General features: G+C 42.7%; 5 protein-coding genes across 9 annotated transcripts in view; 3 read left to right on the forward strand and 2 right to left on the reverse strand.

The window, feature by feature from the left end:
* The first annotated feature begins 26551 nt into the window (after positions 1 to 26551).
* LOC143167821 (urotensin-2 receptor-like) lies at positions 26552 to 51624 on the forward strand. 2 transcript variants are annotated; one of them, XM_076353700.1, is made up of 2 exons: positions 26552 to 27694; positions 51536 to 51624. In XM_076353700.1, exon 1 carries the CDS (start codon positions 26552 to 26554, stop codon positions 27641 to 27643), a length of 1092 nt encoding a protein of 363 aa, XP_076209815.1. In that variant the 3' UTR covers positions 27644 to 27694; positions 51536 to 51624. The 2 variants fall into 2 exon arrangements, with proteins under 2 accessions (XP_076209815.1, XP_076209817.1); XM_076353702.1 differs by lacking the exon at positions 51536 to 51624 and adding an exon at positions 28219 to 28255.
* Positions 47378 to 99717, reverse strand: OGFOD3 (2-oxoglutarate and iron dependent oxygenase domain containing 3). 2 transcript variants are annotated; one of them, XM_076353703.1, is made up of 9 exons: positions 99626 to 99717; positions 99054 to 99271; positions 89101 to 89176; positions 88092 to 88134; positions 81543 to 81607; positions 80914 to 80970; positions 72939 to 73092; positions 64654 to 64777; positions 47378 to 51717 (listed from the first exon to the last, which is right to left on the reverse strand). In XM_076353703.1, the coding sequence occupies exons 1-9, from the start codon at positions 99715 to 99717 to the stop codon at positions 51581 to 51583; spliced, it is 966 nt and encodes a 321-aa protein (XP_076209818.1). In that variant the 3' UTR covers positions 47378 to 51580. The 2 variants fall into 2 exon arrangements, with proteins under 2 accessions (XP_076209818.1, XP_076209819.1); XM_076353704.1 differs by lacking the exon at positions 64654 to 64777.
* A 350-nt stretch (positions 99718 to 100067) lies between these two features.
* HEXD (hexosaminidase D) lies at positions 100068 to 109694 on the forward strand. The gene is made up of 12 exons (XM_076353699.1): positions 100068 to 100148; positions 100232 to 100341; positions 100417 to 100504; positions 100963 to 101127; positions 102289 to 102472; positions 103878 to 103949; positions 104729 to 104924; positions 105601 to 105683; positions 106496 to 106574; positions 106652 to 106753; positions 107286 to 107375; positions 108191 to 109694. The coding sequence occupies exons 1-12, from the start codon at positions 100068 to 100070 to the stop codon at positions 108372 to 108374; spliced, it is 1434 nt and encodes a 477-aa protein (XP_076209814.1). The 3' UTR covers positions 108375 to 109694.
* Positions 109695 to 112146: 2452 nt separating this feature from the next.
* On the reverse strand, positions 112147 to 123161 carry CYBC1 (cytochrome b-245 chaperone 1). Of its 2 annotated transcripts, none has more exons than XM_076353705.1 (7): positions 123013 to 123161; positions 119981 to 120111; positions 118773 to 118814; positions 117411 to 117484; positions 116267 to 116363; positions 114893 to 115037; positions 112147 to 114327 (listed from the first exon to the last, which is right to left on the reverse strand). In XM_076353705.1, the coding sequence occupies exons 2-7, from the start codon at positions 120063 to 120065 to the stop codon at positions 114198 to 114200; spliced, it is 573 nt and encodes a 190-aa protein (XP_076209820.1). In that variant the 5' UTR covers positions 120066 to 120111; positions 123013 to 123161; the 3' UTR covers positions 112147 to 114197. The 2 variants fall into 2 exon arrangements, with proteins under 2 accessions (XP_076209820.1, XP_076209821.1); XM_076353706.1 differs by lacking the exon at positions 123013 to 123161 and adding an exon at positions 122621 to 122726.
* Positions 123162 to 129270: 6109 nt separating this feature from the next.
* Positions 129271 to 144179, forward strand: part of NARF (nuclear prelamin A recognition factor) — a 20520-nt gene continuing 5611 nt past the window's right edge. The window contains exons 1-9 of one of the 2 annotated variants that reach the window (XM_076354078.1): positions 129271 to 129302; positions 130087 to 130175; positions 130807 to 130887; positions 131909 to 132052; positions 133692 to 133824; positions 135120 to 135254; positions 140236 to 140354; positions 141019 to 141148; positions 141853 to 141925. In XM_076354078.1, coding sequence (XP_076210193.1) covers positions 130149 to 130175; positions 130807 to 130887; positions 131909 to 132052; positions 133692 to 133824; positions 135120 to 135254; positions 140236 to 140354; positions 141019 to 141148; positions 141853 to 141925 — 842 coding nt within the window. In that variant the 5' untranslated portion in view covers positions 129271 to 129302; positions 130087 to 130148. Of the gene's footprint in view, positions 129303 to 130012; positions 130176 to 130806; positions 130888 to 131908; positions 132053 to 133691; positions 133825 to 135119; positions 135255 to 140235; positions 140355 to 141018; positions 141149 to 141852; positions 141926 to 144179 lie in introns of those variants that run through there. The other variant, XM_076354077.1, reaches the window with a different exon arrangement.

Consider the following 144179-nt stretch of genomic DNA (forward strand, 5'->3'; position numbering starts at 1 on the left):
GCACAGCACACACACAGTTGCACACAAATGTCAAGGACAGAGAATTAAAAAAAAAAAAATATTCTAAGCAAATTAAAGATCACGACACTTTCAGGTGCGTCAGTGGTGGTGACCACGTAGGATACTAGTTCATCTATCCACTTGCACCACTGTGCAACGATAGTGCAGAGCTCTCTGCAGACCTTCCAAATAATTAACATGGGCTCTTACCCGTGAAAATGTGCATCATATTTCTTTAAAAAAAATCATAAGGAGCTATAACCTAAAATGGATCACATTTCTCAGCAACTGGCACCCTCTTTTGCTGACAGGGAAAAACATAATCAGTGCTAACATTTTGTTTCTGAAACACAGCTTCTATTGTCATCACACTTTGACTCACCAGCACATAGTATCAGCCTGCAGTTGGCAGTTTTAATTTCCTGCTAGTGCAAACACATGGCCCTGTTCCAAGCCCACAATTTGTCTACCAATGTAACACGTGAAGTGGCATAAGCTTACATTTCAATTAAATAAATAGTCCAGATTCTCTGCTTTTAAGAGCCATGAACAAAGCAGTATCCCTGGGCTAAGCTCTTAGTTTTATCACCCTGAAAGGTAAGGTAAAATCCAAAATGGTGATTTGACAAATTATATTTTATCGCTCTCTTTTTAAGATGTATGACAGGCAGAAGAAACATGAATCCAGAAGACATTCGGGATGCTTGCAAAACTGCTGCATCAACACGTTTATTTACATGCTGCTGCCACTGGTGCAACAATATTGCAGGTCCTGTATTTTAATTGCAACATTAAAAAAAATGCCCTAAATTCATCAGCCCGGTAGAACTAACTTGCAGCAACAGCTGCCAGCAGCTTTTCACTGCACTAATCAGGAATCGACACCATTTCTCCATAAGAGGAGCTCACAGTGCTAAAGGTTAATTTTTAAAACAATTGGCTAAAATACTAGAAATTATATGATAACATCAGCAGCGTAAAGGCCTGATCCCTCAGAGCCTGGTCTAATTAGGGCAGGCAGAGAGCAGGGAGAAGGGTGGACAAGATCACCTCCTGCTGAAGAGAACGGAGGGACCAGGTTTCTGCATCAGTGAGATGCTCACGTTGCTTTTATACTTCCAGATGATATCTGCTGCGTTTCCCATGACACTTGGGTGTCCTCTGCAAGGAGAGGGGGTCAGGAGCAGCTTTCACTCACCAGCAGCTGCTGCTTGGTGGGCTGTGTCAGCTGGGAAGCTGTCCTTCCTCTCCTGTCCTTTCTCCAGCATCGCCAGCACAGTGCCAGCCAGCGGGACAGCACCTGGCTTGAGATCTACCTTGAGTTTTGGGAGACTCCTCATGAACTGCAATTAAAATGGGTTGGTATGAAGCTTTTTGCACTATCTAGAAGTTTGTAACCAGTCCCCCAGGAAAGCTTTCTGCTGTGCTAAGGCAGGTATTTCCCTCTTGGTGCTGCTAGGCGGCTTTTCCTGCTTTTAAGTTGCTAGACATGGGTTGCGGGAGGAAGCTCAAGATCTGTGCAAAAGAGGCTTTTTCATTCTAGCTTTGTACATCATGCAACACTTTGCGGTCCTTGTTTGTGACAAGGTCTCCAAATTGTATGGTGGGGCAGGGACAACAGGTTAAGGACAGACCGATACCTTTGTAACCACGCTTCAAGCTCTAGTCTGGCCTTTGGCGACGTGGCCCTGGGAGAAAACCTCCTATTTTCTCTCTCTCAGTATTGTTTTCTGCAAAACAAATAATGGAAATATTTGTGCCCTTATATCAAAAGGCAGTGCATCAAGACAAAGGACTTTCACACTGCCTTGCAACCCACAACTCCTCCGTGCCTACAGCTGCTTGGAAACATCACTCCAGCAACCCAGAAAGCATTTAAAAGCATCAGTTAAATGTTATTCCTGATTATCTATGCAAATCTGGAAAGATCTGGAAGGTTGAGCTTTTTAATCAGAGTATACACTGGAGAGCCAAGAGATAGGATTACCCCTTCAAATACCAAGAAAATGAAGATTTTCTTCACCCTTCTTTCTTTCCCCCTGGAATTCTCTCTCTAAGAGTTCAAGCAGTTAAAGAGGTAAATGTTTTGTCCTCAAAGAAAGAGGAAGTGATATTTAATCAGTAAAAGACTTTATCTTTACTGTAGATTGATTCTACCTATTGATTTTCAAAAATTAAAATCTATTTCACTGGAGATCTTTATGCAGTCTAATTAAAACCACTTTCTCCCTCAGTTACTTAACACAATGCACAGGGATAGAATAACACCGCTTTGAAAGGTCTGCAAGCTGTAGACTTGTACTTGTTTTTGCTGGGATTGCAAAGCTGCCAGAGACCAGCCATCGTGTCTGAGGAGCAACATGGATGATGCTTATTCACTTACATTGAATAATCCAGTTATTTGGGAATCGGCTGCACTATGGTGGCTTATTCACCTGTTCTGCTGTTTAAAAATGCAAAGGACACAGCACTTAAATATCATTTCATGTGCCGCCACCAGATCAGCTCCAGAATACTTTCCCATCTTCTGAAAGATCCCACCACCTCTCTGCCATCACAGTCACGCTAGGATTTGACACAGAAACGGAGCAGATCTGCACTCGCATAGGAACGCCCTGCATGCTGGTCACTGAGCGTTGCATCACATAAATACGTTATTCGTGTTTAGCAATGCCTGTAAGGGGAAAAATTGGAGCAAAAGAGGAGGTGGGTACCCCTTTGTATTCACAGTAGTGCTGTACTGAGACAACATGTGAGAGACCAAGAGACTCCCGCAATCTGAGAAAGGGTTTTGTGCCCCAAAAGGGGTGACAGTCATTCCAGGGAGGAAGAGGAAGACACTGAGAGTGCTGGAGGAAGCCACCAAGAGAGAAGACGTGTTACCTTAAGACTTACGGTTATCATTTCTTCTACTTTCTAATCCTTCTCTCCCAACAATATTTTAGCTTTTAACGGGTTGTCTGGCTCTTGCCAATAGACCTCTGAAACAAGGAGCCTTGTTGGAGAGAACTATGGGATTTAATAGCCTAATTCAATATTTCAGGGGCAATTTCCAAAGGCTCTGCCAGGAGAGGGAGGGTAAAACACTGCTAGCCCTGTAATAAAAACAACCTGCTATCAGCTCAGATTGGATTTGGTCTTCAGAGTGGACTCCAGAAGAGGTGAGACTTTGTGCCCCCTTAACAACACATCTCCCTCTCATCTTCAACACAAAACAACAAAAAGTAATTTCAAAATAATCTTCTTTTTTTTTTTTTTTTCTTTCCTTCCAAACCAAAATTTCTCTCTCAAAGCATTTTGAGTGAAAAAAGGACATCACAACCCAACAGGCTGGTCTCAGAGCTTTTACTACAGGCTTTTTATGCCTGTTTGCAGCCAGTGCTCTGGAAACCTGCAGTGACTGAGAGATTGGCTCCCAAGACCCAAGGTCTAAAATTCTCCAATTCAGACCACCGCAGAGCTGCATTATCTAATAACAAGCAACTACAAACTACAGCTTAGCTGCCTAGGGGCAGTTTGCCACAAAACCTTAGCAAGCTTTTACCTAGCTTCCACTGCATCGATAAAAATTTGAACACCCCCATGTTCAACAGTTTAAACATTAGCATTTCTAGGGTTCAGAAGGTCACAGTAAGGCTCTAGTGCATGATGCTTTCATATCTCAGCTAAAAATAATCTTATAATTAATTAACTTTAGTTAAAATGAAGAACTTAACTGGTTATGTCTAATGCTTTACTCCATAAAATCATAGTTGTATCATAGAAACATTTATATACTGAAGTTACTAGACAGCGGTTGACTTTTTTTTTTTAAAGCCCAGACATTTTTCCATCAGAAAGATGTGGTTTTAGTAAAATAAATATTTTTATATGGAACATACCATTTGAAAGGATACTAAAATTACATTTTTAATAAATTAACCTTCATGGAAAACTGAACAAACTTCTGTTTTTAATCTAAGAACATATGCACTCCTTTGGGAAAAAGGGAAGAAACTTAAAAGGTGAAAGGAAACAAAATCCAGAGAGGGAAAATGGAAAACTCAATACTTGCATTGCCAAAGTGGCACCGGGAATTTATAGCAAGCGTGCTTTTGTTTAGAAACTGCTCCGGGAAGTGCAGAAGGTGGAAGGGGTTGGCCCAAGTTTACACAGTAAGTCAGAGGATCAAAACCCGGGAAGGCTCAGCTCCCACCGCTTATAGCTTCCCTCCTCTGGCAACAGCCACCAGAAGGAACCGGCTTCAGAACAGCAAAGGTTTGGAGCCAAAAGTGGTTTCTCTTACTCGGTGCAGGACTGTTTCACATCAAAACTTGTAGTCACGGACTCTGTCGTAGTAGTGATATCACGCGCGTTCCCCCAGCTGTAAACACTCATTCACTTGTGCAAGTTGGGAGAAAAATTTCAAGATGGTTTTAAACCCCAAAGCGAAAGGCGAGGGGGCAAACTGCACCAATACCAGCCTTTAGTCCACATAGACTCCTTAATGCTCGGAGGTAGCAATACAGAAAATATTCAGACCTGGGCTGCAGTTTCTCCTTACTCATTTCTTTGAGGGTTCATTTATGCTGGATATCATTTTTGAGCTTGGTTAATGAAGAGTCAAGCCTTTGGCTCTATGCTAGACTGCATTTCTAAGATTGTTCATGGGAACAGTCTGCTTCAAAGTAGGGATGTACTCTGAAAAGCACCAGAATGCAAAATATCTCCATAGGCTGCCTTTGTTTATCACCTCTCCTGGGCTCCAGAACATACTGGCTAAGTCAACAAGAGAGAGTCTTACAAGGAACAACCTTTTTCTTCCAGCTCTGACATCTTTGTGGCATCTGTAACCCACGCTCAGTCCTCCCTTGTTCCTAGAATAAGACCACAAGAGGGACAAGACAAATGTGTTCTTAAGTACACCTTAACTAATACTAAAATTCAACCTTGTGAGGTCAAAGTTTCTCCCAGTGAGAATAAATCAGCCAGATTTCCTTAATTTGCAAGCCAGGCAATTAGGAGATGATTCTTGTTTGTACACAGCGAAACAGTAGAAGCAGTCAAGCACAACTGTTGAACTATGATCGCTCTTTCAAAGGCAAAACCACACCGATTTCTACATGATGATGATGATGATGATTCTTCCATTCATGGGAGCTCCTTCATCTCACATGACAGTGTTGAGAATAGCTGTAAATCTTGATATTTCTCCCAGAAGTGACTACACTTCCAAAAGAGCATGCTGAAGTGAAAGGATATCGTATTTTTCCTCTTTTTCTTAGGATTCCTCTCTGGCTCATCCTTTCCAGGACCAAGTTTCAACAAAACCAAGAATTTCTGACATTGCAATAGCTCATTTTCTAGCCCTGCCCTCAGGTTCCTGATGAGGGTTTCATTACAAGCTCTGTCCTCCCGGTCTTACTTCTCAAGTTTCAAGAATTTGAATGGAGGTGTTTAAATGCACAACTTTTGGAAGGGGGTAGAGGGGAAGAAAAGAAAATAAAAAGAGTTATATCCGCTTTACCATTCCGTTTCATTCAGAGACACTTTGTGAGAGATAACGAATTTTGAATATCAGTAAGATTGCATAATCCAGCCACCCACTGTCAGGCTGCTTAGCACAAATTTGGCTATATTTTTTCCCTTGCCAAACTGTTCCTGCGGCAGGCCCCTTACTTGGCAGAAACGCTGCTGCTATTCTAGCTGTAGAACACATTTAAGGGGAACACTTCGTTCCACTGTGTTGAATTTATCCTCGGCAAACTCTTCCTTCCTGCTCACGGCACTCCCTACTCCGGAAAAAGCCACCGACACCAGAGCAGCCCCAGCCTCGGTCCTGGCTCATCCATCGTCCAACTCCATAACTCCACCACACCACCTTTTGCTGGGAGTCTTGAACAAGCGTCAGAGTCCTGTTGATGGAACCACCTATCCTGAAATAACTCATCTCAATGGGCAGCATGAAAAATGCTCAGCGCAGGACTCATTTCGTGTGGAGTGACAGGAGCTGCATTTAGAGGCTGATCTCCAGCCCAAACTTGGGTTTCTTTACAACTGTGACAAAGTCATGTGTCTTTCTTCTGCCTCAGTTCCCTCAATACAAACCGCACGTAATAAAAATCCCTACGAAAGAGACTGCTGAATGGAATTAACACAGAGTTTCTTCTCCTTCCCCCTCCCCCCCAGCTCATCAGTAGCAACCTACTTTTCTCCTTGTCCAAGTTATCATCATCTCCATTGAGACACAGTGACTAAAAAGGCAGTGGGAGGTATTTTTGAACCCAGACCTCCGAAAGGGACAGAATCAGGATTTTGGGTTTTGGTTGTTTGGTTGGTTTTTTTAAAATTTATGAGAAGTACCTGTTAATTCCACCTAGGAATCAGTGAAGTTGCTCATTATTCCTAAAACAAAGCTAGAAGGTGAAAGCTTAAATACCTAAGTGCTAGTACCGGGTTGAAGGCCTTTAAAATGTCCAGCAGAAAAGTACAGTCAAGCAGTCTGCTCCCAAACTCAGAGCTCTTTTATGAGACAAAAACTTGCATTGAAATGAAAGAAACAGATGTGCATTGCCACAGAAAGTGGAATAACACAACTTGTAACATTATCGGTGCTTATATCTAACTTTGTCTTAAAATCATTAACCTTTTTATAGTTTGCTTTGTGGCTGAGCATTTTCTATTCCACATGATGTTGTTCTGAACAGAAAAGCACTCTCAAGTGAATTTAGCCTAACGAGCGAAGCCTGTGATGACACTTAAAATCATCCATTTATCTTTTGAGAAGAAACAGTATAAGTACATTCCCCATACTCACTTACAAATTTGCCTCAAGTTTGTTCTCTACGATGAATTTAATCCCAGGCCAGGTCCATTAGCTTCAGCCTTGGTGAGTTTATATTGTGCTTGGTTGTTCTCTGGGAATTGGTTTGAGATCCACCAACAGCCTGCACCCGAGAGCCATGGGACAGTAATCAACTCAGGGTTAACATCAGCTGGGTTCACAAATGAACAAGTGATTCAAAGGTTACAGGCACCACATCAATTCTCCTGATATATCCATGCAGAGACTGCCTTGAAGTTATTTGCAGTGATTAATACGTGTTACGAGCAGAACCCAATACAGGCACACGCCAGAATTATGCTTCGATGGGAGAGAGAAGGACACTGCTGTCAGGGAGAGACCTGCCTGCTTGACCCATATAAAAATATAACTCTCTTACATTTTCTGAGCCTGGCAGAATGCAAACAGCCAGCCTAACGTCTCTAAGCCAAAAACCTACTGAGGATGCAGAATTATGTTACATCATTTTTACATTTGTATTACTTAGGTGAACATTATACTTGTTGCTGCTCCTGAACCTACCATCCAGACTGGGTTTGGTTCAGGGCTATCTAAACTGAACTTTTAGTAAAATGGCATTTTTTCTTGTTAATATACAGCAATAAATCTTGCTGTTAGGAATAGCAAATTTGTATTTCTATGGGCTATCCCTATAAAATGTTCGTTGCGTTCATTTAGTCCATGACTTTGGGCTCCATCTGTCATAACAGTCCTTCAGGGCAGGAGAGATGGTGTGTGGTGTTGGATTGTTGCATGCTGAAGCCAGTTCTGGTTCCATTATCACCGCACTTTGCTCGGTTTTCATCAAAGTTCATTCTTCATTAATCTGGGTGATTCTTACTGCAATACCATTGCTATGGCATATAGCCACCATAGAAGTGATGATATACAATCTTATATAGCAATTAACATCATACAATTTAATTCATTGGCTATTCTCACCCAAAATCAAATCCCCTTGAGGTACACATCGGAATTCCCCATCCTCCCGCATTACCCACCAAGTGCACCCAGGTCCTTGAGCAAAAGCAATCCCACGGATGGGTTTGCTTTTGCCCGAGGCAGGAACAACCCAGACTGTCTTCGCCAGCATAGTTTTAATATGCACTACAGGGACTTTATCCCCTTCTACAGTACATAAAAGTTCTGACTGGGCAGGGCCAACCCAATTGGCAGATCCCCTAGAGTTGACTAACCAGGTGGCCTTTGCTAAATGTATGTCCCAATGTTTGAACGTCCCGCCACCCATTGCTCTCAGTGTAGTCTTTAACAGTCCATTGTATCGTTCAATTTTCCCAGAGGCTGGTGCATGATAGGGGATGTGATACACCCACTCAATGCCGTGCTCTTTGGCCCAGGTGTCTATGAGGTTGTTTCGGAAATGAGTCCCATTGTCTGACTCAATTCTTTCTGGGGTGCCATGTCGCCATAGGACTTGCTTTTCAAGGCCCAGGATAGTGTTCCGGGTGGTGGCATGGGGCACGGGATATGTTTCCAGCCATCCGGTGGTTGCCTCCACCATTGTAAGCACGTGGCGCTTGCCTTGGCCGGTTTGTGGGAGTGTGATCTAATCGATCTGCCAGGCCTCCCCATATTTATATTTCAACCATCGTCCTCCATACCAGAGAGGCTTTAACTGCTTGGCCTGTTTGATTGCAGCACATGTTTCTCATTCATGGATGACCATGGACACTATTGCACAGGTTAAGTCCACCCCTTGATCATGAGCCCATCTACATGTTGCATCTCTTCCTTGGTGACCTGAGGTGTCATGGGCCCACCAAGCTATAAATAATTCACCCTTATGTTGCCAGTCCAGATCCACCTGAGCCACTTCAATCTTAGCAGCCTGATCCACCTGCTGGTTGTTTTGATGTTCTTCAGTGGCCCAACTCTTGGGTATGTGAGCATCTACGTGACGGACTTTTACAACCAGGTTCTCCACCCGGGCAGCAATATCTTGTCACAATGCGGCAGCCCAGATGGGTTTGCCTCTGCGCTGCCAGTTGCTCTGCTTCCATTGCTGCAACCACCCCCACAGGGCATTTGCCACCATCCATGAGTCAGTATAGAGATAAAGTACTGGCCACTTTTCTCATTCAGCAATATCCAAAGCCAGCTGGATGGCTTTCACCTCTGCAAACTGACTCGATTCACCTTCTCCTTCAGCAGTTTCTGTGACTTGTCGTATAGGATTCCACACAGCAGCCTTCCACCTCTGATGCTTTCCCACAAGACCACAGGACCCATCAGTGAACAGGGCATATTTGTTCTCATTTTCTGGTAGTTTATTATACAGTGGGGCCTCTTCAGCACGTGTCACCTCCTCCTCTGGAGATATTCCAAAATCTTTGCCTTCTGGCCAGCCCGTGATCACTTCCAAGATTCCTGGGTGACGGGGGCTTCCTATTCAAGCCCGTTCTGTGATCAGTGCGACTCACTTACTCCACATAGCATCAGTTGCGTGATGTGTACAGGGGATCCTCCCTTTGAACATCCAGCCCAACACCGGCAGTCGGGGTGCCAGGAGGAGCCGTGCTTCAGGACCAACCACTTCTGAAGCAGCTCGAACCCCTTCATATGCTGCTAATATCTCTTCTTCAGCTGGAGTATAGCGGGCCTCAGATCCTCTGTATCCCCAACTCCAAAACCCTAGGGGTCAACCTCGAGCCTCCCCAGGTGCTTTCTGCCTGAAGCTCCAGGTAGGGCCATTCTCCCCGGCTGTGGTGTAGAGCACATTTTTTACATCTTGTCCTACCCAGACTGGCCCAAGAGCTACTGCATTAACTATCTCCCGTTTAATTTGTTCAAAGGCTTGTCGTTGCTCAGGGCCCCATTTGAAATCGTTCTTCCGAGTCACTCGATAGAGAGGGCTTACAATCAGACTGTAATTTGGAATATGCATTCTCCAAAAACCCACAATGCCTAAGAAAGCTCGTGTTTCCTTTTTGCTGGTTGGTGGAGACATGGCTGTTATTTTGTTGATCACATTGGGATCTGACGACGTCCATCTTGCCATTTTATTCCTAAAAACTGGATCTCCTGTGCAGGTCCCTTGACCTTACTTTGTTTTATGGCAAACCCGGCCTTCAGCAGGATTTGGACTATTTCCTTCCCTTTTTCAAAAACTTCTCCTGCTGTGTTGCCCCACATGATGATGTCACCAAGGTATTGCAGATGTTCCGGAGCCTCACCCTGTTCCAGTGCAGTCTGGATCAGTCCATGGCAAATGGTGAGGCTGTGTTTCCACCCCTGGGGCAGTCGGTTCCAGGTGTACTGAACACCCCTCCAAGTGAAAGCAAACTGTGGCCTGCACTCTGCTGCCAAAGGGATTGAGAAGAATGCATTAGCAATATCAACTGTGGCATACCACTTGGCTGCCTTTGACTCCAGTTGGTATTGAAGTTCTAGCATGTCCGGCACAGCTGCACCCACCGGTGGTGTGACTTTGTTCAGGCCACAATAGTCTACTGTTAGTCTCCACTCTCCATTAGACTTTCGCACTGGCCATATGGGACTGTTAAAGGGTGAGCGAGTCTTGCTGATCACTCCTTGGCTCTCCAGTCGATGAATCAGCTTATGGATGGGAATCAGGGGGTCTCGGTTGGTGCGATACTGCTGTGGGTGCACCACTGTGGTGGCAATCGGCACCTGTTGGTCTTCGACCTTCAGCAACCCAACAACAGAAGGGTCCTCCAAGAGACCAGGCAAGGTGGACAGCTGTTTAGTTTCCTCCATCTCCAAGGCAGCTATACCAAAAGCCCACCGGTACCCTCTTGGGTCCTTGAAGTACCCTCTCCTGAGGTAGTCTATGCCAAGGATGCACGGAGCATCTGGGCCAGTCACAATGGGGTGCTTCTGCCACCCATTCCCAGTTAGACTCACTTCAGCCTCCAATACAGCTAGCTGTTGGGATCCCCCCGTCACCCCAGAAATACAGATGGCTTCTGCCCCTTTATAGCTTGATGGCATTAGGGTACACTGTGCCCTGGTGTCCACTAGAGCCTTATACTTCTGTGGGTCTGACGTGCCAGGCCACCGAATCCACACAGTCCAGTAAACCCGGTTGTCCCTTTCCTCCCCCTGGCTGGAGGCAGGGCCGCTCTAGTCCTGGTTATAGTATTCATTACTCACTTCTTGTGCATACGAGTCAGAAGTCTCCTCATTAAGATCAGAAGTAAGATCAGCCCTTCTACTTTGTCTGGGGAACTGCCCGCTGGAAACTGGAGCAGCAATTTTCCTGGAAGAACCCCCTTTTGTGATTGTTTTTCCTTGCAACTCACGTACCCGTGCCTCTAGGGCTGAGGTAGATTTTCCATCCCACTTCCTCATGTCCTCTCCATGGTCACGCAGGTAAAACCATAGGGTGGCCTGTGGTGTGTACCCTCTATATCCTCTCTCTTGAGCAGAAGAACGCTGACTCCTAACAGCCGAGATACTGGTCCATACAGGTGGGGAGTAGGACCTATCCTCTTCGAGTTGGACCTCCTGTCCTGGACCTCCCAGGACAGTTTCTCCACAGCTGAGATGAGGGAGGAAGAGAGACTTTTTTCGTATTCCTGGAGTTGGCCAGCCAATTCATCCACCGTTGGTCCTTCTTCATCTTTCCAGGTCAGTATTGCCAATGAATTGGCATACGACACTGGTGCGCTCCGCACCAACTTCCACCACATGGGTTGTGTGCACTTGACTTCATCTGGATCTTTGGATAACTGCTGGTAGTCCAGGTCACCATAAATCACCTCCAGCACAGCTAATTCCCTCAGGTACTGGATACCTCTCTCCATGGTGGTCCACTTGCCTGGGAGATATATAACATCTTCCTTGAAGGGATACCTTTCCTTCACACCTGACAGTAGTTGCCTCCGGAGGCTGAGGGCTTGTGTCCCTTTTCCAATCTCTTTGTCAATGTCCCTTCCCTCAAAAGGGATTCCAGCTGCTTGGCTTCCCTACCTTCTAATTCCAGGCTACTGGCCCCATTATCCCAGCATCGGAGCAGCCATGTGACAATGTGCTCGCCTGGGCAACAGCTGAAATCTTTTCACATGTCTCGCAGCTCACTCAGGGATAGGGATTGGGTGGTTTCCATCTCGTTTATGAGTTCTTCCTCTTCCTCTCCTCATGATGGCCCTGCTTTTTCATCATCCCTTACTAAACGAGCTGACTTTCGCTTCCAACATTTCTTCTTGTGTATAGGGGCGACTGATTCCGGCACAGGGTGGTTCCCTGGTTCAGCTGCAGTACCTGTTGCAGGGGTTGGAGTAGCCACAGATCCTGTCATTTTGTCATCAGATCCAGAGACCTTCTTTTCCCCTTGAGAGTACTGAATAGTGTTGAACAGGGCTCGGTAGGCATGGGCCAGGCCCCAGCACATCGCAGTGATTTGTGTGTCCCTAGAATTGCCAGGGTGACAGCATACTTCTTTCAAATATTCTACTAATTTTTCAGGATTCTGCACTTGTTCAGGGGTGAAGTTCCAAAACACTGGAGGTGCTCACCATCCTAGGTACTTGCCCATGCTATCCCACACACCCTGCCACTCATAACTATCCAGCCTTGGGGCAGATTTCTGGATGATATTCTTAAATTGCTTAACCTTAGACAAAACCAAAACAATATTCCCAAGAAATACCAATAGACGTATCTTAACTACCCAAGGATGTTCAAGACACTGAAAAGTTACTGTAATGAAGGAGGAAACATCATAGAAGAAGGTAGCAAAGGTGCCATTCTGTATTTCCTCCATAAAAAACCTCTCAGAGGAAGAACTATAATTGCTAATTGTCTCCACGAGGTAGTACCCAAAGTACAATAATGGCTTCAGTACAAAGCTCAAATACCAAGGCCAGTGTTTTAATAACAAATCTCCCAGGCAAAACATCACTAATCACTGCAGAGCACAGCAAACTGCAAAAACCAACACCAATCTTCAACCTGTACGGCAAAAAAAAGAGCATGGTGCAGATCAGATAAACTAATATCAAGAACAGATGAATCAATATTGTTACCCACAACTGTTAACAGATATAAATGCCTTAATACACTCCGGTTAATCTGTTATTGTCTCAAACCCTTCGAGCCCCACATTGGGCGTCGAAAAGGACTGTCATGGTTTAACCTCAGCTGGCAACCAAGCACCACCCAGCTGCTCACTCACTCTCCCCATCCCAGTGGGGATGGGGGAGAGAATTGGAAGACTAGAAGTGAGAAAACTCATGGGTTGAGATAAAAACCGTTTAATAATTGAAATATAATAATAGTAATAATAGTAATAATAATAAAAGAATATACGAAGCAAGTGATGCACAATGCAATTGCTCACCACCCGCCAACCAATGCCCAGCCAGCTCCCCAGCAGCGGCGCCCCTGGCCAACTCCCCCCAGTTCACATACTGAGCATGACGTCCCATGGTATGGAATGTCCCTCTGGCCAGTTGGGGTCAGCTGTCCTGGCCGTGCCCCCTCCCAGCTTCTTGTGCACCTCCAGCCTGCTCAGTCGGTAGAGCATGGGAAGCTGAGAAGTCCTTGACTAGTGTAAGCACTGCTGAGCAACAACCAAAACATCGGTGTGTTATCAACATTATTCTCATTCTAAATCCAAAACACAGCACTGTACCAGCTACTAGGAAGAAAATTAACTCTATCCCAGCCAAAACCAGAACATATTCCTAGTTATTAGAAAAAAAGAGATATGCAGTAACTTTAAAGGAAGCACAGAGCCATTCTGCCAAACAAATGTCTTGACTTGAAAAATGAGAATAATTACTAGCACTCTCTTACCTTGTTGATGAAGTCCCAAGTGAGCTTCAGACCTAAACTGTCCTATAAATGCAGCACAGCTTGAGCTCAGTCAAGCACCTTAGGAAAACCCTTTGAGAAGTGCTTGAACTTCATTTCATTACTTACCAGTGAAGATGATTTGGGTTGATTGGTTTCTGAATGAAACCAAATTAGCTGAAATCATCCATTTAAGGTATCACCAGCTCCAGAAATTAAAGGTAAAGACCCTGAAAATCAGTGAGCCTGATTCCTAAAAGTGAGATGAACAAAGTAAGCAGAAGAGTGGGAAGTAAAACTCTAACTATCCTGATGCTGGAACCCTTACATGGTGCAACAAGTAACTAGAGAAGTTACAGGCACTTTAAAAAGGTGATAGTTTAGCAAAGCACAAATGTACATGTTCCTAATAAGTTTCAGCCCAATTCTAGGTTGTATGGAGTTTGGGGACATTTCTAGTGAGAGCAAATGCATCAGGGCTTAGTGACTACTGAAACTACATGAAAGAAGTATTAAAGAAATGTCCATATACACAACAGAGGCTGCAGGAAGACCCTTAATTCAGCCACTCCTTAACTTTTGACTTGGGAACTCACAGAATTCGTGTAAAGCAGATTTTTGCTACATTATTTCTTAATTTAAAAAAAAAAAAAAAAAAGAAAAAATGGAGGGGAGAATACTTAGGCAATCCACCACAGGGACCCCCATACCGGCTGTCTGCAGGACCCAGCCCCTCCCATCCCCAGCCAGGGAAGCTCTGGTTGAAGCCCAGGGAGCCCGGGGTTAACCACATCTCTGAAGGCAGTCATCAGCTGTCATCCTCGCAGGCATCAGCCAGCCAAGGCGAACGGGGGAGGCTCTTCTCCAGAGGGTTTTGCAGCTGCTTATGTGCCGAAGGCAGGGGTTCTGGGGTCATAGAATCATAGAATAGCTTGGGTTGGAAGGGACTTCTAAAGGTGCAACCCCCCTGCCGTGGGCAGGGACATCTTCAACTAGAGCAGGTTGCTCAGAGCCCCGTCCAACCTGACCTGGAATGTTTCCAGGGATGGGGCATCCACCACCTCTCTGGGCAACCTGTGCCAGTGTCTCACCACCCTCAGCGGAAAACATTTCTTCCTTGTATCTAGTCTATATCTGCCCCCCTTTAGTTTAAAGCCATTCCCCCTTGTCCTGTCACAAGGCACCGGACACGGGGGGTGAACGTGCCTCAGGAGCCGCAGACCCTTTTTGGGAGCTGTTGGGGTAGGCATTAATGCTACCCCAGACCTCGTTACCCCATTCCTAACTGCACAGCATGCCAGTTCTTAATTACCTCCCTCATCCCTCCAGCTTTTCCTCCTTGTGCCCTGGTCCCCAGCACCTCAGCTGGCTTTGCCCTCCTTTCTGTTGGGGACGGCAGAGGAGCACCAACAGACTGACACCGCAGACGCTCCTGGGGAGTGAGGTGGGGTGATTTGGGGAAATTCCCGGGTGGGTGTCTCAGCCCTAATCCTATTCTAGCCTCGATGCAGGCAAAACCTTCCTGGTGTGTACGACAGAGGTGTCCAACGCGGTGGAGCCCAGTGCCAGCGAGCGGGCGCGGGAACAGGGACGCACCTCCCACACCGCAGGGTGTCCTGGCTGGCCAGAACAACTCTCTAATTAGCCTGGTTTTTTTCATGGAAGAAATGGCTTCCGAGGCAAAACACAATCAAAAGCAAACACCCAGCATGGCAAAAGTCTGGAAAAGACCCCCACAAGCCAAAACCCAGATCTCATGGGAAGTGCTGAGCCGTCTCAACCATCTCACCTCCGCCTGTAGCTACACTCCTCTCTGCTTCTCCACTTCCACAACTTCGTTGTGCCGCTGCCCTCTGCTACCCCAGATGTCCTTAGACACAGGAGGACACGCGTGCTGTCCCCAGTCCTCAGTGAGCACAGCCACTGCTGTGCAAGCCTGCCTGCTGCAAGGGTGACCGGTGACACCCTCACGTCAGTGCCCTGCTTGGCTGCACACTACAAGCCTTTCAGTTTGCTCATTATCAGTTTACAGGAGGCAGCAGGCAGCTTGTTCAGCTAATTTAGCTTGGACTTGTCCCCCCTCAGGCCTGTAACACAACTCTAAACTTGCGGCAGAAACTTATACCAGAGGCAGAGTGCACAAGAGCCTGTTTCCCTCTCTGGCAGCAGCAACTTTGAATGTTTCTTAAATCAGAAGCATCAAATGCTCTCAGCTCTGTGTGGACTTTGATTCTTTTCCACAGAGTTTCTGAAGCCTGCAGATAAAGCAGTGTAAGATATCCTGCCAGAGCCATAAAGCTTCAAACTAAACAAAGACAGACAACTGGTCTTCAGCAGCCTATCTGGATTGCCCGGCTGGATTAAGCATGAGTAAACCCCTCTACCTTGCAGGGTAAAACTTAATGAATTTGCACATTTTCTGATGGCTGAAACACAAGCCAGCCCAGTATGAACAGCTGGAAGCATTAATGTGCAATATGTAAAAGTAGTCAAATACATTATAATGACTGTCACTCAGTCAGCAGTAGCTGTGTAATATGAATAAGAAACATATTAAATCTGTTTTAAATAATTGGCACAATATATGTGTTTATACAGGACTAGGGTTGCATATTAAAACACACCTGATTTATTCTTCATAAGCAATGAGTATTTACTACATCTGTGATAGCTGTATAGATTCAAACTTCATTTTTTAAAATGATTAATTGGTATTTAATTAGCATGCATTACCATACTAGTTATATACATCCTAGTTGTGAATGCAAATATAATTCTAATAATTACATAACTAGTTATGCTTTCAAGAGCCTAATACATAATGCAGTGCAGACAGCTTCCCTTGCCAGAAAAAAACACATACAGAGTTACATTTAAAAAATGCTTAAGTCCTCTTTTCAAAATGGGCTTGGGTCTAAATCAAGAATTCTTGGTCTTTCTAGTGCTCAACTGCAAAATTTATGTGCCACTGCCATTCTCAAATCCTGCTACACAACCCCACAAGCATTTTTGTTCCTGCTGGTTGGCACACGCAAGGCCACGTAAGACCACCAGACAGCTAATGGGCTGGTCGGTGCCGTACCTCAAGCTGATCCCATGAGGATCCAAGGTGGGATTCCTCATCCGAGCACTCCTGTCGGCAGTGTCCAGGTGAGCGCGTGTGGCCCGGGGCAGCTCAGACCATCCAGCCCACCTGGCTCAAATGCTTCCTTAGGCGGTTTGCCATTCTGCTCGCTCCCTTCTGGGTCTTCATAACGGCAATGGGAAAATAAGACGTGGGATATCCACAGCAGATCTAGCTTTGACAGCAAATAACAAGGGGTTTCACAGCTGACTAGCCTGAGCAGAAGGAACTACCACAAGTCAGGACTTGTCGCTGACAAGATCGCTACGATAATGTTCAACCCCTTTCCTTCCCCATCATTGGCAGCTCCTTTTCAGCCACTTTCTGCAACACATACATAAACCTCCACCCATGTGGAGGTTGTCTAATGAGCCTGAGCACTAAACAAGGAGCTGGGAGCTGCACAGGGACGCTGGAGGGTTGCGCTCTGCATTTGTCTTACAACTTGGACCCTCAAAGCTGTTTCAGTGCCTAAATCCCAGTGATTTTTCAATCAAATGTATGATCCTACATCTCTAAGTCCTTTAAAAAAAAAAAAAAAGATATAGTCTTTTAAAAGCACATTAGGCAGCTTGGAAAGACCTTTATATTGGCACCCTTTCTAGGAGTAAGGAAATCGCCTATCTGAGGACCATCGCAGGGGTTGGAAGAAGCTCTTCCCTTCACTAAGATATGCCTTTGTTACGTTAGTTGTAAAGCAGCTACTTCTTTCAAATGCTCAATCGATGTGTGAGGTTCTGGAGATGCATGTTTGAATCTCAGCCGAGTAGCAGTGCTGTGACACCTCAAGGACTGAGCAGAGGTGGCATCTTCAAACGATGTGCTAGGACAACTGCCAAACATCAGCCAACATCTCAGCACTTCTTTGGGAGACAAATACCGTTACAGTCTCCTTCCCGTTGGTGGTGTGCTAATTCAAAGTGGCAGTGCAGAGAACAACCCTGGGGTCACGGGCAGCATAAAGACTAGGAGAATCAAGTAATGACACGCAGTGCTTGCATTCATCATTTTACCAATATCTAAGAAAGGTCTTTAAAATCCACCCCGGATCCCAGTGGTTCTGTCAGATTCTCTCCTACCTTCTTTCAACTCCACGCTGCCAACAGGGAGATGTTTCTGAACAGGTTAGGAAGGGGGTAGGGGGGAACAGAGAGCTCTTTGGGAAGTGAAGAACAACACATCTTCTGCTATTTCTCCCACTTAGGGAAGATGCTCCAGCCCACAGCTCACCAGCCGGGATCCTGAAAGAGAAAAGTTGATTAACCCCCCTAGCTGGGGGGGATAATTTTTATAATAAAGTTTTACCTATCTCTTGTCCAAGCTATTTGGGGTGCAATGTAAGGTTCTTTTTCAGCAGTCAAATCTCCTCTGATGCTGACAGGTACTACTGCTAGTGTCCCCACACGTCCTCCCTCTGAGCACTGAGGAAGACAGAAATCCCAGCCCCTTTTCTGCACTTCAGCAAAAAAATCCGCCCCCTAATTGGTGGCTGTGAAGAAAAAACGTCTGGTCCAATTCTCTACTCCACCACCACCTCCCGTCCTTTCTTTCCAAAGTCCCACACCTCACATACACATGCTTCTGGACCCGTTTTTGTCAACTTAGAGATATTTCTATTTCTACCTGTAGCTCAGGGTACAGGGACTCTCCTGCAACACTTTATAGGACTAAACAACAGCCCTGCTTCCAAATGCAGGTAAGTCTCTTAAGAAGATGAATACTCTCTCTGTGTCTCTAATCAGAAGCCTACAAAAACAAATTTCTGTACCTTAGGCCAAAGACACACAGCCTCCTTTCAACCTCCCCGCTGTTAGGTGTGAGCTTGCAGCTCACTGAGAGGAGGAGGGTACCGGAGCCAGTGGCCTCAGTGCAGCTCAGAGCATCCTACAGCTGCAGTTAATGGGGGGGAAAGGCTGCATTTGTCAGTCTGACAAAAACAGCCCCGAGATGCGGCATTTTCTCCGAGTTCAATGACTCCCCACGCAGAGGCTCCTCTCCCCCGAGCATTGCTCCCGCAGCCCTTGATCTGGATCTCTCCACTTCCCACCAACAGGAACAAAAAGCCCGAAGCTATTCAGCTGTACTGACCAGGCTTTCCCTCCCCGGACTCTTGCTGCGAGATGTTTATCTTTCATTTCTCCTGTTGAGCCCAGTGCAGGAAAATCCTACTGAAGATAAATCCCCTCTTTTTTAAATGTTAAATTTTAATGGAAGTAGTTTTTAGTCAAAGATTTGTTGATCACTCATGGCGAATAATAAAGCCTTTGGTTTATAAACAATTGCGCTTGTATCGTCTAGTCTCTCCTTTTGTCATGCCTCGCTCTTTATCTTGTAGAGGTTACTGAAGTGGCTTCTGTCAGTTATTGCTCAAAAGAACCATTTGATTGTGCTTGTTCAATGCAGCCACACATCTCTGTAGCATCACTGTCAGAGTCATCCTGACAGTCATTACCAAATAAATGCCTGATCATCATAAGCAGTAGCAAATTTACCGAGGGAAGGATCAGGGAAGGCAGGAGAGCCCTTCATGGGTGCCACGCTGGTACTGTACCCGCCACCCAAATGGGGAAAAAAAGGTTTCACCTTATTTTGGCATGGCTGCACGAATGCAACTGGCTCTGCAAATACCCACTTACCCTTGCAGATACGCTCTTCACATCAAACCCACCGCCTGGGGCAGCGCGCATCAACAGAGTGTCTCTTCTGGCGACATGCCTAGGCAATAGCTGTGCCCAGGACTACCAACCCCCCCGCCCCTTTACCAATCCGAGGTACATTTTGTATTTAAAGGAAGCATTAACATTGCATGTTTTGTGAGCAAATACATATGAATTATTGCAGACGGTTAAAGCAAAGGCACGAATACCCATCAGGAAGCAAGGAATAGTTTTATGGTTGTGAAGCTTCGTGGAGCCAGGAACATGCCCACTGCAATGTGAGCTGATCATATGGCACAGCAGATTTTGATGTTCTCTTTGCCGTATGTCACGTACTTCAGAGCTTTCGTGCAAACTGCCAGGAAACAAGAAAAACATACTATTTCTGGGGGAAAATCAAATATTCCATTTTCTAGACAAACTGTAGGGGCCTGAGCTCTGGGCTCTCTTCAGTAATAAAAGTATTAGTGTTTTTACATAAATATGCTGGTCTAGTCCCAGGCTGATTAGTAAAGAATTGTAAATGTACCTGGCCGTCCGCAGACTGCAGGGAAAAGCTATGCTTCTAGTGGTTAGTTCTCAAGTCTCTGAGTTTCTGAACACTGATTTTCTGATTGTCTACAAGATGCCATGAAATGAAAAAATGGGTCCAAACCCCCCTCCAGTAAACAAACAAACAGATCCCTGTGGTTCCTTTATCATTGTTCCTCTACGGTGCTTCTGTCTATCCTCATCATCCACCAGCCGGCACGGTGATACACAGGAGAGAGTCCCTGGGGAATAAACCTCTCCGGGTTGGCGTGACTGAGGAGCTGGCAGCAGCTGGTGGCACACGGCCATGGCATCGTGCAGCTTCTCCAGGCATGGTCAGAACAAACCCCTCTGCCCGGGGAGGCTGGCTAGCAGCCCACGGGGGCTCAGACAGCACATCACTGCAGCAGCCCTGGGTGGAAAAATGACCGGGGCAATGCTGTTCTGAAGATAATTTCAGGACTGGAAGTAGAGCACACGGAGTACATCCTCTGCTCCATTTGGTCAAGGCTCTTAAAATCAAGTTTAATACAGATCTAAAGAGAGACAAAGTCTGACCCAAAGGCAATGGAAAAACTGGAACAAAGAGGACTTCACTGCTCTCACTAAAGCCTATGTAAGTACCCACCCAGATGGAGTTTTCACCGGCTGAAATCCCCTTTCAGCAGCAACATCTGACAGTGATAGACTCTGACACATACCCTCAAATAATTAAGCCAGAGAAACATTAGAATAAAAATATAACAAATGGTTCTCGGCTTCCCCAGAGGCACGAAAATCCAGAGGCAAAAGTCAGCTTACGAATAAAACTGGCAGCAAGAGTCCCTGCCTGGTGCTACCGGGCTGCTGCATAGTCTCCTTTTCTGCATAACATACACACCTGCACCGAGTGTCTCTCTGAGGAGTTCAGGAGGAAGAAATCTATAGGAGGAGGTAGATAACGAGGAGAGAAATGACTAAGCGGAGGCGAGCAGGTTTGAGTCACACACACAGCTATCACCCTCACCCTGAGAGCTGTGCCGGGAGTCAAAGTGCTACCCGAGAGCTCTTGGCGCTGCTGTGTGGTGCTCCGAGCGTGGTTGCTGCTGGACGAGGTTTAAATAATCCACCCTAAAAAGGATCCTGCGCTTCCAACCTCCAAGGCAGAGTCACCGCTCAGTTCAAACATCCCCAAAGCTAGACCCAGCTCTGGTCTGAACCTCTGTTCAGAGGAAGGGATACGAGTTCTTGTTTGGTTTTTAATCACTGGCTTCCGCCAAAGCCCACTGAAATCCAGGGAAAAGCTCCCACTGACTCAAGTGAACTCTGACCCAGACACCAAGCATGAGACTTGACTGGGCGATTCCTTGGGCTTCCATCCTTTTCTCACATCTGCCAAGAGCTTTTACATACAATTCTTACAAAACCAAGATGAAAAAACATCCGTTATCCTATTAACCGTTCCTCCAAAACAGAGTGGGAGTTTCCCTCTTCACCGTGCAGGGTGCACCGTCCCGGCAGCAGCCGGCTGCTCCCCATCAGCTCCTCTTGTGGTTGCTCTTATGAAACGCAGACTATTCACCTGGAGGTAATTTCTCAGTGTGGACAGAGAAATATTACAGAAGCCAGGAAATAAAAGAGAGTTTCCAGTATCTGAAGCCCTTTATTAACAAGAGGTTGAGTTGCGCTGATGAAAGCTTGCCACAGGTTTTGCATGTTCCTTTGAGTGGAGTTTAGACCGTAGGAAGAGCCAATCCTTCTTTGGGGGAGAAATTCACAGATACAAACACTATCATTTTTCCATCAGTAGAATGGGGTGTTTAATGGGACTAAACTCCTTCTTACCCTGAACAAAAACAAATCAAGTACCAAAAGCAACACTGCACTGAGCATGTGACTTCCAGAGCTTCTTCAGCTACATAAAAGGCAACTCGGATTGCCAAATCAAACCTGCTGCTGTCCCCAGCAATACCCCGCGCTCTTCGGGTCAGATCTCTGCCAGCTGTTTGGCACCATCACCGCAGTGCACGGGGCTGTGCAGATGCTGTGCTGTATAATAACAAAAAACCTCTCCGGGAGCCAGTACTGCCTCCTTTGCACTCATGTGCACGGTGAAGGAGGATGATTGTCAGTCTCTTCTAGGTGAGGGAGAAAGAGTTCAAATCTAAGGGTAACAGTGGTTTGAGTTTCCACGGCAAATGGCTTGGGGTTATTAACATGTATTTTTTCCATTGTAAAATGATCTCTTCTCAAATGCTCTAACACAAGGAGAAGATCCTAAAAATCCTGTGTTCTTTGTATCTGGGAGGGCTTTAAAAATCCCCCTCAATTACACTCCTGAAATAACGCTGCTAGAAACCTGTTAGGCGGTCTTCTTTAGAGAGGGTTCAGATTCTCTCCAGTGACTCCTCCAGTGCTAGGACACTTGCCTCTTAAAGATCTGAGTGGGGAGAGAGAGGTCTAACTTTAAATTAAAGTGTACCTGTAAATTTAAATTTAAGGGCATGTTCAACTGTATAAGACAGATGTAAACATAAGTATTAATGACAAGCTTTCAGAAGTGGTGAATCAAATTTGCTTTTGCTTATAGCTTTGCAGATCGGGAGTGACTCCACTGAGATCAGTGGGTTACGCTGTGCACGGTCCATGGCTTTAAATAATCCTTTGCACCTGAGTGACGATTCTGGTTCAGAAGCAATTTCAAAGACAGGTGAAGACCTGTGCATATTATTGCAGAGCGTAAACATTGTTCCAATGAGATTCAATTGCCAAGCTGCAGAGATTATACATTAGTGTGTTAGTAACTTGAGAAAAGGTTCTGTATGGCGTACACTGTTGAGTTAAGCAATGCGGCCAAATCAGTCTCTGGGCATCCCGTGGGATATTATGCTGCAGTTGCTTTCGATACCTCTTTGTCATCCACTTCCACTACAACATTACATTCCATTTACAGGCTCTAACCTAACAGATGATAACTTTGAGCCTCTAAGTTTAGGATTAAGAAATGCATGTATGGATCTCATCTGACAGCACGTGTTTGGGATCTAACAAACCTCACCCTTGGGCTTCTCCTGAGCCGTCTTAATCTCTGCCTTTCTCATGTGGATGCTGTATCAAGACCTCTCTGAACTTGGCAAAAGCCAAATACTTTCCTGATGCTTTGCCAAGTGATCAGCTAAGTCTTTTCACTTCCTGCTGAGCAGGAATGCCACGGGAAGGGCAGCGGCCATGTGGTGACAGGGCGCAAGAACATCGCAAGAAACAGCGGTGCTCATCTGGCCAGGCAGAATTAGTGCAACTAAAAGCAATCCCATCCAAAAGCCGGATCTGTGCACCACGGCATCGGTACACTCAGAGCTGATGGATGCTGAGAAGGAGGCAGAGGCGGCATTTCACATGTTCCCTACCCTGAACTGCAAAATTCACTCTCAGCAATAAAATTCCACCAGGACAGCGCCTCAGGAGGACAACAGCTTACAGTGACAGTCCGTAACACGGAGCCTCTGCTTCCAAACGCTCACTCGGTGCCCTCCTTTTGCCTGGCCAGCACTTAGTTTTGAAGCCTGTCACAGCTGAATGCAGCAATGAGAGCCGCCTCTCAATTTGCCAAGACTACAGCTTTCAGCTGCCCACCATATATACTCTGACCTTCGTAACCAAACAAAGGAGTACCAGCTATTCACTGAGTAAACCAAGGGGTTTATAAAAAAGACATTAGACACGGCTACTCAAACAGCCCTCATCATCTAGACTGCTGTCATCTACTTCCTAATAAGCAGACAATTTTGTCAGGAAATTCTAAAATTCGGCACGGAGCACCTGAAAAGAATTTCCTATTCAAAACAGACAATAAAATGCAAAATGGAGCTATATTTTAAGATGGCTGGGTATGTTTTTGTGCGTTAGCACAAATGCCTCCGGAGGGGAAATTTTGCACATGCAGTACATTATTAATCATTTTCATAGCAATACTTTTTAGGACAAGAAAAAAATACATGAGGATTAACAGATTTTGAGGTTCATAAAAGACAATTTGATCCTTGATGACTTGGTTTTGTGTGCGGTATGTCCCTGAGGACTTATTCTGACAGTAATTCTGCACTGAGCTCCATATTTCTATTTGATTAAAATACGTCTTCCAGAAAGGCACTTGCAGTCCTTACTCAGACATCTGGAGAAATGGAAACTTCACCACTTCTTCCGCTAGCTTGTCACCCACACTGCTGAGAAATGTGTATCTTGTGTACACAAACGGGAAACATCAGTATTCCGGACTCCTGCATCGTCCCTTTCTAATTCTGATTGATCACAGTTGTCATACGCTCCAGACCCAACTCCACCAGGCATCGAGTGCTGTGTCAATTCTCGCGGGTGTGCAGAAGAGACTCGGTGTGTTGCAAGAGCAGAGCGTCGGAGGGGAGAAGTGCCTCTTGCTCAGAGAACAGGCTTTGCTCTGCTGCAGAACGACTTCAGGCAGCAAACTACTTTTTAAGAGTTTAATAGGACTAAGTTCCCACGGATACATGTGAGTATCCTGCATGTTTAAGAAAACAAGTGTCTCGCTGACTCACTAATGCTTAGTGTCGCTTAATTAGATGTTCTTCTACTGGAAGGAAAAAAGGGAAGTTGAAATCAGGTATTTACTAAACAGATTAAGTAATTCTCTGTTTAGAAGAATGTATCACTGCTTATCTCTGTCATCTCGTTGATCACCCAAAACAAATCAGGTAACGTGGCAGACAACACAGTATCTATTCCGTTCTCTTTTGGCCCTCTGTCCTGGCCCTTAAATGAAGACAGCGAACAAAACAGCGCAGAGCACAGCTTCAAAACAAAAAGGAGACAAGACTGTAAAAGTTGCGTGCAACCTAATTCTCAGCGATGATCTATTTACGCCAAATCCGGATCTTACTTGAAGTCTGTGGCAGTCAATCCCCTTGACTGCCATGCAGGCAGGATTTGGCCCCGGTAAAGTATCCGCCTGCATTCCCAGCTGCTCGGTTCAGCTGCCGCAGAGGAATGCAGGGCCGGCGAGGGCGCTGGCATGGGACGGAGTCCGAACTTCCAGTGCAAAAAAAAATCTCCACCTCAGTGCCTGGATCTAAACTTTGTCAGTGCAATGGCTGAATCTGATAAAGCAAATTCCTGCCTGACAATAATTCAATTTAGATTCTTCTCCCTCACCAGCATTCAAACCGTGTTCGAACCAGCTACTTTACTGAATATAGCTTTAAGCATTTGGACAGCTTTGGAAAGAGACACGGACATTGATGAGCAGTACTGGGAAGGAAAGCAGAGTTACGTGTGTGTGTGTGTGTGTGTGTGTGTGTGTGTGTTAACTTTACAGCAAATTACAACCGAGTATTCGAAACAGTATTTTTATAGGGCTAAATTCTGCTCCTATGAGCCAGCAAGAGTTTCACCACTTTGTAGCATGCCACAGAGAATTAGATGACAGTTTGCACAAACGGACTTTGAGGAAGGATTAAAACAAGCAAATAAACACATAGCAGTCATTTTAGCACTCTGGTTTAAGCAGAAATATTTGAAAGCATAAAAGCCAGTTAAACCCTATTGGAAATCAATAGGAGCTGAGGAAATACAGCACTCGTACCCTTGGAAAGCTGTCCTTTGACTATGGATTGCCCTAATCTCTGCTTTCTCTAAAATAAGATCGAAACGTAAGGCGCCCATTGATTTTGCAACTGTCCCCAGATTTCCTATCTAACTGTACACCTCGTTCATCACGCTGTGTACTTCACCCTCTCCGGGTGAATCAGCTGTCACTAAAGCTCGGATTTAAATCTTACTCTAACGTTGCCACGCTGTTCGGAGTAAATTTCAAGATAGAAGGAAGAGGCTATTTCAGCCCCGGTTTTGTATCCACCGCCACCTAAGTCTGTCTCCGCGTATATCTGAAACACTCTGTGCTGTCTACCCGAGAGCCACACGGGGCACCGCCGGCTCTCCCCGTTGCCCGCAGAGATTTCTTTGACTGATGACCTGAAGCAAAGCAGCGGCTTCCTATCGCCAACGACGCTAACCCGGGAGAGAAAAGCCAAAGCACGGCAGAGCGGCCAGGAGAACTTTTTAGGAAGCTCCCACCAGCCGACATCTGCCTGGCAGGTTTTGTTTCGCGGGGGGCGCGGGGCGCTCCAAGTTCGCTCCCAGCTCGGGCAGCCCCGTCTCCGCCGGGTCCCCCACCCGGGCTGAGGGCGGCTCGGCGGCGGCCACACGCCGCCTTTCTCGCCCCCCCCCCCCCCCCCCCCCCCGCCCCGCTCGCTCCGCGCCCCTCCGCGCCGTCTCCGGCTGCCGCCTCGCTGCCGCCGGGGCCCCGCGCGGAGCCGCCTCCTCCGGGACGGCACCTGCCCGGCCGCTCCGCTCCGCTCCGCGCTGCCGGCCCCGCACCGGGCGGGCGGCGGGGCGGGGAGGGGAGGAGAGGGGAGGAGGGGGGGGGGGGTGTCTCCCGCTCTCCCGCTCTCCCTCCGGACGCGGAGAGGGGGAGCCCCGGCGGGGCGGGGGGCGGCGGCAACCCTTCCCCCGAGGGCAGCCCCGCGGGCGGCCCGGCACCGCCCTGCCTCCCGCGGGGGGCGGAGCGGCCGCCGGCGGGGCCGGGAGCTCCGGGGCCGGTGCGACGCTGCGGGGCCGCCGCCGCCGCCCATGGAGCCCAACGGGACGGCGGCGGCGGGGGGCAACGCCTCGGCGGCGGGCGGCGGCCCCCCCGGGGGCGGCCCCCTGCTCATCCCCTCGGCCTTCGGGACGGTGCTGTCGGTGATGTACGTGGCCGGGGTGGCGGGCAACGTCTACACGCTGGTGGTGATGTGCCACTCGGCGCGCTGCGCCGCCCCCATGTACAGCTCCATCGTCAGCCTGGCCCTGGCCGACCTGCTCTACCTCTCCACCATCCCCTTCATCGTCTGCACCTACCTGGCCCAGGACTGGTACTTCGGGGACCTGGGGTGCCGCATCCTGCTCAGCCTGGACCTGCTCACCATGCACGCCAGCATCTTCACCCTCACCCTCATGTGCACCGAGCGCTACCTGGCCGTCACCCGGCCCCTGGACACCCTGAAGCGGTCGCACGGCTACCGGAAGGTCACGGCGGGGGCCGTCTGGTCGGTCTCGCTGCTCCTGACTCTGCCCATGATGCTGATGGTCACCCTGACCGAGGGGGGCAAGGCAGAGGGCAAGGTGAAGAGGATGTGTGCGCCCACCTGGAGCGTGGACGCCTACCGGACCTACCTGACGGTGCTCTTCAGCACCAGCATCATGGCCCCGGGAATAATCATTGGCTTCCTCTACACACGCCTGGCCAGGACCTACCTGGAGTCCCAGAGGAACCCCCCCCACAAGGAGAAGAGCAAGAGATCCCCCCGGCAGAAGGTCCTCATTATGATTTTCAGCATCGTGCTGGTCTTCTGGGCCTGCTTCCTCCCGTTTTGGATCTGGCAGCTGGTGCGACTCTACAGCAGCTCCCTGCAGCTCACCACCCAAACCCAAAAGTGCATTAACTACCTGGTGACCTGCCTGACCTACAGCAACAGCTGCATCAACCCCTTCCTCTACACCCTGCTCACCAAAAACTACCGGGAATACCTGCGCAACAGGCACCGTAACTTCTACAGGTTCACATCCTCCTTTCGCAAGAGGGGCTCCAACCTGCAGTGCTCCTGGGGACGGTCCATGTCCTCCAGCAACCAGTATGACTACAGCTCGGAGGCCCTCGGCATGGCCACGCTGAAGGACAAGTGAGGAAGAGGAGGCGCTCCGGAGACACCAGGACCAGCAGAGCGTCTGGCCAAGGTAGGGCTTTGGGACCCCTTAGCCCTGAAGGGTCCTAAAAACTCATTTCTGGTGGTCATTCTAGTTAGGGGCAAGAAGTTGCGTGAACTCAAGTACTATGAGATGTGTCTGAATTTCCGTCAGGCTTAGGGCTGTCAGGGGGGTCCTGCCAGGAGCCAGCAGCCATTCAGGACAAATCCTTCAGGGTTTTGGGTGCAGAAGATGAGGCGGATACTTTGTTTAGTTCTGCCACAAACTCTTGTCACGCTTTCCTGAGTTGTGCCCAGCTCCAGCTCTGCACCGTTTCTCCTGTGTGGATTCTCAGTGCTATCCTCAGGCTACAGCTGGGACAGGTCTGCAGAAGTCTGAAATTGTCCTGCTATTGCTTAATTTAGCTGCAAGCCTTGGGTTTGCCCTATAAATTACTGTTGTCTCTTTCTAGAGTGTGTAAAGAGACCTTTAAGCCCCTTTTCCTATTTCCTGTTACATTATAGGGCACTACAGTTTCATCAAGCTTAAAGTCTCTATTTTAAAATTCATTGCAGCAGCACTTCGAACTCCAAGCATTCAAAAACCACAAGGTAAGCTGTCAGAAACCACAGGACTACCTAAAAAAACCTTGTAATTTTTTAAGGTTTCTACCCAAGGCGATTTGAATTTGCCACTGATTTTCTTTTTAAGTTGGTCCCTTTCTCAACAGTCAACATGGCTTGAAAAACTGAAAATTTACCTTGGAAAGAAAGAAAAATGTCTTATAATCCTATCACTCAAAGACCTGAGGCTCTAAGAAAAATGACTGAAGCCTGTATCATGAGACTCATCATAAAAGGGACAAATTTATTCATGACATTTCATCAAAAGCATTTTGTCTCAATGTATTCTGCTCATTTTCTCCCCACTTAGCATCTCGTAGCAAACCTTCACCACAGATACTAGAGATGCCTGTAAGCATCTAAACAATTGTAAAACCCCAGTTTATAAAATAAATGCTGATTAAAAAGCGGACCATCATCAGGTTTCCCCTCGCATGGTCTCTTCACCCAGCTCAGGGGGGTGTATTTAGCAGGGGAGAGGCTGCCGGTCCCAGCTGTTCTCCAAAGAGCTCGTACATGGGGATGAACAGGACAAGGGGGAATGGCTTTAAACTAAAAGGGAGTAGATTTAGACTAGATATAAGGAAGAAATTTTTTACGCTGAGGGTGGTGAAACACTGGCACAGGTTGCCCAGAGAGGTGGTGGATGCCCCATCCCTGGAAACATTCCAGGTCAGGTTGGACGGGGCTCTGAGCAACCTGATCTAGTTGTCCCTGCCCACGGCAGGGGGGTTGGACTAGATGGCCTTTAGAGGTCCCTTCCAACCCAAACCATTCTATGATTCTATGATTCTATGAAGTTGGGTTCAATATTCCTCTTTCCTGTGCTGGGACAGACTCTGGGGATAAGTAAAGCACGATACGAGTTGCATAAACTATTGTCAGCAGCTGGTGATGCCCAGGGACTTTTGAAACTGCAGGCAGTTGCTTAAGGAACAGTCATTTCCACTTTCTTATGGCATACTCTGACCCCCATCCGCTTGAGAGGAGTCCCGCTCCAGCCTTGCAGTGTTACTGGGTTCCTGTGCCCTTGGGTGATCCTCTCGTGTCACACACCAAACTTTAGGGTATGTTTGTGCTAAAGCAGAGACATGAAGTGCCAACACCGCAGCCAAGGATTGGGAGCAGAGAACACAGCACAGCAACACGCTGGATTTTATGCACTCAACTAACAGCAGAAAAATAAACCCTTCAGGGCACATTTTGGATGAAGACCAGGGAAGCACGTTCCTGTGCCTGGAGTCAGGCATTCTTCTTATAGATGCAGTTGTTGGGGTGCTTTTCAGGGAGGGGGAAATAAGTAACTCACCTTAGAATTGCTCGTATTGCTTTTAACCACAGGACTGTCTTCGAAACACTGGTGACCACTTTGTCATGTTCCAGTGTTGTGTAGGCTAGCAAGCTGGGCAGTATAGATAGACCTAATGGTGCCCCTTTCCTTACGAAACAGGGGGACTAACACACAGTTCATGTTGGGAATTGGCAGGGTGAGCGGGCTTCGACAGCTTTTAGGAACAACTTTTCAGGAACTAATTCATTTTTTAATTATTCATTCTGAAGTCATTGTTACTTTTCCTTTGCTTCCCATTTCCGAGGCTGGAAGTCACTCCCATATAAGAATAACAAAGATAAGACTTAACTCAAAAGGCGGTGTGGGAAGGCTGGAGTACGTGCGTCATCTGCGAGGTGTGCTGTGCCGTCCTGCTCTCGGGGAGCGTAACGTGCAGCCAGACAGACATCCTGGCAGAGCCAAGCATGGCTGCATCCCTTCCAGGTGTTGCACATGCCATGTGCCCACCCCCGAGAAAAAAAAAAAATTTTCCTTATGGCTATAGAAAGAAAAACCCACCCTGATTGGGATCCTGAGCTGACACAGTGCTGATGCATCTTGATTTCCATTGCTTGGCCTGAGGAGAAGGTCCTTGGAAGGCCACTTACCCGCCACAGCACTACAAGGCTGCTATAGGATGGATGATTACCATGTATGAAATAGTTGCAAGGCATAGTGTATATCTATTAACAGGTACGTAAGGGGAAGCAGATGATGGAAGAGCTGTATAGGTATCAAAAAGAGTATTAGGGAATACAATTTCTGCTTTAAGAAAAACACGTTAAAACATCTAAAGCCAAACAGTCTAAAAACAGTTATTAATAAGAAGGGGAAGCTGAAAAGGAGTCGTGCCTAGAAAAAAAAGGGGTGAAAATGCAGAGCAGATGAGATCTACACTCGTAACCTAATGTGGGGATAAGCAAACAGAAGGGCTTGATTTGGGGTATGCTTCCCAAGACGTCCCATCAGTCCCCAGAAGGGATTCTGCTACTCTGCCCAGCATCACGAACGGCGCGTAGGGGATGTGCTTTCTGTGCCACATCGTCAGAGCATTAAACATCAAAGGGCTGATGGAGGAGCATCCATCCAGATGAAATGCGAAATATTGGATACTTGTCACTCATCGGGTTTTTCAACCAGTATGTGTTTCAGCCCGGTCCCATCCCAGTGCTGCTCCTCTCTCCCATCAGGCTCTGATAAACCCGTACGAGGTTACTCTAACGAGAGAACCAGTGAATTTGATGACACCCACAAAGCATGTCATTGGGGCAGAGGAGAGCCTGTTTAACACGCAAAACTGGCCAGCAATCAGAGGATGCTGCTGTGTGTGATGAATGACGGCTCTTCAGCAGCGCAGGAAGCACGACACGGTGCAGACCTTCGCAAACACAACTCCTCTGGAGCCTCTCGTTACTCCTGGGGATCAGAGCTCAATTTAAAAGATGAATTACATAAACAACATCCCGCTGATTGTCCCATCGGACCAGTTACGCTGCCAAAAGTCAGTAGGTTTGACCCACTTCATAAATATCCCGCAAGAGCAGATGTTTTAGCTGAGTTCCTCCTGTCTGTAATTGGGCAAGCCTTCACTTTTATGGGTGTGCTCATGTTTTGGAAACGAGGAGACAGTCTTCTGTATCTTCCTTTAACAACAAAACCAAATTAATCCGGTAGTTAGCTTTGGAAGAGCATTGCTGCTGCCTGTCTATAGCAGAGTCCTGTGCGGGGCTGACACAACCTTTAAGTTACCCCTAAGGGTAACAAGTTACCCCTAAGGGTAGCTGCTTTGCCTGCAGCTCACCCAGAGTATTTTGGGGAGGGTGTTGGTTTGGGTTTGGTAGGACCTCAGTTTTCATAAGCACGTCTCCCTGGAGCCAGTGCAGGCCACGCAAAACCGCTGTAAAGCAGCTCGGGCTCTTTTCTGCGTGGGGGAGAGGTATTACCTGTCCTCAACACTGAAAAGGATGAGTCAGGACTCCCAAAACCATGAGATTAAAACCACATCTTGTCTCCACAGCCACAGAGGCTACAAAGGAGTATCAAAATTGAGATAGACACATAACCAGAATCCAGATGATGGGACTTTGCAAACTCTACGTATCTTGTCGCTTATGGTAAATCTGAAACATCTCAGATGCTTCACATGCATCTGTGTGTACCCTGGGATCATTTATCATACCCAAATCGTTGTAATCCTGTGGGTTTTAATGTGGGTTTTTTAATTATAAATGAAATTTTGCTGCAGGTTTAGTGACACAGCTAGATCTTCAGCAAAATGGGAAATGGTAATTTTAGGAAAGGCAACAGCATTTTTGTTGTTGGGACAGAGGTTGTCACTGCAAAACTCCATACATGCTTTACAAGAAAGAAAATAGTTTAATCACTAGAAAATCTTTTCCAACACCCCTTAGGGTTTAGGTTTTTATGACACACAGAAAAAAAAACAGACTGTGAAAGAAATGCAGTTTCATCCTGAGTGCTCTTTCCTTCCTTTAATCTAAGGTACGATCATCTACTGCAGCAATGGCAATTTTTCTGCTTTCACTTGAAAAGAGAAAACGCTGGTTCTTTGTGGGACAAGTGAGAGTGGTTGTTTTCCCCAGACACGGGAGAATCCATTTGAACCTTACTGAATTTTTGCAGACTTCACCTTCAATCACACTTTTTTTTACCATCTTTCTCCCCACTTTTTGAAACCAAATTTGCAATAAATGCTCAAAAGCCCCACATTACAATTTAATCATGAGTGCGAGCAAATCGTTAACGTTTTAACTCCTATTTTAGCAGTCGGTTTTGGTGCTCATTGTGTGATTGCATACCAGGAAAGCCAGTGAAATAGAGGCGATTTGATGAGCATTTTGTACCTTGCGCGGTACAAAACGCACGGCTTGCTGCCCAGTTGCATTAACCGAGGAGAACAGGCAGGATGACTAAGTTCATAATCTGTTCCCCCATCAGCATGATAAGAGGAGAGAGCGCATAAACCTCATATCCGAGCCCAGCCCTCAAGCCATGGGAGCGGATAACGCAGCACCTGAGAAATCCTGAAGGCAGCCCCTGAAAGTCAGACGTCTTCACCGGCAAGTCTGGCCGGTTCGGGGATGCTCGGCTCCTACCGTCGTATTTCTGAGTCCCTCTGGTGGCAGCAGCAATCTTCCATCCTGAGGTCTCAGGAAGAAAATTTGCGTTTTATTTTAGGTTGTAAAACATAGTGGTTGCACACAATCAGGGCACAACCTAACTATATAATAGCATTTACTGTCTTTAAAGTATGATGTTACTACAACATCTGAAGGGGGAAAGTCTGTTGTGAAGAGAAATCCTACTTCCAAGTGCTAACTTTCCTCTCCCATATTTCTTTCTATGTCGAACCCAGAGTAACTTTGTTCCTGTCATTTTGCACAGCATCCTCACTGCCAGCAGCCACGGAAACACCCAGAGCCGGTGACTAACTACAGTTTAGCCCAGCTGGGGGGTTTTTTTGCCTTATAATATTGGTTGTTACTGTTAATTTCAAGTTTTTCTGGGGAATTGGAGAGACGTGGAGTTAATTGCTGTGGCTCATAAGAAATACATTGCTTTGTCTTCAAAATTGTAGCAGCAGCTTCACAGGATATAAGTACCCTTTAAAGTTATTGTTATTATCATTATACAAGCTTTTTTGCCCCTGTTTGGGAATGTATCTAAAACACAGCGGAGAGAAGGGATGCGTCAGTTGGTAGCAAAGTATCCGGAGGGTTTGGATGGCCCAGGTTGAGTTTGGTGAAAGCAGGGGAAGGAGCTCGCTGCTGGCTCGCTCGGCCAAACCTCTAGGATGCAACGAGCTTCTGTCAGACACCCAACGTTGAAAGAAGTTATTGAGGTATAGTAAAACCCTAAATAGGACATACATTAAAACTTATTAAAAATCATTAATATTTCTGCTCAGGAATCCAGCTTTCTGCCCACACCAAGTTTCTGGTGTGCTGTATATCACCTTTGGGGGAGACTAACTTCATTCTAGCTCAGTCACAACTGAGCTTTGTGATCTGCGGTCCCAACTAGAGCCATCCTGTCCCCAAAGAAAAGGTTCCCAATGGGATATACCAAAGCAAAATTGCTGCAACATTTTCCTTTTTTTCCCCACCCAAGAAAGGGACAATTAAAAGAGGAAAGGGAGAAATGAATCCTGAAGAATTCTTCTGGCATTTGGGCTCTACTTTTCTGGTTCTCTCCATTTATAATTTAAATTTTAATTTAAATGAAACATTTGTGTAAACACTAGGAATGCTTCTACAGTGAGAAACAAGGTGAAGAGTTACGAAGCATTCGTTGACTTTATTAGAGAAGGCTGAACTTCAATATTGCAGATCCCACGCAAACTCCTCCATCAAGATATCTGGAGGGGAATTAGTAAATAAGTTTCTGCAAAATCAAACCACCCAGCAATATTAGCCGTGCTTGGCAGAGGATACAATTCTAAAACCAAAGCGGTGCTAATGCTGGAGAAGCAAAATCTGCTAAGTTTGTTTCAGCTTGTTTAGGCCAGTGTCTCTCCGAGATGTCGTTAGCCTTTCCTTGTGCATTCCCGTTACGATCTTGAATTCAGCTCCTGAATTCTTAACTAAAACCAAATATGATTTCATCCAAACAAAGCAAGGGAGATTCCTGGAGCTAAATGTGGTGTGTCCATAAACACAGAGTTTTGGAGACAAGTTACTGCTTCATATATGCGCTCCTGCAAACCTCATCAGGGACGTCCGTCAGATTCACAACACTTCTACGCCTTTTAGTTTTTTTAAATATCAGCTTGACATTTGAGAACCACAAGGCTGGCTCTTGCAAGAAGCCTCCCAGGAAAAGGCACTACATAGCAATTACTTTTCAGGCTACATTGAACTTATCTTTCAAAAATGTGGAAGGATGGAGAAGGTAAATTAACTGTAATGTAGTAACGCTAAAAGGGGAGAGAGTGGCACTCTTGGAGACTAGAGAGAGGACACCCAAACCTTCAGGGACATGCCGGTCCCACCAGACAAGCTGCGCACGGCAGTAGGCAGTACCAGCTCCTGTGCCGAGCTCCTGCAGCATCCTCCCTTCGGGGAGCATGGGCTGACAGCCAGCTCCCAGCATCGCGCTACTCAAAATCCCAGTAACCCCACCGATTTCAATTGAGTTTCTGCTTTTTTATTTGTAACAGATTTTTTTTTTTCTTTCATTTAACACTGTAGAAGGGAATATCTTACAGGAATGGCATTATTATGAAATCAGCTGGAGCCTTAGTTACTTCTAGCCACCACATTTTGAAAGCAGCTTTCTGCCCCTGGGCAGCGTTCAGATTAAGAAGCGGTAGCAGGACTACACGGGGAGTCTGCAGCACCCGCCTGCCTCGTGCCTCACGATAGCAGCGGCTATCTGATCCCACTCAAGCGGGTATGTTTATCTTCCTTCACATCATCCGCTGGTGGGGACTCCCAGGCTATTCATCCCAAAAGCACTAGTGCTGTTGATAAGTAACCCAGGCAGGCTTAGCGCAAGATAGCTAATAAAATCCAGAGGAGGTTTACAAAGGTTTTGATGTTGGAGATGCCTATCGAGGCAGCACTCACCATCAGAGCTGAAGAGAGAGATTATCTGAAATGGGGGGAGGCCAGAAGTCCTGGCTTCTCGTACAAAATCACCACTGACTTGCTCTGTGACCTCAAGGAAGTCGCTTATTCTTGTGCCGCTGGTCATTAACTGCCTAGAAAACAGCGACACTATTTCCATCGTCCGCACAAGTGTTTTAAGACATCACTGATGTGCATGAAATGTTTTCAGATCTTTGGATGAGAGGTGCTACCTACAGAAGGGAAAAGCGCTCCTTGTAGGGATAACTTAGGGTTCAGGTCAGCTATTAATGGTCGAACAGAGGAAACGTTCGTGTACCAGATCTTCTCCCTTTTTGATTAACGGCAGCCGGTCAGCGGAGATGATCGTGTAGCCCACAGCAATGGCAGCTGCGCTCGGCTGGCTTTGCTGGCAACATGGCTGAAATGAGTCTCCTGATAAAAGCATCATCATTTCAGTGCATCAACACCCTCTCTAAAGCCCCTCCTCGGGTGAGAAACAATAGCAGGGGATATGGTAGGGAAGCAAAATCTTTCTTTTTCACCTCCTGGGAGTCTCTGCTTCCCCACGTTATGGGTTGGGAGCACTGGGGTCAGTGGAGGTAAAGGCAGGGCGTTGCTCCCAGGCAGAGCCCCTGCCGCAGCCTGCTCTAATGGCAGGATCTTGGTGCAGAGGAGGCTGAATAGGAAGAATTATCCCAACGCTCATCACCGATTGCTAAACACAGCAGAGCTTCCCTGTCATTTTGTTGTTGGCATCTTTTTAGAATGATTAAATCTGTCGAGGAATCTCCGCCTGCCTGAGGCACAGCATGAGTAATTCCCAACAACAGAAGTAGAGGAAATAGCAACCAAGTAACTTTGCTTGGCTGTTTTCATTTGTTTGTTTGTTTTAATACAAAGGCGAGTTTATTATGGCAAACATCTCTCAAATTTCAAAGCGCCGCCTCTATCTTTGCAGCAGCTTCTCTTAGGCAGGATGAGAAAGTGAAGCTCCACAGCCTACGGTGCCCAGCGTTAGGGGAAAAGCTCTTTGCAGATCTGGCTTAAATGGGGGCGGCCACAGTGGAGGGATGGGGACAGAGCTGGAGCATCACTTGGTCTTTTACCTCCATCCATATAAGTGAATATTTTCTCTACCAGGCATTGTGTGCCCTGGGTATTCAGTATCTCTCTCTGTTATTCAGAAAAAAACTGTAAGAAGTATTGGGTTTAGTCCAATAAAAGACAAGAAAAGAAAAAACTTTAAACCTGTAACTTCAGGGCCTTGGGAAACTGTTTGTGTCCCCCCCAACTCGAGTCCTCGTGTTCACAGCCCCAGAGGGGCCCCGTGGAAGCAGGGACGAGAGGGGCCTGGGGTGTGGGGAGACGGGCTTCGACAGCTACGCTACCTGCAAAATGCAAAAGCGAAATAGTTAACGTGTCACACTGAATTACTCATTAATCTTAATGAGAGCGCAGAGAAATTGCTTTAGGCTGAGAGGAGGCTTAGGAAGGCAATACTACATCAGCTTCATGCCACCTCCAGTAATAAGCCATTACACCTGGCATTGAAATAGGATGGGGAAGAGACGGGCACGCCGAGGGGGCTCCAGAGGAGAGCACGTGCCCAGGCACTGACAGCTGCCGGAGACTTACAGTTTCTTGAAATCTCGCCTCCTGTCAGGATCTCGGTGCAGAACCAGCATTTGATCTGACAGCCACATGCCCCGTTTGAGATGCAGCCAAGTCCCAGCTTGACTTCCTTGCAGATCCTCCTCTCTTCTTGCCTTATTTACTGTGCACGCAAGGAAACCCGGTACGGGAGCCTCTAAACTCTGCTACAGGCGCCAAGCCCTCACAGTGCAGGGTTAGGAGATACAGAGGCAGCGTGGAGCAACAGAAGCAGGACACCTCTGCCGCTCTCATAGTGTCAAGGCATAGAAAGAAATAGAGAAGCTCGCTAGCATGAGCATGTTGGCTTAGATCTCAAAAAAAGCATCAAAGCAGCATCTTCACAGGCATTTTTGTCTTCTGTCACATTCTTCAGTAAACGTTTATCTTGAAGAGCTCTGAGGCATGTGTTTCAGACTCAGTCTGTGGAGGGTCTATGTATAATTACAGACTTCATCCCAGGACCTGACTTAACAATGTGCCTTCCCATCACTCTCCATAGATGGAATCTCCTGCCCACGTCAAAGAGAGCTTTTACGGAAAGATCATGGATCAAACGTGACTGTTTAGCTTATTTGTGCAGTAGAAGTATGTGCTTCTTTTTAGCATGTTGCTGTCTTTGGCATTCTTATTTTAATCTTAGGTTTTTCTTTTCTGTCTCCGCATGCTCTGTCCTTTCTTTGTGTTACGTTTCCTTCCCAGCAACAAGTTGCAGCCTCTCCCAGGGACTCTGCTTCCACCCTCACTTTGCTCCATAGCTAAAAACACCACCCGTCAGACTCTGTAATACCCCAGTCAGAGTTTCAAGGCTTCGGGGAAATTTCATACCTCTTGAATTTCAGATCTGTTGTTTCAGGTTGCCTGTGGAGAAGGCAGAAGTTTCAATTGATTTCTACAACCTAATCAGAAAGTGGGCATGTTTCTGCAAGTGTGATTGCTATAAGCAAATCCTTCAGCTACATTAGAGAAGTTATGTCTTGCATAGCTAAGAGTATAATTTGACAAGCTTTTCCTTTACTGTTGCTCCAGCTTCAACCTCCTCTGTCCCCTCATTTAGGCTGGTACATCTGTTTTTGCAGCCTTGTGGTTTTAAAGGATTAAGCCGTTTTACTTTATAGGGTTGGGGTTTTTCTTTTCCCAATCAAGCCAAAAATAATTATTTCTTGTCCCGATCCGATTCACTGTCCACCCCCAGGCGGCTAAACCCATACAGCTGATGGGCTTGTGAAATGACATCTTCAAATCTGTTTTAAAAATCATGGGTGAAAAGCTTCAACGCACTTGAGCTTGTTCTTGTTTAAAATATCACTCAGACAAGTAAATGGCTGAATTCACAATCCAACAACTTTTACCCTGCTGCAACTAGAAAAATCTTTAATACTTGTGTTCTCAGAGGATTTGGGCTTTACCTTCTGTTTTCTGCTTTCTGGTCGGTAAGGCAGTGGCTTCCTTCTCTAGAGATGCACATTAGCCCCCAGGGAGGCTTTGTAAAGCCTTGTGAGGCAGAATAACCATCAGGAACCTTTATATCTTTGCCAGAGCACCCATAAAAACATAGTACTGCAGCTTCGATCCACACTAGTAATTTTTATGATGGATCTTCAGTCTGGAAGGGACTACACGCTTAAGGACTCAGCATGGGGAGCAGTTTTCCTTACGTTGCCTCTGAACCTGTGGGGTTTTTCTCCTGTTCAGTTTTCAATTATTTGACTCACTCTTCACGGACTTCATTTCCCAGCACATTAACAGCTGGTGGTTTCGAAGGCTGCAGTTGGCGAGGGCAGTGCCTGGAATGGATAGTAATTACTCACTGAGCTCATTATATTGTTCAGTTATTGAATAATTTGGAAAGGCAAACAGGGGGAATATTTGGTTAATTAAGAGCTCGTTTAATCACTGCTAAATTTAGCCTTCCAAAACAGTGCTCACCTTCCCCGGATTTGAAAACCTTTGCTTACCCACGCTGCCGGGGGGAAGCAGGAACGCTTTCTCTCTAGTCTTTGACTTCAGTCATCAAGATGGCACTTCCTCTTCGCCTTGTGGTGTCATGGTTTTGGTCCTTATTCCCTACTAGCTCCGACCCTCCCACATTTGGCTTCATGGGCATTGAGATCTCTCTGAAGCCGCCATCAGTCTCCAGTGAGATGTTGAATTAGAAACAACTCACCTGTAAGCACTCAGGCACTTTTAGGACCAAATTCTCATCCAATGAAAAAAATAACATTACAGACAGAATAGCAAAGTACGAGCATTTAATAGAGCCCAGTAAGTGCGAGCAGGAAAAAAGCTTTCGAGCCCTTGTCGTTTTTCTGTTGCTGCTGATCTAACACAGTTGCTGGGCACATGTTTCTTCTGTTTGAGGTTTTTGATAATTTAAGGTTTAGGAAGCAAGTTTATCACCCAGAGGATGCTTCCTGGAGCCTGGACTAACTTCCAGGGGCTCTGGGGAGTCTGCAAGGCAGTGCTCAAGACAAAAAAAAGCATTTACAGCTTATGACAGTCATGTCTTTACTGTCGCACCAAGAATGTCAAGTATCTGCATGAGAATTCAGGCAGGCTTGTAACTGAAAGGATTTTATTTGAGGACTTTTTGGGAGAGTTTTGAGGGAAGGACTTAAATGGGAAGTAGCATTTGACTCAAGATGAGTACAACTTAATTTTGAACAATCAGTGAACAGATTTTAAATAATTATTTTGCTTTGGGCTTTTATCCTTTGTCCTAGATTAATTTAACACAATATTCTTCATGCACAGTATCAGTCAGGTGTAACTACCACCGCAGATATGCCCATGGGATTTGGCTGTCAGCTGGCACATGCTAGTGAAAAGGCTACCCTCCTCCCAGCATGGAAGTCAACCGCAGATGTTCAGAAAGGAGAAAAAAGAAAAAGCAAAGCCTTGAAACCCTTGCTGACCACAGGCAGATTTATCCCCTTTGCACTTCCAAAGTGAAAAATGCTTAGAGCCTCCAAGAACTAGTGGCTCCTCCGATCCTGTCTGTAGTACACATGAAATGAAGAGGAGGAAGAGTCCATACTGAACCTCATCCTTCACAATATGCTTCAGAACGAAGTAAACTTATTTTTTCTGTCAGGGAGAAGACATTAGAATAAGGCAGATCTTGCATGTCTGGAGACATACCAGTCTTTTACAAAGGCACCCATGAACTTCTTGTGTTTTGCTTTTAGTTTAAATGCTGCAAAAAAGGAAAATAATTTTTAAACAGGTTTTTCAGAGCAAACTCTGCAAGGTAAATTCTGCAAAACACAAGAGCCGTCAAAGCAGGTTTATTTTAAAACCTGACAACCTTGACAGCCTCCTTGCAGCAGCACGAAGCCATGTCATTTCTGCAGTTATTCGTGGTTACAAAATTGTTGAATGAAATGGAATCCAAACCTGTCGAGGGTTGTAACTCTCAAACAGGCAGAACAAACGATCTGGAATGATAACTAGTCGAGTACTCCACTGGGTCCTTAATTGAATATTTTGCCAAACTGCTCCAAATTAATGGAGCTCGTCCACTCTGAGTCTGGGCTGCTGAGGAGATGAGGAGGCTCCTGGTGGGATCTAGTTGATTTTAAATATTCCGGGTTTTTTTTGTTTTTTTTTTTTTACAAGCCGGCAAGGCATAAGGTAGCTCTTCAAGACCTCCTGTGATTTCAAGTAGAGAAGTGTTATGGGATATTCTCTCCCCGCCCCCAAGGAAAAAGAATTAAGTTAACATAAGGGCTAGAATTAGTGTTTTCTCTTCAATTAGTAATTTCTTCTAAATTAATAAGGCTGAGACATCTACTTCAGCAAAACAATTAAATAGTACATCAATAAAGTAGCTGCCTTAAACCAGGCAAGTGACTTTGCTTCATTCCCCCCGTTAGTTTCATCAGCACTACATATATTACGTCCTGAAGGGTTAATGTTTGTGTATTCGGGGCCACTTCCACTCCCAGGGCAGTGATTTTTAGGAAGACCACGGCACGGCTGAGCTCCGGGCTGGCTGGGCACACAGCGCTGCCGGCCGCAGGCAGGTGTCCCGCAGGCGGCGGAGCCAGCTCCTGCTGCCGCCCCATGCGAACGCTCAGCCCGGGGACACTGCGTGGCTTCAATCACGCTGCCAGACAGCCACCGATCCGATCCTCTTACGTGTCTTGCCAAGGAAGTGGTATTTAATCGAAGTGGTTCCTTAACTACAGTTTTTCTAACTATTCTTCCTGAAACATCCTGCTTTAAAGTAAGGCTTTATGCAAAACATTTCTGCAAATTAGCTTATCAAGTTCCAGAGGAGCTTTAAATTTAAAAAAAAACCTGTTTTATCATTCAGTCTTGCCTTTGCGCTTTCTGGCCCTTCCTGCTGGGCATCTGTCAGGTTTCTGTAGACGTATGCCACTGAGGCAGCCACACGCTGATTCCATTTCCCTAAGTTTTCTGCTGGATTTTGGAGGTACTGTGCTGGGAAAAGTACGACAGCAATGCTGTCAGGATCTGATCTTCCTCTTAAGTGTCCCTGTCAAAGCATCTTTCTGTAGCACACCAGGGCAGCATGAATTTTCCGCCTCTCCTGTCAGCCTCCTTTCCTTACTGGTACCCAAGAAGCTACAAAAAGTCAACAACTACAGAGTCCTATCAGCAAAGGATGGCTGGAGAAGTGCTGCAAACTGATCTCAACTCTCAATACTACATGGAACGTCTCTAAAAACCTATTTCAGTCTCTTCTGGGGATCCCACGCTCTGCTGAAGTCCCTCGGCCATCAGTTACTTTTACCTTTCCCCATCACGTGTACCCGTGTGGTATCAATCCCCATCAAGTGTCATTTGGGATGTTAGACCTTGCCGTTCAGCACTCGCTGTTACCCGGATTTAGCATTTGCTCATTCTCAGCACCTCTTCAGCAGCAGGAGGTCTCACCCTTCCCATCACCTGTAATGTCTTGCCGAGTCCCACAAAAGAGCCCAAATATTTTCTCCCATTCCCCCATAGAGTCTTTTCTGCTGCCACCACCTCCTTAGAGTCTCCAGATCTGGCAGATGTGTCCTCCCCATCCCAGCTGCTGACTGTATTTTGGACTTGACAGCCAGAGCACACCGTCCAGCCCCTGCCATACCCTGAACCTCCTCCTGGGGTGGTCTCTACCGCCCACCCTGTGAGGGACCAAGGGACACAGGGGTTTTCTTGGCTTCCTGCACAGGACTGTGTGCAGTCAGAATTCTTGTAAGCATCAGTTTTACTGCCTCTTCCCAACATAAACTGGACAAATTGATGGAGTCCTGGCCCCAAGGATAAACACCATCTCCACTGTTTAGAGTAGTTGTCTCCTGAAAGGAGAAACGTGCAGCTGAGCTGACACCCTTGCTGCTGGGGAGCTACATCGGGGTACGGGAGGTGCCTGCAGGCTGGTGGCACTATCCCAGCAGAAACCTTCCCCTGCTATCAGACGTGAACAGGAGCAGTCCGTAAAGGAGGATTAAAACTAGAAAAAGTCTGCAGTTAACTCTGGTACCATAATAACAATCTTAAACTTATTTTGCAGAAATACAGAGAACTAGCAATCTTCACCATAAAAATTCCTGCCGAGGGCTGGTTTAAGCCTGTGCCCAAATACAGAGGCTGGCTTTTAGCTGCAATGCGCCAATGTTGCAAAATGCTTGGTTTTATGGAGTCTTCATATTTCAGATTAGTTTCAGCTTTTTAGCTGTTTAGGAATGGTAAATCTTCATGTGGTTAGGAAGCATTCTTGGCTATTATCTCTAAAAAGAACTTACTTAAATATTTATGGTCAGGCTAGTACTGTTGAAGAAGACTGAGATTAGATAAGCTCATTAAGTCAAGAATTCTTTCCACACCTGCGTTCTTCCCAACAAAATAATATTTCTAAATTTCAAGGCAGCTAATTTAGAGACGAACCTGAACCACTGGCATGCTCCATGAATAAAGCTGGCTCAGATGTACACACGCTGTCCTCAATCTTTCAGGGCCTTGAACTGAACTGGAAAATACTCGTCTCCTAAGTGATACAGTCTGGTGCAGCTGGACTACTCGGAATGCATTCAGCAAGCATGCCATCACTATTAGAGAACTAAAATCATTCATTTAAAAATATTTTGCAATATCCTAGTCCTATTCCCACCTTTGTCTTCTTCGTACCACAAACAAGCCCTCACCGGCGCTTAGGAAGTAGCTATGGACATCTAGAGCAAGTAGTGACTGCAGCCTTAGGAGGCAGGTTGATAACCAAGCTGAGCCTTCTCCCCTGCTGCGCGTCCATCCCCTGCATGTCCATCCACAACTAGAAGGAAAGAAAACTAAGGTTCAATAACCCTGTTCAGCTGATGGGCAGGGGAGAGGCAGACAATGACATTTACTTTTTAAGTTAATTGATCCACTTACTCATTCACTCCATTCGTTAAAAACAAGGCTTTAAGGCTCAAAGATTTCTGTTTTTTTTTCAATTCTGTCAAATGGTATAATAGGAGGATATTACAGTTCCTTATAACCCTTGCCATGTTTGTAACTTTACTATATAAGCCCTTACAAGTGTACACACAATTACAGTGCTATTACACCTCCCACTCCAGGGGAGTCAGGTGAACAGCACAGCTGCTGTCAAACACCTTCACTTCTGCCTTGCTCAGGATCCTGCAAGTCACAAACCTGGCCTGACCACAGGACAGAATAGTTAATTTAGACTGAATATCTCAAAAGTATCTCCCTGTACAATTCAGCTATGGAAAGGCTTTTGATTATTGCCCGTCTGTGCATGCATTATGGCTGAAGTATTTAATTTAAGGAGAATGATTAGGAAGAGGACAAGTTTTAATGGCCTGCTCCAAAGCCTAGATAAAAGTCTTAGCTATAGAGTCGAAACGTGCTTAACGTGTAATGAAAGTGATAATTTTTGCAGCATGCTGGAATTCCCTGACTCACAAGCCATCTGGAGGTGCTGAAAGCATTTAGGAAACAAAGTCAAGAGGTCTCAAGTTCCAGTTGTTGAGATGAAAATACCAAGGCTCAAAGGTAGGAGGCAGTCAGCTGTGAAGATGGAAGACTTCAAGGCTCTTGGCACTAGTAAGTGTGACATGAGTGAGTGCCTTCATCACCTCCCGAGCTGTGTGCTTTCAGCTGGGCACTCTTGGAGAGGAGAACAGCCTTCCAGAGAAATCCACGTGCATTTATTTTGTGCCTGTGCTGAGGCAGAGAAATGAGATTCTTCCTGCCCGAACGAAAATCTCCAACAAAGTGTGTGTATAACTAGAAAGGGAAAATGAGCAGGGAGAGGACTAGATTTCCAGATAGTGTGCAAGCATGAAAAAGCAGAGTAGAACCTCAATGGAGAGTACTGAGGAGCAGGTGCATAACCCTGACACCTCAACTAAAGGATTACAAAATGAGTAAAACTTTGTCCTTTCTTACGGTTCCAAAAAACCCAAATTTTTCAAACCTTTTCTTTTTTTTTCCAAGGGGAAAATTTCTGTATACTTCTTTATATTTATGAATTCAGTCTTAATTTCTTCTCAGATTGTTTCTTATTTGCAGGTCTAAATTCTGCCCAGTGTCAGAAAAGGTACAATAGACAGATGCTATACATGGAGGACAGCATCACCTAAAAAAGGCCCAGTTGATACACAAGATACATGCAGGAGAAAGCTTAATTAGTTGTTTTTTAAATAGATGGATGCAGCATGACTTAACTTATTTTAGCATACTCAACATTCACAATTAATTCAAACAGAATATAGACAGGATAAATAGCTTAGGTGAATGGTATTGAGGAAGAGGTCCCATTGAAAGTTTTATGAAGGGTTTTAACAGCAAGAGCTTTGCTGCCTGAAAGCTTGCAGTTTCCAGTTCTTTGTCTGATCTTCTAATGAAACAATAAAGCAGACCGAAGGGGGGGGAAAACATCAGTTCAACATTGATACGGACGTTTCAGTGTGGAAGAAATCTCCCATAGCTGCTCTCTGCCTAACACCATCTTGAATTTAACTTACCCCTCTGCTTGACTTACTTTCGTTGTATTTCTTTTTTCATACTAGTAAACGACAATTTATTTTTATCATATTCCTCCCCGTCGAAAGGAATGCCTTCCTAATTAATTTCTATCTCCCTTTAAAATAAAGAAACAAATGAGAAAAAACACATTTCTGGCCCACAGAACTGTCATAGTGAAGTAGAAATAATCCAAGCGCAAGATCACTTTTCTCACTTCTTTTGTGTTGAGAAGTTGAAGGACTAAATGGGCTTAGAGTTTGTCTGGTTTCATGGCAGCCTTTTAAGTTTTGAATCACCCGGTAAAATGTGGCCTTCTTTTTATGGCGTTATTCAGTGAATCACATTTAAAGCCCTAATGTGCAGAGAGGACTCCCAGAATACGTCTCCTCTTCAGTAACATAAATCAGAAATAAAAACATTTGCCTGCTAGAGGGAATGGAAGAAACTACCATCCAGAGCCAACACATGCAGAATTGCTCCATTAGGACCTGCCATTGTTTATTCCCCCCAGATTTAATGGTCTAGCTGGCAAGTCAATATGCTGAGGAGGTCACCTCCAAGGTGTGAATCCACCCAGAGACCTTACCCTGGAAGTGAAAAGCAGTCTCAAAAGAAAACATCAAGATTTTTTTTTGTGGAGTCAACAGCAAAGTCTCCTGGCATCTACATAAACAGCTTAATAAAATGGTATAAACTGAGGAACGAGAAAGAGACAAATTCTCAAGGTGTCTGTCCAGAAAAATCATGCCTCAGTAACTTAGTTGGCTTTTGGTTTTGTTGTTAACAAAAGAATAGGAAGGGTATCCATTTCTAAAATGAGCTTTTTGAACACTGAGGCCTATTACAAGAAATTTCCAGAAACAAGTAACATGAACGCTCCATAAATCTCAGCTTCTCTCTATAAATAAATATTTCCTTCAAAAAGAGGCGCTATGGTTTCAGGCACATGCTCCTTCTGCACTGCTACACCACTGAGTCTTCAGCTTGAAGTCTCGGGTGAAGGTCTCAGTGAAGTTCATTATTAACAATATACCTGACCTGGCAGCTTATGGATTCAACCAGTCCAGACTCCTTGGACTGCCTCAGGATTATCCAGCAGTAAACCTAGATATTTTGAGGTTTTTGCTTTGTTTGGATGCATTTAAAGGTTACAAAAATAAAGGAGATGGTACTTCCAGGCTGCTTTATTGATTTCACAGTAAGAACTATCCAAGCAAGGCATTTCTTCTTGTGATCCCGCAGCCTGATCTGCACGCGTAGCATCCAGTTAAAGTCAATGAGAGTTCACAAAGGAGCAGCTCTACCAGCAGTTCCTTAACGCAAAAGTCACTGACAAAGAACAGCAAAAAAAAGAAAAAATAAGTTTCTCTAGTGTCTGTTTCAAAATTCAGTACTCGCTGTCCACAAGTTATCATGAAAGACAAGAATGTTCAACAGCAGGCCACACTGATCCCTACCTTGCCATTATTTCAGCTATATAGGAAAACAGGCAAGATGGAAATAAATATCTCTGAAATAAAGGGTGTTGTTTCCAGTATGGACAACGCCTGTAATTCAAGAAAAATAAGAGAGTATTTGGAAAAAATGAATGCTGAAGAACGAAAAATCTCAAAAATTGAGCAACACTTGACAGTTCCACTACCGTTAGAAATTCTTCTTAAAGATTAATACACTGCATGGGCTAAAAGGGTTATAGGGAAAAAGCTAGTTCCTTTTCAGTTCTAGCAGCCAGTCTATGAATAAATAATGTACTAAGCTTATATACCCTATTCAATATATGCTACAGGTAAAAGCTTAAGTATGCTGGGACAGAATTGAGAGATGAAATGAGTGATTTGAGGGGAGATGATGGACAGAATCAAAGAAATGTGAAGTTTGGAAATAGGAGAGAGTCATTTCCTTGGACACATCCTGAAAAGCTTCAGTACAAGCCACCAACACTCATATGGAAGATAAAAAGTGCCTACACAGATACTTTAGGGATAACTGGATTGTCATTAAAAGAGAGTTGACTGGCAGGTTTCAGCAAACATGACATAAAATTAGCTTTCAGCTTCCTAAGAAGGTTCACAAACACAGAGATAAGGCAGAGTACGCTATGGTTCTCCACGGTATTTTACAACGAGCAATAGACACTCACCACTGTACGATGGCTCTCTTAGCCGGATTTCCCGAGAAGACTGCCTTTCTGAATGAGGCTAAGATGATCGATGCATGCCAGAGCCCTCTGCGGTTCAGAAAGGAAATAACTCTTCTGCTGTTCTTGGAATGTTTGGTTCGATTTCCGCACAAGAGACTCAAAAAGGAGAGACGGGAGTTGGATTTTTTTTTTTTTTTTGCTTGGGGGAGGGAAGAGGAGGCAGGTGGTTGGTTGTATTTTTTTTTTCCCTCTCAAAGAGCCCTGACCTCCAGCAACATTTCCTAGGTTTATTCCTAGAATTTAGACAAGACAGAAATATTACACAAAGCTACACATGAGCACGTTAGAGAGATCCAATTCACATGTAAACACTGTGTAAGAATATCTGGATGTAGAAGGAATGTGAGCAACTCTATATTAAAAACAAAGCCATCTTTATTTACCGGGGAAAGGAAAGCTATAAAGGAGAAATTCAAATGTACTAAGAATTGCAATCGAAGAAGAAACAAAACCAGATTTTCTTGACAGCATAGTTATTATCAATGCCATTTCAGCTACACTATTATTTTAACGTGCACATCATTATGTGCTACAGCCTCGGAAAGTACCCTGTTGAGATGTTGACCTTAAAAATAAGACATGAAGCTAAATTTCTGTTATAAATCCAAATTAAAATCTTTTTGTAAATAGAGTATCCTGGTAAACATTTCTGGACTTGAAATTCATTAAGATGGAGCTTAGAGTATTTCAGGTGGACAATACATATTCAGGAAAATCTCAACATAAATGTACCTTTCCAAACCTTCAGCTGATTTATGGGGAATTAAAAACCACAGTCATTCCACACCTGCTTACACAATGAAAATTTTATACATGAGAAATGCGAAGAAGTCCACTCAGCGTTCCTAGAATCATGTCATAGGGGATAAAAAATTAAAATAAAATGCATGCTACAGGATTGAAAGCTACGTTTACACTAAAAACCTAATCTGATCACTTGCCTGTTAATTTTACAAAAGTTCCTGATATTCCCCAAAACGTTTGAATGGAAAGGTAGTTTGAAAAGTAGTACAATTTCACAGAAGTCCTCAGGAAGCTTCACTCAATCTCTTAGTAGGGATTCAAACTCTGGCTTGCTCTCCTGCTGTGTTTTCTATTTCACCCTGGGACTTTTCTCACAAGCAGGCTTCACCTTTCCTTACAACTATTTTTCTTTCAAAATACAAATCAACATTCCCAAATACTTGTAACAAGTATGCTTTCAGGTACAAGGCTGCAAATTTAATGTCAGCACTTAGCCCCGGTTCACACTGAACATGTACTGACCTTTCTTTACTTTGTTTGAACCACGAGGGCTCTTTACAGAGGTTCTCACACAACTGGGAAACATCAAGCCAAATTCTGCCGTCACCGTGTGTTCAATTAAGAGCACTTGTCCACAGCAGCTTGGCATCAGATTTATGCTAGTTTAACAGAACAAATCCTGTCCTCGGTGTAATCAGAGTTCTAAGAAACAGAGCACTGCATTTCCCAGTAGCAACAGGCAGGCTGAACCTGAAAGAGGACAGACAGTAATTAAAGTATTTCAAATTCAGAATCATCTGTCAAGAACTGGGAATAGATACCCTTAATAAAAGGTTATTCAGGGTATTTAAGTGGACTAAAATAAATTAAGTCAAGTTTATTTCTAATGATCAGTGAATTCTGCAAATTCCACTCTGCCCCAGGAACATCAGCCTTTCTGCAATTACTGTCTTCCTGCTGGAGGCTATGTTCAGAATCTTTTAGATTGCACTGTACTTCCTCATTTGCTGTTTAATTTCTTCATAGATCTAGATATTGCTTATATATATAGTAGTCCGGACATTGAAGCTTCAAATAGAAAAATCTTGGTTGGTACTGAAACATACAGCATATTGAATTATTATACTTCTTTCAAAAGATGAATTCTCTTACCAGGTACAGCGCACATGTTTTTCCACAAATTATATTTGACAGGTTTGGTCATCATATTGAACACATTACTGAAGCTTAAAAACTCGAAAAGACAAATACCAACTTGATTTTATTTCTGAACGACAGTCAATTCATAGCATGAGAGATGCACCGTGTTCGGGAGACTTCACAATACACAGGATCTTCAAAAGATGAAAATCCGAGAGGAGATTAGCTGAGATTTCCCCCATGGTCTAACATGATCTTGTTGAGCAGTATTTTATAGAGGGCAGCTCTGAAAATGCCATTTTCATTCAGTGCAACTCAAAGCCTGCATGACAGACAGAAGTAACTAGCAAACACTTTTAAAAGTGGCAAAGCAATTTATATGACAGTGTTGCAGAGCGGTGATAGGACTTAGCGGTGAAGTTAAGAATTTTGGAACATAGGACCTCAACCTAGAGAATCCCAACCCAAATCCACACAGGTCCATTCATAGTTAGATTCCACTGCTATCGGGTATTTTTGAGGAAAAGGCCCTACATTTATATCTCAAGGTAACATTAGGAATCAAGTTTTAAGCCAGTAAAGCAGTTGCTATTGATCTTGGTCTGCCTTCACATAGACTTACAACTTGGGTGTAATGCAAATTTCTTGGAATTAACAGGCTTTGAGACAAGTATTTAGATAGGGAATCCAACTGACTTTATTATTTCCTAGCATCCAGCCATTTTAACAATTCTTCCTTGTTAGCACGGACAAGGAAGGCTTTTTCAGGTTTGAGAACAAAGAAATGAAATTACAGAAGACTAAACTTGCTGGTGTGCCAAATGAGAACACTCACAATAGAACAAGTCCAAGTGTCCTGTCATCATTCCTCTTTATCTTCAGCGTAATCTCCCCCAATACTTATTATTTCCATTATTTCCATAAAAGGGTAGATTAAAACAGAAGTGAAAACTGTATGCACAAAATAAAAAATAAAAATAAAAAAATCAAAAGCACATTTCCAGATTTTCAAAGTGTTTCACCGAAATTATATAGACTATTAATAAAACAAATCAACATGTTTGCTTCAGAACTTAATTGAGAAAAAAATTAGGTTTTCCTACCATTTACTTATCAATGTGCTGACCCGCAAAAATCTTTGATTGTAATAAGAAAGCAAGGTAGTTGGCAAGATTACGCATTTGTTTGTTACTTTATCTGTACTGCAATGCAATCATCCCCTCCTCTCTGAAGTCCTTGCAATTTATTATTCAAGGAACACCACAGACTAATGATCCTAGTTAATAGAAAAAGTCTTCATATTAAACTGAAAGAGAGAAGTCAAAAAGAGTTATTGAGAAACTTTCTGAAACAGGTAAAACATTGTTTTGGACAAGATAAAACACAGTATTCCACAACACAAGATTTGTAGTTGCGTCAACAATAAAAAAAAAACCAAACAAGCTTCCTTCAACTTGGTCTTAAGATTACATTGAAAACATGTATTTATTGGGCCTAAAAGTATTTTATTATCAAGCTCCAGCTCAAGACTGTATCAGTTTAAAATGTAGGTGGACACCAGTTTCCCTCAGACCCCACATACCACAGTCCACTGGTCCATGTGGTTTTGTTAGCCATCCTTCCAACAGCAAGCCAAGGTTTACAGGATTGAGTCTAAGGAGGCCAGAACTGGCATATGGAAAACCACAACAAAACTAGCTTTTTTTCTCAGCTGTTCCCCTCCCAAATCCTACTGCCCTACCTGGGAATTAGGTATCAGTGAACGCTCAGATGAATGCAGAGGACTGTCTGATTACCTCTGCCCGGTTCTCCTTTTTAGTATTTACTTAATGTACAGGGTTCCATGGTCAAGCCATCTCCGTTAAGAGCTCTTAATAACCTTAACACTGGGCTTCCAACAGGAAGACCGATCATTTTCATTATGACTCAGAGAAAATGAGGTGAGTTGGGAATGCTGCATTCGGATCAGAGGGATCTAATGCCATGACATTCCCTAGCACACCAGAGCATTTGTAATCCAAAAGCGCTATGTTTTCTGGCTAACCAGAGAATTGTATTTCTGACTTTGTATTAACTAGTCCTGGTTTGTAGCAGAAAATATCTCTAGTAATTCAATAAAAAAAAAGTTCAAGTAAGTCCCAGTAGTCAAACCACAGGTGTATTGCCCACTAGTGCCCATGCTAAAGCAGAATACATTCCTCTCAACAGAAGGTATGTTCAAAAGAATAACACTCATCTTGCTCTATTAACTTAGGTCAAACTTTCTACATCCCATTAATAACCGAAGAGACTAAATAATTAAACAACAGGTAACAGCAGCATGGGGAGTCATATCAAGACATGGTCCCAAAGATTGTCTGTTTCTTTTAAACTGGAGAATTTAAAATAATAAAAAAAAAAAAAGAGCCCACTCCAGGACTCTTCTTTGTAGCCTATCCCTTTAGGACATGAAGACAAACCATTTTCAGAATACACCAAATTTAAGATGGTCTTTAAGGCACTGTTTGCAACATTTGTGGAAAAGGACATGTGAAAATAAAATGTATTACAATATATTAATACAGCTGGGAAATTCTAATTGAATGTGAGGTTACAAGAGATGTTATCTCCCTCTTTCCTCTCCTCTTGCAGGGCTTCTCTCATTCCATTTGGCCTCATGTTCCATCCCCGGAGGAATTACATCAAGACTGGATCCCCAATGCCATGGTCTGGGTTGCAGGTGAAGGAGATGGTGATGGCATAGCGAGTGCCCCAGTGAACCTTTTCCACCCGATGAAGGTTCTCTGATCCAGAGGTGAAAAAGGAAACCCGGCCTGTAAAGACAAAGTATTTAATCAGTGACATGGAGTTTGCCACTCAGCTATCAGCTCTCTACACAGTTTTGCTGTTGTCTCAGTCCAAGCGTTCCCTAGCTACCTGAGAGCCCATAGGTCATCACAAAGACAAACTGTTATGAGCTTATACTGCACTCTGACAGCTTTATGTACTGTTTAAAATGTACGTTAATCCTTTGTGCTACAAAGCTGGAGACGTAATTCCACCATATCTCATAGTTTATAAAAGGCAGGAGGAGGCCAAGAACATCTGAAGCCAGTTCTTAGTTGCCTCAAAAAAAAAAAAAAAAAAAAAAAGCAACTCTAGTGACTGTCAGCAAAGTGTATTGATTTCCTCCCTGCTCCCCTTCTAGTCTGGGCTCTAATTTTAGACCAAAGAAGGAGGAAGTACTACAAAGGTGGCAAAAAGTCTTCAGTGAAAAAATGCTCAGCAGGTTTACAAGCAGCTGTGGCAGCTTATCAGCATTGTACCAAGTATTTGCTATAGCTTTTTGTGCACAGTCTGATCACTCACTGTTCAGCCAGGTTAGAAAGTTATGTATCAGTCATATACAAATTAATTTTCCTTAGAAAGAGCCATTCCATCAATGCATTGGCTTGGAAATTGTTTTATAGATGCAAGTGCTTACTCTTGTGCTTCATCCTGTTCAAGCTTTAACCACCACCCTGCCTTGGGGTTCTCCAGGCCTTAAGTGGCATCAAGGTGAAATGCAGTTACTTTGATAATGACAGCAGAGGTATTTTAGCATCCCACTTGATGAAACAGCAGAATGCAGCCCTCTGCACTTTCACATTATTAAACTGTTCTGAGAACACAAAAGTTTGATGTTTAGCAAGTAACTCCAAACTGACGCAACTCTGTAGGACTGCTCAAGTTCTCCTGAGAAAGCTAGTAATACTCATATGCACAGCTGTTTTAGCCCAATGGCATGTGTTTTTCCTACTCGGGCTTTTTTTTTTTTCCTCACTGTTCACATTAGATTAAAGTTTGTTAAAAAGCTTATCATAGGGAACTCATATTGACAATCTAACTCTGCCTGGGACGCATTCACAATCAGGCAAAATGAAACACTTACACGCCTACCTAAAATTTCCACAACAAGATAAACTATTCAAACCATTATACAATCTCCACTGCAGAAATGGGCACCAGACAACATAGCTGGTTTTCCCTTCTAACTAAACGTGATCCAAAAGATCCAGAAGTTATTTTACTTGCATACTCCTAAGCAGCACACATGGAAGATTTGAACAAACCTAAACTGGCCTCATGGAGCTCAGTTTACCCACTAATCTCTGAAGGCTATTTGAGTAGCCTCTGTGTCCCTTGCACATTCAGTTGCAGGTCACATTTAATCTTTCATAGTTCATATAGTCTTTCATAACTGCCAAGCAGAAGTCATATACTCTGCCTATGGCTGCACGTCAATAATTGGTAAAGCTATATATATATATATATATATATAAAAAAATAGATTCATTTGTATGCACAGCTCATTTACACCTTGGTGTCCTGCTTTTCTGGATGAAAGACTAAATGAAGGCAATGTACTCCTATCCTATGAGTGTTGCAGTGAACAGCGCTACCCTCAAGGATTTCATACAAACTCCCTGTGTCATGAATTTTTTTCTTTTAAATCTTATTTCAATATCATTCAAGTACTTTATTATCAGTCCCTTGTCTACTCACCCAAAGCTTTGCCTTAAACTGATTTTCAAGCTTTTTTGTTTGATCTCTTATTAGAAGTAGTAGTAATTCAGAGTTAGACAAGTTTCAGTGTATTGTTTAAGCCAGTTAAACTGGACTTTTTGCCTATACAGAATGTCTTTTAATTTCTTTCTTTAATAAATATGTCTTCATATATATGGTATCTTATAGCTCCTTGTGCATCTAGTCCCATATCTGTCAACTGGGGTCTCCGAGTCACTGAACAAGCCTACAGTCAGTTTTCAAAGATAGTTTTTCCTCACTTGGGAAGAATTTCTTTTAAACTAACTTCTATTGCAAAATTTTGAAGCAAAAGCACACTCTCTCCATGGTACCCTATTTTTAATAGTATAAATGTTCAAAAAGAGGGTAAAGAATGTTAATTCCCATCCCATCTGACAAAACCTTCAAGGAATATATGGCAATATCATTATCCAGAGACTCCTGGGGAAAGACACAAGATAAAATAAAGCTGCACCATTACCAGATAGGATGACTTCTAGGACTTTCAAGCACACCAAGACTGGACACTTCATAATTTTGCTTCAATACACAGTGTATGGAAACCACTTCAAAAATTAAATCACTACAAGAAAGCATGCAGGTCAGGACTAAGCAAGTTCCTTAAGAAAGCGTGGACCTACTCCTACGTTATAACCTGTCCTTGTTCTATCTGATTTTGATCAATTTTGAGTTCAGATTTTAAACCCCGAAATTCCAAACTATGAACCATATTAGGAAGTTAGTAGGATCATATGCAATATGGATCTGTTTTTAAGCTGTGAGATTGCATTCAAAGTTATTAAAGTGCACTTTTTTTGTGTGTGTGTGTTACACGCTGCCACAACTAATGTAGCTGTGATAGGATTTCTCTCATTGTGAATGGTGAGGAAGGCATGCATAGGGCAGTTCCACTAAGCTCTCCAGACTATGAAATATTGATAGAGTGAATGCTCAGCTTCATAAGAGATTAGTATTGTACTACAAATACTAAAGAATGGCTATGCAACTATTCATTTCAGATAAAAGTACATATGTACTTACAATTTCCTGATGAAACATTTTTGAGCGACAAAAACTCAGGAGAAAGTGTGTAAAATTCTAATCCCATTTCCTTTGTCCTTTTCTTTTGTTATTTAACAATGGCCTCAAATCGGACTTTTCATTTTCTTCTCCCCTCCTCTGACCTGCCCGCACAGATTTCTTTCCAACATGCCTTTCTGCTCCACTAAAGAAATCTTGACTACTACCTCCTGGCACATAATTTCAGTTTGATTTATGAACACTTACTGTTAAAAGTGTAAGCTTTTTTGAGATCACAAGCTACTACTCAATAAAATTTTATAGATATTATCTAACCAAAAAAGAGAAAGTGTTTAATCCCTGGTCCTTAAGGGATGAACTTTTGGTGAGGAAGAAACAGCAAAGGAATCATCTCCTGTTTTGAGGTCCATGCTTCTAAGCTTTCAGAAAGAGGCCAGTCTCTGAGCTACATTCTGAAGGACGAAGATTGGAATGGAGGTGTCCTGGGGTTAGAAGTGATGCCAAGGGTAAAAACCAAAGGATTTGTTTTCCACTGAGATAAACCTATAGTCTGAAAAGTATTTCATCCCGATTGTGAGGATTTGACTCATTTTCCCCAATCACTGCAAGATGCCAAAAACTCCATTGCTTCTTTAGTTTCATGGTGCTTTGACCACTACCACAACCTCGGGGAAGAATTTTAGATCCATAAGTTACAAGGAACCGTGGGCTGCCCTCTCACATGTACTATCTATCATCTCCTCCTCACCTCCACTTGCCATTCCATGAGAAGTCAATCAGGCAGACCATACCACAGCAATTAGTGCAGCACACCAGAGCATTTACTGCTTTTAACACTTGGACATACAGCCCCCTTATTAGATAAAAATACATTTTGTAGGCACTTCTATCCACACTCTTTCCTCTTTTCTGCCCACAAACACTTAAAATTTCTTCATAGCTGTTCCCAAATGGCTTCAAGATTTCCATCAGGCTGTCTAGTAATAGGGGAGTGACCTGTACTCCAGCCTAGTTCCCATGGAAGAGTGCAACAACGGACTGGAGGAAGTTCCTCCCACATAAATGCACTTGTTCTCACCTTTCTTATTAGAAGAGAAAAAAAACAAAGAATTGGAAAGATTTGTGGTAACCTCAAGACCTGCAGGAGCCTGTTTCTAAATGATTAGCTTGCCTGCATCTCTCTACAGGAATAGGAGTAATCAATCCTTGCCTTTGATCTCTATTTGACAACAATACCTGAATCTACAGCTCATTTTCTCTTCCTTTCTACGTTTTCTCTACTTTCCAGCATTAAGTGCTAGAAAGTGTGTTTCAAGATGGAGTTTGGTCCAATAAAAGCTTAGCTGATGAGCTGCTGTTCCTTGCAGATTGCAGAAAGTGTTATTGTGATGCCTTCGCTCCCCTTTCTAGTTCACAGACAACGCCTCCAGCTCTGCTTCTGTACTAAGATTAGTCAAGAGTTTCATCCACAGGTGGAGCTGCTTCACAGTCACTTCTTTCTGTGGCCCTTAAGCATCCACACAGTTTTAAAAACTTAAAAGAGTAAGCAAAGGACAAATTGTATTGAGGATGAAATAACTAATGTAATGGAAAACTCAGGTGCAAACTCATTTAAATATGCCACCCTCTCACAGTGACCTAGGACAAGGAACTACTAACAGGCGCCACAGCATCCATCAAAACTGAGCCCGGTCTTTGGTGTCACTGACACAAATCAAGCTCTTAAATGCTGTCAGGCTGAGAAAAGCTTGTGATGTGAAAAACACTTATTCTTCTGATCTTTTGAGAATCAATTTTTGCACTGATCCACAGGAATCATTATTTAGGAAGACTTACAAGTGCCAGTCACAAGCTCCACTGCTATGAATTTTATGTGATCCTAATTTAGATGAAGCAACATTTATTTTCAGGAATAATACTTAACAAGCAGCAAAAGTAATGGATATTTCACTATCCAGCAATTAATGTCCCATTTAATTACTCAAACAAAACCACTACAGGAATATATGTATTAACTATGAGCTTTTGCTTTTCCCTGCTTCTGCTGTCCCATGTTTTAATCACATTCATAATTGCCCCTTAGCAATGAATTCTTTTGAGATGTACTCAGAAAATAGTACATTGCAAGAAGCAGCATACAGGTGGGAAAGAATTATGCATTCAGCTATATGTCACAGTAAAAACTTAAGTATTCCCATAAGGCTTGCTCTCAGGAGATTTTATCCGTGTTGAATTTTAACATTCAGTTGCACTCCCATAAACAAGCTGCCTACAATTTGCTACCTAACCTCCGTACTGTGAGGTAATACAGATTGGAGGAATATACAAAGGAAACAATTTTCAATGACAACTGTGCCCTTGACATGTAACTGTGACTTCAGCCAAACCACTTACTCTCTCATTTGTTTCCTTGTCCCTAAAATGAAGCTAGCACTGACCTATTCTAACAGGGTTACTGTGAAAATTAATTAGTAAACACCATTTCAATACTTTGCAGTTAACACATGTTCTGTTTTACAAGTATTATAAAAAAATATCCTCTGTTGTTCTTATTTTGGCAAGAGAAAAAGTACTAAGACATGCCAGATTAAATTATAACAAGATGTAAGGCATATATGAAAGGACTTTGAGAACCATACAAATATTAACATACCACAATACTTGTAAGAAAAAATACTACAAGATTATTATGCCTCTAATATTATAAATTCATTGCATAACTTAGGTTGGAAGAGACCTTGGGAGGTCATCTGGTCCAATTCCCTTTCTCAAACCAAGGCCAACTTCTAAATTATATCCAACTTCTGAGTTCCATCAGGTTGCTCAGGGTCATTATCATTAGCACATGTGAGTGCAACATTCAGATACTCGTCTTTCCCAGGTATGTCTCAGGGACACATATTTTGCTACCTCCATGTCTCCTGTGCTTGATTTTTGAGCAGGGGGCATGGAATAGATGACCTCCAGAGGTCCCTTCCAACTTCAGTTATTCTGATTACACATGGAACGGGCCATTCACATTAATACCAACTTTGACAATAACTTTCTATTTGCAGCATGACTGTTTTGCCACTGGATTTCAAGCCCGTTCATGCTCCCAACCTTCACATGACACTACCACTTCTGCTTTCTTGGCAGCATCCTTCTGGCCCTTCTAGTTTAATTCACTGCCAAATTCCCTTGTAAACTCCTTGGGTCATGAAAACACCAAGGAGAAACTGCAAATTATGTGTTAGACTGTCTCAACCAACACTCAATCATGCAAGCAAGTAGGGGAATGATGTAACTGTCCCCTCACTCTCCTCCTTGGTCTGCTTAAGCTGTGGCTGGACACCAGGGAAGGGCAGGGGCTACCCCTGCCTGGTGCCAGTGACAGGGAAGGGATGCAAAGCAGGGCTGGGGGAATGTAAGAGGTCTCACCTCCATCCACTGTCCACGGCAGCTGGTTGGGGGCACTGGAAAGGCTGAGCTGCTGCTCAGAAGGAAATGAAGCAACTCATCTGCCTGATTAAAGGGAAGCAGGAACAGTTTATTTGGCACTATAGATCTATTCAACATCTTTCATCTTATGTACTGACAGCTTTGTCTGCTTAACATTTACCAGCTCTAAATGTTACTCGGGAAAGAAGGAAAAACTGCATCTCATCTGCTGAATGACACCAAGACAGAAGCATTGTCAGGGAAACTGCACAAACACAATTGTGCTCTCATCCTTGTCATCTGTTTAGGATTAATTGCTAATTCATTCTCATGTAAAGTGCCCAAGAAAAACCACCATATCATTAGGCAAATAACCTGATAATAATATTTTCTGTAATCATACAATGAAACTTATTTAACAGGTATACTTATTCAATTACTTATAAATAAGTATATTTATTTGAGATAATAAATCAACTAGGGGAGAGCTTTAGGCAAGTCCTTACCTAAACCCAACAAAAGTAACATGGAATGACAGCATCTGTGAGTGCCCTGATCCCGGGTGAAGAGAGGGTGCCAGAGGAGAGGACAGAAGCTTCTCTAAACGATTTTGCTACATATATGCCAAGCACAGAAGCATAAAGAAGCCTATGGCCTAAAAAAACCAAACTGCAACGGGATTCTAATGAAGCCTAGTTACAAACTTGTCCCAAATTTATTTACTAGACAGAGAAATTACTTGCTGTTATAAATAAAATCACTGATTAACATAACGAACTCTCCCACAGCCAGTGTGTAATTCGCAGAAGTATTATCAATAATTTTAAAAGTACTTGCTTCTATTCTAAATTCAGAAGCACCTGGACTGAAAACTTCCAAATTACAGTTTTTAAAGAAAATAAGTGAACTTAATTATTTCCTACTAAAAGTCAATGAGCATTTTTAGACTTCAACAGAATCCCTGCCTGCTTCTCTCCTGTCAGCACAGTTGGTTGCTCAAAATAGTAGGAGTTTCCACTCTGTACTTTATGTCTGAAGGTGCGACAACCTAGTGAAGCATTTAGAAGTGAAAACTGCATAACTGTGCTCTCTCCTAATCACGTTACTGAGTCTCACCAAGGCCTTTTGGCTCCATTTCTTCTCCCTACAGCCAAGAAAAGGACAGGGATATCACCTCTGCTCTGCCTTCCGGTTCTCCCCTTCGGTACTCAACCTCACCCAACAAATACGGTCAAGTCTGCTCTGTTCTATCACGTTAGAGCACTCTGGGCAGCTGCGGGTGGTTTCTAAATTGGACTCCTACAAAAAGTTCTCACCAAGAGAAGCCTCTAAGAACAAAGTGTTGCAATTTCAATCACATGAAACACCTTCAGATCATCTATTTTACTTTTCTTGACCTTGCTAAGCATGGCATGTTTAGTAGAGCTGCAGTCAAATCACATGGATGCCCGAGTTCTAGGTTTTGGACTTCTGATAGAGAAGGAATTCATCCTTACATTTAGTAAATCACTAAAGCATAAACACAAGGTAACTTCTGCTGCTCATTTGTTGTTAAAAAAATGGCCTTTGAACAAAAAGACTTCATGATAGCACCTATGGCGTGTGACATTAACACTCACAAAGCTTAGGAACCAAGAAATGAAACATCTTTACTGAACTGTACAGTGTAACACAGCTGAACTTCAAGTTAATTTGGTATTTTGTTTTACTTTATCTGTTACATTACTTGAATTTCATCAAGTAACTGGTTGAAGCTGATTTTCCTCTGCTCCCTCTTTATGCTTTCAGCTTTGCTGCATATTGATCTAGCAGTATCAAATCAAATTCATGAAATATTGGCCTGCATATGCATTACATAAAACAAAGTCCCGTGCAGCGAGCAATGAAAAGCACATAAGGTGCATGCTACATGTGTTCATTTATAACTAAGTATTTCATACCAGGGAAAAAAGCCTTAGAGGCCAATTCTCAATACTGACAGTGCTTCGCAACGCTCTGTGGAGCGCTGTCTCACACAAGACATCTGTTCAGCTCTCCCTGTTCCCCCAACACTCCTCAATCATTTCAGTAGTCCAGCTAGTATAAAGTGACCATTGCTATCTTCAACAACAGATGCCCTCAAGAAGACAGTGTATTTTGTATGAAGTAATTCATACAAGCAGCACGTGAAGTGCTGGTCTGACCTGCGCCTCCCAGGTACCTATTGCTTTATGGGCCCAGTTAAGATTATTTCATTTAATGCCATCATAAGCCTATCACTGGAATACAAAACCAGATTCTGGAAGACAGTTATCCTTCCATGGAAAACAAAACAGAAAGCAAAAGAAACTCTTCAGAGGTCTATAAAGACATGAGGCCCTATTGAGCTATTTTTTAAATATTTTTGTCACAATTGCAACAGGTCCTCCTTTTTCTACCATTTCTCTCTGCAATCGTCTTACCAGTCCGAAGTGCAATTTGTGATTAGTATTGCAAATCAGTAAGAATTACTCTCCTACAACCCATGAACTTTACATAGCTGGTTATTACTGCAGCTGCTAATGCCAGCTCCGTTTATTCTTCCCCAGGACTGACAGCTACATCTGTGGATTTTTTAAATCATCCTCAGCTTTCAGCTGTTACTGATTTAATATCAAGATGTGCGCCAGTTTTACTGATTGGAGCAAAACTAATGCTAGGAATGCCAGAAGGTTATAATCCACATCATCCAGATTCAATGTGGAAAAAGATCAGAGTACCCATACTCAGTGGGGAAGGGGAAAAAAAAAAAAAATCAACTATTCCATGATACAAGATGGATTACTAAGTATAAGTCATGTGATATCTAACCACTGCAATAAAGCTACACTTACCTCAGTGAATGTACACACAGACACCCTGAAGCCCATTCCTGCACTATGAGAAAGCTACGTATGCATTCTTAAATGTATGCTTTTCCTTACCTGAGCAGAAAAAACTAAAGGCTCAGGCTTTGAGCACACACTTTTTTCCATTCTAAATGAAGAATAATACAACTTCACAAGTTCCCAAATAGCCCATACCTTCATCTCAAATATTTTTAAACTTTCAGAAACACACATTTCTGACAGCTATGAAAATATGTTAAGTTTGATATTCAAAGAAGAGTCACATTTCACTCTCCAATGCACAGAATTCATTTTGCACCATAGATTATTTTCTTCCACAAACACACAGAATAAGTGATTGCGACCTTTCCTTCTATCCTTATATAATAAACAACTTGTATGAAGAACAAACTCCTTTGTGAGTTGAAAATAAGTGCAGCAAAGCTGACCTTAAAACCAAGAAATGTACATGCAAATAAGGAACACAAAACTGGTACTGAGATTTCATTCCAACTGCAGGGTTTCATCTACACTTTATCATAAAGTGAAGTCTGTGACCTGTCTAATATTGCCAGTCCCCAAATTCACACAAGAATCTCCAAAATTATGCAATTTTAAATATGGTTTACACTGATAAATTTGGTAGCAGCAGAAAGTATACCACTTTTATCATTAAAAAAGGAATGCCTTGATATCTGCCATTTACTCTTAATCTTCCTGTATCTATTGAGGATTACTAAAACGGGTCTCAGGCCAGCAAAGGAAAGTTAATGTTGAAAGGGCTGTGGGCTTCATTTTGAAGAACCTCATTCTAACTGTTGCTCTATTTCATTTTGTCTCTTGAACAGAGCTACCCCTGGTGCAAAGGATGAAAACAAAATGCTAATACCTCAATTTTGGAAATAGAATTAATGTAGCCATTTAAAAGCAACAGATACTACTTTAGAACTGTTTCTTTGTCAAAAAAAAAACATTTTCCTTTCAAAGTAGGGTTTCACTTGGCACCAAGAATTCTCTTACTCATGGTACATAGAGTTTCTTGCAGCAGACAGAGGTCCTGACTTAAGTCAAAAGACACATTTATACTTCTGAAGCCCGTCAGGACACAAGAAAGATGCATTCCTTAATGCCACATTTGGTTATGAATTAGCCAAAGGTCTGTACATGTGAATTGGCATCACAGTGGTGACTTGGTCATGTCCGTTAAAAAGAAAAAAAATAAATCTCAAGAGGCTCTAGGTTAATAAATTATAATTCCTTCCTAAAGCTAGAGGTGTTTGTTAATAATTGAACTAGATAATGCTACAGAGCATGCTACAAATTATATTGAGAGTCTTTCGCTCAGATGTGTGAGAATCGGGACCTACAGACTTCTTATATAATCCACCAGTGATACATACGTAGAGAAGTGATTAAAGTTTTAAAATTAGGCTCCACTTCTAAGAAAACAGTTTTCCCTGTCCCTAACTGTCTGGCTAAGACTGATCCTTAAACGGTAAGTGCTGCGAAAGCATTTGAAGCAGCAGTGGGACTTGCCTAGGCAGCACTCCAAGACACACGAAATCCCAATGTTTTATTTTTAATTGTCTTTTTTTGTATTTCCAATTACTGCTTTTCTGCTCTGCTGTATCGGTAACAATGCCTTTCTGGTCCCTACTGTAAAGCCTGACACTTTAACAAATTACTGCTCACAGAAAAAAGAATGTGCTCATTTTGGCACACAGCACCAGGTTCCAAAAATGCAGACTAACTTTGAGACAACAAGAAGTGCCAGGTTTTGGAACTGAAATGGCATTAGCAATACGGAGAAGGTAAATTAACTATCATGCACTAAAAGTGAACCAGCAATTACGACAGTCATCTCTGAAAAAGCCTGAATCTCCTAAAATGAGAAGCATAAAAGCTTATCAACACATGGTTTTAAAAGTTGGGTTGGAGTGACAGGAGAAGCACAGAGGATCAAAAGAAGCATAAACCAACCAACCAAACAAACAAAAAACAAAACAAACAAAAAAAAAAAAAACAAAGAAGGAAGGAGTGAAAAAACACTGCAAAGGAACATTCTGAACATGAAAAATACATCAACTTGTACCACCAACAGAAAACACCCTGGGGTCATTCCCTCACAAGCTGTATTTTATCAATAAGAGGAAACCTTTAAGTGCAATTGCCTTCACACTGCGCTTCACCTCTAAAGCTTTTCTCCCTTTTCTCACAGGATGTTAGTAGTTATTTAGATTGCACCATAGGTAGTGACACAATCACGGGACCCCTGACAACTGTGTTTAGACAGAGGAGTGTGTTAGAAAGGTGTAACTGGCATTAAACTTAATTTTCTATTGTGTACATGTAGCACAGCTGATCTTTCAAAAAAGGCCATTCCCTCCGAGCTCTGCATTGTTTTGTTTTGAAAAGGTGTGTTTAACCAGTTCTGTGGCACACATGCTGTCAATACAACAACCTGTGAAAGAGAATGGCCAAAACCAGGTGCTGTTAAAAATCTTTCTGTACTTCGTCCGCTCCCCCTTCCTCCCCAAGAACGACATAAAGAGCAAACACCTTGCAGCAGAGCCTGGAAGTTAACCGGATGGGGCTGAATGGAAGCAATTTCACAGTTGCAGACTTTTTGAAATTAAGTCAGGGGCACGCTGCATACAGCAATCGGACTGAGTGCCCCTGTACTTTGCAAGGAGACAGCTGTCCTCCCAGCTACCTAGAATTCAGCTACGATTTCTACAGCTATAAAAACATGTTAATCTTCGAATTGCATCTGGAAATGAAATAGTTTAATGTGTTCCCTTTCAATATACTGGTGGCAGCATTTTGCAAAAGATGATACTTTCAGTTTAGGGTTTATTTCCAACCACAAAAGCCAAAATAATCAAACATACAATTCTTGATACCAAACCCAGAATGCAGATAATCTCAGAGTTTATCTAAGCCAGCATTACTGCTGGTGAGTGGATCGCTGTGATCCATAAATCAAAAAAATCCCACACCCATCCCCATTTGCAGGCAGCAACAGAAGTCAGTTCTGCTTGGGGTAATGCCTCTCAGCAGACAATTACTGAGGCTGTCTTTAAATGAGTAAATTTCCATCTTTTCTCTCTTGAAAAAAAAGACAGAACACAGTAGGAATATAAAGTTGTCCTTGATTTTTTTTTTTTTTCTGCAAAAGTGTGACTGGTCTTGCATTATAAAAGGTTACACTGCTGTAAGCTCAGTACTCACCTGCCAGACAGATGAGCTGAGGCTGACCTCGCTCTTCCTAGGCATACTGCCCCAAAGTAATTCTAGTTTCAAATGATCCACTTATTAGAAAAATCTTAAACCAGCCTTAAAGGAAAGGCTTTTTTTTTTAGGTATAACTGACAGCCATCAGAATGCTTATCCCTGTCAGATCGACTGAAAGCAAGTATGGACTTAAAACCAAGTTACCGTGGTTCATCATGTTACTGCAGGTTAGCAGAGCTGTGGTAATCAATCATCTTCACACCCAGCCCACAGCAATTACAGGGTATTAAGCCCCATCTTGAACAGCAAAGGAATTTCAGGCCAGTCTAAAACAAATTGCTTTATTTTGGATTTGCTGTAGTCACATAGTTATCTTGCTCTTGATGCAGAGTGACCTGCTGTCATAACTGGATTGCAGTTCTAAGCCCTACAGCTTTCAAGGAAATCACTTTGTGTGGCTTAACTCCAGATATTTCAAACTGTGGCCGCATTTTAACCTTTTTTAATCTTTACTTTTTATGTAGTCAGTCTGAAGACAAAATGCTACATTATTCCACAGTTACTGCTGGCACAAAGCAAAGTCCCACTACATCCCCCAGCCCACCCAGTTAATAAATGGCACAGTTTTCGCCCGCCTCAATGCAGGCAAACTAAGACTCTTACCGGCTCGGGGCTCTACCGTCTTGTTGGAACCTGCATCCATAAAGACAAACCGTCCACCACCAAAGTCTTCAGTGTAGTCAGAGAGATAGAGCAGTGAAGTATAGTCAAAAGAGCCGTAAGTTACCTAGGAGTAAGACAACATTACCAAAAATTACCAAATTCTACTCTCATCTCTGCAGAGCACAAATAATTAAGCAGATGGATCTGATGGGGTTTTCTAATTTTCCAGTTTTCACGTATTTAATAAAGGGGTCTCTGAAAGCTGAGAACATTCTTTTCTAGAAATTATATATGTTTATTAGTCTATTCTATTCTGTTTACACACACACTACATACAAGACTAGCATGTTATGTTTATTTCTATTATTACAGTTTCCATAATTAAAGAAGTGTTCCTATTGATTTCTATCATCCTAAGTCTACTGAACAGCTAGCAAAAAAAAAGTGTCAGAAGTTACACCTCTGCATTGCATCAAAAATACAGAAAGGCTCAGATCTATTTATACTATTTCAAGATAAAATTTCACCATAAGGTTAATGAGACCCGAGAACAGCCTTGGACTAACTAATTCCACCCATTATCTAATCATCGTTATAGGTTTCTGGAAACCTCACCTTTTACTCCTTCACCAGCTACCATGCAGGAGCTTCATGGCAACAGTGAATCAGACCTTCCAAGTAAACACACATTTGTTGGAGGAACTTCTACTCTTTTCCATACAGGTTTTGTTTAAAAACCTTCAAATGTGACTTTCAAAGTCTCTGCTTCTTCTCAGCCTACAGACCAAACACCCCATTTTTAATTATAACAAGGTGATTTTCCTTCCTTTTAAAGTATTATTTTTGCTCGATATGTATGTTGAAGATGGAGAAAAGGAATACTATATATTAATGCTCAGAGTGAAGCTATCTAAATATTTAACACTGAGTTTAGCTGATTCTGAAAATACTTCCTTTTCATATCTACGTCACCAACAATTAAAAATATACTTAAAGCCAATGGCTGTATACTCCAATTTCTTTACAGTATATCACAAGTCAATCAAGTTCTGCATTACACTGTCAAAAAGTGAAATGTGCAGCACAGTAGTACTGTATAAATATGCAGCACTTGCAGAGTGTTTTGACTGACCTGGTGACTGTTAGAGGTAGGTGCTACTTCCAAACTTAGAAGTTTTCTAAATATTTTCAATTTTGTTTTAAGTTACAGTCATTAGTGCCAGTTAAATTTTGGCTCAACAGCAGTTGTACGTATTATTCTGTGAGGGCAACGACTAAAGAGAACATAGCAGCAGATGGAATAGGAAGACATTTTCATTCTTACTCATTTTATTATTTTGACCATAAGGGCTTAAAGGAAAAAAGCCAAATCTGGTGATATGCTGCACTACACAGTCTGAATCACAAGAATGAGAGAAATGTTTTGGTGATCCCCTGCTCCCCATATTTACCCAAACCTTAGTAGCAATACAGGGCAATAAATGGGAATTAATGAGCATGTGGTACCGTAGCACCTCAAAACAGCCATTCTACAACCCTCCTCATGCAATCAGCTTTGCAAAGCTATTTTCACCTTCATTGATTTGGTGATAAAACTTCCAGTCAGTTTAAAGAAGTCTTCCGTCTAGCGAAGGCATTAGCATAGTGAAAAAGTTTGTTCAACTCATACTGCACATCTAATGCATTAAAATTGTTTTTATGAACTCTTCAGTGGTGCAGCAATCTGCTCCATCAGTGCACGCTCTGTCCTCTCCAAGGTGGCTTTACCAATTCTGAACTTTTAAGAGCTGACTACAAACCATTTTAACCTAACCAAACACATCTGATTTCTATAGATGACTAATTTGGGGAACCAAGTATGCAATGGAAAATGGCTTTTCTGTTCCTGTTCTTGTTCATTACTAACTCTCAGAAGGCAGCCAGGCCTGAGAAATGCAACACTGTGGAAAGGAGGCACTAAATTATACCCAGTTATTTAAAACGCTAGAAGTCCCCCATGTATATCAAATGTATTTATTACCCTGGTAATGATTTCCAATACCAGAAAGGTTAATAATTGAACCAGAAGTTCAAACTATGTGAGAAAAGCTGTCATTAAAACCAGGTGATAAGCCATACAGGCACACTGCTGCAAAGCAAATTTCTATAGCTCCTTATGAACAATTCAATAGAAAAAATGCAAGCACTTCCATTCAGCCTGATACTTCATACAGTTAGCGTGCTCTTTTTGAGCACCCTTTACCCAAAAAAGTCAAACACAGCTAATATTTAATGGTAGATGCTCAAAATGATATTTATATGATACCTCTTTAAAGGCTATTTTTATAAATACAACTAATTGTCAGAATTAACCAGCCACATTTTGCAGTGTGGCACCCTTAGGTTTTTGAGGGACACATGTTTATATGCAACTAAACAGTTGTAGGAATATGCAATAGGTCTGCAGTTACTAAGAAAGATATGTAGGACAGCATCCTCTGCTTTCCGTTGCAGAAGAAAATACAAACATGTATTCACTTTCCAATCAGCATAGGTCTAGCACGATATCTTGCAGAAATAAGAGTCAAAACTGCTCTTTTCCTGTAAGCCTCTACCTATCTCTTTGTGCAGATAATCACAAAAACAGCCTTGATAGCTACTTCCAATGTTCTATATATTGGTAGTATCTATTTAGTAGACAATGTAAGACACCAAATAGCATGTCTCTGAATTACAAGGGGCTGTAGGTGAGCTGAGGGAACAGGTTTGAGCAGACACAAGAATAAACTCCCTCGGATTTCAAAGACGATGCTGTCCTAAGGCAGAAGCAAGATCTTTTGATGTATTTCATTAAATGCCTAACAACGTGAGGGGAAGAAAAAGAAGAGTGAAAAGTCTGCCAGAACAGATAGCAAGCTGCTGTCAGTGATAGCCTCAAGAGCCAGAGGAGAGAGGGCTGCTAGAAGGGTTAGGGAGATGGAGAGCGTATCACAGGTAAGGAGACTGGAAGGTTTGGCTTGTTCAGCTTAGAGAAAGAAAGGCTAAAAAAGGATATGATTGCTACCTATAAATACATGGGGATGGGAGGAGGTGGAACTGAGAGGAGGGGGAAAAAATAGCTATAAACTGATCATGAACAAGTTTAGGCTAAAATAAAATAAATTAAAAAAATCAAGAAAATTTGCACTGAAGTCCTGGAATAGTTCCGACAGAAGACATTCAAGGAAAACAAACCAAAACTGATCTTACGGCAGAGCCTGACAATTCTGTGAAGGATGACAGGATCCTCACCCAGGCAGGGAACTGCAGAAATCTTCAAGTCCCACATCACTTCTATTACAGAACGTTGTAAGACTATACTGCTGTCAGAGTTGAGCGTGCAACAGCAATTCCATTATAAATCAGACATTTGAAAGGCTCAGTTCCAAACAAATTCCATCCAAAATGAAACTCCACATCTTAAGCCAACACTCTCTTTATTTGATTTAGATGCTTATAAAGTCAACAAGGTTAAATGAGTCATCTGGGTGATTTCAGGGTTTCCATTCCTATGTAACTAAAAACCAAATAAATTTTAGGGAATAAAACAAAGCCTCATATAGACACAATAGATCTGCACTACTCCATTATGCAGTTAAAATCTTCCAAACCAAGGATATTCAGATTGAGAAATATAATTGCAATAGACTCAGCAATATAGGGAAAAAGGCAAGAGGGGTATTTGTGTGTTCCAAGAAGCCTACAGCTTTGAACCAACAGTGTCAGACTTTGAAACAAAAAGTGTGTCAGATTCATTTTTCAAAGGCTTAATTTTACCTTTCTTTTGGAAAGAGGCAGGGAAAAAAAATCCTGAAGTCTTCTAGGAGCAACCTTCACCGTTTAATTATTATGCAGAAATACATAAAGTGATTTGTTCTATCCCAATGGGAAAGCATAAATAATGATACAACAGAAAAGCATCCAACAAACTGGCAAAATATTTAACATGAGTTTTATTGATCTTTCTTCAACTCCCTAGTATTCACACTTGTTTTAGAGGCCACGTAAGAATACTGCTATTCTTATCCAGGAAGTATTTCCTACCTCAGATCAATAGCAATGCATTTTTTTTCCTTGCTTTCAACTGCAGTTTGGAAGCGGCAAGTGAAACTTAGTTTGTTGAAGAAATTATATACAAGGCAGGCTGACTGCACTGAAGACAACCTGTGAAGCTACACAACTTGCCTATCCTATTTAGCCTTCTCTGAAATATTTTCTGACCTACTGACCTTCTATTTGAATTCAGTCTCCTGCACAGCCTGATCAGCTATAAATACTTATTTTTCACCTCTTTCTAAACACATAACAACATAGATACAGATATACATAATGTACACCTATAGTAGGCTAAAATTATATGCAGACATATATTCTACACATACTGTAACATAAGTCATGATCTGGCAAACACATACGTGAATGCAACATCCAAAGATCGCTCTGTTCCAATTGCACTTAAGGGGAAAATAATACCAGACCTTTTGACACGCAAACAGAAGTTAGAGACGGGAGAGGAATTAGAGGCTTGTTTGTGCAGCAAGGAAAGGATTCACATTAATCCTTTGATGCCAATTCAAGTGAATGATGTACCAGAAGTGAAGGCAGCCAGTGTCCAGTAGCAATGATACATGATGATGTAATTTGGACTTTCATGATGGACATGAAGTGAACAGGATCAAGGATGTATCTCTTTCAGACCCTATTTAAGGCATCATTAGCCTGGTTCAAACTCTGAATTTTCAACCAAGCAATGCAAACTGCTATCATTTAAACCACAGAAGTAATTGTATTATCTGGCAATAGCTGAAGTCCTTTATCCTAGAGAAAGGACGAACCACTAAGCTCGGGCAGTTTCCACAAGAATGATCCCAGCCCATGGTGGCTTGTCCACCTCTCTTCAACACCCTCTGCACTGGCAACAGCATTTGCTCCATGTGAAGCCCAAAGAGTGAGAAATGGACCCCCAAGTCATGAGCTCAAAGAGCACGTACAAGAAGTCCGCTCTAGGTCTCTATCACTCAGCACCCACGAAGCCCCTTCACTCTGTCTGGGGGCCAAGAAAGTTCTGTTCCCTTGTGCTCCACCAAAAAATGAAAGGGAACTGATCCACACAAGGCTCCCAGCTTAGCATGCAATGTTGCTGTGTCATGGGTTAACCCCAGTTGGCAACCGAGCACCACAGAGCCGCTTGCTCACGCTCCCCCACCCCCGGTGGGATGGGGGAGAGAATCAGAAGAGCAAAAGTAAGAAAACTCATGGGTTGAGATAAGAACAGTTTAATAGTTGAAATAAAATATAATGATAATAATAATAATAAATAATGGTAATGAAAAGGAAAACGAGAGAGAGAGAGAGAGAGAGAGGAACAAAACCCAGGAAAAACAAGTGATGCAACCGCTCACCACCCACTGCCCAACGCCCAGCCCGTCCCCCAACAGCAATCGCTGCCCCCCGGCCAACTCCCCCCAGCTTATATACTGAGCATAATGTCATATGGTATGGAATAGCCCTTTGGCCAGTTTGGGTCAGCTGTCCTGGCTGTGCCCCCTCCCAGCTTCTTGTGCACCTCCTCACTGGCAGAGTCTGGGAAGCTGAAAAGTCCTTGACTTAGTATAAACACTGCTCAGCAACAACTAAAACATCAGCGTGTTATCACATTATTCTCAAGCTAAATCCAAAACACAGCACTGTGCCAGCTACTAGGAAGCAAATTAACTTTATCCCAGCCACAAACAGGACATACTGTCATGACAGCACAGAAAGTGGCCCAACTTTGGCATATTCACATGCAATCCTTACTGCGAGAATGCTCTTGAACAAGAATGAAAATAACCACATTAAAATATATTTGATCAAACCTGGAACATAAGTTTAAGGCACAGACAAAAAGCACTTCAATGGTCTGAATGCTTTAGCTTTCCCAATACAGACAACTTACTGCAGAAGTCAGCTGCTACAGAAGTGAAAAATGTTCTACTTATATAGAATAAACAGGACAAGTTACAGTTTTAACTCCCAGTGTTATCTAAACAACACTCCTCTCAGAAAATACCTTGAAATTTAGCATAAGTCACATTTTCGTATTTTACAGCAGGTATGCTGTTTTTGGAGGGGCCAAATTCTACATGATTATGGACAAGGTGTTTGGTAACTGCCCCAACTGGGATAATGATCTCTGCACTGCTGTCAGAAATCCGACTATTCAATTATTCAGTATAGAAACTATTAAGGTTTAGGTTGTGCATAGCAAGTTTAAGAGATCACATTTTGTGTTTGTTTTGTTTTTTGAAGCTGGGGGTAGGTTAGAAAAAGCCGAGGCCAATCAGTTGATGTATCTGCTCTCTGAACAGACAGCCTGTGAGATAAACAAAACAGATGGATAAAAACAGCAAAACATCTAGCCTGCTGTCCATCATGTACAGGCACTGTCAGGATGCCGTAACAGTGAAGCAGCTTCTACAGAGGAAACAAATTCTCTTCATGGAAACAGATTTTCTTCTAAATGACAAAATAACTCATACATTATAGGAGAGATTTAGGTAGAAACACTTAATTGTGAGGTTATCCAACCACCTTATTCGTTTACCAATGCAAAACACATGCAGAAAAGAATAAAGAGAATATTGGCAAGCCTAATGCTTGTGCAGACACAAATCTCATTACAGTAATAAATCAGAGTCTGAAATTCTAAAATATGCTTTTTTGGGCTGAAAGAAAAAAAGTGGAGAAAATAGCCATCAGCTATTGAAATTTACTGCTTTCTCTTCTCTTGTGGCAGTCAAATTTGATTCTCTGAAAGTATGGAAAAACTGTGAGGAACCTATGAATTCATTGCACTTCACACAACCACAATCACTAGTTTATTTAGTGTCTCTTGGAAATGAGTGCAACATGTGATGGAATTCTCATGAACCCCACCAGCACAATTTGCTCCCTACAACCAGTTCCTACCAGCACTAGTCAAAATAATCTGCACCTCAAAATCATCCCTACCACCTCTGGTCCTAGGTCCACCCCTATTCAATGGTTACATCACAGCTTTTTAAACAAGAAGCATCCAAAAGCTGGTCTCGTCTTTGTTATATCAGTGACTGCAAATTCCACCCTGCATTACTTTCTTCTTTCAAACAGCGGCTGTATCAGGTATCATCGCTGTCACCATGTTTTCTAAATTTAACCTGCTTTTGCCCATATGACAAGAAAGGGCACAAGAGCTTACGCTAATGTTGTGAGCAACAACAGACATTGTACTTCCCTTAGACTGACTTTTTCTGGGAAATATTTTCAAGGCAAGGAATATTTCTCTCTTTGATTTTTCATCTTAGATGTTTCAGGTCATAGACTTCAAGGTACACTACCCACAGACAGACTTCAGCACTTGAGGCGTAACTTAGATTTTGATGGGATAAGTTTTATTTGATTCCATCTTGGGTGATCCATGACTCTAGAGTGACTCTAATTTTTAAATCCTGAAGACATGAAATGTGGGTATTGTTTTTTTGGGAGGGTTTTTTTTGTGTTGGGGTTTTTTTTTTGCTATTTGATTCTTCCATTGTTAGTTTGTATTCTGCTATGCTGCACAGAACCTTTGAACTCAGTTAAATTCAGAAATAAACTCAATACCAATCCCAATTTAAGTCCATTGAGAAATGCAAAGTATTAAGCTATGAGCCTACAGATAGAAGACATTTAACACTTTAATTAAGACATTAAAAGAAAGTCACAATACTTACATTCTAAAAACAACAAAACATCAAATTATTAAAAGAGGGTACCATATCCCCATTGAATAACATGCAGTAAAAAAGCCTCAATTCACATATAACTGAAATATAAATGTTAAGCATTTATCAAAAGGCTCAGATCAACTAACAACAGTGACCGACTGACCACTTTGAAATAGCTCCTGCTGGACCTGACTAAAAGAGCGATACCCTAACTGGAAATGCAGGTTTGATGAAACTGAAACACTTTGTAGGTGCAGGTCAATTTAATCAACATTTCTGACAAAAGAGATTCCTGAGTAGTCGTGCACACAATTTATTAATTCTAGCAGAACTAAAGTAGAGAAAATAAGATGAAAAGCAATGTACTGGCCTACGTTTCTAAAACTCACTTATCCTTCCATTAGGTTCATCCCCCAAATGATTTTTACAAGCACCAGTTTTCAAACATGTTTGACTGATTGTTTAATGCAAAATGACTTCAAAGTGATCTAATAACAAGAGGGAACATTTGCATCCTATCTCAGCCTCGTACTTACTTACCTTGTCAACGTGTGGGTGCCAGTATTCATCATGTGTTGTCTTGGCTTCTGTGTTGTTTATTCTCGAGAAGAACGTTGGCTTAGTCAGGTACATGGAAGCAGAGTTGATACCAAATGCCTGAGCAATTCTCTGTTGAATTCTCTGTCTCACATCACTGCAAAGAACACAACACAACACAGCATGCTAAGTGACACATTTCTCTCCTGCTTCTTCTCTTTTCTCCTTCATTCACAGTTACTGCTCCTTCAGGGCTAAGCTTCTCCCTCAGCTAATAAATCATGGGGAACATATACCCGTACTTTCTCTCTTATTTTGCCTTAAATAAAGGAGATCTACTACATCATAAAAAGAGAACCCCTGGTGTTTTGGGTTGGGGTTTGTTGTTTTGGTTTTAATTCTCAGAATATCAAGAAAAAGAAACTATTTGTCTCCTGTGGCCTAGGTGTTAAAATTTCTTTGTTTAAACAGTCTGTTTTCCTGAAAAATTCCATGCATATCTCACTGTTTATTAACTACTGAAAAGATTGAAGTGTTTCACATATAAATTTTTAATCCAAATCAGATAACTAGAAAGTTGTATCTTCTTAAAGGGTTGCCTCTGAAGCACCTTCAACTATTTTTACACCAATTTTAAACTAACCGATGAAGTCTCTGGCACCATGGAACTCAGGGTTCTCTGTCAACATATGTATTGGTGTCATAACCAGGTTTTCCTTAAAAATGAATGCAAGATGTCTTTCCCAACTATTTTTAAAGATTCAACCAAACTATTTCTACCGTGGCTATTCCTGTGTTTCTTGGGAGACAGGAAGAAAAGAACAGGATTTCTATTTTTAAGATTACGAAGACTAAGAATCACGTATGCGTTACTATACAGAACTGCTTATATAGCAGCATCCATCTTTCAGGACAGATATCACTGCATACAGGGCTAGAACAGGGCCTTCTAGAACTGCCAGCCTTAGTGCAGTCAATGCCGCTTTTAAAGAGAAGAGATTTGTGATTAATGAGGAATACCACTGGCAAATCCCACCAGTAAACACATACAGCTAGTACGTATTTAACTTTGAGGAAATTTAAAAAACAGCAAAGAATGCAATAACACAATGAGATGAAATGAAAACATTAGGGGTTTTTTAAATGTAATCCTCTATGCTTCTTAAAATCTTTATATTGTTTTCTCCCAATTTTAACACATTCTTAGCTATTATATTAGTCTTCCTTTTCTTCCTTCCTAAGTGCTTCAAAAGCAGCACACAAACAAGATACTCTGAGTAAACACACTTCTGAAGTTGTGCATGGAATTACATTAGTAGTTTTGCATCTTTCCTGCATCAGACATTTATTTCTCCACTGGGTAGTACTGAACTTCAGCATAATTTTCAAGAAAGTTTTTCCCAAGTATTTATCTAGGGAACTTAAACAGTGGCTAAAAAGAAGTGACAGAACTAAAACGAGAGCTCCAGTATTAGACTGTGAAAGTCACCTCTTAAAAACTATTTCCACAAGTACTAAAAAAATCCTAAATATTCATTCCGTTCACATCTTGTCCCTCACCAAAAATAAAAATAAAAAACACATAAAGATTTGATTTTTAACCTGTTTCACTTTACATTTTCAGTAGTCTAAGCTTTAGGGGTCAATTCAAGCTATTCTACATGTGAAATATCAAAACCATTAAATGAAGTTAGAGCTGAGATTTTCAGGTACTTACATGGCTGCATGAACTGAGGTTTCAAGTTGAGAGCTACACAGTGGTAGAGTTTGTAAAACTGACATCAGGAAAGGATCTACAGGTCCTTCCTCTCATGCCTGTGGGAGCCTGATCTTTCTGTCTGTTTTCTTTCCAAGAAGTAGGACTTCAGCAGAGGCTGCCTTATGCTTCCCAAAAAGCATTAAATGTAATTACTCATTTCACTTCATCATGAATTGAGGGCAGCTGGCACTTTGAACAACCCAACACAAAAATTAATAGCCTAACCCACAAATACTACAGCAGCATATTCCCTGGCTCTGACACCAGGTGGCCAGTTGCATCAGCCAGCTGGAATGTATCTACTCAGAAGTAGTTAGGCCACAGTCTTGACATAATTTTAAATCTCCAGTAGTTGTATTGCTCTCTAAGTAGTACTGCTTCCTCTTGCAGGCTGATTCCTTTCCCACTTTTAAAAGCTTTCTATTAAGATTTGCTGTCTGGTGTTTATAAGGCTCCGTTAAAGCTTCACTCCTCTTTGAGATTTACGTGCAATGGCTTTTGGGCAAGACTGCATGTTTTACAAACCAAGCAGGAAGCAAAGCTCTACTCAACTCTTCCTGGTAGACAAAAACAGCAACCAAAAGTCTACCTGGTTTGGACCAGCCAATGGGTCATCAAAAGAAAAGGAAAAACTCAACAGTTTAAGTATGCTGCAAAGAGAAAATAAGCATATTTTTCAGAAGATAAGTTTGTTTTTTCCTGTTTATAAATCAAATAGGCACGGGAAGTAGTGAATAGTAATGAAGCAGTTGAGGTGACAGGTCTAGAAGCATGACTTTAGGTGCTATCCTGGTCTCAAGGAAGCAGCTGCCTTCAGCTGACCCAGGTAGCTGGTTTTTGGGTGTGGAAGCATACTGCTGGCCCCTTATTTCCCTGTGCGCTATTGGCTTCAAGTATTACTTTTAATCACAGTAGCTTCTTCAAGTGCACGAGGCGACAAGAGGTGCCAACCTTGCATTTCTTCCATTGACTTGTGTGCTCCTGCCTTTTGCTTCCCTGTGAGCTGTCATCCAACATACCACAGCATCACTCAAAAACTTAATCAAGACAATCACGGCATATGTAGCAGACTAACACGAACTTTATGCACATAAATAATTTGCCGTTCAACAAAAGAAATGGTAAACTATGAAAAAGCCCCACTGCTTGTAATGGATCTTGGACTAGACTTCAAACAACAGGTATTTACCCTTTGCACTTACAGCTGCGTTAACACATAATACAGACACACCATGATATCACATGTCCAGGGAGCAAGTTTACAGCAACAGCCTTCCTTCAAGAAGGAGGTTAACAGGCAAAAGAATACTGACTATTCACACCAGAGCTCAATGAGCAAGAGGGGTTAACTTGCCTATAATAAAAAGTTGATGTGCAGGCTGCAAAGTCATAAAAAAGTTAAGTCTCAGGGGGAGGGGACACTTAATCTTCTAGTTTGCCTTCAGTGCTCTCTTAGACATATTTGTGAGAACTGGGGAACAACCAAATTATTTTTTTAGGGCCTAATCCAGCACATGCTGAACTCAGTAGGACGTCATTTATTAATTTCAATGAACTCCAAATCTAACACAGAAAAAACAAGCAAAGTAACCCAAACTCATGTACCGGTCACTGGAAACAAGACCCCTTTCCAGCAAGCTTTGCTCATAAGAAAAGCCCTTCACAGAATGACCTTTCTAAAGAGAAATGGTAGGGACAGAAAGGAAATACTCAAGACTGGATTTTTTTCTTCCCCAGTATACACACATGACAAAAAATACATGTAATCTACATTGCTGTAAATTGGGTATTCCCAAAGTTCAGGCTTGAATTTAAGAGGTACAACAGAAACCTATGTAACATGTAATGGAACAAAGAGTGACAGGCCATCTCAGCCTCCCTGTTTCTTCACATCCTGTGGATGCTCTTAAATTTTTAAGCATGAAATACTATCCTGATACACAAAGTGTCATCTGATACACCTCCAACAAATGCCCAAGCAGATTATATTTAATACTAACTATTAAACTGGAAACACTGTGCCTACAAATATGCACAACATTTATTGCACTGTAATGCACTGCAATAAATAACCCAATTATAGAGAATCAACAAGAAAAGCTAAAAAAAGGCATATCAGTCATGAATACACGGCAGATTTCCACTGATGTTTGAATAACCTGTATGGCAAAGATTTGCTGGAAACAAGCTCCAAAGAGCAATACTTTTGAGTGCCTAAATGCTTTTTCTTGCTTGAGTACGTATCATACTGCTCGAAAGCTACAGAAACTCCATGAAATTCCTAGTTGAGCCAGCACATAGATATTATTTCTACACAGAGATAGTGTTTAATACCTACTTTCTAATAATGCGGCATCCGTCAAATCAAATACATAGGCACTATAACCTAGAGAAGAAAATGGAAAATATGCAAGGGAAGACTGTTTCTCAATGCACGTGCATAACAACCAGGACTTCTCACTTTGTCATATATAAGTGGCTGCAGTTCAAAATAAGTTTAAGAAAGCCACATAAAGTATAAAAGAACTTAATGCTTAATGTAGGGGGTGGGGGGGAATTAAGGTGCAGAACACTGATCTTACTAGAAAACACTGCATTGCACTATTGTAACTAATGACAAGGAGATCTTAGCTTGTAGCTGATGTAAGAATGTGTAAAAAACATCCATTTACAAGTTTGGTGCCAAAAGCAAAGATAACTGTGTGCTGCAGGAGATACATTTTGCAGGGTGCTTTGTGATAATCTTGGTTGCCCTTCGTTCCACATCATCATATCTACCCCACTGCGGGAGTCATCAACAGGTTGACAAACTTGTCAGTGCAAACATGAACTCCGCTTTAAACTCCATAAGGTATCTCGTGTCCCTCTTTGCAATAGCAAATTGAACACTATACATGGGAATCAAATGTTTACCTTGCAGTAGGAGTAAAGGCATGACTTCTTTCAGAGATCAAAGTGTTCCCTAGAATCCTGTAAAGCATGTATCTGAACACAGGCATCTGTGTACCTCAGCTCATCCCGTGCCCAGTAGCATGCCAAATACAGCATGTAGCTGTTTTCAAAAATAGTATAAAGTCACTTTTTAGCCTATAAAAACTCTTCTGTACAGCCTGCTTTCCACTGACCTGGCCATTTCAACATTTATCAATACCATGACTGCAAGTTTTCCTTTCCATTCCCTTCCCTGCTATTCCAGACACAGCCTATATAGTCTATTGGTAAAATACTTAAGGACAAACACGTTGTACTTCATGTGTAAATCACATGACAAGATAAGCCAAATTTCAGCTTAGAAGGTGCTATCAAGGAAGCAATGAATGAGCCCAGAAATTCTGGCTACCTTGGATCCAGTACAGTAAGAGCCATATTGTTCCCTCAGCCACTTCTCATATGCACCCAGAAGAAGCAGGAGTCTCCCCTCCCTTCTTGATCCTGGCCCACTCATTCTTCATACTTTTTCCTCCATGTCCCCCATATATCAAAAACTGCTGGGAGAGCTCCGGTGTACTACACCTACAAAGAAAATACTTCTTTATGCTGGAGAACGTAAGCATTCATTTTCATAAACACAGCAACTATTCTATCATTCAAACTGCTTAGGGTGTACCCTGGCTCTGATCAGATGCACTAAACAGAGCTCTGCTATGGCAATAAATATACGAGTACAGCACCCAGTCAACAATATAAGTAACAAATTAATCTCTCCCAGAATTTATCAGCAGCAGTCCTTGTACATTTGCACTGACTCACTGGATAATATCAAAATGCACAGACCAGACTCAGGGAAAGGCAGAATAGGACTCCCTGAAAAGAGCATATGACCACCTTCTATAAAAGCAGTTACTGAAATCTATTTTGGAGTCAGGGTGATGAGGAAGAGAAGAAAAAAAAAAAGCCAATGAAGTAGCTAGAAGTCTAAGGAACATACAACTTAAGAGAAAGGATGTTCACTAGATTGCAAAGTTGCCAGCTTAATGTAGCAGCAGCAGCACAAAGGACCAAGTAAAAGAACTACAAGTGCCACAGAAAAGTTTCTGTAAGATACAAGCTCTGCCAGACCAGAAAAAAAATGCACTGTTAGGAGTCACTGCAAAGTGTGATTCAAGTACGGTGACAGGAACACTCAAAGCTTTGCAAAACTACACAACTTCTCTAGCCCACTTGTCAGCATCTCCGCGCTGTTCCCAGTGAAAAGCACCAAAGGCAGTAGAAGCAGACAGAGCAATGCTCTTCTACAGCCAGAAAGTTTTAACAGAAATCACACATGCAGAACGAATAAAGGGAGAAAGCAAACTATCAGCTCTTCCTCTGCTCTTTCAATGCCTCTACCTTAATAAGATTTTTGGAATAAATCTTTGATAATGCCATTTTCTGCTGAAGTCACAACCCTTAAACCAAGCATCCAGATTTAAAGGTCTCTCTTCTGGATAAAGATTCATCTATTATGTGAAACAAGAGGAATTGCTGTAATATGCTTGGCAGATGGTGGTTAAAGCATCAGCCTAGAAACCATAATTGATTCTGAAGCAACATAATTTTGACAGAGACAGTTTAGAAACCAGCCTCCTGGCTCAGAATGCTTACTCAGATTTGTTATTGTTGCAATCAGTAATACTTAGACATGAATTACATTTAGTTATTTCTCTCAAGAGTGTATTTTTAAACTGACCTTGGTAGGTAAGTGAAAGTAATGAAGATAAGTGCTCCCAAGAATAGCATAAAATCATTTATTAAGGACATAAGGTACCACATACAGCCCATGTTAAAGCACTGCCATTAATATGAACAGAAGCATTTAATAATACATTTTGTATTAGATTTGTATCCAGCAGACTGAAACATCCCCTATATTGGCATGAAATACCAATGGAATATTGATATTGCCCAGCAGCTGTCTCATCTCACAGTGTAAGGATCAGAAATTCATAAAAATTATTGAAAAACTGAATGTTTCTGGTAATGTGAAACAGAAATATTTTTTAATAAGACACCCCCTCCTTATACTCCTGTTATTTCTACAGATTCTTTGATCTTCTACAGAATGGAAGACAAAACAAAGACTATTTTCAAAATATTCCCCACTACCTTGGTGAGGCTATATATTTTCTTTATACAGTCAAAGTTCAATAATAATCAAGGAAGTGTCTGGGTTTTGTGATTTTGGGAGCAGAAGTAAACACATTTTAAAGAAGTTTATCTATGAAGACAGTAGTATCTAAAATAGTTGTCGAATAGAAATAAGCTTTAAGTCGTTAATATTTTAAGACAAATAAAATTACTATACTAATAAAAATAATAAACCTATTTGGCTACTTAACACTATCGTCACCACTAGAGGGAGGTCATAGTCCTTCACAAAGGCAAGGAAAAAGACAAAAAGAGTTAAAATGTTCAAGCCAGGTACATTCTGAATTATGAGAAAGCAACGGAAATGCGTAACTAAAGATTTATTGTGTCTAGTCAACAAAGAATGCTTGTTCCTAAGCTTTGGCCACACACCTTCACAGACACATGGAACTCCTTACGTTTGTTGTCTTTGTTAAGTATATGAGCAGGTCTACAGGAAAGCTAAAAGCATCAGATGCCAAAGCTATTACATTATAGCGCTATTTCATATTCTGGCTTCTTAGGGGGAAAGTATGCTCTGCTTCTCTAGCCAGAACAGTAGTAATTTGAAATCTTTCCACTTCCTGCTTTACCATTTTTAATGTTTTGCTACACTTCACCCAAAAAAACCCAAATTCCTAATGTAATAATAGCATAGGATTGTCTTTATCATCTAACACAACACCTCTTGGATAACATGTGTGAAATAAGAGTTAACGCTAAAGGATTTTACATCCCAGCTATAAAGTTCCAGCAAATAACCACAGAACTCGGATGAAGCAGCTCTCCTTGCCTGCAGGTCAACCCCTTATGCAGAAAGGGAAATGTGTGGTGCTGCCATCATTCTGATTACACTGACACCACCAATACTGTCCTGACATTGGTAATGCAGCTAAGTTCAAAGCAGCAGATGTTATTTATCAGGTAGTCACCAAAAGGTCCTTTCACTTATTTTCCTCAAGGCACCTTAATTCTCACAGAAATTACTATTTTGAGCTGCAAATTCAATTGTATGTCTGAATCCAAAGGACAATTCCCTCCCAACCTGCACTCTACAAAAAAACCATAAAGTTACATTTTGTGGTTCATTCAGCAGTTATTGAAAATCTTTACCGATATAATGCAAAATCCTCTTCTGTGAAGATGTCTTGAATTTTGTCCCCAAAGTACCTGAAAAATTAAACAACAGTCTAAAACAGGAGTTGCTGAGTCAGACTGCCACCTGTGCTTTACCCACAATCAATAAAAGAAAACACAACACAAAGAAATCCTACAAATGCTTGAGTGTGATGTTGCCAAAGCATTGCTCTAAGATTAAATGTTAAAAGATTAGAGGATCAAGGTGCAGCAACTGATAATGGAATTCCCCAGGCGTGAAAAGAGTCCCCTCCCACATAATGAAACAAGCACATGGATTCAAGTTGTTACGAGTTCAGACTACTTAATTTCTTCCACTGCTGACAAACTAGACTATAACTGTGAAAAAATACTATTATTTACCGGTGCAAGAACAACTCTGAAAATAAAGGTAATGGGAGCTTTCAAAGACCCCAGTTCAACAAAAGATCATTTTTCACGGCACAAAAGGTTTTTAACTGGTCATGGAAACTGTGGTGAATCTAACCAACTTCTACAGTTTGTCATTACTAACCCCAGCCCACAGGGCTTGAGAAATTTGAAAAGGCAATGAGCACTGAAGTGTAGGCTAACAAGAGAGGCAGCAAGCCACAGTCCCATTTTACCTGTACAGATTAACAAAATGCTTCCCCAGTGAAAGAGCTCCAGAATGCAAGTCCAAAATCGATGCCTGGGAAAGGAAACAAAAAAGTAGGAAAAAGAGCATGAAAAGGTTTTATCATTATTTAACTGTGACCTTTAATAACTGTCCCAAGTTGGCTCTCACTTTCCACAGCCTCCCAAGTAAAAATATTAGTTTCTAGCATTTGAGTTCACAATACTAATGCTTACTTTACAACTACAAACCTCCCTCAGCTTGCTGTACAGATGCACAAAAGATTAAGGGACTATGAATAAAGCACAGGACTGCTATTCCCGAGATTCAAATCTGACATACAGAATTGCCGGAGTCTTCCTCCATGGGCTAGGGGTAAGACACTGCGTTCCTGGATCCCTTCTTGAAGACATTTCCCTTCCACACAAAGATGACTAATTTTCCAATATTTGTGAAGTGCTCAAATAGCAGCACTAATATTTATCTTGCCCAACATTTGTTATTAAAACTTCTCCTTCACCATGAGTTTCTGTATGCTTCTCATATTTAATACGGCCATAAAAGTCTGTTTAAAAGAATTATAATTCTAAGGCTTACTAGAGCCAAACTTTCTTTTCCCCAATTTCTAAACCACTGTAAAAGAAAACCAAAGACTGAAAAGTTTTTACATATGAAAATTCAATCCATTTCTTCATCCAATTCAAGCAAAACACTTCTGCTGGGCTCCAGACCAAGCTAAAAAGATTAGTATTCAGATTTGCCAGGATAGAGAGCTACCTCTCAGGATTCTAAATTATTTCTCTAAATTGAATGAAGTACACTTTTGTATGTCCCTTGCTGTCCGCAAAATACATGTTTGTTTTGCATCAGTTAAACAGTATTTAAAAATATGACCGCTTAGTAGCAGTCTTATTTTTTTATACTGGAAATATCAAGTAGCAACAGTTAATTAACCTGCCCGGCACCAAAGTAATGACATCTTTGATATACAATATCCGGGCAAAAGCACTCATCTTGGAATTTGGCATTTCTTGATGCACCACATACCATTCACATTATGCTAACAAAATCCAAATAATAATAATACCGCTAGGTGAGCTGCCTGGAAAGAATGATAACTTCCATCTTACCAGCAACAAGAATTTCCGGGCATGACTGGGACAGTACTGTTTGAAGCCACTTTATATCTCTACCCAAACACAGACAGGCTGGTGAATGAGCAGCAGCAAATCATCAGCGCACAGACGTGTCAGAGCTGCAATGCCAGGCTAGCAACACAGCTTCACGTTCACCCCTAGTCTCAAAGCATTTTTCTCCCTCCTTCTCTGGATCATGTTGGAGGAAGGCACCCATGGCAATCTCTCAGCAAAAGAAAATTGCTGCAGGCTCAATTGCTCTGAGCTTCAGAGCTGAATCAGGGGAACGCCACTAAAGTCTCCTTTTAAAAGGGACAGTAACAACCTTCTTTTAATAAACCTACCCAAATCATTTTACTTACCCCTGAACAAAGCTTTAAAAATATATAAAGTAACGAGCTATTCAAGTGGACATAGCATGAGTTTTCAGACCTCCCCTTCCCACAGAAATTCTCCAAAAGCTTCAGAGGACTGTTACGGAAACAAGTAATCTCACACTCATGCAAGAGCAGCTCTCCTAATAAGCTTTACTCAAGCTTCAGAAATAAAATATTTTCATGTATTGGTTTCTGGTTCTGTACAGCAATCTAAGCTACAGCCAGAAGTAAAACTGTTCCCATGTAGCTTCAAAAATATGCTCGTGATCATGCTAAAGTAGATTATAAGGAGAAGTAGCAGGACACATCTGAAAAGATGAATTTAATTTAAAAACAAATTGCCTTTCAAATACTTTCAACATGCTTTCCAAAGTACACATTCCTTCTCACTCTTCAAGCACCAGATGATTACAGTTGCAAAGATCCAAAATGACCAAATGAATCAATAAAAGACGCCCCCAAGAACTGTAGGTATTCATAGCTGAAAAGATAATAGCTACGATATAAAGCCTAGAAAAGCCAGATGAAGAGGACTGAAAAGGGAATCTGAAAAAGAAAGAATATTCTTCAGGGTTGTTTCAGACAGAGGAAAACAACTGAATGCCAAACATAGACAGGGACTTGATAAACATGAGCACAGAGCTATTTGTTTAACAGCTACCTTGGAAAGAAACTGAAACACATTTATTTTGGCCTCTGCCATTTCAGAACATTTTCAGCATCATTTCCTACACTGAGAAGAATACCTTGGTGTAAGCCTGTGTCAACACCGTTACTTCAAGTTCAGCTATCTCATCAAGGGTCAGCCTGCAATTCAGGTCAGTGTTCCCAGGCTGAAAGCTCTACAAAGTTTATCTAAAGACGGCAGGAACACTGCACACACACATACCCACACCCCTATTTCCGAGAGATTGTTTAACAGAACTACCCCAATATCCTGGTTCACAGAACTTCTATAGAAAGGAAATTGAACTTCCTTTAAAAAAAATAAAGCACAAGTATATGTTCTTTTGGACCTTCAGTACTGTTAGCCCCACATTCTCCGCCCTCTCACTCCTAAAAGGATTCAAAAAGAACATGCAAGTAATCACCGTTTCTCAGCATATGGCAAAAAGGATCAATTTCCCCATCTTGCAAAGCAAAGGCCCTGCCTTTGGTCCTCACTAAAAGGGATTGCCAACCATTAAATATACATTCACTTCTACAGCAATTCCACCTTCTTCCTCCACCCTTAAAAAGTTTTAAGTGAGATTTTTAACGAAAACTGCAGACAAACTGCCCAAGAGAGAAAAATGCAAAACTTTTTTCTGCTTGTCTGCAGAGAAGCTGGCAGAGCTCAAAAAACCTTCCTCACTCCTCCTGTGGGAACGCTCACACACTCAAGCTGAGAAGAGGGGAAGAGCAATGGAGGTTCTACATGGCCACCAATTCCTGGGCAGCATCAAACTGGCTGTCACTGCAGGCAGTCTTATACAGACTCTCAAAACACTACCACATTTAAATACCCTTCCCTACTTGAATCTTGAGAGTAGCGGGGCCAGGGTTACATTCTTAAGGCAATGCCTCTTAAAAGTTACGCTGATTAATTAGGAGACACAAGTGTAACCAATCTAATTTATACATCACTCCGATAGCTGGAGTCACAGGTTATTACTGTGGAAATTAAATACAATATTTGGCTATGGTGTCCAGTACAAGTTTACACTAGATATAGATCAGACACAACCAGTTCCTCTCCAGCTTCCTAGAGTTAAGTCCAGATAATCAACCAACACGCAGCTCTAAGTAAAGTGAAAGACACACTGCCAAGTATGTCTTTCACTCCTCACAAGTATGTGTTTCCTAAGTGCTATCTGGAGGCTAATCATGAAGGAAGAAAACTATGCAGCCTGCAGTAGAGGTAGGAGATAGGACAAGTATTATGCAGAGGCTTTATCTTCTCCCTGGAAAATGCAGAGCTGATGTTCTGAGGACGTCAGAGTTCGGTTGGGAGGGCAGAAAGCAGAATAAGGAGGGGTATTGTCTGCAGAAACACTGTTCTATGCATGGGTCGGTGGGCCTACATCAGAAACCCTTGTTTGGCATCACAGCTACGCAGATTGTTTGCTTCTCCCAGTGATTAAGAAATTTAATTTTCCCCTGCAAAAGGGAGGTCTAGGTGGCTACTCCTGCCAGTTTTGCTGCAACATAGGAAACAGACTGCAGCTGACCAGCTGCATCAAGGGATTTCTTTTCTGGGGCTTCTAAATAAATGCCAGTAGATCCGATAGTAAATGAGTCATTTCATTTACACTGGAGAGATGATGTGACGGTAGCATCTACAAAGACGTGAATGAATGAGTCATGACTAAAGTGGTAACGCAAGCAGGGGTAGCATGCAAGAAAATATTAGGTAGGGAAGAAAGGGAAATGTCATTATCTTTATAAAGAAGAAAAAACCTAAGCTGAGGCAAACATCAAGAGAACTAATGCAATTCACGTTCTGTGAATAAGGAACAGAGCATAAAACTATTTTACAGAGACAGAGACATACAAGGGAAAGCAGCATACTGGTGGAGAAGATGCTCCTGTTTGGATTCTGTTGAAAGTTAGAGTAGAAGATTACAATGGCCTCTTCTAGCCTCGCTCTGTGTGTGTGTGTAAATAAAAATAAATCTAGGAAAAATTACAAAGGAAGATAAGAAAGCAAGCTCAGCATGACAACTGGGGCATGACTCCTGGGAGATTTCAATAATTCAGATGTTTGCCAGGACTTTCTCAGCACAAAAGGATGGAAAGGGAAACAAGTTTTTGTGCTACACTTCAGTCCTCCAAGGAAGCAGAAAGGGCAGCAAACAAAGGAAGGAGAGAATTGAAAGTGTCACAAACTGCAAGTTTAGGTCTTTAAATTATTAAGTTATACCCAGACACACAGACACATATCCAATTCTGTGAATTCAAAATATAAGAAGTATCACACACACACAAAAATCAGACATGTTGCTTAAAAAGGGGTTAAGAGGAAATCAGAGAGAATGAAGCAGTCTGCATCCCAGTAGAAATCTGAAGAAGTTTTATTTGGAATAGTGGAGAGTTCAAAGTGGCTAAAGAAAGAATTAAAAAGAATTAAACAGAAACAAGGAGTTATTTAAGGAATTTTTAAGGAACTAATTAGTCTTAGAACAACAGACATAATTGGACAGAATTATCCAAACACTCTAAAGCCTAAGAAATTTAAAGCAACAAGCCAGACCTAATCCCACAGCCGTGAAGCTTGAGAGGCATACAGGAAAAGTAGCTGTATGAAGTAAGACTTGAAACGTTTTGTATGCTATGTAGATAAGAGATTTGAAAAGAGGATAAAAGGCCCAAATGAAGAAAGACAGTTTCATCTATACATCATCACCACACATCCCGTCAGTATTTAATAATATCTGGGAGCCAAGATAGCACTACTGGGAAAAGATTCACTCCATGACACAGGGAATACAAGCATGCACATTGAAGAGGAAAACGGCAGAACAGGGAACAAAGAGGCATAAAAGAAACTAGGTAAAGAGACTGTATTTAAAGGCTTCTCCTAAACACGATCTCCCAGAAACACTGGTCAGCTCTTGTTTTTAGCATCTTTCAGTGTTTATGCACTATTTTGGATAAGGCCTCAATGCAATACTACACAACTTTCTTCTTGCACCTTTCCCTACGGAGTAACAGCATGCAATAACTTTTTCACATTTACAGATTATGAGAAATGTGAGAAGGCTTGGATCAGAGCCCAGAATTCTCAATAGACATCAGATTTCTTAACAGACTTATTTTATTGCAGCAATAGAACCTTCTTTCCCCCTCCTCCCATTTCCCTCCCCTTTAAAAAGAAAACCTCACAATGATGCTTCCAAAATGATGTAGATGATGGGTTTATATCTGTCTGATACTCTGGCTTGTCGGCCAAGTAAGCCAGCTCAGGACCCCTGCCCCAGCTCTGTGCATTGGGCAGCAAGTTCACCTCCCCTCATGTCTCTTCCAAGCTTTCTCGGTCTCAGTTTCCCCCGTTCCCTGACCCCCAGCTGGACAGTAGCTTTCTGTGGTCCACATCCATTAAGCTGTGTTATACACTGCCCTTCTAATCCCTCTTTGTGGAAGTCTAATGAAAAATCACATGTAGGTGCCGAAAGAACAGGATAGGAAACCCACTTGACAGCACCAGTGACAGGAGTTAAGCCGTAGGTCCCAACAGGCAGAGTAATCTAGGCAAGGTGGCAAATTATGCAACCACAGAACCGAAAAAAATCCAAGGGATCCTGATAAAACTGAACAGAGAATGTTAAATCTTTTAAATATATTGTTTCAGATGGGCACCACTGCTTAAGTTTCTCGGGTTATATTTTTTGCAGGTCTTTCTCAGCAATCACAAGGACGATAAAGTCTTATTTTTCCATTGAAACCTTTCTCCTTGTCTGCTAATATATGCCCTTATTCAGCAGAGGCCTAAAGAAGTGGTCGTGTTTACAAACACTCAAGAAACAGTTTCTGTTCATACACAAAAACATCCTGAGAACAAAGACAGGGGGAAAGAAATTAAAATAAATGTGCTTGTTAAAGAGAAGTGGGTTTGTTTTCATTTTTAATGAATATTCTTCAAAGGTCTACTTAAGACATTACATGGTATTTTTTGTCACTACACAAAACCAATCTTTATGTGATGCTGTGAACCACTGTAATTTAGTTTCAGAAGTCAAACTTGTGCAGTTCTGCTATAGTAACTGTTTCCAGATGGAAAAGACTATATAATAACTAAATTAGATATATATAAAAATACAGAATATATCTATTATATATATATAAAAATAACTAAAACGAATAATAGAAAAATATGTCAACTGTATTGTAGAAGTCACAAATTATACTGCTAGCAGAAGTATTAATGGGAGATAAAATAACTTTCCAAACAAATCTTTTCCAAGTCTGAACAGAAGGAAAAATTCTCCATCTCCTCTCGCCCCAAAAATGCATTTATAATCTTGCCTTGTAGTAAAAGAATGTAAAAAGTAACAGGACACTGCTCACCCCTCCATCAGATCCTCCCAAGGACAGTCCCCTCTCTGCTATTCTGCAGGCAAAACAATAACCTCAGATGAGAACTGAAGTCTGGTTACTTTGTCCTTTAATGTCATTATTTACAACATGTAACTCTTCATGAAGTGTTATTTGATGCATCAGATATAACCCGATTGAGTTGAGAAGGGAAGCTGCCATTTAGTTGAAACAATCTTGCAGCCCGCCATGAAAATAAGTATCTATGTTGCAGAACATTTCTGAGCTTGTAGCCCCCTTCCATAAATCCCCAAAACACCCCCAAAAACATTGTCTTTCAAAAACATTCTGGCCAAGTAAGATTAAACATAAAAAAACCCACATCTTGATTCTTAGGGGCAGTACAAATAAACCCGTACAATGCAGAAAGGCTGTACCAAAATCAGGAGCCCAAATGAATTTGAAATCACAGAGTGGCCGGCCCGACTAGTGAACGAAGCACTCACACAAGCTGCATATCGCTTTGAGCGTTACAGTGATATTCCCCACTTACATGATTATCACGTGCAAATCACACTCAAAGAGGCTGATAACTCTTCTAACTGCATAACTTGACAGTGTCCCCTACTATTTGATTAAAACTTACCACTTAGTGTTCATAGCGGTCTATAGGGTCAGCACTAGCTCATAATTACCCAGAAAGAGACTCAGCTGAAAGGAGGCTTATATTGTTTTGTTCTGTTTTTAAAGGCCAAATGGAACAGAAGGCCAAGTGAAAAGCCTTTAAAATGTATTTAATTCATTTTCCTTTTTTCTCTACAACGCTCATGCCCCACAGAGCTAGGCAGATTCTGCATGAAAGAGAACTGCCTCCACTACAGCAAAAATAGAAAATGGCTCTTAAAAAAAAAGAAGTTTAGTGTTTTAACCAGTTTAACCCATCCTCCTTCAGCTAATGAGCTTCGTGCTACACCTTTAACACTGACACGCTGTCATTAAAGTAAGTGCTCATAAAAGGTAAAAGAGCTAAAAGAAAAATTACCTACGGATTCTTTCAGCTTCTCCCCTTGTGATTACCGCATCGGTCACACCTCTTCCACACTTTCTAGGAGTGCACCCTGGAACACAAAGAGGAACAGAAAAAAAAAAAAAGATCATCTTTCAAACAAGGTTCAAAACGAGTCTCTATTAATATTCCCCTACTCCCCTTTCAGATTCACAACATTCAGAAGTGATATTGGCAATCTCAGAATGTTTTAGATCGCTTAAACTACAAGAAAGTTACATCTCCATTTTGATGTGTTTTGCATGGCAATCATCAGAGAGAAAACAAGCCGGCCAACGTCACTGTTGCTTCTGCACAGATTCAAGTCCCCAGGACTCATCTAAGCTACATCACTTTCCCTGCTATGGCTGGTTGGTGTAATTCAGGGCAATTGCACCAACTAAGCTTTCAAGTTATTTCCTGCTATGTCCATAATGCAATTCAACAGAATGGAGATGATCTAAAAGGAATGAGTCTCAACGCTCAGAGTAGCACAGACCCTGGAGATGGGGCTGTCATGCATGACCCAGAGCCTCCAGTGCTTAGGTTAAGCAAAATGCACAGCAATGCTGTGCCTTTACAAACAAACTACTTTTCCTGTTGATCTGAAAATAATTCTTAGAAACCTTAAGTTTGTTACAAGTCTTTACAAGTCTGTTACAAACTTTGGGATTAAAATTGACTTACTGATGTTCCTTTGCACTTCTACCACTTCAAGCTAGAGAAGATGGCCTTTAGTAAGGCGATATCAGACGCATCTGTACCTCAATGTACATGCAGCAAGACAGATAGACCCAATGATTTTTCCCCTTCTTCCCAAGGGCAGTAGTGAAAACAAAAGTACCTGTTTATATAACTGGTCTCTGAAAGGAAGATGATCTTAGATGATTTCATCTCACACTATTCTAGCCTTCGGACAGGCAGGGCAAGAACTGGAAAGCTCAGCAGTGCCACATGGATCCTTCCATCTCAGGCTGACAGTTCCAAAATCAGCCAAGATCTCTAGCAACTAAACCCCCTTAATAACCCATGTCCACATACAAAATGTTTTCTATTACAGTCCAAGTACGTCTTCAACTCAGACAAAGGTCCAGTACACACCACTCTCAGGTACAATACACAACATGAAAAGAGTTCTGTCCCAAAACCAAACAGTCTCAACAGGATAAAGAAACTCAATTGTCCTGGAGAAAAATGAGATGCAGAAGACAAGACATACTTGGACGCAGACTGCAGTGGACATAACACCAGAGCACCACCATGATAATAACAGAATAAAGAGAATGCCACTCAGACAGGAGTGAAATCACTACTTGACAAAGAAAAACTGAAAAAATTGGTTAGAACACAAACAGTTCAAGCCATAAAGAAGACACTACTAATAACAAGGGTTCCTGAACAGGTATAGGATCTTTATGTAGTATCAATACACGCTGGTCCATGTATTAACACACAGAACTGAATTTAACTTATGTTTCAGTATTCAACCCTAAATCATGCAGTTTATTAACAGAGATTCCTGTAGTCAAGCACTAAGAACCATTATATTTGTCCACTGAAAGTCACTGGAAAAGCAATGGTAACATAAAAAAGCAGTGAACTTGAACATTCCAACTGTACTATCAGGAGAATAAAAGCAGCATATTTCAGATTTTCTCAATCCCCTCCCCCCCAAACACATGAGTCAAAAGGAAGCAAATAACATTCTGTATGGAGTGTCTATACAAATATGCCTTGACAGGCAGCTTTTTATATGAGACTTTGCACAAAAGTGTCTTGAAGCACACAGCTTGGACATATACGATAAAAGTCTTAAAATTCATTGCTAAGAAATCTAGCATTTAATTTTAAAAGCTCATGGAAAAAAGCCAGCAGTAAGAGTTCCAGGTGAAGAATATATGAAAGTTCTTATGAAATTAGAAGTCTGGTCCACAACAGTCTTCAGGCAAGAAGAAGAAATAAGATCAATTCTGAGCCACCACAGACCTTGCAACATCACACTTGGTACTTTACTGGGGAAGATCCATATATAGATGTAAAGCCACAGAGAAGTTGGGATGAGTGTATTTTCTGATATCTCTCAAGACACTTACTGTTGCTGAACTAAGCTCCTCTTCAAGGATTATTTGTTCATCAGAACACAAGAGAGCCAGGGGGAAAAACTCCTGGAAATAAATCAATCAATTCACCCATGCAAGTCAAAAGCATCAGTCTGCGCTGATCAAAAGCAACTAATGATAACAATGACCACAGACTGACAGGAAGAGAAGTTTTGCCACAGCACAAGTGCTTTGTAGGAATTTCCACTCCATCTTACTGGATATACCCTGATATAGCCCTCTAATTACACCAGCGTTTCAAGAAGAGAGAGAAGCAATGAGAAAGAAGCAATGAGAGAGAGAGGTGTGGGTGAACGGGCTGAGTACTGACAACAACATACCAAATTATACACACTGTTTCCTTGCTTGGGAAAAGAAAAGTCCCTTGTTTGACATATGTTTAAATCGAAGTCAAAGGCACCCACACCAAGCAGACTGTTTAAACACAGATCAAGAAAGGAAACCCACTTGACAGGAAACCAACTGGATTACAACCCAGATAATTCATTGCGTTTTCTGACTACCCAGCAACAATTCACTGAAATTGGCTCGATTCAGATTCCAGGAAGTGCACACTAAGTTATTTGAAGATGACCTAGGAAACTAGCAGTCTAAAATAATGCTAGAGATTACATTCTTAAGCATCCATTTATCAATGCCAGCACAGAACCCAGCACTGTAACAAGAGTGAACCAGAACCACTGCTCCCCCAGCTCACTTTTCTCCTCTTGACCCTGTGAGCTAAAGAAATGAGCAGAATCAAAACATACCACTCAACAGAAACCCTAGTGCCTTGATATAAAAAAAAGCACCATAAAAATTAAAAATTCTGGCAACAACCCGAAAGTGCTTTGCATATTAAAGAACAACACTTTGCAATACAGCACCAGCCCCAAAAGTACAGAATTCAAACGAACAAAAACCCACAAGGCTTTATAGGCGGAAAGTTGTTCTAAGTTACACATTTGGGAGGGGAGGGAGTGGAGAGAGGGGGAGCTTCTGTGCCATGTTTCAGGCACATTGTAGACATCCCCTCTGCAACCAGAACGGCTAGGCACAGTTTTTGTGGGAATTCTTGCATTTTTCAATCTCAATTCCAGGAACCAACAATTTGCAAGTTAAACACCACAGATGTTGCAATAAGAATGCAAGCATTAGAAATGCTATATATTGCAGCACATGACCTAGCAGTTCTGAAAAGCAACAAGTAGTAGCCAGCAAACGCTGCAAAATATTTCTTGTCTGCCCTAACAAAAACGTACACATTTTATGTTGCTGTGCCTTAAAGGCTCCATCATACATTCAGCAGTGGCAGATTAAAATCAGTTATTCACTTCTGAATGCCAGGCTGAAGAGCAACCCATAAGCCAATTGACAGGGATGAGACATCTCTGCCTCCAGGCTCGCAAATACTCACCCAAAGAGTGAGACAGATGGCTGAGGCAGTAACAGCTTCCAGCACCCAATTTTAAACTCAGATGCATGTAAAAAAAACAGCCAAAGAGGAACCAATTTGTGTTCCCAGAACTGGAAAAAACCTTACCAAACATTTCATTAGTAACCATAAGATGCACTCAAAGACTTGCAGAACAATAATCATCAATCACAAATCACATAACATATACTCCACACTGTACCCAACGTTCTGTTGGGTATAAAGATGTCAACAATGTTATGAAGCACAAGTTTGGATATTGGCAGTACGCTTTTTTTTATAGTCCTGTTTAAAAAACAACATTAAAAAAGGCTGAGGTAACAGGCTGATAGAAAAACGAGATTTTAAGGCGTTTGGAGAAAGCTGAACACAGAAAAACAAGGAACCTCTCTTGGCTAATAGAGACAAGAAAAGGGGAATGACTTTCCTTCTGCCATTGAAAAGGTCTCTTTAATGCTTGAAAGGCAAAGAAAATTGTCTTAGAGATGAGGGAAAGCTGATGTTCAAGGAGAGAAGAGGTGGGAAAGAGTAAATTCAAAGGAGAATTTCAATTCTCCGGGCAAACCTGTCTAAATAGAGTTTTCTTTGTACGACATTCTGCAAAAAGGACACTAGCAAAGACTTCTGATTTCAGAAGAGATTTGTGCTCTCTATTTCCAGCTGCAAACAACAGCACAGATCTTACCCTTTTGGAAAGGTTGGTACTGGAGAGTCCAGATTTGGCAAAACTACAGCGTTACCTCAGACAATTGTCTAGGGTCTCTGACAAAGAACTGGCAAAGACAGTACTGGAAGCAGGAGGTGTTCTGAAGGCAACAGCAGAAGCTTTTCCGAACTGAGAAGAAAAAACAAGAAAAAGGTAGTCCAGCGTAAAGTCAGTCAGGTACCAACAGTAAGGCACAAACACTGGATGAATGCTAAGGAAAAATCAGAACAGTGTTTCTTTGAAAACAATTTTAGCATTAAGGAATGTGTCATCTTGGTCTAAGAGAGCATGATACATGGGAGCACTGAAGTGTTAAAAGCATACTTGGAAAATCTGCGCTCAGGAGAAATTCAGTTTAGTATTACAAAGTACCCAGTAGCTTCCACAAATTTCTGCCTAGTAGACACAAAATCATTTACTTATCTAATAAGGCACTCTGCTTTGGATCCAAGTTTTTTCAGTCAAGGTGAAGGAGAAGCATACCAAAGCATGCAAAAACACAAGTACTCCCTGTGTGTTCCTACTCAGTACACAGAAAACAGAATGTAACACAGGGGTCCAAGTGCCTAAACTGCAGCTCTGTCTTCTACTTAAAGTGGTACTTGCCCAAGCACCATACACTGCCAAGACTGGGATGATTCACGTGACAGAAAAAAAAAACCATCATGATGCTCCCCTAATGTAAGCCATCTCAAAGCAGGACAAGAAGAGGCAAAGATTTATTGGATGCCATCCCCACAACGACACCAGCAGCCTAGGTGCTAGACCTTTTCCTCCACTGCCCACAAACTTCTCTGCTTTCCACATCCACTGATCTAGTCTCTGGAAAAGCATCTTGACAAAGGATGAGGTAAATGCTGAGGTACTTAATGCCTTCTCTGCCTCAGTCTTTAATACTAAGACCAGTTGTTCTCTGGGTACCCAGCCCCCTGAGCTGGAAGACAGGGACAGCGAGCAGAATGAAGTCCCCATAATCCAAGGGGAAATGGTTAGCGACCTGCTACACCACTTAGACACACACAAGTCTATGGGGCCGGGTGGGATCCACCCAAGGGTACTGAGGGAGCCGGCCAAAGCGCTCACCAAGCCACTTTCCATCCTTTATCAGCAGTCCTGGCTAACCGGGGAGGTCCCGGTTGACTGGAGGTTAGCAAATGTGACGCCTGTCTACAAGAAGGGCCGGAAGGAGGATTCGGGGAACTACAGGCCTGTCAGCCTGACCTCAGTGCCGGGGAAGGTTATGGAGCAGATCATCTTGAGTGCCATCACACGGCACGTACAGGACGACCAGGTGATCAGGCCCAGTCAGCCTGGGTTTATGAAAGGCAGGTCCTGCTTGACTCACCTGATCTCCTTCTGTGACAAGGTGACCCACTTAGCGGATGAGGGAAAGGCTGTGGGTGTTGTCTACCCAGACTTTAGTAAAGCCTTTGACAGCGTTTCCCACAGCATTCTCCTGGAGAAACTGGCTGCTCATGGCTCGGACGGGCGTACTCTTCGCTGGGTAAAAAACTGGCTGGATGGCCGGGCCCAAAGAGTTGTGGTGAATGGAGTTAAATCCAGTTGGCAGCCAGTCACGAGTGGTGCTCCCCAGGGCTCAGGTTTGGGGCCAGTTCTGTTTAGTATCTTCATCCATGATCTGGGGGAGGGGATCGAGTGCACCCTCAGTCAGTTTGCAGATGACACCAAGTTGGGTGGGAGTGTTGATCTGCTTGAGGGTAGGAAGGCTCTGCAGAGGGACCTGGACAGGGTGGACCGATGGGCTGAGGCCAATTGTACGAGGTTCAACAAGACTCAGCGCTGGGTCCTGCACTTCGGTCACAACAACCCCATGCAGCGCTACAGGCTTGGGGAAGAGTGGCTGGAAAGCTGCCTGGCGGAAAAGGACCTGGGGGTGCTGGTCGACAGCCGGCTGAACATGAGCCGGCAGTGTGCCCAGGTGGCCAAGAAGGCCAATGGCATCCTGGCCTGTATCAGAAATAGTGTGGCCAGCAGGAGTAGGGAAGTGATCGTGCCCCTGTACTCGGCACTGGTGAGGCCGCACCTCAAACACTCTGTTCAGTTTTGGGCCCCTCACTACAAGAAGGACATTGAGGTGCTGGAGCGTGTCCAGAGAAGGGCAACGAGGCTGGTGAGGGGTCTGGAGAACAAGTCTGATGAGGAGCGGCTGAGGGAACTGGGGTTGTTTAGCCTGGAGAAAAGGAGGCTGAGGGGAGACCTCATCGCTCTCCACAACTCCCTGAAAGGAGGTTGTAGTGAGGTGGGGGTCGGTCTCTTCTCCCAAGTAACAAGCGATAGGATGAGAGGAAATGGCCTCAAGTTGTGCCAGGGGAGGTTTAGATTGGATATTAGGAAAAATTTCTTCACCGCAAAGGTTGTCAAGCATTGGAACAGGCTGCCCAGGGAAGCGGTGGAGTCCCCATCCCCGGAGGTATTTAAAAGACGTGTAGACGTGGTGCTTGGGGATGTGATTTAGTGGTGGACTTGGCAGTGTCAGGTTTATGGTTGGACTCAATGATCTTAAAGCTCTTTCCCAACCTAAACGATTCTATGATTCTATGATCTTAAAGCTGTCTCCTGGGCAGTGATCATGGATGCTTTGTACTCTGACACAATATATCAACACACATAAGAGACTACGCAGGAGTTTCATCAGACACACTAGTAGCCACAGTAGTTTTAAGTAGTTAACCATGTCTCAAGACAGCAGAAATAGCCAGGGTCTGGCTGCAGGGTTCAGAACGCAGATGAGACTGTGCTCACAGAACACCCTATCTTCTGCAAGTATAATAAGTTAAGTGCCTGGCCTCTGAAAAATAACTCATTTTATTTCTGTATGAAGCAGGTTTACTAGCAGGCAGTGCTATGGAAATAAAACCACTGCTCTGACACCAACTACCATATCACTTGAAGCAAACTAGAAGCTCAGTTGCACTAGTTCAGTCTGAAGCAGGGACAGGTGCATAAATGAAAAGCTCATCTTAGCTGTGGAAACTTTACGGCTGAGCATCAGACGTCAAGTGATGATAGGAATGTGCCTCCTTCTGACACAGAGCCAGCAGCTGTGGATGTCAAGCCAGAGTAAAGACAGAGAATGAAAAGCTGTTGTGTGATAGAAAGCTATTTCCAAAGTGACTAAAGCTCCGGAGCTGAATCCGGTTTGGCAGAGAACTGTAATCCGCATTTACTGCCTCACTAAGCTATCGGTAACACACACGTGGAGCAAGGAGCCAGCTTTGACGGGACAGCAAGGCTCAGCAGCTCACCACCACCCTCTTGCGGGCACCGAGCAGGAGACAAGCGTTAAAAAACGAGCAAAGTTCATTATCACAGCACGGCTTCAATTAACCACTCAACAAAACACATGTTCACGCGTTCCTAATACCACTGATCTCTTGCTGAAAGCATAACACAGGGGAACACATGTAAAAACATCTGCTAAAAACCAAAATCAATCACATAAGTTAAGAAACAGCAATAAGCAAACATCTAACTAGAACACCAGAATACAAACTCACACAAGATGCCTCCCCTTTGATTGACGTGGCTGGCATCAACCTGGGAGGAGCATTCTCATACAAAGCCAAGAGAGGTCACACTTCACCTTGCAGCTGGCATTTGCAGAGCTTGCTCCCCATGACATCACAAGAAGAGAGAACACATTCATTCCTCTTCCCAGGCAGAGATATCCTTGAAGTTCCTGCCTTCCTTATGATGGAAAGAATAACTGATGGGGTTGCCAAGACCGAAAGTCCACAGCTCAGAAAATTCTTCTTGCAAACCAGCAAAGGGAAAAATAAGGTTTTGTTGGTTTGGGGGGTTTCTTCTGATAAGCAAAAGCCCTGGTAGCACAATGCAGACAGTTTTAGCCTCAGATCAGTCATAACTACCAAATCTGTGGCAACACTGGCTGCACAGTTTCCTCTGGCCTTGGCACTATGCAAATAAAGCCAGAAACAGTCTCTCCTTATACTAACTATGAAAAGTTAAAACGGAACATGTGTTTTCATGTGCTCAGTCAAAAAATCCCCCTACTGAGGAAGTTTTCTTGCTGGTAGCTTCCTGACAGCAGTTGTCTTGGCCTCAATAACATTTGGGATGAATCCTCCAAACAAGATGCTACAGTAGCAGCACCGAGGAAAAACTATCTGACCACAGACTACACAAACTTTTGTTTTATGTTATAAGCCTTTCGACCAACAGCACCAGGACCAGCCACCTGAAGAGGGCAGGGGAAATTACCTCCACATCTTTGGGGCACCACATCCAGGCTGCAGTTTGATGAACACTTTCTACCAGAATTGGCACTGGAATAAAGTTAGAGATTGTAGAATCACAGAACAGCCCAGGCTGGAAGGGTCCTCAAAAGATCACCTGGTCCAGCCTTTCATGGGAAAGGGAGCCCAGATGAGATTATCTAACACCCTGACCAAGCGCATCTTGAAAACCTCCAGTCATAGGGGCTCTACTACATCCCTGGGGAGGTTGTTCCAGTGATCGACTGTTCTCTCCATTAAAAAAATTTCTTTCTTATATCAAGATGAAACCTTGCCCAGTGCAACTTGTACCCATTGCCCCTTGTCTTCTCCATGTGGCTTCTTGTGAAGGAAGAGCCTCCATCCTCTTTGTAGCTGCCCCTTAACATCGGAATACCGTGATGTAGTCCCTGCTGAGCCTTCTCTTCTCCGGGAAAAAAGAGTCCCAACTCCTTCAGTCTTTCCTCATAGACTGTTCTATGTTCTCCAGCCAGCCGTTTGATCAGCTTTGCTCTTCCTCAGCTCCAAGCAACTTCTCCCAGCCTCCACACCGCCTCCAGCTTTGTGTCAGCAAGTGCTTTGTCAGCCATGTAATGAACCAGATAAGACAACTGATTTGGCTAAAAACTAACTCAGAAATACTTTTTTTTAGATGCAATAGCTTATCAGTCAACACACAGCTAGACATACTGGTAGGCTGACAAAAAGCAAGAGCAGAGCTGCTTTCTGGCAGCAGTACCGGCTCAAAGTGTTCATCAAGATACACTTTGCAAATCTGAAAAAGAACATCAGTAGCTTATCCACACAAACTGCAATTTTCTCATTGCTCTTCATCAGAGAAGATTAAAACCTTCCATTTCTCTAGAATATCCAACATCAACACTCCACAGAAATAAGTGCCAGGGGAGACAAATACCAATTTGACAGAAAACAGGCTCAGCTGAAGGACATAAAGACAGAGGAGAAATGCTTTGCAGGCAGCATCAAAAGGTGCCTGCACACACACATCTCAAAACAGGTGGATCAGAAGCTGGCATTTGTGTAATTACCACATGCCGGCAGCACAGACCATGTTCTAAATCAGTTCCATTCCATGCCCTATATAGTATTTACCAGTAACAAACTCACCCACAAGCCTATACAAGAATCAGAGTATGAAAAGACACTAGAAACAGATTTAACAAAAGATTTATTTCACATGGCCTAGGCAAAGCAGTTTCAGAAGAGAATTATGTAGAAATGACAGAAAAACCTCTCAGACACAACAACTTCTGGGCTGGCCCAAGAGGCATAAATGTTTGGGGATTTAAACAACACGCACAGTGACCAGAGGTTTGCCAGAAACACAGGAGTTTTGCAGTACACATTTGGTTTAACAGACTTAGACAGCAGTCGGCCTGTCATAGTCCTCTGAAGACTGCTTCATCCCACTTCAGACAATCCTATCCAAATACCTTCAAATCTTTTGTGGCTATCGTAGTCCTCGGAGCAGGGGATCTCCATGAACTTGTCCTGAAGGCTCTCGCTGTGATGAGCCAGCACCTCTGTGACCCCATCCTCGGCGCTCAGGTAGCTCCAGCTCAGGAGACCACCGATGGCAGCAGAGGAGAGGAGGAACGCCGTCTTCAGCCACCTCCACCGTGACTCCTGCTGGCCTCTGCTCTTCTTGGCACTAAGGAGGGAGCACAGCGACAGCCCCACGTAAGCAAACGACCCGCTCCCGAGCCGGCAAGGAACCGCTTTGGCCGCTACCCCGCCCGGTACCGGGGAGACCCGGTCAAGGGCCAGAGCCGGTACCCCGGCTGAGCCCTCGTTTTGCGGATACACATACGTATCCATAAACACAGGCAATTTTTAGCCCTCTTTCATGCCCGGAGGTTACAGGCCGCCTTCCGACAGGAGCTCCCACAGGAGCCGGCGGCGCTGCCGCAGGCCGCTCCCCTCAGCCCGCCGGGCCCGGGCACCGCCACCCCCCGGGGACAGCGGCCGCTAACCACAGCCCCGCACCCCGGCCCCCGCCGGGTACCTGCTGTGGCGGCGGCGGCCCCCGCGGTCCGGCCCAGCCGCCGTCCCGCCGCCCTCGGGGCCGCGCGGCGCCGCCCGCCGCTGCGGAGCCATCGCGCCCGCCGAGACAGAGCGATTCGCTCGGCCCGCCTCTCCCGCCTGCCAGGGGAAAGCAATCGGCCGCCGAGCAGAAACGCGTCAGGCAAACAGGCAGGCGCGATCCATTACAGAGTCGAGGCGGGAGCGGCGGCGGAGGGGCCGCGGAGGGGCCTCGCCGGGGCGGAGGGGCCTCGCTGGGGCGGCGCCGAGACGCCGGAGCCGGGGCAGAGGGACGCGGTCAAGCGCTCTATGCCGGGGTATCGCGGCGGCAGGCCAAAGCAATCGATGCGGGCCGGCGGTGCCGCGGCCAGCCTCGAGCGGGCAGTCGGGAGCAATCGAGGTCGGAGCGGCGGCATGCGGCGGGCATGGAGGCGGGCGGGCCGCGGCGGCGCCTGGTGCACCTGGACCTGAAGGGCGCCCCGCCCCGCGCCTCCTACCTGGCGGAGGTAAGGGGGCGGGGGGCGGCGGGGGCTCCCCGCACCGGCCCGGCCCGGCCCCACCCGCCCGCTGTCCCCTCCCGCCCCCTCAGGTGCTGCCGCTGCTCCGCGCCCTGGGCGCCACCGGGCTGCTGCTGGAGTACGAGGACACCTTCCCCTACGCCGGGCCGCTGGAGCCGCTGAGGGCCCCGCACGCCTACAGGTACCGCCCGGGGAGGGCCCGGGGTGGGGGCCGCGCTGCCGGCCCGGGCCCTGACGCCTCGCTCTCCCCCCGCAGCCCCGGGGACGCGAGGGCGGTGCTGAGGCAGGCGAGGGCGCAGGGGCTGGAGGTGGTGCCGCTGGTGCAGACCTTCGGGCACATGGAGGTGAGCACCGGGCGGGCGTCGTCGCGCTTTTGACGCCTGGGAACGCTGGGTTGGGCGAGCGGGGGCCAGCGGCTCCGGCTCGGCTTCGGCCTTGGCACGGCGTGGGGGTGGCTCTGTTGGGAAATCTTCACCGTATCTCCCGGTGCTCCGGTTACCCGGCTCCCGTCAGCTGCGCGCTCCGGACACCAGGGTGAGACTGCACTGCACACCCCACACCCCGTTTCCCTCACCCGTGAGGTGCTTCGTGGTCGGGGACCCCCGCAGCACTGTGGAGCTGCAGCCGCGCCCCCCCTGCCTGTACCACCCCTGGCAAGAGGCCTCGTGCTGTCCTCGGTGCTCACGCACGGCCAAAACCCAGGTTTTAGTAGGACAACTGTTAGCAGAGCCCTGGTGACACAAGAGGACACCGCTGTCCCCTTCATTTGCGGTCGTTCCCCGAGCTCCCCTTTCTCTTGCAGTTTGTGCTGAAGCACAAAGAGTTCGCTCATCTCCGGGAGGTGAAGATGTTTCCCAACGCCCTCAACCCACACAAAGAGGAGTCGCGGGCACTGGTCAAAGCCATGATTGACCAGGTCATGGCACTGCACGAAGACTTAAAATGGTTTCACATCGGATGTGATGAGGTGGGACTTCTCTTGAGCCAGGGATATTTTTTTGTGAGGAATGATAGTCAGGGCCGAGGCCTCTGCATTTCGGTGGTGCCCGGGCCACTTTTGGGTAGGATTCTGGGGACAGAAGACACCAATTCAAGCCAGTGTAGAAAAGTTGTTTTGACAATAAATGATTCCAGTAGCACGGGATGTCATTTCTGTTGATGAGTGTAATATCGAAAGTATTGAAAGCTGTTTCTTAAAGCTAACTCAGCATTTGGCTTTAGCTCAAATGAGTATTTAAAGTGAGGTATCAATCAGAGGTATTCGTTAAGAATCATGTGAGTTTTGGTGTAAGATGTTGGCTCATTGTTCTGGCTAACTTACTCAAAGTAAGCCCTTTTGTGGTGGGAAGTGGGTTTTTTTTTTCTCTCGGTAGTTTGGCTCCTTGAGGAGGAGAACCTTGAGTTTTCTCCTTTCTCAGGGTTTCTTAAAACCAGCCCCGTGGCACACAGAACCCTGAAATTTATTGTGATCACCTTAACTGTACTGATACTAGTTTAGCATTTTGAATCCTGTTGTTTGGGAACAAAGGGCAAGGTTAGGTAGGGACCTGCAAACTTTTGTAAAGCAAAATACTATTTATGTAGAATAAACGTGTTTTGGATAAAACCTGCTCTAAAACAACAAAGAGTTTAAATGCATATCCAGCTTAACAGGCCCAAATCCACTTTCTGCATAGGACCAAGTACGCTGGGGCCACTCTTGGACATGGCCCCAAGTCACTTCTAGATTCACGTATAAATGATCTCCTTCCCCAAGACAGGAACCTCATTTTATATAATTCAGGACCTTATGGGTTGCTAGATTTGAACTGAGTAAAACTGGTGAGAGCTACTTCCAAGGACAAACCTTCCAAAGACAACTACGGCATGCTTTAATTATTCTTTAGCTATTTTAGTTTCTATAGGAAAATTCCCTTACGTGATGCATTTAGTCAGGGCCAGAGTCTCCTGCAGACTGATAGAAATGCTTGCAGTGTCTTCAACACCGAGAGGTGCTTTTGAATATGTCCACTCAGTGGGTCACGTCTTTGCAATAGGTTTTGAATATTGTATGATTTCACGACACTGTGTCAGACTCGCTCCCCCTCATCCTATAAAAGAAGTCAGGATTACTTGTTTGATGCTTCAGGTCTACTACCTCGGCGAAGGAGAGGAGTCAAAGCAATGGCTGCAGCAGCAAGACAACACTCCAGAGAAGCTGTGCTTATCCCACATAAAAGCAGTAGCAAGCTGTGTGGCCTCGTCTTATCCCACTGTGACACCCATCGTGTGGGATGATATGCTCAGAGGGATAAGTGAGGAAACACTGGCAGGTGTGTGACCAGCGATGGGGTGAGTCATATTTTGTAGCATACAAAAAAGTTTACGCAACCAGTTAAAACAGATTGGTTGGCAGATGAAAATAGTGAAAACAAGAAATCTGAGAATAGTTGAGATACGATCCATTAGACTAGAGAGTAGACATTCAGTCCTTGGCTATGTCACGGACTTTCTATATGACTGTGGGCAAGTCTCAACACAAACACTTTAGTTTTCCAGCTGGTAATACACAGTGACAAACAAAACAGTCATCAGGCAGTGGTTGCCATCAATTCTACTTTCTTTACGCATTAAAAAGCAGCCTATTAGCATTTGTGGTCTCAGCCTAAATTTCTGTGCCTTTCACCACCTTTTAATGTCAGTTGTTGCTCTGTGCAGCATCTGGTTCCGGTGGTGCAGACTCACACAGAGAAGCTGCGACCCTGTGGGCGTCTTTGACAGTATAGGTGATCACAGCGCCCATCATGAGGAGCTCCGATACTGAATTGTGGGATAGCTCCAAGAACCTGACGTCACGAGTCTTGTTTGTTGAAAAATATGAAACCACTGCTAAAATTTGAGTAGCCCTAGCACAGATGGAGTTCCAGCATTTTCAGAGCCTCCTGTGTGGCTCTAAAAATTTAGTGTCTGCTCCAAACAGGTTTAGACAATACCGTGAAGAGCTCCTCCAGCACTGACTGACCTATTCATGGCTTTAATAGTGGGAAATCATCCAAAAAGATGCAGATAGGACCCATGCAGTTTCCACAGAAGCAGCGCAGCGTCTAGCTGAGTGCACTGTACTGCTACAGGCAATTGCAGACTAAACAAATTAAAATGGGATGCAGTTAAAATACTGAATTTCTGTATAATTTACTGCAGTTTCTCTAGGGATCGGTTTCTCATGTTTAAAACTAGTCAGGGAGTTGATTATAAAGGGATTTGAAGCTAAACCTGTATCTTTATTTGTACTTTAAAGGCATCTTGAAAAGCTAAGTTCTGTGCAAACACAGCTCAGACAATCTCTAACCTAAAGGGTGAATACTTCCTTTGAATTTAGCTGAAATCTTGCATGTGCAGTTTGCAGCTCCACCAGGTCAGCCCAGCAGGTATACTGATAGATTCAAGGGACTAAGAATGAGATGGGCTTGGGATGAACGGGATCTCCGATGAATTGTCACTGCTGATCCATTTTAGTGGTTTCAAGATGTCTAAGGAGTGGCCCTTGGCATGTGAACCCGCATGTTCAAAGCCCTGGCCAGGCTGAAAATGCCCATGGGCACTTCAACTGTAAATGAAGAATTCTAGTGACAAGCCATGGTTAGCTCTAGTCATGTGTTACTGCACCAATAATAGGTACTTAGTTCTCACTTTTAACTGGCTATTTTCCATTACTTAGAAGAACTCTGTTCTTTTCAGAGTCTGGGGTCCCACAGCTTGTGCAGCCAATGATCTGGGACTATGCAGCAGACCTCGACGTGGAGGGCAAAGGTTTGTACTTCTCTGCTGAGCTGCTTAGAAGCAAAGAGCCCTGTTACCTGTTAAGCAAAACAGCCAAAACAAAATAGTATGATTAAAACATACCTTAGTTGGACACCAAAAAATTCTATTTTTGTTAAATTGCTTTTTATTGCTTTAGTAGCATAAACGTAGTCCTTGTTTGATTTCACGTAATAGTTGCTATTATTTATTCTGTTTTTCTATTTATGCTTCTCCTATGAAGGACTTGCGTTGTCTGCTGCTCAATTCTTTTCAACAGGGCTATGGAATCACTGATGGGAGATTGAGAGGTTTTTCACAAGCACTGTTACATTAACTCTCCTTGCAGTGGGAGCAGATAGCTCCGTATTGAACAGCTCTACAAAAGAAGCTTCAAGGCTTCATACATCTATAGAATTCAAAGGAAAAACTCTTAAAGGCTCCAATGAGGCATCTAACATGCATACAAATATCTCTTTGTTGAAAGAAGAATCAGTTGTCAGATGTTGTGCATGCTCGTTACGTGCCCATGGTTCTTAGCATTGAAGCAATTTGGCAATTCAAGGGAATGGAATATAGTAACTGGGCACAGGAAAACAGGAGGGCAGTCACCGAAACAGGTTGCTCAGAGAGGATGTCAAATCTCCCATCCTTGCTGATGCTCAGAACTTGACAGGACAAGGCTCAGCAGCCTGTTGTAACTGGACCTGGGTTCCTGTTAATGCTATTACAGGCAACGCTGAAAATGGAGAAAGACTTGTCCTGCAGTGTTCTTTTGTGTCTTATTTCAGTGCATCTCGTAGAGAAGTATCGTAGATGTGGCTTCTCCAAGGTGTGGTTTGCTAGTGCTTTTAAAGGAGCTACAGGAGTGAATCAGTCTCTAACGCTTATTGGACACCATTTAAAAAACCATCTTCAGTGGCTGAAAGTGGCAAGCAATAGCCCCGCTGATGTCCTTGAAGGTATCGCGCTGACCGGCTGGCAAAGGTAAGGAACATCTTTTTAAATGGTTCCGAGGATCACATGGAAACAAACTTCCACCCAAAAACTCCCTAAGAGGTACAAGGAGGCTGGGGATTTAGAAGGGAACTTCGCAACCCTGCAATCCTTCCTGCCGGTTACTGCTGGGGCTCACCCAACTGACTGCGAAGGGTGGGTGTCGGAGTTCCAGTCAACTGCTACAGCATTAATCAGCAGGAGCAATTGTTTTGGCAGACACCAACAGTAACAGACTGGCTTTGAAGGCTTGAACGTACTTTGTGCCACCTTGGCCTGCTTATAGACGGCATGGTTAACGCATGGTGTATATCTGAATGTCTAATGTGAATTCAAATAGAATGAAGTTGTGTAAGAGAGAAGATTTTGTTAATGTAATGAAGGAGTAAAAGGTTTTTATGCAAGTCAGGAGGTCTAAGGGAATACGAGAGAGCTGAGTTCCAATTTCTGACCCTAATTTGGCTTGAGAAAGTAATTTGATTTGTATCTGTTCTTATTAGTAAGACAGGAATACTTAGCATTTCAGAGATAGAAGGTCCCTTCTCTGAGACAGAAACTGATGTTTCTAAAGCTCTTTGAATTTTAGTGATTGAAATATTAACACTTCCCACTTGTTGAGTATGTTCTAACAGTAAAATGTCTAATGAATGAATGTTTTCTTATTTAGGTATGATCACTTCTCTGTTTTGTGTGAGCTTCTCCCTGTGGCAATTCCATCACTGGCTGTATGTCTGCAGGCACTAAAGAATGGTACAATGACAACTTTATTCTCTCTCAGCTAATGCCTAGCACAAGAGTGAAGTGACCTTGCCCTGAGGTTGGCACAGGCTTCTTATATTTTGAGGTGGTTTGACTATCTGATCGTGGTCTGAATTATGTACAATAAGTTATACATCTTGCATGTTTGCAATACAGGAGCAAAGAAGCCTCTTGGCCTAAGTATTTAAAAATAGCCGTAGTACACTAATCATTTATTATGTTTCAGCCCGTAAAAGGTCACAAACTGCTTCATGCTTATACTAAAAAAAACATAAGCAGCTGAATTGCTTTTGAAACTGATTTGAAACACTACTGGTGTATCAATGAGACTGATTTTGTTTTGATTTAGATCTTGTTTACATACAGAAGTTGTTTTAATGAATCAATTTTCTTAAAATTGATCTAGGTAGTACACTAGCTGGTAAAATACTTCCTGTAGTTTCTGGTTTCTTCACAGGCACTTGCCAATAGAATTTTTATTTTTGTCTTTCTGCATTTCTTATTTTCAAAATAAAAAACCACAACTTACCTATGTTTAACTGAGGCACTAAAAATATTCAGCACCCTGAATGGAAAGCTCATAGCTAGGAAGTGCTTCACCTAGCACAAGGCAATTGTGTGAAAGACAATGTACTCCTCCCACCCCCAAGTTTTTTTTCCCTTGTTCTATTTCCATTTTACCTTTTAAAAATCTTCATCCAAGGAGAACTACTAAGCCAATGCAGGGTACTCCAGAAAAACCCTTTTTAAGAACGTTTTGGTTATTTAGGCTCCTTTTACTTACTTCCACTGTCTTCTGCCAGGTGGCTATTCTGAAAAGATTAAAGAAAATGTGGAAAAGCTCCTGGGAATGTCCAACCTGGAAACTGAAACTTTCATGAGGTAAAATTCCAGCTGTGGGATTCAGATGCTTCTCGTTGCGTGGTAAGTTCAGAAACTAACGGATCCTCTTTGGACAGCACAAGTCTGGGGACCTTCCCTGGGAGCAATATCCTTACGCTTGTGACGCAAGTTAGTTTCTACCTCAAGTCATCAGTGGATGAACTTCTTGAAAGGAACAGGTAATAAGGTTTATGTTGATTCTCTGGCTGTCTGCAGGAGTGTGGGAGCTGTATCATCTCCAAATGGGGCATAACTCCAGCAAGGTGATTTAAACGTCAAGCTCTGCATTTCAGGCGTCACATCCCTATATATTGACACCTCAGCAGAATGTAATGCTTAGATGCAAATTTAAAGTATTTCAGCAGAATTCCTAAACACTATGTCCTGCCTTATTTCAAGAATCAAGTTCTTTCCTGAATTAAATCTGTTATTTAAAGTAAAAATGAATTTTTTTAATGGTATGGTTACCGAAAAAAGGAGCTTGACATGAAATTTAAATTGCAACAGATGATCGGTTATTCTCATCTGCCAGGAACAGTCTTTTACAAGCTAGTTCCAAAGATATATAGACTTAAATTTACTTACTTCTTAAGCATTATCTCTATTTGTGCAGGAGAAGTTCAGCTAAAGCCCTGTCACCTCCCTGTCAGCCTACAAACACATATGTCACTGCCGTTTCAAAAAACTGCTCATACTAACATTCATTTTCAGATATGTCACAGGCTGGTTCAGCCCCTACCACAGAAAAAGGAGGATTATTCATCCTATAATAATGCATCACTTTCAGCCAGATGCAGTAAGGTAACAGCACTTATTTTGCATTATAGGGGAAATAAAGCCTGTCATATTTTGGGCACTCAAGTGCCCAACACATAGTTTTGATTCTTTGCCTCTTTCTAAAATCACTTCAGAAGCATCGGTGGAAATCAAATATGAAGTACTCGTAATACAGTTTTAAACAGAAGAACATGCTTATCTTTGCCTCTGTTGAACAAATTCTTTGAATACAAGTACAAAGTTGATCTCCAAAAAGCTCCCTTGTATATGCAGTTACTCCTAGATAGGCTGCATCTTACAGCAGTTGTTAGCCTCAGCGTAGGAGCCTGCCGTGGGCCAGGTTCCAGGCAGGGCTTGGAATAAAACCTGACCCCTTTCCCCTGCTCCCCGTCACTGTATGTGCTTTTCAGAACTTTTCCTAAAGATGATGCTGATTCATGCCAAATAGCAAATTTATACATTTTTGCTGTGATAAGGTGAACATCCAACTGCATCCACTCTTGCTGATAAAAAACAGCATTAAATTCCTAACAGGTCTTACAGTGGGTTTCAGTTACACTTAGAATGTGTACGGTGGTTTTTTTGAGCTCACATTTCTGTACTTTAAGTGTCATTGCAGAAGAAGAGTGCCAAGATTAATGGTACTTAAACACAAACAGCATCAACCTTTTGCCATCTGCACAAAATCAAGTCCTTTGAGCTCTTGTAATAGATGCTTCTCTTCCTGTAAAGTCATTTTAAGGGCTGTACTCCCTTTAAAAGGCCCAGTAAGCTAGCCCTCCCTTGAGGCAGAGCTCGGCTGCAAATGTGATTGTTTCTTCCTTCTGATTTCTGCTTAGTCTTCTCTCCAAGTGGAATGCTGTGGTGCAAGACCTCCAAGCAGCCATGGAGCAAGTTTTCCACAAGTGCACTGTAGAGGAGTGGATGGAGGAGAACGTCCACCCCAGCCTCCAGAAGCTGCAGGAAGTGGTGGATGACTTAGATAAAGCAATAAAAGCACAAAATCAGGGGCATTTCAGTTAGTCTGTCTGATTCCATGGGAAAACATGACTAGTGGAAATCTGCAACTAGTCCGATAGCTAGAGTTTGTCATCTTAAGAGTTGCATCACCTGCCCTGTAAGTCAGATTTGCTCCCCTCGTGTAACAGAATGCAGGAACGAGTCAGAACTCAGCTGTGTTACAAGGCAGGAGGAAAACCCAGTTTCTTCCAAATTCAGTATTTGTAACAATAGACTTTCTTAAATTATAACGACCTGGAAAAGTTCCACAAGTTCTACTCTAGTCAACAGCCAGCACGTCCTCCCTTTGCCATTTCCATAAAAAGACAGATTTAGGATACTTTAAACATGCTCGAAGTCCTTATGGCCTGTTCTGTGACTCATTCCTCTTCCAGGTACGTTCAGAGATGTGTCATGATGGAATGGTAGGACAAGTCCTTCCACAGCATAGAGCAGTTGATTTGTCCAATTTTGTTTTGGACTTTTTCAGTCTTTGAAATAGGTAAAACCATTGGTCCTAAATCCAGCTTTGATTGATTAGCTTGAGATCAGAAAATTAACATCCAACTTTTTGCAGCAGTCTGAGCAGGGAACTGCTGTCTCGCTGCTCACTAGGTTACAGCAGGTGCATGAAAGAACACGGACCATGACAGTACAGAGCAAGAGGGAGCAATAGAAAAGAGCCTTGTTGCCAACAGTGAAGGCGACACTTGGACTTTGAGGGACAACTGCCTTAACACATCAGGCTTCTTGACATTTTACCAAAGCATCATCGAAGCTGAGCATAGTTTCATCCCCCCAGAAAAGCACCCTCCCAGTCACTGTAAGGCATCTACTTCGCTATGTAAAACCTGAGACTGCAGGTTCATCCAAATTTGAAGCATGACTAAAGTCTACTGAATATGAGGGAAAAACACTGGTTTTATTCTGCTTCAATGTTGAACTTTTAATATAATGTATAGCAATATATCTTGCGGACTTAACTGGAGCATTGAGATAATCACCACAAGGGAAAATAATTCAAGAGTCTGGTAGTTAAGTACACTACCATGAATATTCAAGATATTCTTTACTTGTTTGCTTCATTTATTGCTTTCTTGAAAGTCGTAATTTGGAAGCAGAGGTATTGAAATTTTCTTGGAACAATCTATTATGAAGAGTGTAGGTCTAGATAGAGAAAGTACAAGAAGTACAGCAGAAGACAAATCTAGCTTATTTAATGAGCACTACAGGAGTTAGGTCCACATGCAGATTTTTATCCAAAAAGAATCAATTGCTATGTATACCTTAATTACAAAAGTCACATGATCTTTATTTTACTTTAATAAATCCTTTGATACTCAAGTTGTTTGTGGAAGCTTGCCTTTGTTTTGCATGTGGCATGTTGGTTTGGTTTAAAGAAGGAAAAATGCAAATATATCCACCAGCAGAGAGTTGGTTATATCAGCGTATATGAAGTTGAAAGCTGGACTGCTGTAACGGAGTGAAAGCAGGGTCAGTAAGGAGGTAGGTATCTGGGCTTCCTCTGCTCTGTCCTCCCCCCCATTAACTCCTTCAGTAGGTCTGTGCCAAGTGGTAATTTAGACAGCCATTAATATTTTAATACATTTAATTAAAAACAATATAAGACTACAGTGACACAAAACAAGTTATCAAAGTTGATTTTATCAATGGACATTTTTTAAAAAAAGACAATATACTAGGCCTTGCTGAAATTCTACTTGCAATTTTAAAGTAGAAAAGCAATTGCTAAACATCTTCCAAAAGTATTTTTGCCTCTCAGCAATCTACTACAGTGTCAGAACTAGCACTCTTTACTATGTAAGCCAGCTGGGGTTTTGGTATCTGTGTAGCTTCATAAATACAGCACAAGAGTCAGATCTCAGCTATATAGTATAAATACTTTGATTTTCTTTGAGACTTGCACAATTGATCCTAGTTACTGGAAGATCTCATTTTGTGAAATATTAGAATATTAGATTATAGTTTAGACAATGCAACTTTCTCCCTCAGTACAACATGCAGTCTAGCTTTTGTTCAGTACGACAACTAAGGCCGTGATCCCATCTGACCGCACACATGCAAGGAACTTCAAACGTGCAATGCAAGTTTAAGCTGAAGCATCTACCAAATGGCACTTACCATACAGTTATATTAACAGACATAACAGAAAGTGCTGGCTTTATGGAGCAAGGGGTTAGATCTAACTTAAGATCTTTTATGCAGGTTTTCAAATCACTTGTAAGTCAAACTACAGCTGTCTAGTCTCAAGTTACTAGACAGCCTGAGATGCAAAAACCTTATCAAACATCTCCTGTAATACTCTTCTAGGAGTATCTAATTTCCTAACCAAAACTAGTCTTTCACATCATTCCTTTTAGTACAAGCCACTTTACATCAGGCACACATGAGGCTACGTTTACTGGGCCTTTTGATACGCTAGGCCCAAGAGGAGTAAGGAAAACTATCCAAAAAAGCCTTCAGCAAAATGGTGAAAAGTGGCAAGAAAAGAGGATCAGAGGACTAGTGGAAAGAGGGAAGAACAGAACCTGTCCTCAGTTAGCACCTGCTGTTCTAAACAGTTCCTTTCACATCGCTGAGCAGTCTGCAGACGTTGCCATAACCAAATCCATGTTAACACCAATTTGCAAGTTAATTTTCCACGCACACAGTTACTGCAAAACATGAAAATCTGGATGTGTCTTCCAAGTACAGAAGACAAACAGTTTTTGAAGACAGGAAGCTCAAAACCAAAGATCAAGAGAAATACACATCGGCCTGTGATACACATTCATGTACAGCATCCAAGTGCCAAGTTGCAACATTCTTTACCTGCACTGTAGGTCAGTATCACAATAAGCTCCCAGTTGTACGTACCAAGCCAGCAGTGCCTGACATACAGCCCGCAGGCAGAACCACAGCGTCTCAAGAATCTACTCAGCCTTCATGTTAGCTCAGTCTACGGAACTCAGGTTCTCATTTGAAACTGTGCTAGTTTGTATGGCAACAGAGCTGCCAAATGCAAAACGGACATGGTGCAAGAGAGGATTACACCAGCTGTTCCAAGAGTGAAAGGCTGAGGAGTCAAAATATTCCTCCTACACACAGTGCACGCCAGCAGTCATCCCTCTCCAAGCTACTATCGGTAGGATACCGAGGTGTGAGGGGGACACTTAAAGAGATGATCATTGGACATCAACTCAAAATGCAACTTACTCCACAGAACGTATTTCAAGCTATGTTATGTCTTACTATAGGTCATTCCCCCTTCTAGGGATTCCGATTTTCCTTACATTGTTTTAGTCTTTGTATAATGATATTGCATAGTCCATAAGTATATACATTACTAACGTCAAGAATGTACAGCAAACTAGATGCACAAAAGAGCTCAGCAGAAGCAGGGCACGCGATGCAGGGTAGGGTTAGATCAATAGACGTACCTTTCTAAAGCTGATTTTTAACTGGAAAGCCACAGTATGGTTTGTATCTTCCACGGAATGTTAGCCCTCATGGAAATACAAAAGCAGCCCAGTATCGCTAAGATGGAATGCGGGCAGTTTTGTCCATTTCATCCATGGTCAAATCTGTGGGCTCAGAATATTAAGTGCAGTGCACATCCATACCATGTAGTCCCTCTGAATATCCTTGCTACAAAGCAGCAGTTATCTGCAGTTTGAGCCCTTTTGCTTATGTTATACAATTAAAAACTCTAGTTTTTTCAGTATTTCTTACTCTAAGTCCTTAGAACACTTGACATTCTCATTTTATATGGGTGGGGGGGAGGGGGGGCGGGGGGAGTTCTCCAAATTCCCAAGCTCATTCTCCTCTCTCCAAAATGCCTCTTACCTAGGGTATATATTAGAGTGGATTTAAATAAAGATCTCTCCAAAGTGTTACATCCTGCAATTTTTTTTTTAGACAGGTTTGATTTTTCTTAGCTTACAGCTGTGCTTCAGAATAAAGGCCAAATTTAGCTAATTGCCTGCAACCTAATTTCCCACATTCCTACATGGCAGCTTCCCAATTCCAGTGACATGGGGTAGAGATTGAAAGCCACATTAGCTCACCAACTCAGAGGGCTTCACAAGCATGGCTATTGGCAGAGGTCTGCTTTGATACCTGATGTGATTACAAGTTTTTCTTATTTAACAGTAACAGACCCACTTCTGTACCGCAGTCAAGCTGCATCAGCCGCTATCTCCCTGTTACGGTTTGATTACCCTTTCAAACCAACAGTAAGAGCATCTTTGTCTCACAGCTCACATACTGGGTCTAAATGGCTGGAACTGAAGTCTTGCTACGACCTGTTCTTTGGTCAGATAAGCATGTGCTTAGTTTCAGATACAGCTGGAACACACAACAGGACATAGCTTCTCCTGAAATCTTTTCAAAGGTTTCTCTTCTGCAGAGGTAGAGTGCTTCGAAAGAAGAACGCATGTTCTTTTAAGTCCTGAAGTAACTGCTGCCAGAAGACATTTGCTGCTGGCCAAATGTGAAAGCAGACCACACAGTTACCTTCTACCCCATTCAGATCTCCTAGAAATAACTGTGTAAATATTTTCTAATTCATGTCTTACCACCATACAATTCCTAAACAAAACCCAGTGAACTTTAATACAAGCAGTTTTAGCACATTGAAGGAACTTTCAGCTCTTTACAACTTCTTTCTTGTACTGACATGTTGATATAGGCATGAAGAAGTTTTAGTTCTAGACAGAGCATGTTGACTAACAGAGGTAGCTTTTACTTCAAAAAACATCTTGGAAAATTCATATTTTAACTATTTGTGAAACCATTGGTCAGAACAGAGGACACTACATATACCTGGAGTAAAACACGGGCGCAAGTCAAACATTGGATCTATCCCAGCTATCTTAAAAAAAAAATTATTATTGAGCCCTTCGGTATCATTTCAAGTGAGGAAATACTAAACAAATCTAGGCTGCCATGTTGTTTGACATCTGTCTTCTCCCTACCTAAAGTAACACATGCACTTTTCTTTTCTAAATACACAGTTAAAATAGTAAATGTTGAGGTCCAAAAAAGGTTATTATATCTTGGGGTAGTCTATGCCCAGAAGTTAAGCAGAACAGGATTAAGCTAGAACATCCTAAAGACACTGAATCATCAACGTGATCATTTTTTGCTTACTATTTATGACTCCTTGGCAAGTCCAAGAGAAGTAAGGCAATGTAACAAGTTGATGGGCCTGATGTTTCCAATTCCAAGACAGTCACTCCAACTTTGATTTCCTCCAGTATCTAATGGCAAGTCAGTAGTAGAAAATATAAAAGTGCCACTATCTTGCATCACCTAATTGCATATATTAAGCTGCTTAAAACCAATTTAGCAATATATTGTCATTTGTAACATTTCAAGAAAAACCTCAAAGCATTGTGTTATGAGTTACAAATTCAGCTCTTCTACATTTCATATACTGTACCTGCAGCAGATGTTTGCAATAAGTGGAAGTTTACATCTGTATCTCCACTTCATTAATGGGAAAGCAATAAATGATTTCAAACCAATTCATTAATAAATAACTATTCCTAGACAAGTTTGATGAGCTGACAAAGTTCAAAAGCCAGCAATGTCCACATGCAGGAACTAAGTCAAAGGAGCAAATAAAACAGAATTTGCTTTGGACTCTACAGCGGCAATACTGTGAGCATGGATCTTGAAGCCGTTTAGCACTAAAAAAGGTGCCCTAAGACAGATTCCTCCCATTGTAAATGCACATGTAGAGAAATGCCCAGGTCAAGACTGTGAGGGATTTCTTTTTCTGAAGAACAATCAGCGTGTTTTCCAGATGTTTGAAAGCCTCTGCTTTCTTCAGCTCACAACGACTTAATATTTATCCTGTGGTTCATCTGCATCACTAGCCTCTGTTTCGCTGCTCTGAGAGAGATCTTGTTGGTTTTCTACTCTGTCCAGTTCCAGAAAACTAGTAATGAGTTTGGCAACTGCTTCCACATCACTGTGGAAAAGAAAAAACAATGTAAGAGTTAGTGGAACTGTGGTGTTGACAAAACAAGAACAGGCATGCTAATTCTTGAGAATGAGCGCTTGAAGGGCCAGTCAACATACATCACTATGACTGACAGCATCCCACTTGTGAAGGCATATCAAGCCAAGCCATTAATTACTTCCACGTCAGAACAAATCAATCCTTTTCCCACAGTCCCTGCTATAAGATTCCTTATTATCAATACTTAAAATAAATCCTGTTAACTGGTAAATACACTGAATGTTTGCAAAATAGAATTAATCCCCTCTGCCACTGCACAGCTGAGCTAGACGTGCAGCACTAAAGGGATCTTAGATGTCTAAATATGATCAGTCTCCTGACGGGAGATGGTGTTACCCAAATGTCTGCAACTGAAAGCATTAAAGGGTTTAAAAAAGTTAAACTGAATAACACAAGGTCATACCAGCAAGTATGAAAATGGAGCTAAGATGAGTCTCAATAGTTGAGAACTACTGACCCATGTGATTAGAATGTGTAAGGTGGGAAATACCAATTTAAAAAGTCCACACTGCACCTTCTACAGCCCAACACTGCACTCTGAGTCAGCGGGTGTGAAAATCCAGTGACAAATCGTAGCACAACCAGGTAACCCTTCCCAAAATATCGCACGGTCTCCTCTTCCACATTCACATCTCGGATCTCATTCAGTAGAGCCACTACTGTAAACAGATGTGGAAAACAAAGTAGTCTATTAGCATTACAGTAAACTCTCAACACTGCTGCTAGTAACTTGCGTGACTGGGACTCTGTGCTCTTGAGTACCATTGCCCTGATCCCATACAACTGGGGCAGTCCTGCAATAGCAACAATTGCGGAGCTATTCGGGCAAAACAAACAAGGAGCAACTACAGCACGTACTAGCTGGTACGGGCCCTAATGAACAAGATGTTTCCCACTTACTTTAATGACAGTTTTAACTATTTTTCTGTACAGAGTAAATAGGTGTCAAGTTTACTGAGACTGAACAAATACTGAAAGATTTAACTGTTCAGAGCATCTGCTGATCTCTGCATCCCCATGTTAACGGTACTTGAAACAGATATTACCAAATAACCTCGCAGGAAGAGATGTTCTCAGCTCCCCAACATAAAAACATACCCTAAAGAAAAGTTGAGACACATTAAACATCCTTCTCTCCACATCTCTTATCTTCCACCTCCAAAATGAACTGCTTAAAAACCAATTCAACTTAAGGACATTCCAAATTTTGTCAGTTTTCTAAGCGTACTGAGTTGGTTTGATTTAGACTAGCAAGTAGAATAAAAAAATCTGACATTGAAGAGGATCCTACTTTAGTTTGCAACGGAGCTCCTGTCTCACAGTGACTCAACCAAGTCACATACTATACTTCAACTTCTGTTACTCTGACAGGAAGCTCAAAAGAAATGTGATACTGCATTAAGCTGAGCCTACTGAATATGCTGTTTTAAATGCATATGATATATCTGCAAGACATAACATGCCTGCTTGCATATGATATCTAAAGATTTGCCTGCTACCAAAACCAGATTAGATTATAGAAATCTCAGCTCCTGGATCCAAAAATTTAAGTTTTTCCACCAGTCCCACCTACAGAGCAGGCTAGCCAAGGGAAATGTAAACCTGCACGTTAACATCCCAAAGGAACAGCTAAGACTATTATAGAAAGCAGTACATAAGCCGAGTTACCTTGGATTAAAGTAACTAACAAGATGCATTCAGCACCCTAACCTGAAAAAACATTTGAGTCCTGAGAGGCAGATTATTACATCTGCTGCTTGGGAGCAAAGCAGATCTGGAAACAGATGTGACTAATTTGAGTACAGAACTCCAAAGATTATTAAATGGCCATGTATGCATTTCTCCTGTCTGCCCACCACATTTGCCACCACAGATACTGCTTTCTCACCTTGTTCATTGCCTCCTTTTGAGAAGGTCAGTATTTTTTTGTAAAGATTGAACGTTTTTAGGCAGACTGTTCCCTTGTTCTTATCAAATACAGCTTCCTGTAAAATTGAAAAAGAAAAATCAAGATTTTCTGAAAAACACCATCAGTAGCTATGCTTCAAAGTAAAATAAAAATAGTTATATGGGAAAATAATCTTGGTAACACAGAAAAATACATCGCTATTTTAAAGACATTCCTCTATTATTAGACTGTGAAAATCACAGTCTTGCTCTTGGCTTTAACAGAGACTTTACCATGCCTCCTGTGTTACTTCTACAAGGAAGTTAAAGCTGGTTTCACTGCCCCTCTTCCCACATTCTTTATGCAATAAAAAAAAAACTTTGCCTGGAATCAAATTTGAACACTAACCCTGGAGCTCCTGTAATTTTCACTGTTGATGTATGCATTTGGCCTACAGTATAACTATACAGCAAACATAAGTTCTAGTTACACTTTTCACTAACAGTCACCAACTCCACCAAAATTGCAGTGTTGTGCTATATGGGCCAGGCTTACACTGGATTTAAAATATCCCTGACAGTCAATGAAAAGAGGATGACTAATATGTGTGGGTTGCTTATTCTAGTAACAACTCAGGTCAGTAAAGTGACAAGCCTATATAACGGGTTATTGTTCTCAGTCCCACTCCCAGCAAATCAACATCCCCAAGATTACAAACCAGCTTCGCAAACACCACTCTTCTCCCAGTGGAAAACGGCTGAGTAGCCTGGAAGGTTAGAGCTACCCTATTTAATAGTCATTCTGTCATTAGCTGGCACAGTAAGTACAAAATCATGTTGCAGCAGCTGAATGTGCTATTCTTTCTCCCTCTTTTCTGTAAGAGGAAGAAAGGGCCACAAAACAGTTTGGGGCAAGTCTCCCCTTAAAAAACACTCTTATGTTTAGCTTCACGTTTTCATGTTTGTGTAGTGAAGGAATTATTGCCCTAATTGTAGTCCTGGTATAGCAACCCCAAAGGGTTTCCTCAAAACCAAAAGCATAACTTGTCTGTTTGGACTGAGCAAGTGCATGGGGCTGCTGGAATTGGCATCTGCCAACTGTTTCTAAACTAGCACGACCTCATTTCCCGAGTTCAGCATCTTACCTCCCACTGCTCCAGATTCTGTGCTGCCACAAAGAAACACCCGGCCATATAGAAGAGCTTCCATGCCAAGCTGTCTGAATGATGCAAAAAAAAAAGCACAAATTTAGGGGTTTTTTTCCCTTCTTTGTTATTCAGTTAGTTTCAAAAGCAACATGCTCCCTTTTAAAGGCAACAAAAGGAAAAGAGGTTTCTCTGATGCAACATTTTTGCCTTTAATTGTAATGCAAGCTATTTTACAGCTCCCTCCCAGGATAAAAAAAAAACAAACTCTTCAAGTATTTTTCAAAGACTCCATCTACACTGGGCTCCAAACTATGCAGAATTATAAGCATATGTATTATTGGCAAGGTCATAACATCACTACACATCTCTCTTCCCTAAAAGCAAAGGCATCTTAAAAGGCATCCACAAAACTCAACCTGCTCTCAACCACCAAGTATTTGTGCTGCAGAGGACAAGAGTAAGGGACAATGGAAATTCACTGAAGCAAACATGTTTCTTCATAAAAGGAAGCAGTCAGCCCTCTTGACAAAGAAAAGTTTGCATTTCATGTTCTGGAAATGTTTACATATAGCAACCTAAGCAATTTGCTTACTCAGACTTTTACTGAAAGCAGAGTAGAACTGTGCTCAGTATTGTTTCAGAAGACTTTGTTGCAATGTCTTAAGAAAAAAAAAGGCTGATATAGCTGGTGTCTCAAGCAGCTTTCACTGGACTTTGCTCTTAAAATAAAAATACATTGATTATATTGATAGTATATTCCTACACGCTATTAAGTTTTAAAATTTGATGTTAATAGGATGCAACAAGAGAATCACAGGACAGCCTGCAGGATAAATTCCATAGATAGAAGGATACCTGGCATTTGGTACCGTCTGCTCTATTGCAGAGGGGGCAGGAAGCAGCAGCAGCTGTCTGTTCTCTAAAGGTGTTTTTATGAGTAATCCCTGCCAGTGATGATTTAACAGTTTCCAGAGAAACAGAGCACTTCCATCAAAGGCAAGGTCATCATTTCATTATGGTGGCAAACAATCATTATATGTCTTCCCAGGAGAGCTGTGAGGACCAGCTAATCACATTTATAAAACACACAAAGTACAAAATGCCACAGAGTACTAAATATCGTTATTAAAAATACTCTTGCAAATGGAAAGGGAGGCTGAGTAAGAAATAGAGCATTAAAGCATGGTAAGTCATACACAGGCAGTGATTATTACTGGGTTTTAATATTCATGCCACAAAGTGTGATAAGTACCTATACTGCCTTTGTAAGGCCAGACAGAAGCTGCAGAGAGGAGTCATCAGCATGAAAAACAGATCAACAGGAAATGAACAATTCTTCAAAAAATGATAGGCCATTACCTGCACTATAATAAGCAGCAGCCAAACCTATGGAGGCTATTCCTAGGATAAGAGGGGAGAGAATTAGGACAAACAAGCAGCTCAAACCATCTAAAATTCCCTGATGAAAAACATACGAATATTCACAAGCTCATCACTTTTCAAAAATATTGCAATGTGATTGCAACATTGATCACTACATGAAAGAGTGATTTTTCTCTGAACTCGGTATAAAAAACCTCCCATTCTGCAAAGACACTAAAAACACAGGTCTGAGGTCAGAAATAAAAGGTCGTGACAGAATCAGGAACAGAACTTCAGAGGGACTCAGTCTAACCATTACACCATACTTCCTCTCGAGCGCAGTACAACTTTGAGCATGCTAACATAAACACTACAACAGTTATTTTTCCCCTCTAAGTGCTCTGTGGGGCCAAAAGAAAACTTCTGCAATAAAGCTGTGTCAGAAGCTGCCAGCTCCTTTCTCCCATTGAGGAGGAAGCAGTGCAAAAGTGCCTCGTGCCCCAGAGCACCACTGCAACCGCAAACATTTTGTCCCAGTGAGAGTTTGACAAGACGACATCACTGAAAGCAATGACAGCATTGTAGTGTTACTGCAATGGGATCTACTCAGCTGGAAAGCAGGATATGCTGCATTTTCCCCACCAGCTCTCTCAGTGTGGTCCTAAGAAGTACCACTCCATTTTTTTCTGCATATTCAGTAGTGTTTAAAAACAGATGCCTTTCAGAACATCCTGTATGACTTCCTATTTCACATGCACAGTGCCGTTAAGAGTTCACTGTCAACCACACGCAAGATCTAACCCCAGCATCACTCCACTGCAGATTTTTCACTTTCTGAAAACCTAGATGTTTTTCAATGTAAGTATGCATCCCCTTCAGAAGCTTCACATTTATATTGCTATATGGCATACAATAAACTTTTTCTTGATCTTTCAGGACTCCCTTAAAATTCTGTCCATGAGCCTCTGAGGTTCTGCAGATGAAAAATTATCAGTCTCACAGTGAAACTACCACACCGAGGAGGAGACTGCAGACTCATTTAGTGGCTACACGAAAGAAGTTCAAAGCATGATGATTGCTCTTCCTGAAAGAATAATGCCCAAGAGACAGGCATCTCTTCTTAGAGGCTCTTTCAGGAATTTATTCTGTGACCCCCTTCCCTTAAAGCAAGCTCTGAAATAAACTAAGGAATATTATGGTCTTACCAACAAAGAGAGACCAAGATCGGATGCCAGGTGACCTCTTCAGATGAAGATGGGAACTTGTGCGGTTTTCAACCAACATGTACATCTTCAGAAGAAACTCCCAACAGCCCAGTCTGACTCATGTAACCTCACTGGACAAAAAAAAAAGTAAGAATTTAAAATCATTGCTGACTCCAACACTCTCCCTTCCTAGCATTTGTCAGGACTTATCATGTCTTAATCTAGACTATAAAAGATGTCCAGGGTAAGAACATAGTCTTTTTCTCACGGGAAGAGCAATATACACACTTCAAAAAACTGTAAGGAAAAACTGTCATGTGGAGACTTGCACAACAACAGGAATCTGAACTCTTCGAGAAACTTCTCATTTTGGGGGTAGAAGTCTCTTCCTTTCTATCACAACCAGATTCCAGGAGAAAATGTGGAAAACAAGAACCTGGAACAATGTTGTTGCTAATTTGTGCAACACTTCAGACAAATAAAAGAGCAATGGTAAGTTTTTTGACAGCATTTCTCCTGCTAACTGCAAAGGCTGTCATGATGGACTAGCCTGGCAGCTGAAGCAGGACAGTGCAGCCTTCTGCAACACAGATGTTGGGTCTCTCATCCCCGACAACAGACCGGCAAGGGTTACAGCCTCAGCCTAGCAGCACCAGTGTCACATAATGCCATACGTGGCATTCCCATCTTTCAAGCCAACTCAAGAATAAACCCAGGAGTTTCCAACAAGTATGTTTGTCTCTCCTCAACAAGATCATGCCTTCACCCTAGACAGAAAGTAACAGTAGAGATTAAAAAGACAGGTACTAATTAAAAACAGTAACAGCTGGGCGATCCCATGCAGTATTTTCAGCAAGTTTTTACTATTTGCAGCATAAAATCGTTTGAATTCTGGCATGATTGTGAGCTCCAGTGCAAAAACCAATCCTACCCTAATACTCTCAGCACAAGCATAAAGACTGATTCGCGTGAGATGCAAGAGGCATATGAGGACCCAGCTAATCTCTTCAGGATTGTCACTAGAGAAAGGACAGGCTGCTTACTGCTTCTCTTATGCAAGTTGGTAGAGATGCTTGTTATTATTATGAAGACCACAATCCAGTAAAAGTAAATAGGAGATGAAAGCATGTGCTAACAACATACATAACTCATACTTAGCAGGTTACGCGTTGGCCTTAATCAAGGATTTCGTCTATTTTGCTCTTTTTTTTTGTTACAACCTTAATACCACTTAAGGTAGTGGGTTTTAAGCAGCCTTCCTCAAAAGGGATTTCTAAAAGGGATATCTGCTTTTCTGATTAGTGTGATAAAGCTCAATATCTGTGAAGCATTCTGGGGACTGCAGGAGTATTAACAGCTCATTTACTGTTGAAGACAACGAACACCAACTCCTTCTATTGACTTGGTACTTTAATCATTAAATAGCCCACAGAACCAGTTCCTAGGAGGTTGGCATTAAGCTGTTATTAGCTGCCCACGATAAGAGGTTTCCAGAAGACTGCCAACATTCAACAGGTTTTTGAATAACCATGAAAAAGACTTAGAGAGCAGGCCCAAGCACATCCAGGTTCTTACAGAAGAAAAGTATGCAATTTTTAGTCATCTTGCTGTTTTTAGATACTACATGACACTCCCGCAATTCTGCACCAACTGCCTAGTTTAGATACAAAGCTCCAGGGGATTATTTTTTTTTCCATTTAATAAAGCAGATTTAGCCAAGTCCTTTCAGTTAAATAAAAAGCACATATGACTTTGATTTTAATCTCTTAGCAATACGTCTGAGAGAATCTGAAACCGAAAGAGACAAAACCACTTATGCATAAGACACACTCCATCTCCTCCGGATGTCAAGCATCAAATCTTAATTTTCAAATTACTCCTGTGAGTTGCTCTCAATATATCAGAAAAATATTTCTGCACGTAGAAAGCCTTCTCCTGCCTGCAACCTAAAAAATACCAACGAGTTATCAAATACATAAAGATCACTGCATAAATCTGGCCATATTTCACAAACAACACACCCTACTTAAAATTCATCACATACATACCAGTTAAATCCATTAATGCAAACTTCGGTATCTCCCCCCATATTCATTCAGTGAAGTCCAATCATGCAAATGCCAGTGTCAGCTTAACGTTGGACACTCAAAGCCAATGGCATCGTCTCTCACTGAGGCAGCTGCTTGCAAGATAGGTGCCTCAGGGAATAAAAAGCACCAAAGCAGCTTCTTAAAGTTACACTTAATAAAATAAGTCATAAAGCTGCCTTTAAGTGAACACAAAAGTTTTACATGACGATTTTATGATTACAGAGAGAGAGGAGTATTTTTGGGCTGCTAATTCTGCTTGAATTTGTTGCATTTGGCATTAAAGTGATCTTCAACACCAAAATAAACATTCATGTACTTCCTCCAAGCTCTCGATTGAGGGTGAGCTAGCAAAAGCTATCTAAACAAGCACCTTGGAAGCTTCACTACAAATATCTATCAAGTCAGGACCACGCACCGGGCTGAATTTTCTTTACCTCCCCATCCTGCACCTGCCTCCCCCCAGTTCGACCCATGCACTGACTGGTCTCCCCCTCACTGAGGGTCCAGCTGGGGAGAGGATCTGCAGCGTGCTGCCAAAACCAAAACCAACCTCGGTTCTTCTTCCCCCACGCGTGGGTAACACGAGACCTTTAGCTGGGACTCGCCCGTAGCGGCCCCCGCCGCACCCCTGCCAGGCTGACGGGGGAGTCGCTCCCGGCCGAGGCCCCTGCCCGTAACCCGCCCCACAGGCGCGTTTCCGAGCGCGGGCGGTCCAGCGCAGCCCGCGGGGCTCAGGGCGGGCAGCCGACGGCTCCCTGAGGGGCGGTGCACCGCGGCTCTCCACAGGGGCTCCTGCTCGCCGGGCCCGCCCCGCGGGCCCCCCGCCACATCTTCCCCCTGACAGACCCCGCCGGCGGGCTGCGCCTCAGCCCGCCCCAGCGTCCCTTCTTCAGCGTCCCTTCTTCAGCCCCCCCAGCCCGGCAGCCCCCCAGCCGGCGGTACCTGCCCGGGGCGCGCAGCAGCACACCCGCACGGACCCGCTTTGAATGGGACCGCCCGGGCGCCTCCGCTTCCTGCAGCCCCGCCGCCCCGAACCATAGAGCGCGGCCAGAGCGGCCGCTGGGGCGCGCCGGCGCGACGCCCGGCTTAAGAAGGATCGGCTGCGCCGGCGGCCATTTTGAGTGAGGGCAAAGAAGTGGCTAACTAAACCTTCCTGGGGCTTTATGTGTGAGTGGAAAAGGAAGAGCCTCGCCCAAGATGGCGGCGTACTGCCCGCATTCAAGATGGTGGCTAGGCTCTGTGAGTGCTGCCGAAGTAAGAGTGTCGACCTTTTCTTAGGTTGTATGGCTTTAACCGTATAAAAGGAAAGAGGAAAAAAACTCGCGTGTTGGCAGAGGAGGGAGGCGAAATGCTTTAGGGCGAGGCTGGGTGTGTGGAAGAGCTTTACCGGGCACAGTTGGTGGCAGTTTGTTAGACATGCTCTGGGAGAGGTAGACGCGGCCCCTTGCACACTAGGGCCTGGCAGGGCTGCCTGCTGCTCCAGGCTGAGGGGCAAGGGAGGGTGGGAGCAGCCCCTCTCTGTAACAGGGAGCCTCTCCCGGCTGCCCCCCATGCCTGGCCAGCCCCAGTGCCTACAGCTGCCATGGAGGCCGATGGGCCTCCGGGCTGTCGATGGCAGCCGGTGCATGCCTCACACTTGGGGCACTGGTTGTCACACAGCACCTGCGCTGGGTGGTAGCCATTACTTGCTAGCACTTCGTGTCTGTATTGTATGGGCAGGAGGCTGCAGTACGGTGAGGTTTGTAAGTGATTTCTCAGTGTCACAAAGTTGTCTCAAGACGGCTGCCAAGAGAAGGCCTGTTGCTGGGGCCTTGATTCCCCACTGCAGCAGCTAAAAGCTGTTGCCTTTCTGTACTGGCTGTGTGTCGTGCTTTAACTTCAGTCGGCAACTGAGCACCACCCAGCCACTTGCTCACTCCCTGCCTCCCGGTGGGACGGGGAAGAGAATCGGAAGAGTAAAAGTGAGAAAACTCGTGGGTTGAGATAAAAACAGTTTAATAATTGAAATAGAGTAATAATATACAGAGCAAGTGATGCACAATGCAATTGCTCACCACCTGCCAACTGATGCCCAGCCAGTCCCCGAGCAGCGGCCCCCCCGGCCAGCTTTCCCCCAGTTCACGTACTGAGCATGATGTCCCATGGTATGGAATGTCCCTCTGGCCAGTTGGGGTCAGCTGTCCTGGCCGTGCCCCCTCCCAGCTTCTTGTGCACCTCCAGCCTGCTCAGTCAGTAGAGCATGGGAAGCTGAAAAGTCCTTGACTAGTGTAAGCACTGCTCAGCAACAACTAAAACATCAGTGTGTTATCAACATTATTCTCATTCTAAATCCAAAACACAGCACTGTACCAGCTGCTAGGAAGAAAATTAACTCTATCCCAGCTGAAACCAGGACAGTGTGTTTTCGTGTATGTGCGTCTCTATGTATGGGTATATACCCCTGTGAATAACCACACACATGCAAGCAGAGAGCTGGCTTCTTTGTTTCCCATTCTTCCAAATATGACTCTTGACACTTGTGAGGGTTTTTGCTGCTGTTTTTTTGCCAGTAGTAAATTATATCAGTGTTGCCAATTGATGGGATTTTTTTTATCACAAGTTTTGTAATACTTGGTATTTTTTAAGATTTAGCTTTCAGCATTGATAGCTACGATGGTTATAATAATTGAATGCAATGTATTTTTGGATAGCTGTTATAACTGAACAGAATCCTGAAAAAAATTAATGCCATTGCTCAAAAACTGGGGGGTGGAATTGCAAAGCAGAAATAACAGTGATAATCTTACAGGTTTAACATTGATGTTGTGACTTTTTGTGAATCGTATGTCAACTGAAGGCTTGGGTTTGGAAAATCTGTTGTTTGGGGAGGAAAGTTTCTAATTCACTTGAAATACTGAGTGACTTTCCTTTTGTGGACAGTAGGCTACATTTGAAAAATCCTTTGTGTTTCTAGTTCAGTTAAACATCATTCACCTGTGAAAGCTGTTCCTGTTCAATCCATTAGAGCAACTGCTCGTGCCATCTTTGGGACAAAATGGGTAAAGTGCAGACATCTGTAGTTTAGCTTAACTTCTTAAATTCCCTTTATGTAAGCCAATGTATAACTTAATCTATAAACGATATTTGGTCCTCTCTCAGTTGCACAGGAATGTGGTCCTTCCTGAATGACACACTCAATTTTTGGCTTTTTTCCTAATATGAATCCAGATACTCCAGAGTGTTTGCTCAAGGCCATAACATGACAGAAGTTTGTTCAGCTGTTCCTGAACATCATTTTTGGTGAACAGTAACTGAGTTTTTGATCAGACAGTGTTTTTCATAACAGTCCAGAGTGAACTATTTGAAGACAGGGAAAAAACACTCAGACTCCATGGTATAGACTTAATTAACTGTAAGTAGTAGATAATACAAACTGATCTGCAATTTTTGTGTACTGTCTTAATGGGAAAAGGCTATGAGGAACTGCAAGAATTAACTGGCATGCTTGTGAGTCATGAGGTACCAGCTACTGGATTTGGACGAAAAATAGGAAGTAATAAGTATCACGTGTTTTCAACCCACACAAGCAGCTGCTTGAGTCTTCTGAGAAGAAATTTATGTATAAGCAGTTGTCAGTCGGCTTTTATAAGCAACCAGTTTCTCCAGAAACCAAATGTTAAGCCATTTTGAGTGATAAAAGATGAGATTTCTTGTGTCTAGAGTAGAGTGAAATAAGTAAGAAATTCATCTGTCCCCTCCACTCAATATATACCCCACAGCATATCACTGTTTTATTCTTATGTTACTATCTGCAAAAATATTAGCAGCTGTATACTTCTCCAGTTCTGCAAAGACTGCAGTAGGATAACCTGATATGACTTAATTTAATTATGAAGTTAGAGAGAAATTATTTTACCTGTGGGAATTACCACACACACACAATCAAGCACTTGTCCAAACTGGAATATGGCAAGGATCCTTGTAAGCTTCTGATATTGATTAATGATTCTTAAAAAATTTTTTTCCTGCAATCACCTGGGGATTTTACATCAGCACTTTGAAGTAGGCAAGTGGCATTATGCCTACCAATAAAAAAAAGGAAGAAGAAACACATTTTAAAAGCCTGATCTTGGACTTAAAGAACAGCATGAATTCCAAAACATGTTGCTGCAGAAACAAAAACTATTTGCCAGAAGAAACATTCAGAAATATGTAATTGACTATTTGTAGACTTCTTGCTCAATATGAAAATAGAGTTTTGTAAGGCATTGTATAGTAAATACACTTGTAACTTTTAAGTCATTGATGTGAAAACAAGAACATGCAGATATAACAGAACTGGCCTTTATTTTGCATTAGTTTGACACTACCTGTATTTCTGGTCCTTTTTCCTAATTTCAGACCATTTTCCTAAATATTTTCTAGCTCCTTATACTCCCCCCCCCCAAGGTCTTAAACTCAAAATTCAGCTGTGCAATAAGCGTGTGATCTTATTAGCAGCATGCCAGGATAAAATTCCTAGTGTGCTTGATTTTAACCAGTTGGTTGGAAACAGTCACCAAACCAGCATTGTTTTGCGGCTGGACTGCGTTGGCTGAAAGTCCCCATTATGAATGAGATCATCTCATTGAGCTCTGTGTGGTGCCCCACTGACCTCTATGGGAACATTGTGTGTAAAGCCTGGGGAGTACTAATTTCATGGAATACATCATTACCAGCTGTAACTAAGATTTATTGCCTAATTCTGACAGCTGTTGAGTGGCATATGCTGTCACTAACTTGAGGAGGCATTTACTGCTTGCAGTGCCTTGCAGGGCTGATGCACAGCCTTTAAAGCTTTCTGCAGTTGGCAGCATACTGTTTTCATAGAGAAATACTTAGTTTTCTCTTTCATTCTTGCTGTAAAAGCTTTAGGTGCAGGTATAAATGTTAAACATAGCAACGGAGGCCAAATACATCAAGAGAGGCCGTAAAAGCAAGCAATGCTCTTAAGTGCTATCTAGTGTTGACTTAGGAAAGCTTTTATATTGTGATTTTTTTCGGAAGTAGCCTGTGCAGCATTGCAAAGGTAGTAACTGTCACCTCCCCGGGGGCGGATTAAAACAGGATGGTGCGTTCTTTCCTCAGGTTGTCAGGCACGGTGCTGATGGTAATTGATCTGCTGTTCTGTGGGAAAATGGCATAAATAGCTAATGGAAAGCAGAAATTGCTCCTGGCAATAAAATAAATGGGACATCTAATTAGCTAACGATTGCACAAGTATAATCTTATACTGTGCATTGAAACATTGATTCCTTGCATGCTCCTCAGTTTGTACAAGTTTTTGCTCTTTTTTTTTTTGTTTGAATTCTTAAATTGAAATTAATTCAGTCCAGGTATTCCTAAGCTAGAGGATGAGGTAGGTATACTTAAGATGTCCTCAATGTTTCAGTGTTTCTGCATATGTTCCAATTTTCCTGTAGTTATCTGTTTTTTGTTGTGAATATAAAGAAATATGGGGGGAAATAAAAAATATTTTAAATATGATCTGTGCAGAGTTACAGAAATATCCAAAACTGTCATGTCTTTTGAAGAATCACTATATCAAGTTGAGATAATAAATGTAAGCATAATCATCAAAGCGGGAAACAGAAGGATTTTAGCTATGCCTTTAAGTGCAAATCTCAACACATTCCTCATTTAGAACTTTCATCTGTGCTATCACTATATTTGTCAATGCAACTGTGGCTATTGTATGCTTGCGGAATAAGTTGCAAGATTCACACAGCTTTTCAGTATGAAAATATTCATCCAAAGGAACAGGAAACAAGATGTCAGCTAACGCGGCATTCCAGCAATTCTGTAGGAAACGCAAATTCTGAAGCTGCACAGGGATTGCTCTAGTGCTTCTACAAAACTTGCATTAGTATGAAATGTGAAAGCATTTTGAATGAAGATAGCAGAAGCACAGAAAATTATTACCAAAGCTATTACAATTTTTACCTCAAGCTAGCATTAGTGATACTTTGCCAGGGTATGTGTCAAGCAGTATCAGCTTATTTTTCTTTAAATGGGCAGTAAGAAAGTGTTTCTATTTGCTTTCATTATGGTAAAGCTAAGGAATTAATGATTTCCTTGACCTCAATGATAACTCTCCTACAGTCTATAAATTAAAAAAAAAAGGGCATTTTAAAAAGCGGTTTAATTTCTAAAATGTCACTTTATACTTGAAAAACTTCTCCGCGCAGCTGTAGGTGTACGCTTGTATGTGTCCGTTCAAATGGGCAGGCGGGTTAAAGAGGAGCAAAATGCGGATTGAACCTTTGTTTAAATGTTACAACCTGAGGTTTAGAAAGACAACCACTCTGACAAATGATAAGCATCTTAATGGATACTTTGGGGCCTGTGAGGTTGTGGAAGGCTGATATGTATGTTTAATAATGCTATACATAAGGATTTGTGATACCTGCCTGGGAACGGGATCACGGATACTTGCAGTTTTTTACAGAAATGGGAGATCATAGCATATTGGTTAAATAAAATGATAATGATGTTGTATCTAGTAACTTCCATAGTGTTACTTCATTTAAAAGGGACTGAGAGAAAACAAAAATGGGGGCCGGGGGAAGCTTTGTATGATAAAACTGCAGAGTATGTTTTAATAAATATGCAAAGAAGCTCAAGAGAAGCAGCGAACCCTTGGGAAAAGCTGCACCGAAATGCCGTCGACGGCGTTATTCGATATCCTGAGAGGAGAGGCAAAGCTCGGAGGCCGCCCGCCGTGCACCCCCCCCCGGCTGTACAGCTGCTGACGCCCGGCAGCCCGGGGGGGAGATGCCGGGGCGCCTTCGCCAGTCCCCACCGCTCGGCCCCGAGGCCGCCTGCCGCTCCCGGGCGCGGAGGGCAGGTGCCGGGCAGGTCCCGGGCGCTCGCTCCCCGTTTTCCTACCCGCGTCAGATTTAACGGCCCGGCGGGGCCCCGGTTGGGGTGGGGACGCGAACGCGCAGGGCGGGCGCGCCGTGGGGTCCCTCCGTGCCCGCCCCGCGGCGGCGCGCTGGCGGCGGCGGCTACGTGACGGCGCTCAGGTCCACAATGAGCCCCGCCGCGCGGGGGGGCGGGGAGGCGGCGGGCCCAGCCGGGAACCTGCCGGCGACAAGGCGGTGGGTGAGGCGCCGCCTGCCCCGCCTGCCTCTGCGGCCAGCCTCGGCGGCTCGCCCGGCGGCCCGCGCTGCCCGCCTCCGCCTGCCGGGAACGCAACTCACCGCGGCGGCGAGGTACGGTGCCTGGTTCTTCGTCCTTCCACCCCCCTTTTTGTGCTGCTTTGGGGTTTTTTGGGTTTTGGGTTGTTGGTTGGTTCCTCCCCCCCCACCCCGTGAAGCTGATGAGCCGCAGCTCGTGGCCGCCCGCCCGCTCTTCTGTCGGCGGGGAGGGGGCCGCGCTGAAGGCGGGGGGGGGCTGTGAAGAGCCGAGGCGGCGGCGTGGAGGGGGGAGAGGGGGGGTGGTGTGCGGCGGCAGAGCTGCCCGCGCTGTGGGCCGGGGAGCCCCGCTCTGCTTGCGGAAATAGGGCCGCGCTGCGAAGCAGCCTCCGCGCTTTCCGCGGGGACCTTTCCCCGCGGGGGCCCAGTTTCTGTTGTCGAGCGGTTTTCACCCCGCGTCTCTTCCAAGAGCGCTGCGGGAAGCGCTCGATGCCTCCTCGCACCACGTAACGGGCTGGGGCAGCGGGGAGGGACGGGCGGCGGTAGGGGCCCGCCGGGAAGGGACGGCGGCGTTCGTTAGTTAATTACAGCCTAGTAAATTGCGGAGCACGTGAGGGGCGCGGCGGGGGCGCGGCGGGGCCGCCCCCGCCCCGGGGGCCGTATTGGCTGCGGGCGGCCCGCCTCGGCGGCGGGGCGGCATGGCTGCGGGGACGGCCCGGCGGGGGCGATAAGAGGGGCAGGAGGCGGGCACGGCAACAAAGGGCGACGGGAGGGAAGGAAGGAGAGCGGGCGGGTTAGTCGGCGGCCGCTGCTTGTGCGTGGGGGGCTCATCTGCCTGCCCCGCTCTGCTCCTGTCCTGCAGCCCCGGCGGCGAGGACCGCTCGGCAGCCGCGCCAGGGCCGGGGTGCGCCGGCGGGATCGCAAATGAAGTGCGAGAACTGCACCAAAAAGGTGAGTGCAGTGGCGGCGCGGCTGACTGGGCCCTGCCTGCGCCCCTCGGCCGGGGGACGTCGCCTCAGGGGGCAGGCAGCCGGTGGATGTCGCCCCCCCCCGTCGCCCCCCCCAGCCGGCGAGGCCGTGGCGTACCGGTTTGCCCCGTGAGGCGGAGCGGCGTTTGGCTGCCGGCTCCAAGGTCACCGGCCTCTCCGACACTTGAAGCGCAGCCCCTTTCCTCACCCGCGGACGGGCGGCGATAGCGCACGGAGGGCGGCAGCTCCCGGAAAAGCACGGAGCGGCGTTATCGTCGGGTCGCGGCTGTCGGCCGTGCTCGCAGCCGTCACGTAGCGCCGCGATCGCGACGTGTACACACAGCTTCTCCCGTGCTCGGTTTAATCCTCCCTTCGGGATTAAAAAAAAACCGCTCAGAACTGTAAAACTGAGGAAGCAAGTGAATTTCTGAGGAATTATTTTCACCGTAGCAAATGCACTTTGAAAACAAGGCTTTGTGTGTAAAGGTGTAGATGTAACACTGCCAAAAAAACTGTAAAAGAACTAGATTAGTTCTTAATGATACAAACAGTTCAGCAAAGACATTCTTCTTGAACGGTGAATGTATTTGTGTAATACATGTATTTTCTTTCAGGAATGCAGTAAAAAACAGAAAAACGATGATACGCAGAGTACGTCTGTTGATGCATTGAGTTCAAATGATGGTTTTGAAGAGGTAATGTTCCTTCTAAGAATTGTAATATACTCTTTTGTATTCTTGTTTTTGTTGTGTACCCTAAAGGAGGTTATAAGTAGAGAACTTTCAAGTACTAAATACAACACTAATCAACAAGCAGTTGTAAGCAATTATGAGCACTTCTAGACATCTCATAACATGAGAATCAAGAATCTTTAAAAAAGATGAGATAAAAAAATCCTTACTATGCAAACACAAAACAGAAATTGAAGTTCTAAAAAAAATTTTTTTAAGTGTCAAAGATCTTACATCAAGTCTTCAAAACAGAGGCAGAGCTTGTAAGGAGATGAGTTTTGACAGTACAAGTGTACAAAATGTCTTCTTATCTTTTACATCAGACAAACTTATCGATCACATACTGTTCTTCAAACACATAACTGTTTCCTTGGGAATGGCTTCTTAATTGAGGGATTTTTGTTTATTTTTTTTGCAAGTAGTCTGGTTATGTTGCAGTTCTATCCAAGTATTCCTTCTTCCCACAGGTGAGCTGCCAACAGTATTGTAGCCAGAAGCATGAAACCCTTGGTCTTACGTATATGTTCAATGCAATTGTAGGACTGTGTTCTGTTTGTTTTACCTGTGGTAAAAAGCCAAAGCCATCTTGCTGTTAGAGAGGCATCTGGCTTTTAAAGGGGTTTAATAGTTCAAGTAAAAGTCTTCTCGGTTGCTTGGTAAGTTGATGGGGACTGTCAGCTCTGAAATGCAATGCAAATCAAGTTGCTAGAACATGGACTACAGGGCTAAATTGAGATCTATCTTTATGCTTAAACATTTTGCAGTTTCACTCATAGTAATAATAGGAGCAGACCCATGAAGAAGGATAGAACAAATTATTTTGATTACTTCTAAATAATCTTGGATGTTGTACGGGTGTCATGGATTGTCTTGTTTTAAACAAAACAGTGAGACCATGTTTGTTCTTCAGCTGGATTGTTGCAAAGGTCCTGAAAATCGGTCAATCATTATTAAATACTTGTTTACTTTTTTTTTCCCCACCCAGAAAAATGAGTTTCATACATTGGCTGATGCTAAAATACTCCTTAGCGACTGCCTAGCTTGTGACAACTGTATGACATCAGAAGAAGGAGCCAGAGTTTTCCAACAGAATCAGAAGGAGCTCTTTCGTATTCTTAACCTTAATAAGGTAAAGTGACACAAACAATAACAGACTGTTTTCTGTGAGGAGGAGGAAATTACAGAATGACTAAGCAGCTTGGTTTCCCAAGGCAGATAATGTGAAGATTTATCAGGATATACTTTGTCCAAAGAGGAAGTGAAAACTTCAGGCAAGATGAACATGAAAGTACTTAAAATGATTTTGTGCTAGAGATGGAAGATCACAGCACTTCACCTAAATGCTAGAGGAAAGTTACTGCACCTGCAGAAGTAAAATTTTTGGAAAACGTAACTACCTCATTACTGTAATAACAAATTAGTCTGTGGTTCAGTGTTTATAAATACGCACGTCTTCGTTACTAGGACTGTTCTGGGTGTTTCTGGTGCAAGTTTTTGAAAATAGAATTGTTTTTAATATATATTTGAGCTGATTATATTTGGAACAGAATTTTTTGTCCGAATTCTTAGCAGAACTTATAAAAGCATTCTTTTGCTGTCTTATTTTCTGCTGAGGTCTGGATTTCCTGGACCCTAGTTGCCATGTATGGTGCTCAGATCTTTAGATCTTGATACTGAATTAATTATTCTAGTTCTGCTCCAGACTTCTGTGTCCTTTCTTGGTATGCAAAAGCTACCAGAATTGATGCTTTCTCTTAATCTTGTACATGAGTGTCATAAGTGATTCAGCTTTCTTAGAACTAGTTTAACTCTCCATACAGTATGATGTTGTTGTACATGAGAAAAAGAGAAGGAGGAAAAAAACCTTTGGGTCACATGGGTCCTATTAAGAGAGCCTGAAGGCTACAACAGGGAGACAGGCAGGTACCTTGATCAGAAGCTCAGGTGTCCAAAAGAGGACAGTGAGGAAGGGAGATGCTTTCCAGGCAGTCATGAGCTCTACTTGAAGGGTCATTATACAGCATTTAGGGTGTCTAAGTGCAAACTATGGTCTCTAACCTTTTCAGGGTGAGACTTGTCTGTGGCATAGTCCTGGTTTGTCTTCCAGGGGTTCCACTGGTATGGAAAAGGTCCCAACTAAAACACAAGATTCATCTTCAAATAAATGTCGCAGTCATCAGAGCTTTACAATTGCACACCACCTTAGGTATTTTCAAAGGGTTCTTCAGTGCCTACAAGCACTGGTTTGTTGAGGGTCCTATCTTGCCAGTTTCCCTCAACAACTTCAGTGATAGTGACACAGGAGCCTTAAAAAAGGATGAGATCTGTAATTTGTCGGGTTGGATTTGTAACTTCAAATGCCCATGCTCCTGAACATTAGTTTATCTATTTATTAATGTTTAAACATACAACTTTTTTCATATTTGCTGGAATGTTTCGTATTGCTAGAATGTCATAGGTGCTGAATGTCTCTTAACTTTTCTTACGCCATTAGGAAACCAACCACAGAATTGTCCTACTAGGAGGCATGGATTTCCCTGAGTTATATAAAAGAAACATCTACAGACAATTATAGATGACCACTGGCAGGATCAGAGGAACATCCTGTCCTGCCCTCAGGAAACTTGATAGTTGTTTCATAGGGGTTATAATGATATGGCCCACTGAAGCATAGGACACTGAGGAATAACTCCAGGGAGGGAAAGTAGGGAGCCTTACTCTGTTGTAATTACATACCTTGTTTCCTTTGTTTTTGTTTTGTTTACCAGAAATGTGATACCTCAAAACACAAAGTGTTGGCAGTGTCTATATGCCCTCAGTCATTGCCTTATTTTGCTGCTAAATTCAATCTCTCTGTGAATGATGCAGCCAAGAGACTCTGTGGTTTCCTCAAAAGTCTTGGTAAGTTTGGTTTTGTTATGATGGTAGAGCAGAAAGCGGAGATTATTTCAGGTTTTTGCTTCCTCAGCAGGATTGTTTGTTACGCAGTCATAAAGTGCCATTGCACAATCTAGTTTGCAGTTTGAAATATGCACTCTGTGATATTAATGACAATGCACCAGTATGACATGTGCCAGTTTCAGAAATGGATTGGAGGCATTACCCTGTTGATAGTAAAGGTCACAGAGTAGAAGGACATTATAGAGCTGTCTTTGAAACCTTCACTACCAAGAAATCAGGGAGGATTTTGTCATGAGCTTCAATAAGATTTCCCCTTATTTGGTAACTTGAGGGAGGAGGGAATTATTATCCTAAATGCCTTCCAGTCCTTTTGACACTTATCTCTAGAAGATTCTCAATTCTGTTTTATTCTGTAATTTGAAATTACATGCAAGAACTGTTGTATTTGCCTACTTTATGTTAAAGCTATATTTCCTTTACTCTTTATATTATATTTACAAAGTTTTATTTAAAAAACAAAAACCCGCTTTGCCTATAGGTTTGGGGTTTTTTAATGTACTTGAGGGGAGTACAAGAAAAAGGACAGTAATAAGCCTATAAACTGTTTCCTCCCATATATATATATATATATATATATTCATTTTTCATCGTTTTTATGCATCTCTGTACCCAGTATATTTCCTTCATCTAAAAGGAATGCTAAGTTCTGGTGGGCCCCAGTTTTCTTAGAATGCATTAATTATCTATGCCTCACTTGCTGCAGGGACATGCTCAATATTACGTAGGCATATAGGGAGTACCTTGCTAAATAAGCAGACAGAAGGTCTCTGCTATCTTGGTGATATGCTTGTGAACCTTTGCAGACAACTTCAGCAATGGAAGATATGCCTCTTAGCTGGATATATTTTTTTGTGGATAATGATATGTGACTTCAGCATGTCTTGAAAAGAATCAAGAGTCATTACATATAGCCCAGGAGTCACGAAATCCGATTCAATTAAACAAAAAGCAAATATATGCTGAATGGCAAGCTTCTCATAAGGAAGCAGACAACTATTTGAAGAGTTGCTAGTCAACATTAGCAAGTTGGTGGTCCTTTTAAATTCATGATAGAGAAGAGAGCTTTTCAATGTACAGTTTTTATTTTTGACTCTACTATTTGTGAAAATTTAGAGAGGGGAAAGAATATACCCGTTGATCCTCCCAAGATTTTCTGTAGACCTGGAACTTGGAAAGAAGCCTGTGAGATGGAAAACATTCTAGTAATTCACTTTTCCTTACTGTTTCTTTCATAGGAGTGCATTATGTATTTGACACCACTATAGCTGCTGATTTCAGTATCCTGGAGAGCCAGAGGGAATTTGTGCAGCGGTATCAACGGAGGAACCAGGAGGAGCATGCCTTACCAATGTTTGCCTCTGCTTGCCCTGGTGAGAACTGATTTCTCCAACCTTCCTGCACTTCAGCCTAGTCTCATTAGAACTACTAAGGAAAGGGTGGTTTCATTTGGGAGCCTTACGTAACTTGGAGTGTTTTGGCTTTGCTGTTGAGAGACACCAAATATTGCACACAGTACTTATTACCAGTAGTGCTGATCATCCTTAGTGCATTTCAGTGCATTGCTAGGTGGGCCTGTTTTTCACGGGCTGTTGGGAGAGCAAAATTTGTTTCCAACAAGTGTCATCAGCTTTCCCATATGTAGGTGAGGTACCACAGCCATAAATGTGAACCATGCAGATGAAGGATGGGTGTGATCATACGGGGTAAGGCATGTGCTAATTCAGTGTAGGGCCTTACAGTCAGATACAAAGATTGCAATAAATTCCTTATCTGTGTCTTACAGTTGTCTTCTGTTGGAGCTCTGTAAAAGGTGAGGAGTGTAAATTCTGTTGTTGCTCTTCACCAAAAAACCCCCCCAAAAAAACCCCAACCCACCTTGCTGTAGTCCACAGCCTCTCATAATACAAAGAACCTGAACTACTGATTTCCTGTGCTAGTGTTTATATGTGTTATTTATTAGTCAGTTGTATTTCCCATCACTTCTATAAAAGAAGCATATATTACATAGGAATCTCTGGATAATGAAACTGAGGTACAGAAGCGCTGAGGTTTTTAGTGCTTTGTGTTAAGACCTTAAGAGAAATTAATCAGAACTGGAATTGAGGAATTAATGGCTGCTGCTTGTGTGTCCCGACCACAAAGTTTAACACGGTGTTTCCTTATTGAAAAGAATCTTCAAGGAACTTTGCTAACTGATTTAAGGTTTGGAACTTGCCACTTAAGCCTAGGGGAAAGTAGCAAGTGACATTACTCTTAATGACTGTGAGATGGTTATGTCTAACGCAAAATAATTCCCACTTGAAATGTCACAGACTTGACTCACTAAATGTCTCGCTTCTGAGAATTTTGCACCTGAGAACTTGTTCTGTTGTGAACAGAACCTGCACTTATCACAACTGAAAAGATGTAAAACATTCAGTCATTGTTTTTTCCATTTGTTAGCACACCGTCATTTCAGTTTAAGTCACATTGCTAAAAAAGAAGTATCAAAAAGGAGGTAAAAGTAACTTCTTCGCCTACCCCCCCCCCCCAACTCCACCCTAAAGTTCATGGTGTTGCTTTTCAAAAGGCTAATAAAAATACAAAACTATATCTCTCTAGCTTTGAAATAACTTAAGTGGATTGCATTCTTTAAAGAAATGTTACAGTGACAAGAGAGTGAGTTAGAGTTGCATTTGGTGATTCCCAGAATCTGCTGTTGTCGTTGATTTAAAGTTTAAATGCTGCTATTTGAATTACACTTGTACTTTTGTTTGTTCTGTGTATTCTGTAGTGGAAGTATCTGGGTTATGCTTTAGGAACTACATATATGTATTAAGAGGAAAAGTCTCTCTTTTTTTTTTTTTTTTTTCTGTTACTGTTATCTTAGTGTTACCTCCTATCTTCAGGAGCAGACACACTATATGTTGCTTTTTTTTATGTAAAACCTGTGAAGTTGAAACACCCCCCTATTACTTAGCTTTGTCTTGTTGTATGTGGTTTATTTAAAACTCAAAACCTGAGGATTTCCTTTAGAACTACTTCTGGGATAATTTTTATTTTCTTCATGTAGAAACAGAGCTCAGATTATCTGCTGCTCTCGTTGGAAATATTTTAAAATAGTTAATGGAGCACTTTTCTTGTCCTTGTCTGTTCTACAAAAGATTGTTTCTGTTTTCAGTGCTAGTTATGGTGTTAGCTATGTCCTGTGGTATAGATGTTAGCAGAAGCATGAGTGCTTTCCATTTCTGGAAAACTGAACTGAAATATCACTGTAAACCCATTCTGAAAGCATATGGTATTTCATTCCCACTGACAGCAATTACAGGGGAAAAAAAAATCATGATCAGTCATCTTTAAAGTAAGGTTGTTCACTGTGTTTCCTGACTTTAATTGTCTGGGTGCATTTTCTGTTCCTCATTCTCCTTCCTCTCTCTACCCCCAGCTTACGTAAATTTGTCCCAGAAATGTTGTTTACTGTGCGTGTTTATCACAAAATGTTTTTTTTATATAGCTCTGTAGATATAAGGTCAATGTGAACTCAGGTATAACTGCTTTACTTTTATTTATCTTTGGGTGTAACTTTCCACAGAAGTAACACCCTCTTCAGGAGTGGTCTGTGGTATAAAATCTACCATGAACAAAAGAACATAGCCTCTATAGTCCCAGAACCTGATAAAAGGGCATTTTATTGTTTCTGTCTTAATTTTTCTTACCTCTTCCTGCTGCTCTCTTAAAAGAAAGTGAGCTAATTTTGTGGGGTTTTGTTTCCTGTTGAAAGTACAACAGTGTAACTACTGACAGCATATGTAATACCTCAGAAGTAATCAGTTTTCTTCCTTAATTTACCAAACTGATAAGCAATATGAAGCACTTGCTCTGGGAACCAGACAGCATTTTTAATGCATTGCCAACCTCTCTGAACTCCTAGAACAGGTTAACAGGGCAGGCTTACTGCATAAGTAGGAAGAGCATAACTGTTGAGGATTCAGATGCTTTTGTCCCAGTCAACTAAACTAATTTCCTTTTACGGGAATGGGGTTTTACAGTAGCGATACTTTCCTTAGTTTTTCTGCACTTTATACTGATGCATAGATATTTATAGCATGCATCTTTGATCTACTCATGATAAACCTCTAAAAATAACGTGTTCTGAAGTACATCTGCAAGAATTTATACAGTGATTTGTAGGGGTTTCTTGTTGTTCTTTGGTGCTAACACAAGCCAACAAATGGCCGAGAATCTGAATGAATTTGTGAAGGGTATAGGACTGTATGGGTACAGATACCCAGTTCTTATATCAATGTATATCTTAGGCTTCCTGTAACTGTGGCTCTGGAATTCAGCCCTGTTGATGAGTAGGCAGAAACTGCTAGTGCATGTGTGAAGTGCAGATAAATGCCTCGTGTTGCTCATTCAGCAAGGCTGCTTGTATAATTAAACAGTGACTAATGGTCATTATGGAGCTGGAGCTACTAGGCACTTGTTCCATCTACTGCAAGGAAAGAAACAATTTAAGAAATTGCTTTGGGCAATACCTGCCAGAAGTCTTTTGGGATTTAGTGAAATTTCCTTATAGTTCATGACTACAATATCAAAAACATTCCAATTCTAAAAACTAGCCTCATAGCAGGAGTGCTGTGGTTAGTGGGAATCATACTTGCAGTATAAGGGAAGGACCTTCCAGAAACACTGCTAAAGTACAAGGCAGAATGTTTTTAAAAACTGTCCTTACTTTGTTTGAAGCAGTTTTTGTTCTATTTTGACAGCACTTGAGACTAAAGCCATTTAAGAAATAGGATATACATATCACGCAGAGTATGCTAATATGGCTTTTGTACCAAGCACCAAGAAATTAAGTCCTTTGTTGCAGGTAACATCTTGGGCTTAAAGTCCCAGTTGAAGTTGGACATTAAGCAAACTTCCTGTTCAGTCTAGCAATTCAGCACAGTCCTGACATGTAAATCTATAGTCCCTAGCTTTTTCTACAACAGAAATGAATGCTTGTTGAAGATTATATATATCTTTGAGATTTTCCGTGGAGAGCAGTATCTGTTAATCTTGGAAGTCTATACTTTAACAAGAATTGGGAATATTTAAACAGCTGGAGGATCCTCATGTTTGCCTAATACTTAAATTTTCTCATTTTCATCAGTAAAATTTTACTACGCTGGGAAAACCACTTCTCTGCCATAGAGAGACAAACCATCTGAACACCACTGGGATTCCAGTTTTGTGCTGTTGTGGGCCTTTGTGGTAGTGTTCTGACTTAAATATTACCAGGTCTTTATACATATGTGTTAATTTCAAGCTTAAGAATTAACTCACAGGTTTTACCTTTCCTGGGCAGCATGTACTTCACAGCAATTTTTCTCTTTTATGTAAACACTAACCTGTTCGAAGATAAGACTTGTGTGATATTTTTCGCTATTTCTTAGCACCATTTCTCTAGAAGGCTGGGCCTAACGCTTCTGCACAATTTAGGTATCTGCTTCTCAGTCATGTAGGTGAAGCAAAGTTCTGAATCCTTGCCGTGAAAGATTCTGGGCTGTTGTTTTCAGTAAGAGTTACAGTGCCTAAGAAAGAATTGCACACTCTAAATAGCTTAATCTGCTCACTTGTCAGTTCTGTCTGTTCTGGAAGGTGGGGAATAATAGGAGTGCTCTGAGTATTGGGGGTGGTGTGGATATACATAGCCTGTCGTAGCTGAAATGCTGAAGGAGTCTGGTGAAAGGGAGGGGGACTCTTGAGTAACTAAGACAGAATGTTGAATACAGAGAGATTTCAGTTGATTACTGTGTGTGTGGTTGAGTGCGTGGATGTTTCTAAAGAAGGTGTGGCTACTCTAACAATAGTAAAAGAAGCCATTTTTTTCCAGGCTTAATCCATGTGCATCTTGTGATAATGCTTTCATGTGACTTTTCTGTTCTAGAGGAGGCAAGCTGGGTGCATGGATATTAAATCTCAGGAAACAGAAGGTTGCAGTTAAGCAGCTGAACAGAGTACATTTGTGTAGTATCTGGTGAGCCAAGGGCTGAGGTCTAGAAAGTCAACTTACTCTTTGTTAGCTGGGCTCCTGTTCTTTCTGCTTCATTACATCTATGCATTAGAAAGGGTGTAATAGGTCATGAAGTTCACAGTGGCTTCTAGGTCTAGAATTAATGACACAGTGAATTATTGATAGCCAACTGTAAAGCATTATTAACAGAGTCTTGAGGTTTCCTACAGTTCCCAAGGTGGGGCTTCCAGCCTACATAGAAATGTCCTACCTACTGTGGAGGTGTCTTCATTTTTAAGAGCTGTTCTATAACTGCTGCCACTTTGCCATGCTTATGTGCCACTTCACCATCTAACTGTGATTATCTGTCGTAGGCTGGATCCGGTATGCTGAAAGGGTACTTACCAATCTTGTGACCTCTCGCATTTGCACTGCAAAGTCTCCGCAGCAGATCATGGGCTCCCTGGTGAAGGGTTACTTTGCCAGGCAGCAGGTAAGTAATTCTGATTTATTTTTACCATTATACTCTTCTGAAAAGATGGGCTAGTGGGTTTTATAATAACACTTAAGATCTATATTTCAGTATTAAAGTGATAAAGCATCTTCCTGAATTGTTTGTCCTTTACTTGAAGAATAAATGGTGCTCTGCTGCTATACAGGTGCCCATGATAAGAAGAGTGTACAAAGAACCTCATTTCATGAGGTGCAATATGAGCTGGCAGCAATCCTTGCGCTGCCAGTGCAACATGGATCTAGATATTTATGGATATAATATATATGGATATAGTATTGCTATCTCCATATAGATAGAGAAATACTGATGGACTTGCTGTGAGTGAATGACAGCTAGAAAACAGAATTCTGAAGTCTTGACTTGCATTCGCTTCCTAAGGCAATCAAAAGCTGCAGAAAATGTGGTCTGAAGGAATAAGTAAAAGTTTCAGCCAGAAGACGGACTTTGGATGTTTGTTGCTGATGCTTTGTGACTTCTGGCAAATCACTTCATCTGTGTGCGGCAGTCTTTAAACTTAATTGCTTGGGATTGATTACTAGTATTACCTGCATAGAGTTTATGATGCTATTTTTGTCCTTGTCATCCTTCAAGCTGTCTTTTGCTCTTCATGGAGTTCACATGTACTCTCTTCTATGTTCCACAGAACTTGTCCCCTGATAAAATTTTCCATGTAATTGTGGCACCTTGTTATGACAAAAAACTGGAAGCCTTGCGGGAAGATTTCTACACTGCCTTGTATAATTCGCAAGAAGTTGATTGTGTTCTGACATCAGGTTAAATCTTCTTTAAACTTACTATTTATAAAGATATAAGTGAATCACCATTGTTAGAATAGCCTTTATGCCAGACTTCGCTTTTTTTCAAGTCTGCTTTAGTTGTAAGATTGGCTTTTTTTCTGCTTTAAAAAGAAGTACATGTTTTTGTGCTACTGGTAGTATAGGTATTGTAGAGGGAAGGCAAAGCGAAAAATACTTTCCTTCTAAGTTGGTATTCATCTGAAAACAAGATTCAGGTATTTGTTTTTGTCAGCCTCTTGAGAAAGGTAAGAGTTATGCAAATCCATATTTAAAATAATTGTCTCACTTGTCTGTGGTCATTATTTAATCTTCACTGGGATTATTCATAACATTCCAAATGCATGGCACCACTGGCTTTTTGATGTGGCTCTTGCATTTAGGCTTAATGTCCAAACTATGTATCCTCCGTTTTCCCCTGCAGTGCAGAAACGTCTTCCAAACTTTACCTAACAGAAAGGCTAAGGATAGCATTATGCAAAGTTTGGAGCAAGCTGAAGGCCCTTTTCTTCAGGGCTGGAAGTGTCAGGCTTCTCAGTTACTGGAGGGAACTGACTCTAGTAAGAATTGGAGAATGTAACTGTAAGCACATACAGGTGTTGGAATATTGATCTCTTAAACAGAGGCACAGCATGTGCATTTTGCTTTGTGTTGAAAGTAAAATGTCATATGTTTTCCTACAGGTGAAATTGTCCAAATAATGGAACAGAAAAATGTGTCTATGAAAGATGTGACTGAAGTAGCTGTAGATAGTTTGTAAGTAGTTTTGTTGTGCATTGCTTCCTGATTTTGGTGACAAATGACAACACCTTTGAGCATATTCAACATAAATGTAAAACTTCTTAAAAGAATGTTTTTTTTCTTTTTAAAGAAAAAAGCCTGCATCAAAGCCTGAGTATACTGAAGCCTCATCCTTTATATAGTGGCCAAAACCCCCAAAGTATTCTCTTAGATGTACATTGCTATATATAAAAGTAATACGAAACAGATAATATAAAACTGTACATACTGTCTAAATACAAAGCAGATAATTTGAGGTAATGACCCCTATCGAGTGACTCCTTTAAAATTTATGATTTTTGAAGATTTGTGTAGCTCCTTATTTATATTTTAATGCAGTAATATTGGATTTGACTGTATCAAGTTCACGACTTGCTAGTAAGTGTGACTGTCTCAGTGTGCTGACCCCATTCAGAGCTCTCCTGTGCTCGAGGTTGTATAAAGCTGAGCAGTCTCATCTGCCCTCCTCCAACTATCTGGCCTCTCAGAAAGATGCTGGGATGCAGTCATGGGGTTGACCATCTGTTCTGTGCCTCCCTCTCATTCAGAGCAGCATCTTGACAGTAAATTTCCACTTCCCTAATATGTTCGTGTAGAATTGATAGAAGTAGTACCCTTTCAGGAAATGGTAATTAATTTTTATACTGAAGACAGCAGTTAGTTTTTTCAAGATTAGATAAATTGAAACATGCTTTAGATGAAAATCACACAAAGCGTTGAAGAGATTTTTTTTTTACTTACTGTATGACTGGCTCAGAAAGCAGCATGCGTGTTGTTTTCTGGTCTCACTGCTCACTGATCTTTGTTCAAGTGTGACAGATGTTACTTGGTATCTTTCCAAAGTGGTGGTAGTGGAGCAATAAACATGCATTCTTGCACAAAATAGAAAGCTCTGGAAATTTTTAAAAATCCTTTTCACTTTCAGTTAGTATCCTGCTTGGACCTTGCTTAGACTGGAGAAATTTAAGTGGTACAATGGTAACGTTTTTAGAGCTGTGTTTGTAGTGTAGCTTCTATGATTACTTCTACCAGAGATTGCTACACAGAATGAGAATTACATAAAGTTCTCACAGACGTAATCACATAGAGATGGTAATTTCTTTCTAAATCAGCCTGTCCAATGAAAGAACAAGCTCTTATTCAGAATATATGTTTTATTGGATCAATTTATGTTGGAAAATAATGTTAACTTTTAAAACGACTAATTTGATAATATTGGTTCAAGCTGTGAGACCTGATGACATAAATTTTTGCTCTTATGGGGTTTTAAAAGTATATTTTGCAGAGAAATTTATATAACTTGAGCTCCTCCTCTTAAAAGAAGTCCTAGCACAGCAGCAATTTGTGGTAAAGTGCTTGGTATTAAAAAAGTAGTATGAACAAAGTAACTTGTGTTTGAGTTCTCAACTCACTTTTGTAACTAGAGAATGCTAACAAAGAGCAATTGGCTAAAATTAGGAGGCATATGATGAAACAAAATCACCCAAGGTTATTAAAAAACCACAAAAGTTGCAGTAGTTCTTAAGTAGATGCAATGGCATGGCATAGAGGGGATTTTACATAGAGGAGTTTACATACTAAATTTGTAAACTTCAGCTCTTTAGTGATTAAAATATTTCTCTGTCATTATTACAACTTCAGCATTTTTTGTTAGTAAGGTGTTTGCTGTGGTGATTTTCACTTTAGTTTTGTGGTTGAGTGCTGTGCTCAGACTGCTGCTCAGGCAAGAGCTAGCAGTACAGGCCAGGAAAGGTCATGTCTGGATGTTCTAGGAAGAAGGTAATAAGACTGTATTTAGGGAGGCTTTACATGTAAGAGCAAAGGACATAATCTGTCCATTTGCTAATCTGAAGACGAATATCTCTTCCTGAAACTAGCATTACCACACACCCCTATCAATTTCTCCTTTGCCAGAAAGGAACATGAGCCTGTAGAGCTGCAGTCTTTGGCGATCACCAGCACGCATCCCAGTACAGTTTACACTACAGCCACTTGTGCTCATCAGTGCTGTTTTTAACTGAGGGAGAGGTGAACCTCCAGGTGAATGCTATGCCCCTTGGATATGATCTCACTTACTTTCTTTCCTGAACTATAGTGTAGCACTTATCTTAAAGGTACAGTGTTCTAGCCTGGTTGCAACTGTACTGATTTGATGTTATTTTAGTGGCACAGTGTTACAGACTGTGACAGACAGCTCCTGGAGCAGGAGAGTTGTTTGTGAGCAAAGGCT

The sequence above is a fragment of the Aptenodytes patagonicus genome, chromosome 16 (genome assembly GCF_965638725.1).
Source record: "Aptenodytes patagonicus chromosome 16, bAptPat1.pri.cur, whole genome shotgun sequence".
Lineage (NCBI taxonomy): Eukaryota > Metazoa > Chordata > Aves > Sphenisciformes > Spheniscidae > Aptenodytes > Aptenodytes patagonicus.

Coding starts and splice junctions, on each gene's coding strand:
- LOC143167821 (XM_076353700.1), top strand. CDS start 26,552: ATGGAGCCCAACGGGACGGCGGCGGCGGGGGGCAACGCCTCGGCGGCG.
- OGFOD3 (XM_076353703.1), bottom strand. CDS start 99,717: ATGGCTCCGCAGCGGCGGGCGGCGCCGCGCGGCCCCGAGGGCGGCGGG. Junction 89,177..99,053: donor TAGCCACAAAAGATTTGAAG/GTATTTGGATAG, acceptor TTTGTGTTCCAG/GGTGCACTCCTAGAAAGTGT. Junction 64,778..72,938: donor GGCACCCACACGTTGACAAG/GTAAGTAAGTAC, acceptor TCTTACTCCTAG/GTAACTTACGGCTCTTTTGA.
- HEXD (XM_076353699.1), top strand. CDS start 100,068: ATGGAGGCGGGCGGGCCGCGGCGGCGCCTGGTGCACCTGGACCTGAAG. Junction 102,473..103,877: donor AAGTGAGGAAACACTGGCAG/GTGTGTGACCAG, acceptor TGTTCTTTTCAG/AGTCTGGGGTCCCACAGCTT. Junction 106,575..106,651: donor GAAACTGAAACTTTCATGAG/GTAAAATTCCAG, acceptor CTCTTTGGACAG/CACAAGTCTGGGGACCTTCC.
- CYBC1 (XM_076353705.1), bottom strand. CDS start 120,065: ATGTACATGTTGGTTGAAAACCGCACAAGTTCCCATCTTCATCTGAAG. Junction 118,815..119,980: donor ATCTTGGTCTCTCTTTGTTG/GTAAGACCATAA, acceptor CTCTTATCCTAG/GAATAGCCTCCATAGGTTTG. Junction 114,328..114,892: donor GCAGTGTTGGGCTGTAGAAG/GTGCAGTGTGGA, acceptor TCTTTTCCACAG/TGATGTGGAAGCAGTTGCCA.